The sequence below is a fragment of the Hypanus sabinus genome, chromosome 1 (assembly GCF_030144855.1).
Source record: "Hypanus sabinus isolate sHypSab1 chromosome 1, sHypSab1.hap1, whole genome shotgun sequence".
Lineage (NCBI taxonomy): Eukaryota > Metazoa > Chordata > Chondrichthyes > Myliobatiformes > Dasyatidae > Hypanus > Hypanus sabinus.
The window spans coordinates 22,356,375-22,500,553 of NC_082706.1; the positions used below are offsets into that span (position 1 = coordinate 22,356,375).

At 44.4% G+C, this 144,179-nt stretch overlaps 1 protein-coding gene across 4 annotated transcripts; it reads left to right on the top strand.

Annotated features, from left to right (window-relative positions):
* The first annotated feature begins 8,911 nt into the window (after positions 1-8,911).
* On the top strand, positions 8,912-120,342 carry LOC132391830 (solute carrier family 23 member 2-like). 4 transcript variants are annotated; one of them, XM_059965498.1, is made up of 17 exons: positions 8,920-9,061; positions 24,125-24,304; positions 26,714-27,013; positions 50,541-50,639; positions 60,308-60,424; positions 66,328-66,485; positions 77,627-77,715; positions 80,570-80,637; positions 89,976-90,157; positions 92,320-92,440; positions 94,862-95,018; positions 99,045-99,192; positions 107,924-108,029; positions 108,989-109,118; positions 110,367-110,504; positions 111,561-111,656; positions 115,090-120,342. In XM_059965498.1, the coding sequence occupies exons 3-17, from the start codon at positions 26,906-26,908 to the stop codon at positions 115,317-115,319; spliced, it is 1,947 nt and encodes a 648-aa protein (XP_059821481.1). In that variant the 5' UTR covers positions 8,920-9,061; positions 24,125-24,304; positions 26,714-26,905; the 3' UTR covers positions 115,320-120,342. The 4 variants fall into 4 exon arrangements, with proteins under 4 accessions (XP_059821496.1, XP_059821481.1, XP_059821470.1 ...); XM_059965513.1 differs by lacking the exon at positions 24,125-24,304 and having other exon boundaries at positions 8,912-9,061; XM_059965487.1 differs by lacking the exon at positions 8,920-9,061 and having other exon boundaries at positions 23,571-24,304.
* The last annotated feature ends 23,837 nt before the right edge of the window (positions 120,343-144,179 follow it).

The window sequence follows — 144,179 nt, forward strand, 5'->3', positions numbered from 1 at the left end:
AGAATACAGTTTGATTACAACTTGTAACTGCTCCATCCAAACTAGCTGAAATTACCATTGCTGATATCGTGAACGTAATGCAGGAACATTTAGAACCAAAACCATTGTTGATTGCAGAATGCTTTAGGTTTCATAAGTGGAATCAAAGGAAAGGGACAACAGTTTTAGCTTGCCTGGCTGAACTGAAGAAATTAAGCTTTGTCAGTTCAGTGACCGGCTTAATGCTGCACTGAGGGATCGTTTAGCCTGTGGAATCTTACAGACTGGGGGCAATCATTTTCCTGTGGACCTACTGCTGATCCAGCTCTGGGATGAATTGCATCCCCCTGTATTTCACGTCTAATAATAACAATAGTAACAACTATCATGGGGTTGGGAGGGTAACAATTAGGGTTAGTAGCATGTGTTAGTAGCAATTGTTGGCACCGGAATCGTGGCAACACTCGAAAGCTGTCCAGGCACATCCTCGGACTGTGTTGGTCATTGATGCAAGCGACACATTTCACGGTATGTTTCAATGTATGTGTGATGAATAATGCTAATCATAATCTTAACTTTGTGCATGATACAGTGCAAGTTTCCACAGCAATGATCTCAACTGGGAGGGTTGAGGATGGTGGGGATAATTGTTGCTATCTCTGCCTCAGCTAAATCCCTCAATATTTTATCGGTCCATTCAACCGACAGCAAGAACTCATTCTGTACAAGGACCTTGGGCACCGAGGGTAAAACTGCACCGTGCTTGATAATATTCCATGTGGCATGATTCAGCCTATCAATCCAAGGATGACTCACTTTCTATGTTGAAATACCACAGTAATCTGGTTGTCGTGGTATGGCGCCTTAGGTCATTACAGGATGCAATCACATCAAATATCCTTCTTATTAAAATCGTATTGACAAGTTGTCCTGCCTTTTCCAAGGGCAGTTTGTCTTATCACAATCCTTTACTTTAGCTTTTGTTATCCTCTTTTATACTATTGGCTAGTTTACCATATTTCATCTTTTCTCTTCCTGTTGCTTTTCAGAACATTTCCCTTTTTACATGTCGCTTCTATTTCCTGCTGTCATTTGTCCCCCGCATCCTGGCCACTGTTTGCAGATGCTGGCCAGAAAGAACTGCAGTCTGTAAATCAGTCAATTTGAATGAATCGAGTACAGTGGAAGCAGACGGACCAGTTGGCTTTGTTCTTCCTATGAGGGAGGAGATGGAGGCTGCCATTTTAAGAAGAGATTGTCCTCCATTTTGTGTGATCGTTGCCTGGCTTGATATGTGTTTTAGATGTTACGAATGTGCCACAACTCTGAGGGGCCGAAGGGTACAAGGTAGCCCCCTCCTTTTTGAGAATCACAAGATCACTATTAAGTCAGTTCAGGAGACCCAGGAAATGAGAGAAAGACATGCAGAATCCACAAAGAGTTTGGAACGTGTCCTGGCCTCCGAAAGGCGGAACCATTGATACCGGCTATTGTCTCTTGGAGACGGAATTGTGTATTGAATCCTGTACGATGCATCAAAGCCCCCAGGCAATGAACCGAGGGGGTGGGGGGTTGGTGGAGGGATTGCATCAGCCCAACCTGATTGACATCTGAGACCCTGTGAGTCAGGATAAAAGAGGGTCTGGGGAACAGCCCCTCAGACGCACCAGAAGAAACGCTAGAACTCCTGTAACAGCGTAATAGCGAAAGCCGGTGGAAACAGCCCACGTGCGTCCTTTTCCATTTGCCTCGGAATTGTTGGGTCTTGCCACGGAAGCACGGCTTTGGCTAACCACAAAGGGGAAACCAGTCCCCCAACGGCTCTCGAAGGATTGATATCATAAAAGGAATGGGCAAGTTAAACCTCCATCTTTCTCTCCAACCAAAAAAAGGATGCAGCCTACAGCTTGAATGAACTAAAATGACTTTTATATTTCCATCGGACAATACATGATCCCCTAGACAACGATAGAGCTATTTCTTATTGATTATTATTATACCTGTGCTTTTAGATTTAGTATTGATGACGTATATTATCTGTATGTTTGCATTGATATTATTTTCATGTATTTTTATCAATAAATACTGTTTAAAATAGTACCGTCAGACTTCAACAGACCTCTCTATCTTTGCTGGTAAGTGACCCAGTTATGGGGTACGTAACATAGAGTTGACACATAATGATGCCTCGGCTAACCTGCTGAACTAGCAGTGGCATATCTAAAGTATGGCAGGTATCTCACGTGCCGGGGGGCACCACTTGAAGGGGGGGGGGAGGCGCCACTGAACAGTTTCTGTTAAAGTCAGACAAGCCATCCTCGGATAGTAAAAAAAGAATTTTCGTCAGATGTGTGATCTGTCTTTGATTATCATGGGTGAGAAGCACCAGGACGGCCTTATTTCAGAGCGTTGTGTAAGAAGACCATGAAACGTCTCTTCACAAAGAAGAAGGAAAGTGGAGCTGAAGGACGGAAGATGGAGGTGGAGGAAGCCAAGAAGTCGAGCAAGTTCTTCATGTCCTTCTTGGAAAAGCCCGGAACAAGTAGTTTGACACGTTCCATGGAGTCGCCTGCACCTGCTACAAGTTTGTTAGAATCCACAGGTGGATCAAGTACAAATGCATCACAAGCTGAGGAGGAAGTCAAGTCAGATAAATCTGAGTATGATGAGATTAAGAGTGAGGCTGCCACAGAGAACGTGGACATGACAGGAGGGGAATATGATGATGGTGGTGGTGATGTTGAATTTATTGATGAAATTTTTCCTGACGAGATTGAACCTGATGACACTGAAACTAGTGAACTGGATGGTTTCAGAGAGCCTCGAACTGTCATACCAGAAGTGTTTGAACAACACGACACTGGACTTCTGAAGTTCAACAAGGATACTGGAAAAGCAATTCTGCCTGCCTCATTGAGAACAGAAATAATAAAGCTGGGTTCGACGTATTTCCAGAACAGCGAGGGGCCTTTCCTACCAACAAATAACCACTCAATGAACAAAACTTGGTTCAAGAGGAAATTGGGAATTGGATGTGGTGAGGAAGTGACTTGCTCATGGCTGGTCTATTCCCCTTCTAAAAAATTTGCATTATGTATCCGTTGTCTTCTCTATTCCTGGTCAGATCATCAATCCTCATTGGATCAGGAAAGTGGATTCAACTAGTGGAAAGCAACTGAAAGGATTAGCGTTCATGAAAATGCCAAGAATCATTGGGAATGCTTCACACAGTGGAAAGAAATTTAGCTGGAAACAGAAGAGCTATTGACGTGGTCACAGATTTCAGACACAGATTGAGAAAGAAAAGCAGAAGTGGCGTGATATCTTGATGAGAATCCTTCACTACATAAAATTCCTTGCGACTCAGAACCTGGCTTTGCGAGGACACAGGGAGTCACTTCAGCTAGACAGTGACTCCAATTGGGAAATTTCCTTGGCTTACTGAAACTACTGGCCATCTTTAACTCTGTCATAAAAGAACACCTCACCCATTTGGAAAGTCATCCTGGATCCATGTCTTATCTTTCACCGGGTGTCCAGAACGAATTCATCCACATGATGGCATCCACTGTTTGCCAGAGTTTACTGAGAAGTATTCATAAAGCCCAGTACTGTGGTCTCATGTTTGACTTGACTCCTGATCAGGCAAACCGTGAGCAGATGTCAGAAGTAGTGAGGTAAGTGGAAGTTGATTTTGAGAGGAAAACAGTCTGTGTCAGACAGCCCTTCCTTGGTTTTATCCAGATAAACCAGAAGGATGCTGACAGATTGGTTGAAGACATCTTGAAACAACTAGAGAAGGATGAAATGAAGCTACAAGATTGTCGGTCACAGTGCTATGACAACACTGCTGTGTTGGCTGGACACAGAAGTGGTGTTCATGAAAGAATAAGTGAGAAAAACAACCGAAAAACAACCTGGAAGTGCTTGTGAATTGCGACACTCATTCACTCAACTTGGTGGGTGTACATGCAGCCAAGCAGGATACAATGATGGTCACAGTTTTTGGAACCATCAAAGCTCTCTACATGTTTTTCTCTCATTCAGCACAGCACTGGGAAAAACTCTCAAAGCGCCATGTCTGTGGTTGTTAAGTCGGAGTCTGAAACCAGGTGGAGTGCAAGGACAGAAGCAGTGAAGCCCGTCAACAAGTACCTTCGGGAGATACTTCAAGTTCTCCAGGATATGATAGACAATGAAAACGAGACCAGTGAAACAAGGCAGCTGTACAACCGCATGTTGAGTTATGATTTTCTGGTTTTGCTAGGATTTTGGAACAAAGTACTCATTTGCATTGACCATATTCAAAAGAGGCTGCAGGATCCTAGCATGAACTTCCACGATGCTGCCCTGGATTTGAAAGCCCTCTAAGATCATTTTTATGATGAAAGAGAAGTGTTGGTCAGTGAGTCACTCAAAGAAGGAGTCGGTCTCTGTCAAGAATGGAATATTGAATTTGAAAGATGTCAGAGATGAAAGAAACAAATGGCTGATGAGAACTTGAGAGACGCCGGGTTAACAGCTAAGGACGAAATGGAGTCATGAAGGGAACACTCGACCATCTTCGCAGAAAAATGGATGAAAGGTTTGCTCTTTTGCATGACAATGAAGCCAAATTTGGGTTCCTTCTTGATGTCGAGAGATTGTGTTACGGCGCCAACCGTAACAACCTAAAGAAGAAGTGCGAAAATTTGGGCGAATTGTACAGCTCTGATGTTGATGGACACCATCTATATGAAGAAATGTTGGATTGCGGAATGTTGCTATCAAGGTGGGTCAACATGAAAATATGAGAACCTGAAGAGCATCTTGAATTTATTGTTCAGTATGGAGATGAGAGCGTCTTCCCCAATCTTCGCATTGCTAACCACCACAGTTTCTATCACCAGCTGTGAGAGATCATTCAGCAAGTTAAAACTAATACTTTCGTATTTGAGCGCCTGATGCACCATCAATAACTCTAGGAGTCTGGAAGTGAACAATAGGCTTTTATTAACAGCGAAAACGGGCATGACCATGTTGAAGACTGTGGGAGGAGTGGTGCCCCAATCACCTTTATACAGGGGTCTGTGGGAGGAGCCACAGGAGCAGTCAGCAGAGGGGCGTGTCCAGACAGGTATACATGGTTTACCACATTCACCTCTTTTTTTTAAAAGAGAGTCCCCATGGGGCGAAGTTCCTGACAAGTATATTAACAGGTCAAGTCTATCAGGCGGTCGAGTCCGTCGCTGCGATCTACATAGCACCGGTGACGGTGGTTGTGCTGGCTCTGGCCTGACTTGAGGTGCCAGCCCGTTAGGCATCAGTAACCCCTCATGCGTGTCCGTGTGCATGGTGCCCGGTACGGGAGTGTCATGAGGTGTCAAGACAGACTCTGTGATCTTGCTCTGCTGAGTGTAGAAAGAGAAGAAACTGAAAAACCTGACTTTGATCACATCGTAGACCGATTTGCATCAGTGGAAGCAAGGAAGGTGCAGTTATAATCTTCATGTAGTGCCATAATTTGTTAATTAAAAGATTAATGAGCTTGAGTTGTATTTTTGAGCTGATATTACGGTAAAGTTATCTGAAAGGTGAGTGTCAGATGTTTGGACAAGAGCGCAATTTCAGTGCTTGCCATAGACGCTATTTACCGTAGGTACGCCCCAGTGAACTAGGGATCATTTCCAATTAGAAAGTTATTTGTGGGGTGTTCTTTGGTTGTTTATAACGTGCATGTTTGTGAATGCTGGCCTTTGTCAGGTCTGCGTGATTCAACCCGGTGACTGATTGAGAACAAAGAGCCATAAATTACCACTTTTCACTTGCAATAAATGGATGCTGGCCTGGAGTAGAACCAATGAAAAGGTTTTAAAGGTCAGACAGGTCACATTGGAATGTGATATTCAATTTGCTCATAAATTAATATAAAAGCAGACGCTTCAAGTGTGCTGACAGTGGTAAATCTGTAGGAGAACAACTATTGTGGATGGGAGGTGCCCCACAGACACTTGGCGACTCAAAACAGGACTGCAAGGAACGTGGCCAGCATCAGAAGCTCCTTTTTAATTGTTGTTATATCTTCTGTTCTTTGATGTTCATGGAAGGCCAGGAAAAATTAGTAGGTGTGCACACAGGTATCAGCTGTGTAAGTTCACCAGTTCTTCTGCTAAGACAATAAAGGCACTTGTCAGTAATTACAAATTCTGTGTCTCCCTGTTCATTATCACAAGGGTGATTCTTGTAACAGAGGCCTATAAATAATTCCCATCAGGGTCTTTTTCGCCCTTGCTGTTTCATAAATCTACTCACAAGGATTCCATATCTTCTGATCCTATGTCACCACTTTCTAAGGATTTGATTTCATTTTTTACTAACACCTTCTCCCTTCCTCTTGTCCATTCGACGCAATGTACTCTCTTGGATATCAAGCTCTCCACTTGGTCTGCTTTCAACATGACTCAGTGATGCCTACAACATCATATCTGCCAATTTCTAACTCTGCAACAAGATCCTCTACCTTATTCTGTATACTGCTTGCATTCAAATATACTGCCTTCAATCCTTTGAAACCATAACCCGATGAATTATTCGTGCTGTATTAATTACATTCAGGACTGAATTAGATGGATTTTTGTTCTACAAGTGAGTCAATATTTCAAGAGGATAAAGAAGGAAAACGGAGTTGAGGATCCTTCACTGAACCCTGGAACATCTGGACAGCAAAGATGCATATGTCAGGATTCTCCTTATTGAGTACAGCTCAGCATTCAATACCATCATCCCTTCAATACTAATCAATAAAGTTCAAGACTTTGGCTTCACTACCTCCTTGGATCCTTGATTTTCTCACTCTCAGACCCCAGTCAGTTTGGACTGGCAACAACATCTCCTCCACAATCTCCATCAACACAGGTGAACCATGAGGCTGTGTGCTTAGCCCCCTGCTCTAATCAAAGTTCAAAAGTTCAAAGTAAAGTTTATTATCAGAGTACATGCATGTCACCACATACAACCCTGGGATTCTTTTTCTGCAGGCAGACCTAACAGATATATGTACGGTCTAGAACAATAACTGTAAACAGGATCAATGGACAACAAACTGTGCAAATGCAGATATAAATAGATAATGAGCATGAAATAATAAGATAAAGAGTATTTAAGGTGAGACCATTGGTTATGGGACTCTTTATCTTGTTATTTCATGCTTTCTTTTATTGCTATTTGTTTATATCTCCTCCACAATCTCCATCAACACACGCAGGGTGAAGGCCGTGTGCTTCACCCCTCTGCTCTAATCGCTTTACACTTATGACTGTGACACCTCCAAGGCAGAGGAGTACCGATGTCCGTACAACTGGCCCGGGTGCAAGGTTGGGTCACTCTGGGCACCAAGCCAATTTGGAGGAATCGAGAGCGGCCTTGGGCTGGCAGTGAAATCTGGGTCCCCAGACCGAGTCACTGGGTGGCGTCGTCTAGGCCTGGAGCCTTTCTCTGCAGCAGTGCCTGGGATCTAGTGTCAGGTACGAGGTGCTGGTTGGAACGCCAGCCCAGATAGACTGGAAAGACAGAGTGTTGGGAATGGAGGCGAAAGCCGATTTCACCTGCTCTCCCACCATGTTCACTCCTCTCTCTGTGGCACTGAGGCTATGATGACAGCCTCCGGCTGCTGTGCTCCATGCCCACTAATATGAAGGACTGATACTGAGGCTTTGGGCCTACTCCGGGTTGCTCCGTGGTTCGGATCCAAGAACTCATTTTGGTTCAGAATGTTGTTGCTTACTTCTACTGTTGGCACGATTTGTGTTTTCCCCCCTTTCTCTGTGCATTGGGTGTTAAATTGGATTCTTTCCGATTTCTTGCTTTGTGGCTGCAAGCAAACAAATCCCAAAGTTGTATAATTATATACTCTTTTATAAACTTTGAGGTGGAGAGGGTCAGCAACTTTAAAGTTTATTATTGGACCAGGACTTAAGTGCAATTATGAAGAAAGCATGGTAGCACCTCTCCTTCCTTAGGAGTTTGCAAAGATTCAGCATGACATCTAAAACAGACTTCTATAGATGTGTGGTGGGGAGTATATTGACTGGCAGCATCACAGCCTGGCATGGAAACACGAATGCCCTTGAATGGAAAAATTCTACAAACAGTAATGGATACAGCCCAGTCCATCATAGACAAAGCCCTCCCCACCATTGAGCACATCTACATAAAATGTTGTTGCAGGAAAGCAGTATCCATTATCAGAGTTCCCCAGCACCCAGGACATGCTCTCTTCTCGCTGCTGTATCAGGAAGAAGAAGAAAGAGGAGCCTCAGGACTCGCAACAACTAGGTTCAGGAACAGGTACTGCCCCTCAACCGTCAGGGTCTTTGAACCAAAAGGGATGACTTAACGCAACTTCAATTGCCTCAACATTGAACTGTTCCCACAGCCAATGGACTCATTTTCAAGGACTCCTTATCTCACGTTCTCCTTTGTGTATGTATTTGTAGTTGTACAGTTTGTTGTCTTTTGCACATTGGTTGAGTGCCCAGCTTAGTGTGGTCTTTCATAATTCCATTATGATTATTATTCTATTATGTACTTGTTGAGTATGTCCACAAGAAAATGAATCTCATGGTTGTATGTAATGATGTATGTACTTTGATAATAAATTTGCTTTGAAACTTGAAACTCAGATCAGATATAATCTTATTGAATAGCCAAGTAGGATGAAACATTTGTGTCGAGAATCTCAAACTTCTGATCTGGCGATTTTGTCTGATAAAGCTGTACCTGCTTTTGGCTCCTTTTCTCCGAGCACCGTTGTGAGCTACAAGCCCTTTTAAACTTTTTTGTGCCAGAAGTCTGTACACTTCTTGCGTTTCGTCTGAGTGCTCCTCCCACATTCCAAAGACATATATGGACTTGTAGGTTAATTGATCACGTGGTGTAATTGGGGAGGGGCAGGCTTGTTGGGCCAGAAGCCAGAAGGGTCTGTAAGTCTGCTGTATGTCTAAATGAAATTTTTTTAAAATTTCAATCCCAAAATACTTCTTTCTTCAGTGTGGTTGAACGTGGACTTAACTGGAAATGCAGATCACCTTGGAAACTTCCTCGGGTAAGACACCATTGCACATTTGACAGGATTTCCTCTTTGTGGGTTCATGCAGAGATCCTTGTAGAGTATTTGGAGTGCTATCCTGGAAGAGGATGTCACTGGTTACCTGAGATGGATATGTTATTGTAATGAAGTACTGGTTTGAGACATTTCTAAAGTAGTTCATTGCAGGGGCAAACTGAAAGGCCTCAAGGAGTTGGTGTTCGAAATAACAGACTATTTATTAAAAACTCGTGCACACCAGGAGACCCGTCAAAGCTTATCTACCTGAGCATGAATTTGGTACAGCTTTTACATTCTCATGTGACTAGATTTCCAGCAAAACTACATTTTGTAACAGAATGGTGGTTGCAGAAATACTTAATTAAGTAACAGACTAGGTCAATAGACAGTAGGTGCAGGTGTAGGCCATTCGGCCCTTCTAGCCAGCACCGCCATTCACTGTGATCATGGCTGATCATACACACAGTACCCCGTTCCTGCCCTCTCCCCATATCCCTTGACCCTGCTATCTATAAAAGCTCTATCTAACTCTCTCTTGAATGCATCCAGAGACTTGGCCTCCACTGCCTTCTGGGGCAGAGCATTCCACTTATCCACCGCTCTCTGGGTGAAAAAGTTTTTCCGCATCTCTGTTCTAAATGGCCTACCCCTTATTCTTAAACTGTGGCTTCTAGTTCTGGACTCACCCATCAGTGGGAATATGCTTCCTGCCTCCAGTGTGTCCAATCCCTTAATAATCTTATATGTTTCAATCAGATCCCCTCTCATCCTTCTAAATACCAGTGTAAAGCCCAGTTGCTCCAATCTTTCAACATATGACAGTCTCGCCATTCCGGGAATTAACCTCGTGAACCTACGCTGCACTCCCTCAATAGCAAGAATGTCCTTCCTCAAATTTGGAGACCAAAAATGCACACAATACTCCAGGTGGGGTCTCACTCAATTCCTCTTGTTATAAAAGCCAGCATGCCATTAGCTTTCTTCACTACCTGTTGTACCTGCATGCTTGCTTTCATTGACTGATGTACAAGAACACCTAGATCTCGTTGTACTTCCCATTTTCCTAACTTGACTCCATTTAGATAGTAATCTGCCTTCCTGTTCTTGCCACCAAAGTGGATAACCTCACATTTATCCACATTAAACTGCATCTGCCATACATTTTCCCACTCACCCAACCTGTCCAAGTCACTCTGCATTCTCATAACATCCTCCTGACATTTCACACTGCCACCCAGCTTTGTGTCATCAGCAAATTTGCTAATGTTACTTTTAATCCCTTCATCTAAATCATTAATGTATATTGTAAACAGCTGCGGTCCCAGCACTGAACCTTGCAGTACCCCACTGGTCACAGCCTGCCATTCCAAAAGGGACCCGTTAGTCACTACTCTTTGTTTCCTGTCAGCCGGCCAATTTTCAATCCATGTCAGTACTTTGCCCCCAATATAAGTGCCCTAATTTTGCCCACTAATCTCCTACGTGGGACTTTATCAAAACCTTTCTGGAAGTCCAGGTACACTACATCCACTGGCTCTCCCTTGTCCATTTTCATAGTTACATCCTCAAAAAACTCCAGAAGATTAGTCAAGCATGATTTTCCCTTCATAAATCCATGCTGACTCGGACTGATCCTTCTACTGTTATCCAAATGTGTTGTAATTTCCTCTTTTATAATTGACTCCAGCATCTTTCCCACCACTGACGTCAGGCTAACCGGTCTATAATTCCCTGTTTTCTCTCTCTCTCCTTTCTTGAAAAGTGGGACAACATTAGCCACCCTCCAATCAGCAGGAACTGTTCCTGAATCTATAGAACATTGGAAAATGATTACCAATGCATCCACGATTTCTAGAGCCACCTCTTTAAGTACCCTGGGATGCAAACCATCAGGTCCTAGGGACTTATCAGCCTTCAGACTCAACAGTCTATCCAACACCGTTTCTTGCCTAATATAAATTTCCTTCAGTTCATCCTTTACCCTAGTTCCTTTAGCCACTATTACATCTGGGAGATTGTTTGTGTCTTCCCTAGTGAAGATAGATCAAAAGTACCTGTTAACTCATCTGCTATTTTCTTGTTCCCCATAATAAATTCACCCGTTTCTGTCTTCAATGGCCCAATTTTGGTCTTAACTATTTTTTTGCTATTCACATACCTCCTTTATGTTCTTGGCTAGTTTATCTTCGTACCTCATTTTTTCTTGGCGTATTGCCTTTTTTGTTATCTTCTGTTGCTCTTTAAACGCTTCCCAGTCCTCCTGTTTCCCGCTCATCTTTGCTATGTTATACTTCTTCTCTTTTAGTTTTTATACTGCCCTTTACTTCCCTCGTCAGCCACCGCCGCCCCTTACTCCCCTTAGGATCTTTCTTCCTCTTTGGAATGAACCGATCCTGCACCTTCTGCATTATTCTCAGAAATACCTGCCATTTTTGTTCCACTGTCTTCCCTGCTAGGGTATTGTTCCATTGAACTTTGGCCAGCTCCTCCCTCATAGCTCCATAGTTCCCTTTGTTCAACTGTAATACTGACACACCCGATTTTCCCTTCTCCTTCTCAAATTGTAGGTTAAAACATATCATATTATGGTCACTACCTCCTAATGGTTCCTTTACCTCGAGGTCCCTGATCAAATCCGGTTCATAGCACAACACTAAATCTAGAATTGCCTTCTCCCTGGTAGGCTCCAGTACAAGCTGTTTTAAGAATCCATCTCAGAGGCACTCCACAAACTCCCTTTCTTGGGGTCCAGTATCATTCTGATTCTCCCAGTCTACCTGCAAACCACATCTGTAGAAAAGTGTACAGGTCCTGAGGTACTGATTGCTGAATAAAATTATTACACTGGACAGCAAATTTTTTTGTATTATTTCCTCGGAATTTTTTTTAATGTTTATGATAGGCAACTTGAAGCTGAACACAAATTAATTCAGACTACTTGTATCATGTTGAAATTTGGAGAAACAAGAAATTAACTTTTATTGAATATAATGTTTAATTGCATAATGGCGCTGACACTTTGTAATACTGTAGTTTAACTAAGCTAAAAATGCTTTGTTGCTGATTTTTGTTTGTGCTCAGTGTCTGCAACTTCTCATTTAAGTGTCCAACAATAACGGGACAGCATTTCTGGTTTCCAGTTGCCCTGATACTGTTTCTCCATGACTGCAATATCCTGGTGAAACCTTTCACCATGCTTGTTAACTAAAGTACTTTATTAACTGAACTATAAATGTCATGGATACGGCAGGAAAGAGGCTGCAGTGTGTGTATATGTGTGTGTGTTTTCAACTTTGTTATTTTCATTTCAGATTAACTGAGAAACCATATGACCTGCTGTTCCTCCAGCATTTTGTGTGTCTTGCAAAAAGTGTTGTTTAATGTGAATAAGTGATGGATTAGATTTGCAGTAGGTCCTAGATTTTCCTGTTGCTCAAGTACCATAGAACTAAGTGGCCTACCCAGATTTGTGGCCTATTGTGCATTCCCAGCATTCATTTGCAGTGTGCAGATCAATACCAGGAACCCAAGCCTCCGGTCAAAGGATCCTTGTGGGGCCCATTTTTCCAGTAGTCCTACCCCAGCTCACCCATCAATTCTTCCCACATTCCCAATCAACCCTCCACCAAATTTTACTGCTCACTCAGATATAGAAGGAAGTTAGTTTACAATGGACAGTTACCCTTAACGATCTGCACACATTCTGAGATCAGAGAGAAAACCAGAGCATGTGGAAGGAACACATGAGGTGACAGGGAGAAGTTGCAAACTTCAAAACAGACAGCATCAAAGGTCCGGATTGAATCCAGGTCATTGGTGCTCTGAGGCAACAGCACTGCTAATAGAGACATAGAGTAGAGGCCCTGCAGCCCACCATTCCCATGTTGACCTTTTGCCCATCTGCTCTATTCTCATTTGCCTGTATTATCATTCTATTCTTCGTTTGTTCATTCATTGTGTGCCATGTCGTATGACCATGATTGTTCTTGCTAGACTTTTCTACAGATGTGGTTTGCCCTTGCCTTTTTTGGGGCAATGTCTTTACAAGACAGGTGACCCCAGCCTTTATCAATACTCTTCGGAGAATATCTGCCTGGCATCAGTGGTTGCCTAACCACAACTTGAGATATGCACCAGCTGCTCAAACGACCATCCACCACCTACTCCCATGGCTTCACATGGCCTGGATTGGGGTCTAAACAGGTGCTACACACTTGCCCAAGGGCGACCTGCAGGCTAGCAGAGGGAAGGAATGCTTTCGGTAGAGATGTATCTCCAACTTTCCCTATCTAGGTGCCTGTCTACATTTCTCTTTAAATTGTATCTGATTCTACCAGCCCCTTTGGCACTGATTTCTAGATATCAACCATAATGTATTATGGTAAGACAATCACAGGAGCATCATGTACAGCACATCAGAGAAACCAGATTCTCCTGTCTATACTTCTCATTGCCTCAGCAGCATAATCCAAAGTCTCCAGATAGTAAGAAGTATGTGTAGTATGTGTGGGCCTCTGTTAGTCTCAATAAATCATGGATTTGCACCTTGGAAAGTTTCCAGTGCGCAAGCCTGGGCAAGGTTTTTTTTTAATGAAAGACCGGCAGTTGCCCAAGCTGCAAGTCTCCCCTCTCCACGCAACCAATGTTATCCGATGCCACCAAGAGCATTAGGACCCATACAGCTTGGCACTGTTGTTGTTGCAGAGCAATGTGTGGTTAAGTGCCTTGCTCAAGGATACACACGCAAGTCTCAGCCAAGGTTCGAACTAGTGACCTTCAGATAACTAGACGAACACCTTAACCACTTGGCCACACCAAGTGAGAAGTATAGACAGAGTCCAAAGAGAGGAGGCTGATTTCTGTGATGTGCTGAACTGTGCCCTCAACTCTAACTGTACTTTTACTAATTTGCTTGGCATGTGTGGTCAGCAGCAATAATTTAGATTGTCAGCACCATCCTTTGGCAATTGAATTGCATAAAGCAACAATAAAACTGTGTAAGTTAACTGGTTTCCATGATGTGCAGCTCTGTGCATTGGTACATTTACTCTATTTCAGTTAGTCATGTGAGGAGCCCATATTACTATATCTTTCCTACCTCTCCATGTGAAAGGTGGTAACTTCTAAATTCAATGTAAATAGAATAATATTTACATCAAGCCTATGGGACAAGAACAGACCTTTTCACTCATCTGGTCTATTCCAACAAACAAATCTCATCCAAGATCTTTTCATCCCATCCAATCACCATTTTCTTCAATTCCCTTCTCCTTCATGTGTTTATCTAATTTCCATAGGGCCATTAAATATAGGAGCAGAATTAGGCTATTTGGCCCATTGAGTCTGCTCCGCCATATCATCATGGCTGATCCATTCTCCCTCATAGCCCCAGTCTCCTGCCTGCTCCCTAATTTCCCCTCAAGTATCACCTCATTATTCAATCCATTTACTCTTTAATAAAGAAGTTTCCTCATTTTGTCACTCTCTGGGTAATGAAAATTATCTTAAATTCTCCATTGGAGTTTTTAGTACAGATGAGTTGGTTAATTGCTGATACACAAAAGGAGACAAGGTTACCACAGTTAAAAACCTATTCCCCCACCCCCATTTAGCAAGATTAAGACTTAGCTGTGACATTGCTCCATACTTTCACACATCACTGAATAGCCCAGGTTTAAAATTAACAACTCACCTTGTACCAGTTGTGAATTCTGGAAAAGTGAGTTAAAATTTCCACCACACTCTCAGTGTAGTTGTGTTTTCCCAGTCACACTCCAGAATGTTTGACCTTTATACTTTATATAATGGCCTCGCCATAGACAATCCCAAATCCAAGCTTCCCCACCAAGCAGACAATACTGGATAAAAACTCAGTTCCCACTGGTTATGACAAATGAATTATAAAGAAGCTGCCGGTTAAGAGAGGAAATGATTTGGAGGGCTTTAAGATGGGAGTTCAGATACATTATACAGCCATAAACAGCAGGGGGAAGAATCCATTTACAGCTTACACCGTTTATAATCAGAGGCCTCCGCTGGTCAGGGTCGACCATGGATGTTGCACCTTAGCTGTGTCTGGATACGCACGCCTGTGCAGTACAATATGGAGAACAAGCTGTTGCCCATGTAGCAAGTTCCCCTCTCCACGCATCTGATGAACCCAAAGGAACACAGAGACCGATAGAGTTTGATACCAGCAGGATTTCAGGAGTTGCCAGTCGGTGTTGAACTCAACCTACAACTGCCTTAGAGACACCAGCTCCAGAATTTTCCCTGAGGATTTACTCCTGAAGTCTTCCCTGTGAGTAGGTATAGACGCAAGGCAGCGGAGGTTTCTGATCAGAGTCTTCCTTCTCTGGATGAGCTGCTGACAAGCCCCATTGTCCAAAGTGATTTGGTTTTGAGGCGCCAATAAACCGCCTTGGCCCCTTTATCACCCCTGGCTATAACACACCATTTAAAGTAGTAGTTGTAGAACTTAAAATGGAATCAGGAAACAGGCAGGATTAACAATAAGGGAAAAACTTTCAAATTCCAACATGGAATGGACGGCCTCTTTTACACTAAAATTGATTGGAAAGGAAGGCTGTTGAGTCAATGAAAGGATTCTTTGTGTACTGATGAACTATTGGAATGATAATGGGAATAAGATTAATCAGCAGGAACAAAAGTAAGATCTAAATGTTGAGATTCTTTTTACTGCTATTATGTTGTGAGTTTCTTTATTAAAAATTAATTAATATCTTATGACATTGGAAATTCCAGCCATTTTTCCATTGGATGGCATTGTTACAATAGATATATATGGAAAAGGAAATGAAATTGATAAATTGAATGAAATGTCTTTACCAAGTTAATAAAAGTGGAATTTGATGAGAAATACAATGTCTTTGGATAAAGAAGTGAGTAAACTTCAATGGGATACAGAGTTTAATGTGGAATATTCTGGTAAGACAACTTATGATAATTGGAGTACTCTGTAGCTTCTCAGAACCTCGAAGCCAAATAGCGGAAGGAAACTATAAGTCACAAGAGTAGGTCACGAATCATCTCTAGGGTGTTCTGCTCCCATTGCCTCTGTTCCTGCTCTCTTCACATTCAATTCATTCCAGTTGTATTGGAAACTCTCTCGCAGTTTCAGCCCTGAACACCATTAACAACTCAGCACTCGCAGTCCTGAGGAAGTGGCGAACTGCAAACACATACACTCTGCTGCATAAATAAATCCATTCTAAGGTCTTAAATGCTGGTGGACTTGATCCTGAGATCCTCCACCCTGAAGAAACATTTTCTCAGTTATCAACTCAGCTCTGCCTTTTCCTATTATATCCACTAAAGCCAGCTCCTTGGAGGAGGATACTACAAAATACCAGGGCGGCACAGTAGCATTGAGGTTAGCGCAACACTTTACAGTACAGGAGACCCGGGTTCAATTCCCACCTTTGCCTGGACCACATGTGTTTCCTCCGGGTACTCCGGTTTCCTCTCACAGTCCAAAGATGTACTGGCTGGTAGGTCCTGTGACTGTGATTAGGATTAAATTAGAACTGCTGGGTGGTGCAGCTCAAAGGGCCCACTCAACCCTACTCTAAATGATCACAAGAAATGAGATTTGAAACTCACCTTTCAGGAAAGAATCACACGATCTGCTCACTGAGTCAGGGATCTGATCACAGAGTCTCTAATGATCTGATTAGCCTTTCTGATGTAAGGGTGTATCTATTTCTACATTAGGGTAGAGCTCTTGTCTGATCCAAAGTAACAGCAGGAATTCATGGTTAGGATTTCTAAAACCTGATATGGTTTGGAGTGGTGGGGAGATCGAGTGAAGAAATCTTTCACACAGGGAGTAATTGGAATCTGGAAGGTGATGACTGAAGATGTGCAGACACTGGTACTCACGCAATGTTTGAGGTTCATCTAAACAAGCACTTGAATTACTGAGGCGCAGAATGCCATGGACCTGATGTGGTAGATGAGACTGGGTTCAATGATCAGCATATACAAGATGGGTCAAAGGGCCTGTGTCTATGCTGTACAATACTACATGTATGTCTTATTTACAAATCCAAGTGGAAATTCACTGGAATTAATCAGTTGAAATTGGATGAAAACATCCTTTTCCTGTCAGCTGCCACTTTTTCATTCCGCCTTCTTTAGCATTGATTACATGCATCAGAAATGTAATAATTTTGAAAACAGGGCCAACACAGAAGTGAAAAGAACTCAACTTTCTGTAGTATTCATTAATCACTAATTAATGTACTCTTGATCCTTCAGAAGATCCTGCACTTTCTATTCGTCCTTCACCCTTATGACCTCCAAACATTGCAGTTCAATGGGCTCTTGAGTTGCAGGTGTTGTCCCCGAAAATTGATCAAATAAAGTAAGTTGTTCAACAGAATTAAAAATATATTGGTGACTGCATGGCCAATACATTCTTCAAGATTCAAGACTTTCCAGCTGGTTTATTTTCACACGAGTATAAAGGAGGTAATTGTTACTCCGGATCCGATGCAGCATAAAAAACAGAATAAGTATAAAGAACACGATTTAAAAAAACACAATAAACATAAATAAAAGAATCCTATAAAACCTGATGTTTATAATTTTGACTACACGTTGAAAATGAAAATTCAATCTAAATGGTGTATGACTTTTTAGACCATCGAAATACTTTTTCTGAGTTTTTAAACTTCATCTAAATTTCTCTAGATTTGCTGTAATGTAAAAAATGATAATTCACCTGTAGAAAGCTCCCAATGTAATAAGCACTGATCATCATTCTCCAGTAACTTTGAGATAGGTAGAAATATTGGCCAGGGTTCAGGAGTAAATCCAATGTAGTTTTTTGACACGATGACACGGACCCACCTGTCCACCTGAGAGCAGAAAGAGTTTGATTTTAACATATCCAAAAGACAGCGCCATTGAAAATGCAGCATTCTCTCACCATTCAGCCTGTATTTATTAACGTACGCCCCTCAAGCAGAATCTTCTGTCACAAAGATGTGAGTACCACCAACCAAACCACAGCTCACACTGATACGACCAGGGCATTTTTCCAAAGCACCATCACACAAAACATAACATGTAAAGAAATATAATGGATTGCTCCACTTGAACATGCTTTGGGTCTACTTTTCCATTTATCTGGCAATTTCATAAGCACCGTCTTCCCAGTTAATCTGCCTGCCATTGAGTTTAAACTGATCATTTTGTGCTTTTGTAGCTTCCATTTTAATTCTACATTAAAAATCAATGAAATTATTTATGGTTTTCAGAGCCATATTGGAATTTGTACTAGGTGGGTTTGATGAAATGATTGAGTGGTAACAGTCTACTGCCCAGTTGCATCTCAACAGAGAGATGGTTGTGTGTTCCATTCACCATTTCCTCAGAATCTCATAAAAATTTATTTTCCAAACTTAAAAACATATATTTTTAATAACCAGCAGTTTAAATAAAAGAATCAAAATAGATTTTTGACCACTTGTTCTGATCATGATCAATTATTACCATCTCTTAACATGGGTATCGGGAGATGGTTAAGCAGGGCTTATTATCGCCCCAGGAAAATTACGTACATTTCCTTTACGTCTATAGTTACAGCCAAGCACCTGAAACCCACAACAAAGACTGGATCATCTGATTATTGGACATGAGGGTATTTGTTATGGTTAATGTGAATAATCTGGATGTGGACTCTAGGCACAATTGCTTGACTAAGTGCTCTGGGAATGGATTAAGAACTTGTAGAGAGGCATGGGACTGGAGCTAGATTGGAAAAAAAGATGGTCCTATTGAGAATAGGGATGTAGGATTGAAAACAGAGGGAAGCAGTGCCTTGAACAGAATGATCAGAGTTTGGAAGTAAGGAGAAGTACAACTGGAAATAATGAAATATGGGATTAAAAATGAGAATTCTGGGAAAGCATCCATGACTGACAGCATCCACAGAAAAAATAGCAGTGTTACTTATTTGGATAGATGACATGCTCGGTACTGAATAATGAAAATGTTATTGCGCCCAGAGGTTAACTGTGTTTATCACTTCAGCATTTTCTGTTCCATTTTCATCAGTTTTTTTTTGTTTTGTTCGTTCCCCTCCAGAGTCATTCATGGCTGTGACCAGAAGATCACTCCACAATCTCTAGTAATTCAGGCTATTCCTTGGGGATTCAAGTTCTAGTGTCCTGATGAGGAAGGGGCAGGGGTCAAAGTTAGGGTCGAGTGTGATCCTTGCTTGCTAAACACAACATGGCCATCCTTTGAAACAGACAGTTATAGGATAAAGTGCAGCAGTGAGCTGACACAAGGGGCTTATGACACATCTCCGAGTTGGGAACTCTGTCTCTTCATGTCTAGCTTCACGCTGGCCGTTGGCCACTCCTCCGCGCCAAGGTATGAATCGTCTGTCTTTGTTTGGTGCTGTCGTCCCCGTATTCCAGTTCCAAGCTCCATGATCCGAGTCCAAGCCAAGGCTTGGAAACTGAGTCAAGTTCCAAATCTGTCTCCGTGTTGGGTCTCCGTGCCTGTGTCCTGCACTTGGGTTCGCTTCCTCAGCCGTCCATTGCAACAGGTTTTTCCGCTGCTATTGCAGTTTTCCAGTATCTTGTGGATTTTTGTTACATTAAGAAAGGAAAATTAAACTGACAGACTTATGTTTTGAAAGTTGTTTCCACAGGGCTATGACGACCAAAGCCACTGCAGATAAAATGAATACTTGTGTAAGGTAATTAATACTGCAATACAGGAAACACAGTGGTTGATTTACGCACAGCAAGGTTCCGTGATAGTAACGACCTAATGATAATGGGTTTCAGTTATGTTATTTAAGGATTAATGATTGGCTAGAATTCAACAAAACCTTTCATATTTTTTCTTGTAATCTTAGACTTTTATTATTATATTCATGTATTGCCTGTGGCAGTCAATCATTTTCTTGAGCTGCTGAAGTCCATCTGATGAAGCTATTTCGACAGGTGGTTCTGGGATTTAGACCCTGAAACAATGAGGGGGTCAGCAATGTATTTCCAGGTGTAAATGGATAAGAAATCTGCAGGTGGAGTGATGGTTTAAATTTCATCCAACAGATGGCTTCTTTAGTAAAGCCACACTGGCAATGGAACGTTTGTGCCTAGGTCTCTGAACTGGAACTTGAATTCCCTCCATAAACTCATTACGTGTATCAGAGAGGAAGGAACTGACATCAGACCATATTGTAAAGCAAAATGTGTAACAAGTGTAATGCCCTGGTTCACATCTTTACTGTTCTGCTGTAAGTATTTCATTTAGCAGTTCTGTAAGAGCAGCCTGTTCTGCTTTCAGCCTGCTTGGGTTATTGTTGAAGATAAGGGAAGATGAGGAATGTGTGCCATCCAATTAGGATGGTAGAACTGAAGGGAGGTCTTTCTGGTGAGTGACACTAGGGTTGGGCTTGGGGCTTTTGTTTGGCGAGAGATGATGAGAAGAGACGCTGGGGAGAGCAGGTCGTACCTGGTGGGAGACCCGTTTGTTTGGGATGGATTGTGAGCCACGTTCAGAAGGTGATGGGTGTTTTCACACAGAATGAGGGCCCAGCATGTGAGTGACAGAGAAGTTCAAGATGATCTCCAGCTTGTGCACATTTGACTGTTTAGTTAGAATGGACCCTTGTTTTTTTGTTTTTCTTTACTAACCCTTTAGTTAAGATAAGATTCATAAGTATAATTTCTTTGATCGTACGCAGTGTACTGGCTGTCGTTTTGTGGCACTAATTTGTAACAGGGTAGCAAGTTACACAGCATCCACACAAACAGGGGTTTGGGGTGGGAGAGCCGTCTCAATCTCACGGGTTTGGCGGGACCGGAGACTGTTTTCCCTAGCCTTACGCGGCCAAGGAAAATAAAAGGTTTGACAGAATAAAAGGCCTGTTAAAGTAGATAATGGTAAGTCGTATTGCATTTCATTTTGTCTCTGAAAAATACTGAAACTCTATTGTTTTTCTCAGAGGGAAACACAATAGCAAAGATTCCTGGTTACACCATGTCATTCTGCAAACTTGCCCAGTCAAGTTTCAGTGTTGATCGTTCTTGCACATCTCACACGTGATGACATCACTTTGGACATCTCACTCGGGATAACATCGTTCCCCGTGGAATGTTTCTTTTGGGATAGGGGATCAAGGAGCATCTTTCCCCAGGGCTGACCATCAGTGTTGTAATAATTTAGTTTCCAGAGCTTATGGCTTAGTTGGATTCTCACTAATGCGAAAATCATAAATATGTACTAAATGTAACCTAATAGCTCAAGACTATAATAAACTACAGTCAGTGGAGGTATATTCATATAAGCACATAGAACATAGAACAGTACAGCCCAGGAATAAGCCATTTGATAATCCTGTTTCAACACATTCTTTGCAATTATCATTTCTTTGTTTAAATAACCACTGTACTTTGCTCCTTAATCTTATACCATTTACATATATAATTAAAACATGGTGTATTAGCATATTTCACTTTTTGGTTCAGCTGTTTCTCAGGTTTAGCTACATCCTGTACTTATATCTGACTGTCTGTCATGAAGTGCAGCACCAATTTCCCAACTATTACCTTTCTCCACGGTCTTACCCACGCTGCCGATTCTCACTCTCCAGTTTCTGAGATCTCACCCTCTCAGTCCTCTAAATTCACTCCCCAATGCACAGATTCAATTCCAGCATTCTCCACTCCTCCCCAGCCAAACACATTTTCCAGATCCCATCTTCTCCCTAACATTTGCCTAACTCTGATTCTGCTTGAAGACAACCTCATACTGATACCACCACAACCACTCCATCCCCTCCTCACCAGCCTCCTCACTGATGTTAAGTTAAATGTTCCAGCCTGTTACTTAAATCAAGGCATTAAGTTTACTATCAGCCAGAATGCCGGCACTACTATCTTTCCTAATGAATTATCAATTACATTTGCTGATAGACTACGTAATTTTTTAAAGTGCATGAATGCCATCTACTTGACCAGTTCTTATCCTCATTGAGTTTGAACAGCTTATTTAATGTATCAATTTTCCCCCAATTTTAAATGAATCAGAATCATTGTGAAATTTGGTGTTTTGTGGCAGCAGTGCAGAGCGACACAATAACATATGTTACCGTAAGAAATATTTTTTAAAAAATTAAAGAAGTAGTGGAAGATGAAAGCAAAAAAGTGAGCTCGTGTTCATGGGTTCATGGTCAGTTCAGCAATGGGATGGCGGGGGAGAAGAAGCATTTCGTTACTCATCCTATCATCCACTGGCATGTTCACCTGATAAATACTGAAGCAAAAACAATAATTCAATATTTCTGTCATCTTATGTTATCTGAACTTTTTTTAAAAAATGTATTCTTAATAATAGAAAGCATAACAATTTTACAAGCTCTCGGTGCTCACTTCCCACACTAAGCTTTGGATTTACACAGTATCTGTAATAATAATTTACAGTTTTGTTACATATTCCTTGATAATTTAAGAGCCCTTGAAGCACTTTGCAACCAAGAAAGTACTTTTCAAGTCACTTTTGTATACAGTACATATTTGTTCATACAGTGCAGAGCAGACCCTTCCGGCCCAAAGAGGAGCGACTCCCAGTGACCCACCTATTTAACACTAGCCTAACCACAGCGCTGCTTACATTGTCCAATTAACCTATTATCCGGTACATCTTTGGACTTTAAGATGTTGGAAAAGATTTGTAGCTTGGGTTGAGGATGTTGTTGTTGAGTGGCTCGCAAAGCTGACTTGTTAGCTTGCAAACAACACACACAAAATGCTGGTGGAACGCAGCAGGTCAGGCAGCATCTATAAGGAGAAGCACTGTCAACGTTTCGGGCCGAGACCCTTCGTCAGGACAACGAGGTCAGGACCCTTCGTCTCGGCCCGAAACGTCGACAATGCTTCTCCTTATAGATGCTGCCTGACCTGCTGTGTTCCACCGGCATTTTGTGCGTGTTGTCTGAATTTACAGCATCTGCAGATTCCCTCGTGTTTGCTTGTTAGCTTGCAGATGTTTCGTGACCCAGCTGGGCAACATCATCAGTGCAACTTCGAATGAAACCTTGGTGATCTGCGAACAATGTAGATCGCCAACTGTTCATTTGAAGTTGCACTGATGGCGTTGCGTAGCTGAGTAACAAAACATCGGCAAGCTAACGAGCCAGCTCGGCGAGCTGCTCGACAACAATATCTCTGGACTGTGGGAGGAAACCGAAGCATCCGGAGGAATTGCAGGCAGTCACGGAGAAAACATACTAGCTCCTTACAGACGATGCCAGAATTGAACAACAGACTGCAGGACATCCCGGGCTGTAACAGCATCGTGCTAGCTGCTACGCTACCATGGTGCCCCAACAGTAACCAATTTATGTATAGCAAACTCCCAAAATCAAAAAAAAACAAGAAATATGATTTTTATTTTTACAGAATGTGGACTTCACTGGCCACACCAGAATTTGTTGTCCATTATAATTACGTTGAATTGAGGCGGGGGTGTGGGGAGAGACGAATTATGTTGATGGATCTGCAGATCACGTACAGGCCAGGAAGAGTAAGATTCGAAGAACTCCTTCCTTGGAGGACATTTGGTAAAACAAAAAAACCCATTCATAACCAGCACGAGAAAATCCGCAGATGCTGGAAATCCGAGCAACACGCACAAAATGCTGGAGGAACTCAGCAGGCCAGGCAGCGTCTGTGGAAAAGAGTACAGTCGACGTTTCAGGCCAAGACCCTTCAGCAGGATTGACCCATTCATAACCCAAGGGAACAGACGGCAGCTCCTCTGTGGGCTGATAAACGATAAAATTTCGACTATTACTTCAGAGGGAGCGTTTGGGTTGTAGGGTGGGAACAGAATTAATGGAAGGGGAAATCAGATCAATATCTAGCCAAATGCAAAGCAAACTTAAATCATTTATAATAGGTTAAGCGTTGAGATGAGAGCATGGTCTGCAGCAGACGCCAAGCATATGACTGCAGATGGCGCTTCGTCCAAACCGAGTTGCTTTTTTATTGGTGGATTGCGTTTTTGATTCAGTTCTCCATGAATGACGTTGAGCGGAGCGGGTGATGCCTTCCGGCTGCAGCAGCACAGTTTTCATTGCAGGGAAAGGGAGCCGTTGTCGAGCTGTTGGAAGCCGGTCAGGGAGCCGTATCTCGCCGGCACGGTGGCAGGCGATACCAGTGTGGCCGGAGCATCGGTAGGCCTCACTCGCAGGTAACAGGAGGGAATCTCCGCCGGTGTTACTCACACGCGCACTCATTCATCCGCCACCCTGCACACAATGCCCTCCTCCGAACCTTACATAAACCTTGACAATCTTACATAAACTGCTTTGCAGTCTCCCGTTATTGCAGTCACGACTGGATGCGATTCTTTTTAAATGTCAGCCTCGCGGAATGCTCGCTGCCTGTTACCGGAGCCGAGGTGATCTCGGATAGAAACTTTGTAAAAGGGGTGTACAAGGTGGAGAAGGACGAGTGGCTTCAGCCTTCTGTCTGGCCTTGGCTGTGCGTTGATCACGTTTAGGGGGTTTTATAATGGTGAAGATGTTCTCGCAGTGAGAGTGACAGTGAGAGGAAAGATGGAAGGGCGCGCAGGACAATGCTATGAATCGCGGTGACCTCCACTTTCACAGACCTCTTCTGTTTGCATTCGGTCATCTGAACGTGCTCTCCATAGCTCAGTCCTGTACTCGGAACACAGTGCAGCCGAGAAGGGGGCTTCCTCGTCTATAGTGTTTACATAATATCTCCGCGGCGGAGGCTACTGGCTAATGATTTTTTTCTGGGGGGGTTATTTGCAGGCATGGCGGCTTTATGATCTAGGTACTTACAGTGTACTGATAATAAACCCTGTGCACTTGCAGAAGATCGCTCACCCAATAATCAACCTCCGTATTTTTATCTTTCTGTCTCTCATACACACACTCACTCTCACACGCAAGCAGTCTCTCCCCTCTCTCCCCCTTCCTCCTCTCTCCCCTCTCTACCCCTTCCTCCTCTCTCCCCTCTCTACCCCTTCCTCCTCTCTCCCCTCTCTACCCCTTCCTCCTCTCTCCCCCTTCCTCCTCTCTCCCCCTTCCTCCTCTCTCCCCCTTCCTCCTCTCTCCCCCTTCCTCCTCTCTCCCCCTTCCTCCTCTCTCCCCCTTCCTCCTCTCTCCCCCTTCCTCCTCTCTCCCCCTTCCTCCTCTCTCCCCCTTCCTCCTCTCTCCCCCTGCCTCCTCTCTCCCCCTTCCTCCTCTCTCCCCCTTCCTCCTCTCTCCCCCTTCCTCCTCTCTCCCCCTTCCTCCTCTCTCCCCCTTCCTCCTCTCTCCCCCTTCCTCCTCTCTCCCCCTTCCTCCTCTCTCCCCCTTCCTCCTCTCTCCCCCTTCCTCCTCTCTCCCCCTTCCTCCTCTCTCCCCCTTCCTCCTCTCTCCCCTTCCTCCTCTCTCCCCTTCCTCCTCTCTCCCCCTTCCTCCTCTCTCCCCCTTCCTCCTCTCTCCCCCTTCCTCCTCTCTCCCCCTTCCTCCTCTCTCCCCCTTCCTCCTCTCTCCCCCTTCCTCCTCTCTTCCCCTTCCTCCTCTCTCCCCCTTCCTCCTCTCTCCCCCTTCCTCCTCTCTCCCCCTTCCTCCTCTCTCCCCCTTCCTCCTCTCTCCCCCTTCCTCCTCTCTCCCCCTTCCTCCTCTCTCCCCCCCTTCCCCCTCTCCCCCCCTTCCCCCTCTCCCCCCCTTCCCCCTCTCCCCCCCTTCCCCCTCTCCCCCCCTTCCCCCTCTCCCCCCCTTCCCCCTCTCCCCCTCTCCCCCCCTTCCCCCTCTCCCCCCCTTCCCCCTCTCCCCCCCTTCCCCCTCTCCCCCCCTTCCCCCTCTCCCCCCCTTCCCCCTCTCTCCCCCTTCCCCCTCTCTCCCCCTGCCTCCTCTCTCCCCCTTCCTCCTCTCTCTTGTGCATTGTCTCACACTTCCTCTCATTTGCTACTGTTCTCTGAACACCCCATCTCAAATTGGCAACCTCCTGGTGTTGTTGAATAATGAGTTTTTGTGAACACTGTTGCCCCACCCTTGGGGAAAAATGCTGAATCATATGTCAGGGGCAGCATAAATTGATGTTGTGGATAAGCAGACCTGCTGAGAGGTGGAGGTAGGACGAGTGAGCTTCACTGGTGTAATTTCTCTCTCAAGCATGTTCCCGCTCTTGCTCTCCCTCATGCGCACCCTCTCTCTCTCTCTCTCGCGTGCCTTCGCGCCCTCCCTCTCTTGCTCCCCCACTCTCGCGCGCGCTCTCGATCTCTCTCGCATGCTTACTTTCGCTCTCGCTCTCTCTCCCGCTGTCCTGCTCTCTCGCAATCCCCCTCATTCCCTACTGTACCCAGAATACCCATGTCTGAAATCTGCAACCTCATGGTGTTATTAAATAACTCAAGCTTATATAAACTCTGTTGCCTCACCCTTCAGGGAAAAATGTTGAATCATATGTTAGGAGCAGCATAAATTGTTGAAGCAAACCTGCTGGTTGACTGGCTAATGGAGATGTTTTAACTTGTATATTTTATCTGATATTTCTATTTCAGACACTGGGTTAGAGTCGCTGGTAGCAGTTCTATCTCGCTTCTCGCCAATTTGCATGATCCTTGTTTTTACTTACTTTTCAGGTCACGGGACATTCGACAAATCAGCAGGTCATGTCGTTAGTGTCTGTGACGAGTACGTGACCATCCTTGAGGCTGGCGTGAGAGAACTGACCCTCCCCCCCCCCCCCCATCCCACCCCATCCAGCCTAATCCATACACTATTTTTATATCCATCGCACCCCGCCCTTTCCTCTTGGCTCCTCCCGGGAATCGATGGGAATCGGGAAAAACACAACCACCAAGGGAAGCATGGAGACCGGTAGCGCCTCTGACAGCCAGTACGAGGATGAGAAGCACTCGGCTGCGTTCTTCCCGGTACCGGTAAGAGTCATGTTTGTGTAGTGTGTCGCTCACCCATCTAAACAATACGGGACACTCTGTCCGGTAAGCGAACACTAGTGAAAGCCTGGTCAGTGAAGCAATTCGTAATGTGTGTTTGAACATAGGATAGTACAGCTCAGTACAGGCCTTTCAGCCCATGATATTGCGCTTGGCTTTCTAGCCTACTACACGGTCAATCTAACCCTTCCCGCCTATCATTCTGAATTTCTCTTTCATCCATGCGCCTATCTAAGAGTCTCTTAAATGCTCCTACTGTATCGGCCTCACCTGTTCTCCCAGGGAGTGCATTCCAGACCCTCAACGTTTTGTGTTATTTTAAAAAATAAGCTACCTCTGACATCTCCCCTAAACCTTCCTCAACGACTCACTTTGAAATGATGTCCTCCGGTATTGGCTGTTGTCAGCCCGGGGAAAAAGGCTCTGACTGTCCTCTCTGCCTGTGCCTCATATTTAGAAAGATTTGACATGTCATCTAAAACTTTAATAAATCTTCTATACATGTGTGGCGGAGGGAATTTTGACTGGTCGGATCATGGCCTGGAATGGAAACAATAATGCCCTTGAACGGAAAAGCCCACTAAAAGTAGTGAATACAGCCCAGTCCATCACGGCTAAAGGCCTGCCCGCCATTGAGCACAACTACGTAGGAAAGAAGCACCCATTATCGAGGACTCCCACCACCCAGGCCATGCTCTCTTCTCTCTGCTACCATCAGGAAGGAGGGACAGGAGCCTCAGGACCCACACCACCAAGTTCAGGAATAGTTATTACCCCTCAGCTATCAGGCTCGTGAACCAGAGGGGATAACTTCACTCACCCAACTGAAGTGTTCCCACTGAACTGGACTCAGTTTCATGTTCTCAGTGTTTATTGCTTATTTATTTACTGTTATTGTTGTTGTTATTATTTGTGTATTTGCACAGTTCATTAATTTTTGCATATTGGTTGTTGTACCTCCTTTTGGGGGCGCTCTTTCATTGATTCTGCTGTGCTCCTCGTATTTACTATGAATGCCTGCAAGAAGATGAGTCTCAGTGTTGTAAGTAGTGGCATATCTGTACCTTGATAATAAATTTATTTTCAACCTTGAACATATAAAATAGAAGGAGAAGTCTTAGACAGATCTCTTTCATATAGGGGAGAGGAAGCTTGTAAATTTGGTTGGAGCAATGGACGTGGGAATGGCAAGGGTGGAGTGCCACCGGAGGGGTGTGGGACAGGTGGCAGGAGGAGTGCCGGGGTCAGGGGGCAGTGCAGGTGCAGACACACCCAGCCCTGAGACATTAGGAAAAGTAGTTTGATTCCATACAATTGGTTTATTGATCATCACAGAATGTCTCTCTGGTGCTTCCTGTTCCCTCTCCTCTCCCTTCCCCTTTTCCCAACCACGATTCCCTTCTCCCTGCCCCCCTTCCCACTTTCAGTGGAAACCCATATCAGAGTCAGGTCTATCATCATTCACATATGTCATAATTTTTTTTGTTTTTGTGGTAGCAGTACAGTGCAATACATAAAATTACTACAGTACTGTGCAAAAGTCTTGGGCATGTATATATAGCTGGGTTGCCTAAGGCCTTCGTACACCTCTAGCAAGTTACCTCTCATGCTCCTTCGCTCCAGAGAGAAAAGCCCTGCCTCTTCTCAAGGCTGTCATCAACAGGAAGAGAGAAGAGCGGTTTTAGAAGTGAATTCGAGACTCTGGCTGCAGTTATTGAAATAATTAACTTATGAGGTGCAGTAGGGACCAAGTTGGAGGAGCACAGAGACTTGGCAGATTAGTTCTGGAGGAGTTTGCGGTGAAAAGAACAGATCCTACATCTTGGATCTCTCATCTTGGATCTATGTGAGTGAGTGAATGAGGGAGGAGGCAGGCCAACAGTGAGACACTCGAAAACCCCAAAAGGAAGTTACTGGAGCTGTTGGTGCCAAGCCGTTGCCTTTTGGAGATGATGTGATGTAGCTGCTTGTCCCAGCAGATTCATACTACACCAGTGAAAGCCCAATTGCCTTTAAGAAGTTATTTGCTGAAGTTAAGTCAAGTCTATTGTCATTTAACTATATACAGTGCCTTTTAAAAAATATTCCCCCCCCCCCCCCCCCACCCTGGGAAGTTTTCATGTTTTATTGTTTTACAACATTGAATCACAGTGGATTTAATTTGTCTTTTTTTTGAGACTGATCTCTTTTCATTTTGTTAGGAGTCTTTTTTTTGTTGATCTGTGTATACATGTACAGATAGACACTGTCAAACGAGACAGTGGTTCTCCAAACCAGGGTGTAACATACAATAACTTATGAAAGTAAGGATACAACCTACAAATGAATTATGCACGATTAAACAAAGTATTAAATATTGTAATTAAATATTGAATTAAATATTGTAAGGTACAGAGCCGAAACCCAGTGACACTTTCAATGTGATGCAACAAGAGTTCAGAAGACTAATCGCCTGAAGGAAAGAAACTGTTTCCCATTCTGTCCATTCTTGTTTTTTATGCATCAAAGTCTCCTGCCTGTTTGTGGAAAGTCAAAGAGGATGCTCGGTGGATGGGTGAGATCCTGCTAATGCTCAGGGCCCTGCGTATGCAGCACTCCTGATAAATGTCCCGATCAATGGTAGGGAGACATCAGTGATCCTGTCAACCATTCTCACTGTCCTTTGCCAATGCTTGACTGCTCCCCAATGTTCCCTCTAATTTGTAATGACCAGTGTGCACAAAAATCTTGTGCTGTGCAATTTTTTGCGCAGTGACAACATGTGAGCACTGAATAATTTCTTCAATTAAAAAAAACAGTATAAATAAGCCAGTTCAAAATTCTGCAGACAAATCATCATAAACTCCACGTTGTCAACACCATCCACAGAAAGGGAAATGTGGTTGAGTACGATCATGAAATAGACTTAAGACGCCAACGAGGTCGAGGGTGACAAACTTTTGTGCACAGTTTAAATTCCTTTGTGTGCTGGCAGCACAGGCGGTTCGCCTTAGAGGGAACATTGCTGCTCCTGAACAAAATGGAGGTGCAACTTGAGAGGATGCTCTCGATGGTGCTCCTATAAAATTCAGCTCAGATGGAGGGAGTGTGGTAGGAGCCTTGCCTTGCCTCGATGTGGAGGCGCTGCTGTGCCCTCTTGTTTAGGGAGGTAATATTATGGGACCATGATGTGGACTCTCAGGATCTTGGTGCACATGGAGGAGCCATGTACTCGTAGGATGGGGTGGGCATGGTTCATCTGCACCTTCCTGAGATCCACAACAATTTCCTTGTTCGTCTCCGCATTCACACTTGGGTAGTTCTTCTCACATCAGTCCACCACTCTGCTCCCTCTCTGTGCCCCATCTCATCATCTCCAAGCTTAACAGCATGGTTTGAGCTGAAGTTAGAAGGTACAGCAAGCAGTCACCTGGTGGAACACAGCAGGTCAAGCAGCATCCACAGGAGATAAGGAATTGTCAGTATTTCAGGTTGAAATGTCAGTACAGTCGGCCCTCCTTATCCGCGGATTCCACATTCACGAATTCAACCAACCGCGGATCGCGAAAACCCGGAAGTGCTCTTCCAGCACTTGCTGTTCGAGCATGTACAGACTTTTTTTCTTGTCATTATTCCTTAAACAATGCAGTATAACAACCATTTTACATAGCATTTACATTGTATTAGGTATTATAAGTAATCTAGAGATGATTTAAAGTATACGGGAGGATGTGCGTAGATTATCGTGCATCAGGATCGGAAAAAATCAGAAGTTCTCTTACTAAGTAAGTCGGAACAGGAACATCCGGTATTATTTAGCGTCAGTTGGTTAAACGTTTGTCTTAGTATATAGTATATATTTTACCTTTCTATGCATATAAAACAGTTAAGAACGTATGTTTCAGCGCCGGGCTTGGGAATGAAAGTTCTCGGGACTCAGGACAGATTGCTCCCGAGTGCGCATTCCACTGTGCCGGGTTGATGCGAGGATCAAAAACCCAAAACCCAATAATTAAACCACTGTGTTGCTTAGTAATAATTGTAGCTTTCATCAGGGCACAGCCTTACTCACTTTAACCTTTAAAATTGTTCCGATCGTTGACTGACGTAGCCTATCACCTCTTTCGGATCACTTTATTATTTCCTCTTTATTTTCAATCGTGATCGTGATTATTTTTGTGAACAGAAACACTGGCATTCAGAGCTTTGGCGCCGGGTCTTAATGTCCACTGCACTGAGACAGATTAAATAAGGTCTGGAGTTCCACTGGGTCCTAAGGTCCACTGAATTGAGACAGGTTGCATAAGGGACTTGAGCATCTGCAAATTTTGGTATCCGCGAGAGGTCCCGGAACCAATCCCCCACGGATAAGGAGGGCGGACTGTAATTCCTTCTCCATCCCCACCACCCCCACAAATTCTTCTCAATTGTTTGTAGCCTGGGGTCTTTAGCATCGCCATCTTTTTGATTCTCTGGTTAGAAGAAGGTGTTGAGTTTTAGACCCCCCTCAGATACCAAGGAGAAAAATCTAGTGTGATGCTCCACAAACCCTTTCATGGAGTTGTATCCCAAAGTGGACATAAAAATTCCTATGGCAGTTCCACTGCTGCCTGTAAGGAGTTTGTCTGGTCTCCCTGTGACCGCATGGATTTCCTCCCACATTCCAAAGACTTGCAGGTTAGTAGGTTAATTGGTTATGTGGGTTTAATTGGGCTCGCTGGCCTGGAAGCGTCTGTTACTGTACTGTTATCTAAATAAATGAATAATAAAAGTAAGACTTTTGAGAAGAGAGTGGAGGACTATGGTCCAGGTGCAGATTGATGGGAATAGGCAGAGTAACAGTTTTGCATGGGCTGAAGGGCCTGTTTCTGTGCCGACTAACAGAGTGAGAGTTCTTCCATGACACTGATCAATAAATATCCCTGGTTAAACATTACCTGTCACTGTTACATTGATCTTTCTGGGAACTGGCTTTGCATGGTATCTCCCACATTTGTACGTGAGAATGGTGCTTGCAATTCAGAAGCACCTTACGTCTGAAGGGGATGTGGCAAATGCTGTGGAAACACATCCTTTACGTATGATCCTGTGGAGCGTGAGTCTTCATCCTTTCAAACAGTGTCGGAGGCATTAGGCTTCATCTATTAACATCCCCAATCAGAAGACTTTTTCTCGTGCGTTATTTTGTCAGTTTCTTTACTGTCCTGGGTAGTGATCTGTTTGCTCCTTGAGCATTTCCTTTAACCTTCTTCCTGAATAATGGAATAATGATATTGACCATTTGGTAACATGGAAGGGAGCCATTTGGCTCATATTCTACAAGTCTGTGGTGGCCAGTGCTATCATGTTTGCTGTTGTGTGCTGGGGCAGCAGGCTGAGGGTAGCAGACACCAACAGAATCAACCAGCTCATTCGTAAGGCCAGTGAGATTGTGGGAGTGGAACTGGACTCTCTGACGGTGGTGTCTGAAAAGAGGATGCTGTCTGAGTTGCATGCCATCTTGGACAATGACTCATATCCATTCCATAATGTACTGGTTAGGCATTGGAGTACATTCAGCCAGAGACTCATACCACCGAGATGCAACACTGAGCATCATAGGAAGTCATTCCTACCCGTGGCCATCAAACTTTACAACTCCTCCCTCGGAGTGTCAGACACCCTGAGCCAATAGGCTGGTCCTGGGCTTATTTCCACTTGACATAATTTACTTATAAAAACATGAATAATTAAATAATAATATTGCTATATTTCTACACTATTCTTGGTTGGTGCGACTGTAATGAAACCCAATTTTCCTCGGGATCGGTAAAGTATATCTGTCTGAATCCATGCTGGCACATCCCACTTCCTAAAGCCCTACTGATTTTACTTTTGCAAGAACTTACCCGATTACCTTTTGAATATGGCAATTGAATACAACTTCATTACTTTCTGGATCCCACAAACATGTTGTGTAATGTTGTTTTTCTTGTCTGCAGTGGTGGGTGCAATCCTGGTCTCTCTGACCTGTCCACAAGCGTCATCTTGTTTGATGTATGCAGAAATTAAATAATGACCCTGACTTATTAAATTGGATATCTGGTGATCCCTGCTACTTCATCTTTGAACTTTTGGATAACAGGGTTTCTTGTGTAGCTGTTAGTATCTTTGATATATGTATTCCTGATCTTTTTCAGTTATCACAACTATATGTAGCTCATCTTTCCACCAAGACTGGCTGCCTCCTCTGCTCCTAGCTTTAATTTTTTTCTTATTGGGATACAACATGGAATAAGCGCTGTCCAGTAATCCCCCAATTGAATGCTAGCCTAATCACAGGCCAATTTACAGTCGGCCCTCCTTATCCGCGGGTTCCGCATGCGTGGATTCAACCAACCCGGAAGTTCTCTCTCCAGCACTCGTTGTTTGAGCATGCACAGACTATTTTTTCTTGTCATTATTCCCTCAACAATACAGTGTAACAACTATTTGCATTGTATTAGGTATTATAAGTAATCTAGAGATGATTTAGAAGTACAGGTTATGAATGAGTTCCATTCCTGAGTCCGTCTTTAAGTTAGATTTGAAGTCGGGACAGGTACATCCAGTATTATTTAGCATCAGTTAGTAAAATGTTTTTCTTACAGTATATAGTATATATTTTACCTTTCTATGCATATAAAACACTTAAGAAACAGACGTATTTCAATATTTAAACCACTGTGTTGTTTAGTAATAATTGTAGCTTTCATCGGAACAGGGCCTTTCACATGCTCCATTAAAATTGTTCCGATCATTGACCGACTGTAGCCTAATGCTTTTCCAATTACTGAATGTGTTTCACCTCTTGGTATGAACATCAAATTCTCCAACCTGGTAATTTCCTCCCTCTCCCTTCCACCATCCCGCTTTCACTCTGCCTCCTCTTCTAGCTGCCTATCACCTCTCTCATGATTCTGCCTTCAACTACCACCCATTGTGCTTTCCGCTTTCATTCCTTCTTCACCTCTCTGGCTTATCCCCTCCCTGCTTCCCCTCCTCTACCCCTTGATCTTTCCTCTGATTGGTTTTTCACCTGGTACCTTCCACCTTGCCCCCGACCTTTTTGGAGCCCCTGCCCCCCTCCTCCTTCAGTCCTAAAGAAGGGTCTTGGCCCGAAACATTGACTGCTCATTTCAACGGATGCTGCCCGACCTGCTGAGTTTATCCAGCTTGTTTGTATGTCTAAATTTAAATCAGCATTGTCTAGTCTTCCAGTTAAGTGTTGTTTCATGGTTCTTAGGAATTCATTGTTCAGAGCTGCATTTTAGATTTAATCTGCAGTTCATATTCAGATGTGAAGCCTGATGGCTGAAGTCAGTTGCGGAAGTTATTTGCTATACATGCTAACCCTGAAAAACGCTCTAACATCCTGTGGTGTCTTTCCTTCTGAACTCTGTGCTTGTTCCCATGTTAGAGACCATTGGATAGTACTTCTGATCCAGTTTTGGGCTTTGATTAGTGACCAACCCTTGGAACTCTAGTAAAGAGAAGCCAGTGAAGCACAGACCCACGATCAAGCTAGTTTGGAAGACTTGGAACTTCACCCTCAAAGGCAAATACAGATGATAACAATGAATTTTGGCATGATAATCACAGCTGGTGTCCTGTGCCTGTATGGTTGCCATGAAATATTGGTAATGACGTGCTGACTCAGAGCTTAAGTGGAGCAAGGCAATAATTAGCAGCTGCTCTTTTTTTAAGAAAGCAGATTTTCTTTTAAGTTCCACGGTGAGATTAAACTTGCTTCCTCGGCTTAGCTTTCCGTAGGTGTCTGCATACCTTAACGCAGGCAGGAGGCGTCAGCTTTCTGGAGCCACAATGTGGAAGCTACAGTTTGAGGGGAATTTAAAAATGAAGTCAGGAGCAGGATAAGAGGCACCTAGACCCAGCAGAAAGGCGAGTTACATACAACTATTGAAGAACCACAAGAATACACCACACCAACCCTGTCAGTCCATAATCCAGCATGAAAATGAAGCAGTAGTCACGTAATGCCTGAATTGTCAAGCTAGGGCTGTTTTGCCCCGAAGGAGTGTCTTGGCCCCGAAATGTCAGCTATTTGTTTATTTCCATAGATATCGCCTGACCTGCAGATTTACTTTAGGATTTTGTGTCTGTTGCTTAGGTCCTGCTCATTTTCTGGTTCAGCTAATCAACTCCAAACCTACTGCGAATCCAGGAGCCCCTGCATAAAGCGTCCAGATTAATACAGTTAGTGGCTGCTTTATTAGGTACACCTGCTCGGTAACACCAATATCGAATCAGCCAATCATGTGGGAGCAGCTCCATGCATAAAAACATCCAGATGTGGTCAAGAGGTTCAGACCAAACATCAGAATGGGGAAGCAATATGATCTAAGTGACTTTGACTATAAAATGATTGTTGGTGCCAGATGGGGTGGTTTGAGTATTTCAGAAACTGCTGATCTCCAGGGATTTTCATGCACAACAGTCTCTAAAGTTTGCAGGGAATGGCTTGAAAAACAAAAAAAAAATCCAGTGAGTGGCAGTTCTGTGGGTGAAAATCCATTGCTAATGAGAGAGGTCAGAGGAGAATGGCCAGGTTGGTTCATGTTGACAGGAAGGCGACAGTAACTCAAATAACTGTATTTATAACAGTGGTGTGCATCTCCAAATGAACAACATGTCGAACCTTAAAGCAGATGGGCTACAGTAGCAGAAGACCAGGAGCATATACTTGGTGCCACTTTGTTAGGTACAGAAAATACCTAATAAAATGGCTGCTGAATGTAGGTTCAGTTGTACAGTAAGGTTGCTGCAGTGTGTTATTTGGCCTCTCGGTCTGTTGAGATGATTGGTTATTAAGAGCCAATTGCAGGAAAGTAAGGACCCCTTACCTTTCAAGCTTTGATAGTTTATTTTTCATGCCAGTTCATGTCTGTGCCCAGATAATTAATATCCTGAAATTGCACTGTGGGCACACTACTGCTTTACCATGGTATTCCGTACTTCGAAAGCCTCTCTTCCAGCTGTGGGATAAGAAACATTGCAGTTGTTCATTCAGCCTTTAGTTCATGGAAGGACACTTCCTTAGATGTCATCAGGAATGTTTTTGACCAACAAACAATATTCAATGAGCTGCAGCAAAATTCTGGGAAGTGGGTGAATTTTAATTCCAATTGTTGTAAGTATTGGTGATACAGATGGGGTTATTCTGTGCCAAATATCAACGGATTCTAGTTCTTTGGAATACATCAGGACCAGCCCAATTTAGCAGCTCCCCTAATTAGCCAAATTTTCATTGAAATAGGTAAAAACTATATTTTTAAAAAATGAGAGTAAACTAATTTAAGTGAAATACAGAACAAATTAGAACACTACAAATAGTACTACAGTACTGTAAAACTGTGTATTAGTTCCCAATAGTTATTGACAGAGCAATTCATTCAGTGTATATTGCCATGATCTTTAGATTGACTGTAAATAAACAAAATCATTTCGGACACCGAACACAGATAATGGACTACCTTCAGACAATGCTTACGACAATTGCATCCTCCAAATCTTCACTTTCATTGTAACTTTCATGATTGTCGATACCTTCAAATCCTTCAAAGTTCCTCACTTGTTGAAGTAATGAAATTGTTTTATTTTTACTTCGAGCCGTTTCTGGCATCTCCAAGCCTGATTGTTTAAAACTGCAGTGAGCAAAACAGTTCTCAATTGCCTTACTGCTTATTTCTCACCAGCTGTAAGTGACAAAAATCACAGCTTTTTGAACACAAACACACGCAATTGATGCTATTAAAAAACTGTTTGCTCCAAGCACGATGTTGTATCTAATGGTATGTGAACGCCAGTTTTAAACTGTTCAGCCACAATCTTCTGTCCCAGTTAAGCAGCATAGTGTCCCAAAGGGAACCCTGCTATTTTTTGGATTAGTTTTCGTGCTTTAAGATTGTTCCAAATAAGCAGCTACCCCCGATTATCCGATGATCCACTTAACCAGAATTCACTGTATCAGTGAGGGGAAGAATTATTCGTCGCAGAACAGTGGCTGAAATGGTGTAACAGCTGACTGCGTAGAATTTGCATGTGCTCCCTGCTGCTGAGTGAGTTTCTTCACACATCCCAAAGAATTGTGTTTAACTGACCAGTGTGGATTACTGTGCAGGTGTAAGTTACCCTTGTATGTGGGTGAGTGATAGAATCTGGATGGAGTTAATGGGAATAGGCAGAGAATAAAACGGGTTAGTGTGAACGGATGACATGGAGTCAGTGGGTTAAAGAGCCTGTTTCCATGTTCTTGACTGTAAGTTAGTGTGGAGTTCCAATCCCTGCCCTTTAAATGGTGCATGGACCTGAGGCCAGTCAGTGAGTTCTTTTCATCTGACCCAGTTTTCTGCCTTGGATTATTCAGGTCAAAAGCCAGGCGGTGGTGTAGTGGCATCTGCACCAGACTTCGGGGCCAGTGGCTCTGGTTCGAATCCTGCTAGCTCCATGCACGCTTTCCATCTGTGCTGGGTGGAGTGTTGGGCTAACAACTTGGCCTCGTAAAAGAGATGAAACGCTAAAGAAAAGGCCACCCAGTGAGACACTGGAGATTGTTGGAGATGATTATATTCAGGCCAAAACCTGCTGCTCTAGATGTCGGAACTTTCCAGGGATTGAAGTCACAAAAAGATAAAGCTTGGCTGGAAATCTGTTATAGCAAAGTACCTTCCTTTAAAGATGCATATTTAGTCAATCTGACATTCCCAACTGACCAAATTTGTTTTGCTGACTGCATGTAGATTACAATCCTTGGTTATTTTCCATCTCAAAGGATATTAAGGTTTCAAAGTCCTCTTCAAGTGTATCTTTGTTAAGATCAGTAGCTTTCACTAGTCTAAATAGCTTCTAAGTTTGCTTTTTAATGTAATCTTGGATGTGCTCTTAACAAGTACTTGATCTCAAACAAGAGAAAATTTGCAGATGCTGGAAATCCAAGCAACACACTCAAAATGCTGGAGGAACTCAGCAGGCCAGGCAGCATCTATGGAAAAGAGTACAGTCAGTCATGATGAAGGGTCTTGGCCCAAAATGTTGACTGTTTACTCTTTTCCACTGATGGTGCCTGGCCTGATGAGTTCCTCCAGCATTTTGTATGTGTTGCTTGGATTTCCAGCATCTGCAGATTTTCTTTTGTTTGTGACTGGACCTCAACACTGTGAGGTCTCTAACCAGGGATGTCGACCCCGAAGAAATTTAAATCTTCCCTTCGGGAGTTCAGTGAAACCCTCTCTCTCTGCTCCCCCTCTGTGATCTCTGCTGCCCTCCAGCTATTCAACTGCGTGATCTCACGGACCCGCTACCACGTATCCTTCCTGGGAACTCTTCACTGCCAACGTGCATTTCATGGTTTCTAGATCTGTTTTCAAGGCTCTCGATTCGGACCCTCTGAGGACCACAGGTACAGCTGTCTATCGCTTTACGAGTGTTCGCTTTACGCCACTTCGCTTTTACAAAAGACCTACATTAGTAACCTGTTTTCATATTACAAAGAGGCTTTTCGCTTTCACGAAAATTTTTCTCATATAAATTAATGGCTTTTCACTTTACGCCATTCCGGCTTAAGAAAGATTTCATAGGAACGCTCTACCTTTGTAAGGGGAGCGAAGACGCCTGTACTTGCATTCAATTTACTGGCTTCTCCCACGACGTCCTATGTGGCATGCTTTCCACCATGTGGAGGTACCTGGAGTCCCTATCCCAGTCACTTCTACAACTACAGGATTCTCTCTCTGCCACCTGCAATGGACCGGCCTGTTCGTCCTGATGAAGGGTCTCAGCCCAAAACGTTGACTGTACACTTTTCCATAGATGCTGCCTGGCCTGCTAAGGACATGATCTCTCCCATTTGTCCCATACCTTTAGTCACCAAGACACTAAGCTGCGGAGCTCCCTTGCCAAGTCTCTCCCTCATTTCTCTTTATGCCTTTGACTTGTTCTTTTTAAGTCCTGCTTCTTACTGACATGGTATCCTTGGATCACTCTTTGAGGCACTGCTTGGCTAGGATGTGCCTTGGGATGTTTTGCTATAGTTCTTTACTTTAGGCAGATGTGTGTAGGTTCTCTCTCTCAGCCATTGGTTCCAGAAACAGGCCCTTCAGCACAACTTGTCTATGCCGAGCATATTTTTGCATGCATTTGTCCGGGAGTTGAAGGCACTTGTGTCCCAGGGCATATTCCATTCAGCTTTGGAACTTTGATGACAAAGTGTTGCATCTGAATCTGTTTTCCTCTTTTCCCAAACAACCATAATTGTTCTATGGTTATGAATTGAACAGCGAGTACAAGTCAGGCAGGTTATTTGGTAAACAGGGAGGAATTGCTTTTTTTGGTACAAAGTTAAGCAGAGGGCATAGCTTTAAGGTGATGAGGTAGTCAATCTTGCGCATCTTGAAAGTTCTGTATAGGAAAGTTGGTAGAAGCAGATTCAACAACAAATTCCAAAATGAAATTGGTACATTTTTGAATGGGCATTGGTGAGTGGGTCTAAGTAGATAGGAATTTCGAAGAGCCAGTAGAAATATGATAGAGGGTCAAATGACCACTTTTACGGATTTGTGTTATGGGTGGCTTTTCCTGGGGGCACTGGGTTGCTGTCCAGAGAGAGCAGAGACGCTGGTGTATATCACCGACCAAGCTTGGTGGCCGCTCTGCTTGAAGTGACTGGGACCGATCTTACATGCTTGTGTGCAGCAGTTCTCCACTCTCTGCATTTCCTGGAGAAGCTTCCTCAGGCGCAGAGGGAACTTGCAAATGAGGGGCCATTAGAACAGAGCTGAGCCTTTGGAGGTGTTGAATGGTGAAGCAGGTACATGGGGCCAAATGGCCGCCTCCATGTATTGCCTTTGTGCAACCATTACAGAGGTGGAACTACAGCAAATCTTGCACAAAAGCCAGTGTGTTAAGCCTCCATGTCTTAAGTAAAAAGGCGAGTGTGCCCTATATTATCATTTTGTGTAGGTGGTAACTGTAAATAAATCCACCCTCAAAGCATTGCTTAAAATACAACAGAAAGTTTACAAGTGCAAATCCTTTTCTTTACACTATGAATACATAAGAAACTGGAATATGAGGAAATACAGAACATTAGTGCCATTCTACTTGTCAGTGATACAGTTTCAAATCAGTGTCTTAGCCCCATCCAGATGCTTTGGTTCCAAAATACTACTTTACCTTGCCCTTGCAAATAATATAGAACTCCCTCCCATAAAAGGATGCTGAGGCTTAGTTAGTTATTGTCTTTTACACCACTGGAGTTCAAGGAAACAATGAAGGTCCATCCATCTCTATCTGTCCTTGGCCACCTTCTCTATTGTGTCCAGCTATGGTTCAGGGTCCTCATTTCTGCCTCTACGATATGGCGCCAAGTTGTCTTTGATCTTCCATGTTTCCTGCACCCTTCAGGGGTCCAATGAAGTGCTGTCTTGATGAAGGAGTTGGCCTCTCTTCTCCTTACACGCCCAATCCATCTCCCAATAGTTCCTCACAATGATCTTGGCCATGTCCTCTTGGTGACACTGAAGGAGTAGATCTTTCTTGGCTAGAAAAAAATGGAGCATCTTCTGGAGCATAATAGTGTGGATTAACGGCAGCTTGGCCAGGTCGTTCACTGTCACGCACCAGCGTTCTGACCTGTACAAGAGAGTGGACAGTACACAGCTCTGGTATGGCTTCACCTTGATGCCGAGCCTTGGTTGGGTTGAAAGTAGCAAAAGATCAACCGGTTGTCCACGACGTTGCTTGTATTTGGAGAAAGAAGTCTAAGTGGAACTGGTTCAGTGTGGATAGTGGAGGGCCAGGGAAGAAGTGGAGGAACGTACACAAAGGAATTTCTTGTCCATTGGAAGAAGGAGATGACTCAATCCAGGAGCCTGTTGCTGGCATGGGGCAGGGAGAGGCACATGGGAGGAAGTGTTCAGCAGAGCACTTCTACTTCTGCATCTTGGGAAGAAATTTAAAGGCAACCATGCAAGGTTGGAAGACTTAAGTGAGCCCATCCCCAGTGAGGAAGCCTTTCAGCTAGGACTTCACATGCCACCCTTTTATGTCATATACAGTAACCTGGGTGAGCAGATGACCCTATCGACCATGGTGTACGGTACTATGCTAAAGTCTTAGGCACAAATATATAGCTAAGGCACTGTCATAAAACAAACAAGTTTCATGACATGTGAGTGATGAGAAAGCTGATACTTCTGTGGGTCTCTATTGTGGACTGAGTGGGAACAGAGCAAGGAGAGGGGAAACACGGCTGAGAAAATGGGAAGTGCAGGAAGCACCAGAGAGACATTCTGTACTGATCAATAACCAATTGTTAGGAATCAAATGCTCTTGTCTAGTGTCTCAGGGCTGTGTGTGTGTCTGTACTCGTGTCACCACCACCCCCCTCACCCCTGGCACTCCTTCTTTGCCACCCCTCCCGTGGTGCTCCATCCTCGCCACTCCCAACACACATTGCCCCTGCCAGATTTACAAACTCACTCCCTACTCCACGTTGACACATACAGTATGGTGCAATAGAGATAACTTGATATAAACGTTGACTTCTCTAACTTCCGTTAATGCCGCTCCTCCCTTTCTTACCCCATCCCTGTTCCTGTTTTAATCTCTCCAAGACCCTTCAGCCAGGAAATGTCGACTGTACTTTTCTCCTAGATGCTGCCTAGCCTACCAGCATTTTGTGTGTGTTGTTGTTTGATATAAACGCTTCTCTTTTCAGTATCTTGTGGCATACAGTGTTTTGGAACCAGTTATTTCCTTTCTCAGCTGAAGCCGTAGAAGCTACATTCGGTATCTTTGCACAGTGTTGCGCTATACAAAGCCACTCCTCTGCTGATGAGGCAGCTGCGAGAGGGAGGGACTCATGCAGTGTGTGTAAGCCTCCACCAGCTGGTTGGGCCGAATGGTTTGTTCCATGCTGCAGGCTCTATGTAACTAAGGATCAATGCCTGAAGCTAGATCTGAAAGAAATCCATCTTTGCCTGCTATTTTAAAATCTGATATTGATTAACTGTTTTTTCATGGAAAATCTTAGCAAGTTCTCAATGTTTTATATTTCCTTTTAAGAGATCATCGTTTAATCCACGGAGTCTGTGCCAAATACCAAAACACTCCTATTAATAACACCATCAGGTGTAGTTGCAGAATTAGACGGTTTATCCCATCAAGTCTGCTGTGCCATTCCATCATAGCTGATTTGCTATCCCTCTCAAATCCATTCTCTTGTCTTTTCCCTGTAATCTTTGCCTTCTTTTCTACTCAAGAACCTATCAACCTCCACTTTAAATATACCCAATGACTTGACCTCCATAGTTCTCTGTGGCATTGAATCTTCGGGCTAAAGAAATTCCTCCTCATCTGTTCTGAAGAGATGTGCTTATATTCTGAGGCTCCAGACACTCCCCTCAATGGGAAATATCCTCTCTGTATCCACTCTATCCAGACCTTTCAATATTTAATTGGTTTCAATGACATCCTCTCGCATTCTTCTAAACTGTAGTGAGTACAGGCCCAGAGCCATCAAACGTACTTTCCAATATCCCACTTTTTTTTCCTCAACTAATGTGCCTTTCAACTGCAGCCTGACTCTCCTGCCGCTCACGTACACTAGTGGTGATTTGCTGTAACCAATTATACCAATTAACACATTTCTTTGGGATCTGGGCAGACACAAGCATCTGGGCCTCCACAGTTAGAATGTGCAAACTCCACACGGCATCAACAATTAGGATTGTATTCGAGCCGAGAGGTACCAGCACCTCCTCCTGTGACACTGCGCTGTGTGACTCACCATGCTCCACTGCAGGCCCAAAGTCCCCTGCACTGTAGATGTACGGTACCCCACACGTACTGAGGTCTGACCACCTCACAGCTCCTGGCTGGGAACTGGCAGCCAGCTTCCCCAAGCAGCGCGATGCCACTTTGGGAACTGTGTGGGCAGCTCTGGCCTGGCATCTACAGCTGACCTGATGAGTCTGGCGTGGCCCGCTAGAGTGGTGGTTTAATTACTGTTGCTGCCTGTATGGAGTTTGTACATTTGCCCCGTGACCGCGTGGGTTTCCTCCCACTGTAAAGACGTACTGGTTGGTAGGTTATTTGGTCGTTGTAAATTGTCCTGTGATTAAGCTAGGATTGTTTGGTGGCATGGCTGAAAGGCCTTTTCCGCACTGTATCTCAATAAATAAAGTTAAAATAGGTGCATTTGGTGCCTTCTGTAAGCTTTGGGGATGCACTAGTAAAAACATGGATCCTGTGACTTAGAGTCATAGAGAAGTACAGAACAAAAACAGGCTCTTCAAGCCATCTGGTCCATGCTGAAACCATTAAACTATTCCCCATCAACCTGCCCCAGTACCATGACCCTCCATATCCCTACTATCCATGTACCTATCCAAACTTTTCTTGAACTCAAGCTCACATGTACCACTTGTCTTGGCAGCTCATTCCACACTCTCACGACCCTCTGAGTAAAGACGTTTCCCTTCTTTTGAGGCCCTACTTGGCTAGGATGTCCCTTAAACTTTTCACCATTAACCCATGATCTCTGGTTGTAGTCTCACCCTACCTCAGTGGAAAAAGCCTGCTTGCATTTACGCTTATCTATACCCCTCATTCTTCTCACTGCAGACCAACAAGATTGGGACCTATTGTGATCTCCTCCAGGTTTGAACATCTTGCTTGACCTGAAGATGGGCCAGGACATTGAATTGCGGGAATGCATTCAGACCTCCTGTATCCCATCACCAATCAATTGTGTCATGCCTGATTTATGAACTAACTCATTGCTTTTGTTCAATAACCCATGATTGCTTGGTTAACAATGAATTACCAAGGGCATTGTGATTGGAAGCAGACTGAAGTCCTTTGTACAGTGATGCAAAAACTGAGCTGCTGTGTTCACAAGGCATACGCTGGAATGATTCTACCTGGTCCAGCATCTCAAGTAGAGTCTGTAAATGACAGAACTTTCTTCGTGCATTCTGCTCATTCGTCTAAAGAAGAAATTGCATAATTTTTCTGTTTTGCTTAAAAAGATTGTTGAATTCAGTACGAGCTTCCTTCTATGAGGCTGCTCAACATGCCTGATTTGGTGATTTTCATATCTGTCTAATGAGGTATTTGGGCAGGAAGTGCAGTGGATGGGCTTTATCAGGTCCTGAGGCCAGCATAAGCATTGGAACTTGGGAGTTCAAGAGTGTGTTACTGGAATTGGTCACGAGAGTGCGAGAGCTTGAGAGAAAGATGCACCTCATGTACCTAATAAAGTGACCAGACATAGTATGATCGTGATCTTCTGCTTTAAAGTTCATATTGTATATTCAGAGATGCTCTTCTGCACACTACTGTTGTAATGTGTGGTTATTTGAGTTATTGTCGCCTTCCTGTCAGCTTGAACCAGTTGTTCATTTGCCTCTGACCACACTTATTAAAAGGCGTTTTTGCCCACAGAACCACCACTGACAGGTGTCTTTGTTTCTCTCACCGTTCCCTATCAACCCTGGAGGCAGCTTAGCAGTTGGCGTGACACCATTACAACTCAAGTCAGAACTCGGAAAAGAACTCTGAAAGGAGAAACTTTACGTTTCCCCCATGGAATGTGTGGGTTCTCTCCAGGTGCTCAGATTTCCTCCCACAGTCCAAAAACTTACCAGTTAGTAGGTTAATTGATCATTGTAAACTGTCATTTGATTATGCCAGGGCTGAATTTTGGGTTGCTAGGTGGTACTGCTCAAAGGGCTGGAAGGACGTGTAATGAGCTGCCTGTCAGTAAATACATAAAATCCCAGAAGATTTGTTTCTGAGATGCTGAAACCACCCCGTCTGACTCCAACAGTCATTCCACGGTCAGAGTTGCTCAGATCAAATTTCTTCCCCATTCTGATGTTTGCCCTGAACAACAATTGAACCTCTTGGCCATGTCTGCATGCTTTTATGCATGGAGTTGCTGCTACGTGAACGGCTAATTAGATTTGTAATAAGCAGGTGTACAGGTGCGCCTACTAAAGTGGCTACTGTGTGTAATTTGATTCTTTAAAATCTCCAATTTACTCTGAGCTGAAACCTAAGAAGTCACCACCAAAAACTGGAACTGGATATTCAAGCATTCATTTACATCCTGACCTCCATTTTTCTTTGTAGATACTCTTATGTAATAATATAACACATTGTCCATCTATGCTTAAGATGGACAGTTGGGAAACCTGCGTGCAGCTGATATTGGCACCCGTAGGTTGGTGCACACATTGGGTCAAAATACCTGTTTCCTTTTGTATCTCTCTATGGCAGAGATGGAATTTTAGGGTAATCATATATGCAGAGTGATAATGATGATCCTGTGGCAAACTCCAGCTTTCACTGCATGAATCTGCCTCTATTGTTCCATGGAACTGGATGCTGGGAGTAAGCAACATTCCCCCCCCCCCCCCCCCTCCAGTGAAAGGGTCACTTGGGGTTTGAACAGGGGAGATCCTGGGAAAGGACATTGACCTTTGCGCAGTATGGCAGCAGGAAACAGGTGGAGAGGAAGGATAGGGGCCCTGCGAAGGGCGAGTGGTGGAGATTGTGGGTGGTCTTGAGTTGGGAAGGATTTGATCCAGAGAGGAAGAGGGATGGGGCACAGGGAGGAGTGAGAAGGGAAGGATTGGGGAGGAGGCTGTTTGGAGAAGGTTATCTATGTTATGTACCTTTTTCACCAAGACCTTGCTCTGGAAAGCCCCCATTCAGGCTGGCAGACAGTGTCTGACTCGTGCGAAAGGAAAGGAGCTGATATTGATCCGGGGTGTTGCTTCCGAAAGAGAGGCCGTGGGTGTTTGTGTATATGCGCATGTCCAAAAAGGTTTTAATTCCCTCTTGTTCACATCAAAACATACCAATTCAACAAAATTTCTGAACCCTCCCCTCAATTTGTTTCAGGTTCCCCATTCTTTGGTTTACAATAGTTGACTTAGACTTGTGCCTTATGTAATGAGCCATAAGGCACAGGAGCAGAAATAGATCACTTGGCCCATCGAGTCTGTTCTGCCATTTATTCGTGGGTGATGGGTCGCATACTTGCACATGCTTCATGCAAACTGTATTCTCTGTCCCAGTCTGGGTTGCAAATTGCTGTGCCGGACATGTACTTACTTTAGAAATTACCTAGGGTTACCCATAGCCCTCTCGTCTTCTAAGCTCCGTGTACCTGTCCAGGAGTCTCTTAAAAGACCCTATCATTTCCGCCTCCACCACCATCACTGGCAGCCCATTCCACGCACTCACCACTCACTGCGTTTAAAAAAACTTAGCCCTGACATCTCCTCTGTACCTACTCCCCAGTACCTTGTCCCCTCTCATGTTAGCCATAATTTAAGAAATAAAGTCAATTCAATTCTTTTTATTATTTATTTGTGAGTTGTTTTTCTAACTGATCTCTTGCCTGAATCTAATGTGTTGACCTAAAACTGCCCAAAAAAGCCCCAAAATTAGGCTTTGCTCAATCATTGTTCCTTACAGTAACAGGCAGGAACTATCACAGAGATGTAACTAGTGCAGAATTTGCAGGTGTATATTTTAACACTTAGTTTAAGTCGAAATATAATTTGGTCTTTTGTGGGATCCAAATTGGATGTAATATGAGTAAATCCCATTAACAGCATGAAATTGGATTTGGTTTTATTTTTCAGTGTGTAACTGCTGAAATGCAGGTACTTCCTGAACCTGGGGATTGGCACTGGAAAAATACTCTGCCAGCATTGAATACGCACCAAGTGACCGAGTATTGGAAGCATTTGTAAGAAACTGGAGACCTCGTAACCAGAAAGCAACTGTATATTTTGATGGTCTTGAGTTGTGGATGTAGAGGCTTTTTAGAAGGCCAGTAGGCACCCAAGGGACCCCGAATAAGATGGCTCCAAAGCCCTATATTTGCTGCCTGGCCTGCTGTGTTCCACCAGCATTTTGTGTGTGTTGTTGTTTGAATTTCCAGCATCTGCAGATTTCCTCGTGTTTGCTCAAGGAATTTACTTAATAGGTTTTTTTTGTGGAAGAGGACCATCTCCTTCATCCTGGTGAGGATTTCTGGTGGCCTTTAGATTCCTGTTGATCTTTGCCTCCTTTCTCAGTTTACGTACATCAAGGGAGGCCATTCAGGCCACTGAATTTGTGCTGACACAGAGTGATCCATTAATTTTCCCTGCAGCCTATTCTCCCCACATTCCAGTCAGCTCCTCCCAGATTCTACCACCCACTGGGGTACTGTGATGTTTTAACCTACCAACCTGCACTTCCTTTGGGATGTTGGAAGAAATCCGGAGCACCCAGAGGAAACTAGCATATTCTCGGGCAGAACATGTAAGCTCCACACAGACAGCATTGAACCTGGCTGGCTAGATCAGTGAGGCAGCAGCCCAACTTGCTGTGCCATCCTCTTGGAGGATAGGAAGCAGTTTTGTATCGACAGGTAATCTGTGCGTGGAAGATTGTGTGGACTAGGTGTGTGAGATGTACCTTGCTGAAGAGGTCGGCTTGAAGCATCTATTTGTTGTGAAATATTTTATGATATTTGTTTACACTCTATATTTTCCCTATGTGTCTCATTGCCCAGCAATTAATATCCCTGCACAAGGCTAGAAGATTTAGGAGCAGAATTTAGCCATTCAGCCCATTGAGTTTGCTCTGCTATTTAATCATGGCTGATTTTTTTTCAACCCTTTTCTCCCCTTAACCCCCCCTAACCCTTCACCAATCTGAAACCTATTAGTGTCTGTCAATGACTTGGCCTGCACAGCTATCTGTGGTAACTAATTCCACAGGTGCACCAGCCTTTGGCTGAAGAAATCTCCCCACATTATTTGTAAAGGGATGTCCCTATATTCTGAGCTCTGCCTAGCCACCAACTAATGGAAACATCCTCTGTGTGTGTGTGTGTCTCTCTGTCTCCATGTATGCCTAAATCATGACACATAACCTCTGATATTTGGCTGCCATGGTGAATGTAGCATTGAGGGCCTTTTCCTGCTGGCGGGTAGCAGCTGCGGTAGACTGTTCTTGCTGTTCTTGCTCATTTTCAGCACCCAAATTAGCAACCTTTCTCGTGGGACCTGGCAAAATGCTGTGCCGCAGGTAAAGGTCTGAGCCCCCCCCCCCCAGTTTTTCAGTCTAACCTGAGGGCTTTGCTTGTGATGTTCTGGATGACAAACAAAGGTGATGCCCGTTTCTGGTAAAGCTCTCAGATATCACAATCCAACAGCACCAAACCAAGGGAGCTGGGACTTTGAGAGGTGGAGTTTTAGTAGTCACAGTGTCAAAGGAGTTGAATCCAGTTCTCTTCGTAAAACAGGTTGAGTGCAGGTGTTGGATGTTATGTTGAAGGTGTATAAGACATCGGTGAGGCTGATTTTGCAATATTTTGTGCAGTTTTGGTCAGGTAGCTACAGAAAAGACATCAATAGCCTGGAAATGCTGCTGAGAGTATTTACAAAGATATTGCTGGAACTTGTGGACCCATGTTAGAGGGAAAAGGTTGACTAGGTGAAGACTTTCTTCACTGGATCACAGGAGAATGAGGGGAGATCTTATGGAGGTATATAAATTTATTAAAATTATAGTTAGAATGAATACTTGCAGGCTTTCTGCCCTCATGGTGGGTGAGATTAGAACTGGAAGCCATAGGTGAAATATTTAAGGGAGATTGGGGAAAGGGCTACTTCTTCACTCAGGGCATGGTGCGTGTGGAATGAGCTGCCAGGGAAGTGGTAGATGTCAACTCAATTGTAACACTTAAGAAAAGTTTGGATAGGTATATGAAATAAGAGGGGTATGATGGCCTATGGTCTCGGTGCAGGAAGGCAGACTAGGCAGAAGACCAGGGTGGCATGAACTTGATGGGCCAAAGTGGCCTGTTTCTGTGCTGCAGTGCCCTTTGACTCTATAAATGTCATGCGAAGTCTGTATTGTGGTGGCAAAATGAAGTGAACTGGCCTCGGTTGCTCTTTCCAGGGACTCAGAACCTCAGCAATATCTCCAGCACGTGCACTTGTGCTTGGTTTTCCAAACATCACTCCTTGTCAGATATTTAAGTCCGTTAAGCCATTTTGAGCTGTTTTCCTTCCCAAGAATTTCCAATGTTGAAGGAATTTCTTTCGGTGTTTCTCTGACTGTGTATGTGGATTTAAGGTCTTTATCAGTTACAGTTTTGGCAGTCACTATATATCCTCGCTGCCTTCTTTGCCCACGATAATTTGACTTGGGTGTTGTCCATACAGAGTTGGCAAGTTCTCCCTGTGACTGTGTAGGTTCCCTCCACTTTCCAAAGGTGTGCGTGTTTCTAGCTTAATTTGGCACTGTAAATTATCCCTGCTGTGGGGGTGAGTGGTGGAATCTGCGAGGAGGGGTTGAAAGAAAGCACGGCAGCGCCTCTACGTCCTTAGGAGTTCGCAAAGATTCAAAATGACATCTAAATCATTGATAAACTTCTGTAGATGTGTGGCGGAAAATATGTTGACTGACCGCATCACAGCTGGTATGGAAACACCAATGCACCTGAATGGAAATTCTACAAAAGGTAGTAGATATGGCCCATCTCGTTCTTGATATTTATTGCTTATTTATATATTGTTATCATTTCATTCTTTTTGTATTTGCACATTTTGTGTCTCTTACACGTTTTGAAAACCCAAGTTGGTGTGGTCTTTCACTGTTTCTATTATGGTTATTATTCAATTGTGCATTTACTGAGTGTCCCCACTAGAAAATTAATCTCGGAATTGTACGAGGGGTGATTGATAAGTTCGTGGCCTAAGGTAGGAGGAGTCAATTCTAGAATACCTAGCACATTTATTTTTTTTTAACATAGTCCCTCCTACATTTACATACTTAGTCCAGCGGTCATGGAGCATATGGATTTTGGACCTCCAGAAAGTGTCCATAGCATGGGTGATGGATAACTTCGTGGCCTAAGGTAGGAGGAGATGAGTTATACAGCTCTCGTTACGTGCACATGCAATTCAACTCTTTGAGTGATTGTGCAGAAAGTTTGAAGTTAATAACTCATCTCTTTCTACCTTAGACCACAAACTTATCAATCACTCCTGCTGTAGACACTTTCTGGAGGTCCAAGATCTGTATGCTCTGTGACTGCTGCACTAAGTGTGTAAATGAAGGAGGGGGCTATGTTGAAAAATAAATGTGCTAGGTTTTCTAAAATTGACTCCTACTTTTGGCCACAAACTTACCAATCACCCCTCGTATATGATGGCATACATGCCCTTTGCTAATAAATTTACTTTGAACCTTTTAACCTTTGAATGTGGGGAGTTTAGGCTACTGGGAAAATTAGTGAGAACATGGGATTGTTAGGTGTTCGGTTGATGGGACCAAGCGTAGTGACCTCAGGAACAAGAAATGGTTTCTAAATGCCTGAAGTCTCCAGCTGGTTGGGAGTCCCACGGAGCCATTTGTTGCTTTGCCAACCAGTTGTTGCCAACTTCATCTGAACCCCTGTCTCTTCCATTCCTAGGTGGTGATTAATGGAGTTGTTCCAGCCAGCAGTGAGCAGGACACGGAGGTCACTGAGCTGATGGCGGTGTATGGGAAAGATAACAACATGGCAGAGAAGGTAAGAATAGTTGTGACATGTTTCAATCATCCACCAATGTGTTCACAGAATACAGGAGGAGCCAAGTTTAGATCTAAAATGCATCCAGATACCTGCAATTAGGATTTAGATTTCTGTTTTGAAGAAGGGTTTCAGCCCAAAAAGTCGATTGTTTGTTCATTTCCATCGAGGCTGCCTGAGCAGCTGAGTTCCTCCGACATTTTGTGCACGTTGCTTTGGATTTCCAGAATCTGCAGAATTTCTTGTGTTTGAGATTCCCTTGCTACTGGCAGAGGTAAGAACAACCGCTATTAGCTTCACTGCCAGTGTTAGTGATCTGTTCAGACACTGATATGAGTTTCAGTGGTCAGTTCATTATTGCAGGAACTTGAGATGGTAAAACAATCCATCGACCCAGAAGCTCTATTATGTCCTTGTATGCACCGCAATCAAATGTTAAAGGGAAATCTGATCTGGAAGCACATCTCCAGGGGAACCATGCCTTTGGCACACAAAGGTCACTAGGCACACAGAGTGATGGCGTGCACCGATGTTTTAATATCACCCCCTCACTATTCAACTGGGATGTGTGTTCAGGTAGAAGCAGTGCTGGTATCCTATTCACATCCAGAAGGAAACTGTATCCCAAATGAAGTCCAAAGCATCATGCGGAATGGAACAGGTATTTCCTGAAGTCATACAGCATGAAAACAGATCCCCTTGCCCACCAATTCCATGCTGACCATCGATCACCCATTTACACTAATCCTATTCTCTATGATACTGGGAATGAAAAGGTTAACACATGGAGAGCGTTTGACTCTGAGCCTGTACTCACTGGAGTTTAGAATAATGAGGAAGGATCTCATTGAAGCCTATGAAATACTGAAAGACCTAGTTAGAATGGACGTGGAGAGGATTTTTCTATTAGTGGGGGAGTCTAAGGCCAGATGGCACAGCCTCAGAATACAACGGCGTCCCTTCAGAACAAAGATGTGGAGGAATTTCTTTAGAGGGACGATGTCAAATACGTGGAATTCATTGCCACAAACAGCTGTGGCGACCAAGTCATTGGATACATTTGAAGTGGAGGTTGATAGTTTCTTCATTAGTAAGGGTGTCAAAGGTTACGGTAAGAAGGCAGGAGAATGGGTAGTAAATCAGCTATGACTGAATGGTGGATCAGACTTGGGCTGAGTGGCCTAATTCTGCTCCTATGTCTTATGGCTTTATTCCGCTCTCATCCCTTTCAACTCTCTACAGATTGCCCCATTTGCCCATGTGCTAAGACAATTTACAGACACCATTTAGCCTCAGCCGCCTAAAATTGGTGGGCTATAACTGGAATCTGACTGCGTGGTATTTGTTCCAAAGAGCGAGGAAAGCTCTTCAGTGACAAATCCTCCAACCACTTGCTCCTGAGAAGGCTGTGCCTGGCCCCTACAAATCAAGCACCCGACAGTCTGTTCTCTGGCTAATTTTTCCTTTAGCCTGTTCTCACCATGTTCCCCTCAACTCCTCATGGATTTCACACTCGCCCACGCACAGGAGACAACGTACAGTGGTGAATTAACCTACCTGCCTGCACGGGGGAGCAAGCTAGAGCACACAAAAGGAAACCCATTTGAAAATGGGGAGAAAGTGGTAAGCTGCAACCGGAGGTTGGGGTGGGATCTGAATTATGTGATCCAAGGGGGCAGCTCTACCAGTTATGACTATACTGCCTATTATCTTTCATCAAGGACTGAAGAGGCCTCAGATGCGAAACATCTCACTAAACAATACCCCATTGGTACTTTGGAAACAGGGTGGAGGGGCAAGGAAGGGCTCACTGTACCCCAATGTCAGCAGGAACTGTGAAAAATGAAGGGTTAGCCACGACCTTGCCAATGGTCAAGACACAAGATGGCCCTACTGAACGTGTGTGACAGCTCACTGGTAGTTCAGCAGGCAAGGAATTAGACTAAAAACATCACTGATAACACTTTTTCTGAAGTAAATTTCAGTGAATTATCACTGCAAGCAAGTAAGAGGCGGGCGAATTTGAGGGATGAACGGTGCTGGTACGTTATAGAACTGACGCAGATGGAGTGAGCCTTTCGGAGAGGAGAGGCCAAGGCAGAGGAGTTCTGAGGCCCGTACAACTGGCCTGTGTGCAGGGTCGGATTGCTCTGGCCGCCGAGCTGATTTAGTGAAGTTGAGGGCTGCGTGGCAAAATCTGGGCCTGGAGCGAGTTGCTAGGCGGTGTGTTCTAGGCCTGGAGCCTTTGGCTGCAGGGTGCCCAGGTCCAGTGCGAGTACGATATGTTGTTTGGACAATTTAAATGCCGGCCTGGATAGACAGGAAAGACAGGGCATTGGGATCAGAGGCAAGAGCTGATTTCACTTGCCCTCTGGCAATGTTCACTCTTCTCTCCATGGCGCTAAGGGTATGAAGACTGCCCCGGCTGTGGTGCTCCTTTGCTGATAATATGATGGACTGATACTGAGGCTTTAGGCCTACTTTGGGGTTCAGATCTAGGCACTAATTTTGGTTTGAAATGTTGTTGCTCACATTTGTTGTTTGCATGATTTTTTCCCCTCTTCCCCTGCACATTGGGTGTTGATCTGTTATTTTAATTGGGTTCTTTCAGGTTTCTTGTTTGGTGGCTGCCTGTAAGCAGGTAAATCTCAAGGCTGAATAACTTATACATCATTTGATAATAATTGTGCTTTGAAATCTTGGCAATGTGGGTGATCTTTTGTGACACTATCTCAAGCCTTGTTCTAATTCATCCCACTGTTCCATTCCTCTGTATCCTATGTATAGGCAGTTCTGTTGCAAAAATCATTGTATCTATTGCCACTGTCCTTCACCACAAATATTGCCTCCCTAAAAGTCGTACTCCTTTTGACTACTTATTCTACCCATTTCCAAGTAGCCAAAAGCCAGCTTATCCCAGAGTCTTACTGGCTCTTTATTGCTTTTAGTGACCTGCACTTGTACCCTGAAAATCTGGCTCCTGATAATCGATTATTCATTCTTTTCTGATTCACATGTCCTGGTGTTATGGTGAACTTTGTATTTGTTTTGTATTTTATTGGCATGGCCCTTCATGCTCACCACCTAAATACTATTCCCCATGGGCAAGATGGAAGCATTTGGTGATATGACCAGCCAGCTCTCTTCTCAGTGGTGTTGTGGAGGTGTCCTCTAGTGCCCTTTGCCAACTTCACCTACTAACCAGGCACCCCACCCCACCCCCATATCGGATGGTGATGCAGCCAGTTAGAATGACACATGATCCTGCAGTTTCTTCAATTTCTGGGACACAGCCTTGTGCTTCTACTCACTGAGATTCAAAGATACAGCTGCTACTGTCGTACAGAATCCTGAAGTTGCACGCCACCTTGTTGAGGAAGAGCTATTTTTCTACTACTATCAGGATTTTGAACCAATACGTACCTCAGCAATGGAACATTATGGACCACTTCATGCGCTATGGTGAACCTGTCTCTTTGCATCTGGATTCTGCAATACAAAACATTTGTGCAAAAACAATTTTGTTTTCCCTCAGTGTCTCATGTAATTTATGCTCTCAGTGTGTTATCAGAATCAGGTTGATTATCATCGGCATGTGATGTGAAATTTGTTGAGTTAGCAGTAGCAGTTCAATGCAATACATAATCTAACAGAAAAAAAGTAATAATAATAAATAAACAAGTAAATCAACAATGTGTATTGAATAGATTTGAAAAATGTGCAATAACAGAAATACTGTATATTTTTTAAAAAACTGAGGTAGTATCCAAAGATTCAATGTCCATTTAAGAATAGGATGGGCAGAGGGGCAGAAGCTGCTCCTGAATCGCTGAGTGTGTGCCTTCAGGCTTCTGAAGCTTCTTTTGGTCCTGTGCGAAAGCCCCTCCATACCATACAGTGACGTAGCCTGTCAGAATGCTCTCCATGGTACAACTATAGAAGATTTTGAGTGTATTTGTTGACATGCCAATCTCTTCTAACTCCGAATAAGATATAGCTTCTGTCTTGCCTTCTTTATAACTACATCAGTATGTTGGGACCAGGTTAGATCCTCGGGGATCTTGACATCCAGGTACTTGAAACTGCTCACTCTCTCCACTTCTGATCCCTCTATGAGGATTGGTATGTGTTCCTTTGTCTTGTCCTTCCTGAAGTCCACAATCAGCTCTTGCATCTTACTGATGTTGAGTGCCAGGTTGTTGCTATGGCACCACTTCACTAGTTGGCATATCTCACTCCTATACGCCCTCTCTTCACCACCTGAGATTCTACCAACAATGGTTGTATCATCAGCAAATTTATAGATGGTATTTGAGCTATGCCTAGCTATACAGTCGTGTGTATATAGAGAGTAGAGCAGTGGGCTAAACACACACCCCTGAGATGCGCCAGTATTGATCATCAGTGAGGAGGATATATTATCACCAATCCGCACAGATCGTGGTCTTCCGGTTTGGAAGTCAAGGATCCAATTGCAGAGGGAGGTACAGAGGCCCAAGTTCTGCAACTTCTGAATCAGGATTGTGGGAACGAAAAACAGCATCCTGACGTAGGTGTTTGTGTTGTCCAAGTGGTCTAAAGCCATGTGGAGAGCCATTGAGATTGCATCTGCCATTGACCTATTGTGGCAATAGGATAATTGTAGTGGGTCCAGGTCCTTGCTGAGACAGGAGTTCAGTCTAGTCATGACTAACCTCTCAAAGCATTTCATCACTGTCGATGTGTGTGCTACTGGGCAATAGCCTTTAAGGCAGGCCACATTATTCTTCTTAGGCACTGGTATAATTGTTGCCTTTTTGAAGCAAGTGGGAACTTCCGCCCATAGCAGTGAGCAGTTATCTGAATCTATGAGCCTGAGATCCTGCTGCAAGCAAGGATTTTGCAAAGTGCTTTAGTTACTTGAGCACATGATATTTGATGATATGCTCAACTTGACACTTAGAAGAGGACTTCTTTATCACATATACAGTGAAACATACAGTAAAATGTGTCATTTGTATTAAAGATGAGGTGGAGTCTGCAAGTGTGGCCAACAGTACCTGCCCACAACATTATGGACTATACCAAGCAACAACAACAGACATGCCCTCCCTCCCAAACAGGCCTCGGTCTTCGACATTGACCCGGGATTCGCAAGTGATGACAAATGATGGCCCAAGCTCCAGGCCTTGAATGCCAGACTCTCCCATGATGAGACCTTGACCTCAAATTCCACTCGCACCGATGACCGGTCCTCAATTTTATGTCCGCGCTGGCCTGCTTGCCCCAAAATCCAATCATGGCCATGCTGGTGGCCATTGAAAGCAGTGCCGGAGACTTAGGCTCCAGCCTGTACTCCATAGCCTCATCCCTAAACCCTAATCTTACCCCGATGTCCCCCCTTGTGGTAAACTATGTATACCTGTCTGGACACGCCCCTCTGCTGACTGCTCCTGTGGCTCCTCCCACAGACCCCTGTATAAAGGCGATTGGAGGCACTGCTGCCCCCTCAGTCTCCGAGATGCTGTGCTCCATTTTGCTGCTAATAATAGCCTATCGTTCGCCTCTCCCGTCTCTGAGAGCTATTGATGGTGCATCACCCCTCTATCCCCAAAACCATCTCTATAAATCTAAAAATGAACTAAATCTGAGCCACGACCTCAAAGGAGATTGCAGGACCTTCGGCGCACCAAGTCGACGTTAATCATTGATGAAATATTTGTACTAATGTTGCATTAATGGCAGTTTTATTGAATCTCCCCACATTCCTATTGACACCAGCTTGCCTCCAATTCCACCCACATACACACGGGTGGCAATTTACAGTACCCAATTAACCTACCAATCCACACATCTTTGGGGTATTTGCTTATTTATTTAATGATAGAGCATGGAGTAGGCATTTCCTTCCCTTTCAGCCATGCTGCCCCAGCAACCCCACAACCCCGATTAACCCTCACCTAGTCACAATGCAACCCACTCAAAGTGCCGGAGGAACTCAGCAGGTCAAGGCAGCGTCTGTGGAGATGAGTAAACAGTTGATGTTTCAGGACTGAAATGGAAGTGGGAAGGTGCCAGAATAACAATGACCAGTTAGCCCACCTGGACTGCAAGAGAAAACCAAAGCACCCGGGGGTGGGGAGCCCACGCACCTCACAGGGAGGATTACGGAGACACCTCACAGAATGGCGCTGGAACTGAGCTCTGAACTTCCGCAACGTCCTGAGATGTAATAGCGTTGTGCTAACCGCTGCTGTACCGTGGTGGCCATATGGGGGGTGGGGGGGGGGGGGGCCGAGGGAGAGACTCATGTAGTCATGAACATGCAGGCTTCACGTGGACAGTACTGGAGATCAGCTGTGAGTCACACTACCGACCAGAAGCGAAGCCTCCTGACTTCTTTATCCTCAAAATCAACCATTTTCGATCCTGAGCTCTACAATTCTCTCCACAGTTTTCTCCATCTCTCAACTGCTCTCCCTTGCTTTATGCTCTTTTAAGTTCAGTTTATTGACTGCTTTCACTTTTTGTGGCATTGCCTAACATGGCTGTTTCATTGTACCTCTGAAACACTTTGGTATTTCATTGCATTGAAAAGGCTGTGCAAATGCAAATGGATGTTATTTTTTGTATCTTCAGCCCTCTGTGTGCTCTCCTTGCTCTTGGCTCTCGCAGGCGTTCTTTGACCTGTAAATGTGCTATATGTGAACTTTCGCTCCGGTGCATTGAATCTTTAGAGTTTGTAAGGAGATATTCACCGTAATGAGCGGAATGCTAAGCTATGCCAAAATACCGCATTTTATCGAACCTTTCTTTTAAACAAATTTTCAGAAATCAGAATATTTTCTACAGGAGCCTCTTCATAAATAAAAGGGTCCTTGTAAGACCTGAAATATTGCCAAGGCAAGGCAAATGGTGGATACGTGTCAAACGTGGCAGTGGGTGCCAGGAAAGTTTACAGTGTTGGACATGATGATTCTCAGAGGGTCTCACGTGTGCTCTTGCTCTTTCCTTCTAGATTTTCTAGTCCTGTCTGAATAACAAGAAGCTAAGAGGCTTAGTGATGCATCAGTGGTTTTAAGATGAGTGTTACAAATTCTGTAACACTAGCCTTGGCATCACTGAGTCCGAGACCCCTCCAGTCCAGGAAATGCATTCAGGTGAACGGCCTAGACGTTTCAGATTGCTGAACTCAGAAGTGTTTGCAGACTCTTTCGCAACCTTGGCAGCCCGTGAAAGCACGGCAGCACAACGGTTTGTTGCCAGCCCTGAGGCCTGGGTTAAATATTTGGATTCAGATCTCACTAACTGCAGCTGTTGAACTGGAACTCAAGTAAACGTCGTAGAATTAAAAGTCAGTCTCAGCGAAGTGTGCAATGCACGTGTGTTGGTTTGTGGCTATTGCGTGTGTAATTGTTACTTTTGGGTAGTTGGGGTTTGTAGTTATCTTACATCACACGTTGCAACTTTGTGCATATCAGACTTAATGTTAGTTCAGAGTAAACTGACTTGGAAACTCGCCTCTATGAATTCACAAATCTCCATGCAAAAACTTGAGATATGAAATAAAATTCACTATTTGGGAATTTATGCAGGGGAGAAAATTAAATATGAAATGAAAATTAAGCAGTATACTTGTCTGCTTTAATTTTTAACCACTTAATACTGCAGGACGTGGAGGTTTGGATAAGACATCACCATCTTGAATGGGCAGAGTGCTGACCTGTAAGGTATTTTCTCTGATGCGTTGCATTGCCCAAGCTACGATAGCCATAGCCAGCTCCTCAAAGTAACCCCTTGGCTTTTACTGCACATCCATAAGTCAGCACACTTTAATCCCTTGTCCCCTCCCCACAGAACTCTTCCAATGAACACTAACCCTTAAATCTCATCTCTTTCCCTGATATCCCCACTTCCTAAACCCTTTGCTTAGCCACAAGTCTCTTTCATGTTGGCGAATATATCTTGCATATGAAACACCATTCACTCTGAGATGACTGTTCACACGTCCTAGAGAGGGTGTAGAGGAGGAGAGCTAACCCAGTCGATGTCATCTTGTTGCCCCATGGCATTGAGTGATGACATATTAAAAAAAATAACAAGATGACGAGAAAATCCGCAGATGCTGGAAATCCAAGCAACACGCACAAAATCCGGGCAGCATCTATGGAAAGAGTAAAGTTGATGTTTCGGGCTGAGACCCTTCGACAGGACTGGAGGAAAAAAGATGAGTCAGGAATCCAGTCCTGCTGAAGGGACTCGGCCTGAAATAGTTGGAGCTCACGTTGTTTCAGTAGTCCGTCTTCCCCCATCGATTTCCTCCTTCGGACTCCCGCTCAGAGTCTATCCCGTCCGGCAATCTACCACGTTCCTCCATTCGCATCTTCTCTTTTCATCTCTCCCTCTCCTTCGCACAAAAGCCCACGAAAACAACTGCTTCCAGAATCACAAGATGGGGCAACAAAATCCTGATTTGCTAACATGCATCAACAGTCCAGTTATCTCCCCCATAACCCAAACATTGCTGCTACAGAGAAAACACTACTTCAGCAGTGAACATTACAACAAAACCGTTACATAGCAGTGAACCCTTACAGCGCGTTATAATTGTCTTGCACATTTCTTTTTAAAAACAAAGCCACAGAGCACTACAGCACAGAAATGGGTCCTTAGGCCCAGTCTGTGCCAACCTGATCTTCTGCCTATCCCATCTACCCGCACCCAGACCATAGCCCTCTCACCACCCATGTACCTATCCAAACTTCTGCTGAAACAACCATAGGGTATTAATAAAATCACATTAGAAAAACCAGGTAATCTGGTAGTGTGGCATCAGGAAAGTTCCAGGTAAGCAGAGTTAATGGAATTTTACTGCATATGCCACTGGGTGACCATGAAAGTACTAAATTGTAGTTAAACCCTGTCTGGTTGTAAGGAAATCACCATTTGCCTGCCCTGACCACATGTACCTTGCGCAGGTTGCTCTTAAAGATATCACCCTCAGAGTATCCAGGCTCCCATCAAATACTTCTGAACAGTTTCTAAAATACTTTGATAGGGAGACTTGTTCATCAGTTAACACAATGCTGAAGATTAGTAATGGTTAAGAGCACCAGTAATTGAAAACATTAATGCAAGAAAGAAAAATATTAGTCTGCACTTGGCATTTTCCACATGGATACAATTAATCTGAAGTAAATTGGGAACAGGAATCCACTGCTGAAGATGGCTCCGCCGTTGACTGAAATTGTGTCTGATCCGTTTGCAAAGTCATCTCTGCTTTCCCAACCTTTCCTCAGTAATCCAGTGAATGCTCCACGTTAGTCATCTCTGCTGTGAAGCAGCAGGTGAGGTACACCTGCACCTCATAGACGAGTGACAACCCCCCGCCCCCCCCCCCCCCACTTTCTAATCCAACGACGCGGTGAACACCCAGGTGTGCCTGGCCAACCCCTGCCCTTTCAGATGACTTACCTTTGCATCCGGCAATGCGGGAGTGCAGGTCCTAGACCACCTGAGGCACAGGTGACTTTTGCGATTGGCCTAATGAAATGGGATTGACACAGCAAGACAGCGTAGTTTGGGATAGGGGGCCGCGATTTTGATGCACATCTTCTGTGCAAATTTGTAAACAAATATGAGTAGTGGCCTGTTATGATTGGTTGACTGTTCACTCTTTTATTTGGCAGCATTCCTTGACCGATGTCTCTAACAGCAGCGCTGCTTTGGACGCCCAGAGGATGGACATGATATACACCATTGAAGATGTTCCACCCTGGTACCTCTGCGTATTCCTGGGTCTGCAGGTGAGTGAGGGGGAGCCCGCGTTTGCTCATTGGGAGCTGGACTGGGCTTGAGTACTGTGCTTTGAGGCCTGGTAAATAAGGCTTCATTTGTAGGGTGGCTTTATTGGGCTCGCCAAACCCAAGTGCTGATCCAGTGAGTTCAGGAGTCAGTTCTTCAATGCTCATTCAGGAGGAGCTATGTTCCAAGTTTGAATCTGAGTGATAACATTTGCAGGGAAGCTTTAGCTATCCAGGGTTAATTCTGACTTGTACTGTCTTCCAGCTGACAGTGGGAGTTTCTGTCAGATGTTCCGGTTTTCTTCTGCATCCCAAAGACAAGGGAGTAAGTAGATTAATTGGCCAGCCTGAAGTGCATTTGTTGTGTAGCTGAGTGCGGGAATCTTTGGAGAGTCGATGGAAATAGGTTACAGGGAATTGGTGAGAGAATGGCCTTCCCCTGTGATCCAGCATAGGTTTTATGGGTTGAAATGGCTTTTTCAATGTCAGAGGGGAATGTGGTGGAGAAAAGAACTGTATTCTGTGCCCACGTCACCGTTTGGTGAGAGCGCCTGACTCTGTGACTGTGAGTGAGAGTTGCACTATGCATCACTGTGACCACCACCCATGGATAAAGAATTGACTGATGTGAAACGGTGTGAGGGGATTGAGGCGGGAGTGCAGTGAGGAATATGAGCATCTTGTGTTGCAAATCCTCTGCATGTGCGTTTGCCCTCTGGAAGCGAAAGTGCCAGTGATTTGCACTGGAAACCACTTTGTACAGGAAATGCGTCTGAGTGGGGTCACGAGATAAAGAGTTTGTTTGGTGATATGGTTGCTTTCCGACTCCGCAGCCTTGAAGAGGGTGCTGCCACGATGAGGCCACACTCAGGTGGAGGAGCAACACCTCATATTCTGTCTGGGTAGCCTCCAGCCTGATGGCACAAATGTTGATTTCTCCAACTTTCAGTAATTTCTCCCCTTCCCCTCTTTTTCCATTCCCCACTCTGGTTCCCCTCCCACCCCTTCTCTTCTCCTCACCTGCTCAACACCTCCCTCTGGTTCCCCTCTTCCTTTGCTTTTTCTCCACGATCCACTGTCCTCTCCTCTCAGATTCCACCCACTTCAGTCCTTTACCTTTACCCTCCTATCACCTCCCAGGTTCATGCTTCAACTTCCCCCTCCTCCACCCACCTACCTTCCCCCCACGACTTCACCAATCACCTGCCAGCTTGTACTCCTTCCCCTCAACTTCTCAGTCTGCCCTCTGCCACTTTCCTCTCCAGTGTTGATGAAGGTTGGCTTGAAATGTCTCTTCCACCTATCACCTCTCAGCTTCATCACCCTCCCCCTTCCCCACCCACCCACCTTCCCTGGTTTAACCTATGACCCGCCACTCCTCCCCTTCCACCCCCCCCCCACACCTTCCGTCCCCTTCTTTTCCAGTCCAGACGAAGGGTCTCAGCTGGAAATGTTGACAGTTTATCCCCTTCCATAGACGCTGCTTAACTTGCTGGGTTCCTCCGGCATTTTGTGTGTGTTGCTCTGGATTTTCACGTCTGTGTTGAGAGAGAAAGTCGGTTTAGGAAATTGTGAGTGGTGTGACGTGGCTGGGTGCTGGGAGAAGTGCAGAAAGAGGGAGGGAAGATGAGCGAGCGGGAGGGAGGGGAGAGTGATAGGGGAGTGAGGATGAGGGGGATTGAGGGAGGGAAGGGGAGAGGAAGGGAGGAAAGGTGAGGGAGAGAGAGGGAAGGTGAGGGGAGAGAGAGGGAGGGAAGGTGAGGGGGAGAGAGGGAGAGAAGGTGAGGGGGAGAGAGGGAGGGAAGGTGAGGGGGAGAGGCAGTGTGAGGGTGAGAGTGGGAGGAAGTGGCATTTCCTTTAGCGCATTAGTTTTCTTTAGTACAGTTTCCTGGTTCATCATCTAAGTCACTCCACCATGTTTGAGCTCCTGTCACAGTGACCATTCTCTTGGCTGATCAGTGGGGGAAAGTATTTGTTAATAACTCAAAGTCCAAACTCTCAGCAAAAGGTTTAGTAGTGAATGGCAGAGAAGGGCAAGAGTATAGTCAATGGTTTGATTGTCATATCATTCATGAGGTTAATTGCATCTTCCACAAAAATTAAAGCTTTTGCTGAGCAAGAACTTGTTTAAGGCTGAATGAGGGAGGCAAAGTTTAGCAGAGAGTGACGGAGAGAGATGTTGATGCTGCTTACTTGACAGCATATGATTAACGTGTTCACTGACTCAGTCTGGTTAAATGAGTAACCTGGGCAACAATGAAAAGGGAAATTAAATTAATGCTGAAATGTTGCAAGTAAATGCCTTGAGGCATTAGAAGAGATGAAGACCGTTTCCAGATCTTGTCAAAGCAGAGAAGAGTGATGCTCCTATTTTGGACTAAGTCGACAGACCTGCTGTGAATCTCAGCAGCACCTCTTGTCCTTTGATGGCTTCCCACATTCCCTATTTTATTCTTTGTACTTGAATGTGAAGGGTTGGTTCCTTAGACTCCTTAATGTCCCTGACTGTCTTTCTTATTCCACTCTCTCCCTCCTCTAGTGTGGGCTGAATGGGGCAGATGAGACACGTCTGCCTCACTGTCCAGAGCAGCACGTACACAGAGTGAGGGAGGAACTCAGCAGGTCAGGCATCATCTATGGAAGTGAATGAGCAGTCGATGTTTCAGGTCAAGACCCTTCTTCAGGACTGGAAAGGAAGGGGGAACCTCTCCAAAATGTTCTAATTCTTGCCTCACTGTCCAGCTTGCCTGGTGCGAATGGAAGCCCTCTCCGTGGTAGAATATCAAACAGTACAGGCAAGGAACAGGCCCTTCCTTGTCCTGAATGAATTAGAAATCAATGAATAGTGATATCCTGAGTCCACGTGCAGTTTCCACCCCTTCCTCGCCTGGCAAACCATGAACTGTGAAAAGGTTTCAGAGCTCTGTGCCCGATGATGGCAAAGTAGTTTCCGTCTTGGAGGGGTCAGTCTTGGATGAAACGCTGGCTCTTCAATGATAAGGGAGAATTGATTGCCAGTTGCATTGTGGATCTTGTTAACACTGTTGAGAGTGGCAGATGCTCTGGCTGAGTGCAGCAAAGAGTGAGTTGTGAAATTTTTGGAGACTAGACTTGAATCTTATAAGAGCAGGTTTTCTTCACAATATTAATTTTCCAACAATACCATGCAAGCTAGGCAGTTGGGAGCCCCTGTATTCCTTTGAAAATCCTTTAACCCTTTACTATCCAGACTTTTCATTGTAGCTATGCCCACGTATTGATTTAGAGGTACTGCACAGTAACACCCTTGCAGCCCAACGAGTCTGTGTCACCCATATGGCCAATTAACTGATTAACCAGTATGTCTTTGGAATGTGGAGGAAGCCAGACCACCCAGAGGAAACCCATGTGGTCACAGGAAAATTGTACAAGCTCCTTACAGACAGCGGTGGGAATTGAACCAGCGACAGTAGTGCAGTTATAGAGTGTACAACCTCGCCTAAGATAAGACACTTCCAACACCCAGTTTAATCAATCCTAAGGATAGAAACAGAAAACATACAGCACAATACAGGCCCTTCGGCCCACAAAGCTGTGCTCAACAAAGCCACACAGGTTGATAGGTTAATTGGCTGCTATAAGTTGCCCCTGGCATGTGACTGGGTGGTAGAATCTGGAGGAAGTCACCTGGGACATGCTCTATTGTCGCTGCTGCCATCAGGAAGAAAGTACAGGAGCCTCAGGACCCACGCCACCAGATTCAGGAACAGTTATTATCCCTCAACCATCAGGCTCTTGAACCAGAGAGGATAACTTCACTCAACTTCACTTGCCTTACCACTGAATTTTTCCCACAACCTATGGAAAGCTCTCTTCATCTCACGTTCTCGCTATTTTTTGCCTAATTACTTATTATTTTTTCCTTTCTTTGTGTATCTGCACAGTTTTTTTTGGCACACTGGTTGTCCGCCTTGTTGGTGCAGCCTTTCATTGATTCAGTTATGGTTATTGGATTTATTGAGTATGCCCACAAGAAAATGAATCTCGGGATGACACTTTGTAGATTTACTTTGAATTTTGAAGTTAATAGTACAGTGGGGAGAATAAATTAGAGGGAAAATTAGTGGGAGAGTGGGATTACTCTGAGCTGGCACATAGTTGATGGGCTGAGTGGCCTCAGGTGGGTGATCTCAGCTGTGAACCTGTAGAGCAAGTGGTTGTTTTTTCAGAGCTTGGAGTGAGCGATTTGTGGCAACTGTGCTTTAATCAATTTCGGTACTGCAGGGCTTTGTTGAACTAAGACTGTGGAGCAGCCTTGCTGTGTACTTCCTCTCACTGGAACAGCCTGCTTTGATGCTCAAGTCCCACGACATTGTAGCAGGTGGGAGTGTGGAGAGTGGGCTTTTCACAAGGTTTTATTGTTTTTTAATCGTGCTGCCTTTGTTTACTTACTTTCCTGTTGGGAACTTTCTTTTCCTCAAGGTCTTCCTGCAGTCACTACTTTACCCACCAGTTTTCAAAAAGAGCTGAGAAGCCTTTCAAGGTCCCTAGTTTGATATTCCTTTGAAAAGGAACCATGCTGTGGGGCTGAAACGGACTCCAAAGGAAACTAGGCAGGACTCGGAGTCAGTGTGAGTGGGTGAGGTCAGTGAGCTTTCACCAGCACAGGAATTAGAAATCAAACGCTCCTTTGGGTTGCAGAGGCGGGGAGGATAAAGGCAGTGTCTGTGATGGGCTGGGGAGCAGGAGAGGCGGCATGACTGGTGCTGGTGGCTGAAGGAGGGGAGTGAAGCCCTGTTCATTCCAGGTGATCAAAATGGACAGACTGCAAACACTGACTGCAGAAGAAAGAGGAATGAAAACACTGAAACTGAGATGTGAGTCGTTGCAATGAACACTAAAACATTAGAAATAGAAGTGGGCCATTGAGCCCATCGTGGTTGTTCCACCGGCTGATCTTTTACCTTGGTGCCACTTTGCTGCATTAAACCCATATCTCAGAATATTAAAAATGTATTGATTGCCTGAATATGTTTGGTGGCAGAGTCTTCCTGGTCCTTTTGGATTGAGAACTCCAATCCTTGGGAAAAGAACTCTTTAAACTCTAATGACTGCTGCCTGGTTCACATGACTGTCTCAGCCAGTGCTTGCGTCAGAGAGACCTGTGGCACAGAAACCAACCCTCCAGCCCATTGACTCAGTGTAGAGGTCAAATACTCACTAATAGTAATCCTTCATTGTTCTCCCCACACTCCCAACAGCTCCTCCCCAGATCTACAAGTCATCGACACTGGAGGCAATTTACACTGGCTAATTACCTACCAAACTACATCCCTTTGTAATATGGGAGGAAACTCAAGCATTGGGAGGAAGCCCATCCACTCGTGGGGAGAGCGTGCAAACTTTGCACAGTTAGTACTAGAGGTTGGGATTGAACCTCTGGTCCTTGGGACTATGAGACAGCATTTCTAAAGACTGTGCCATTTGACCTCACTTGATCCCTCATCCTGCACCTTGATACATATTTGATGTGTACCTCCCTCTCGGTTCTGACGAAAGGCCATCGATTTGAAATGTTGTTTCTCTCTTTACAAATGCTGGTCTGACCTCCGGAGTATTTACATTTCCTGTTCTTATATTGGGCTTAAGTTAACTCTGGCATTTTTGCTTCTTGTTGAGCAGCAGGAGCCTACAATAACATGCTCACTCAGGAGCAAGCCCAAAGCCTCAACTCCCCTCCAGCAATGCTGCTGATTTTCTCCAGCACTTTGTGCGTTTTCTTCAGGATTTCGAGCATCTGCAGAACCTCTTGTGTTCATGATTTGCAGAAACAGTGACGTTTTGCTTGACCTTTGCAGTAATTGCTTTGGTGGGCCTCTGTTTCTGGAATGGGCTGACCGTCTGCTCTTTTCCATTCTTTCTTCCAGCACTACCTGACCTGCTTCAGTGGCACCATCGCCGTACCCTTCCTGCTGGTGGACGCTATGTGTGTTGGCTTTGACCAGTGGGCTACCAGCCAACTGATTGGGACCATCTTCTTCTGTGTGGGTTTGACCACCCTGCTGCAAAGCACGCTGGGATGCAGGTGAGTGTTCTCAAACAGAAATCCGGTGGCAACTACAATATGGCTGACTGGAGAAACCTAAACCACATCAAACCATAGCTACCATCCCTCGCCTCGCACTGTAGCAGGGAGTGTGTGCCCAAGGTACCTCATTGGCTGAAAGGTGCTTGGAGATGCCCTAAAGCCTTGAAGGGCAATATAGAAATACAACCTCCATATCAAGTGTAAGATTAACAAAAGAGAGATCAAATGAAATGGGGAGGCATTAATTAGTCAGCTGAGTTTGATTGTAGGACCCTGTGGTAATGTAGCAGTCACAGCAAGGCAGAGTGCATTCGGACAGGGCAACCAGAAACTACATGTCCAACTTGCCGATTAACTTGCCAACAAAATCTTTGTGTATTACATGCAGTTCTAGGTTTTAGAATGAGAACCAGCAACGATGTAGGAAGTGACAATGGTAGACAGCCATTCTTTGAATACACATTCCCTTCACATGCTCCCCATATCTCATTTGGTGTTGGCTGTGGAAAAGATTCACACAAAGGAACTTCGAATGAAAATGCAATATTTGCTTTAATTTGAGCACCTGCAATAAGACCAGAAGTAGGCCATTCAGACCCTCGTACATATCTGTAAGATCATGGCTGAGCTTTCAATGCAACTACACATTGCAATAATGGTAGAATGTGAGGGCAGTGGGGAAAATAGAGTGGGACTGGTGCAGAATCAGTGAAAATGGCTGTTTGATAGTCAGCACAGTCTCAGTAAGCCATGGTACCTGTTTCTTTCTTTATTGAGATACAGCTCGGAATAGGCCCTTCTGGTCCCTTGAGCTGCACCACCCAGTATTCCCCTGGCTTAATCCTAGCCTAATCACAGGACAATTTACAATGACCAATTAACCTACCAACCGGTACGTCTTTGGACTGAAGGAGGAAGCTGGATCACCCGGAGGAAACCCACATGGTCGCGGAGAGAACGTACAGGCTTCATGCAGGCAGTGGTGGGAATTGAACCCAGGTCGCTGGTATTGTAAAATGTTATGCTGCCCTCTGCTGTTACATTTGTATGATATTTCTGAATTGCTGAATGAAAGGGTTGCTTTATGGAGAACGTCTGGCAGCTCTTGGGCTGTATTCCCTGGAGTTCAGGAGAGTGAGGGGGGGATCTCAGAAACATTCCAAATGTTAATAGGCCTGAACAGATTTGATATGGCAAAGTAATTTCCCATGGTAGGGGAGTCTAGGACTTAAGGATTGAAGGACGTCCATTTAGAACAGAGATGCGGAGAAATTACTTTAGTCAGAGGGTGGTAAGTCTGTGGAATTTGTTGCCACGAGCGGCTGTGGAGGCCAAGTCAATGGGTATATTTAAGCCAGAGGTAGATAGATTCTTGATTAGCCTGGGCATCAAAGGGTATGGAGAAAAGGCAGGGGAGTGGGGATGACTGGAAGAATTGGATGAGCCCATGATTGAATGGTAGAGCAGACTTGATGGGCCGAATGGCATACTTCTGTTCCTATATCTTATGGTTTTATGATCTAATATATAATTTGTCCATCAGTCTTGAATAAGCTCAGTAGCTGAGCCTACACAGCTTGTATTCTAACGAGTCTTCACTCTATGTGTAATATGGCATTTTCTCTCGTACGTGTTCTGAATGTCTGGCCCCATACTGAAAACCTTGAGCCCTGATTCTGATGAGCTGGAAGAACACCGGCTGTCCTTCCCAGCCCCCAGCTCCCCCCAGCACAAGCCGTGTCCTTGAAGTCTTATCGCAGGCTCTCATTAGTCATTTGTATCTCATGAAGTCAGTACTGAAAAAAAAATTACTTTGCTAATCCATTCACAAACAAGAGAAAGTCTGCAGATGCTGGAAATCCAAGCAACACACGCAAACTACTGAAGGAACTCAGCAGGCCAGTCAGCATCTATGGAGAAGAGTACAGTTGACATTTCGGACCGAGGACCTTCATCAAGACTAGAGAGAAAAAAGATGAGGAGTTAAGATTCAGAAGGTGGGGTGAAGTGAGGAAGAAACACAAGGTGATAGGTGAAACGTTTGGTGGGGGGAGTGGTGAACTAAAGAGCTGGGAAGTTGATTGGTGAAAGAGATACAGGGCTGGAGAAGGGGAATCCGATAGGAGAGGACAGAAGGCCATTGAAGAAAGAAAAGGGGAACGAGCACTTGAGGGTGGAGATGGGCAAGTAAGATGATAAAGTGAGAAAGGATAAAGGGAATGGGGAATTGTGAAGTGAAGTGGTAGGGAAGCATTACTGGAAGTTAGAGAAATCGATGTTCATGCCATCAGGTTGCAGGCTACCTAAAGGGAATATAAGGTGTTGTTCCTCTAACCTGACTGTGGCCTCATCATGACAGTAGAGGAGGCCATGGACTGACATGTCGCTAATCCCTGCATTTTCTGAGAGACCCTTTGCATGGCACAGCCAAGTAATATTTTGCATTGACCTCATTTCAAAGCTAACTTGAACTGAAGGCAAGCTCTTGCCTATATTTTATTGCCCCTGTCCTAATTCAGAACTTGATTTATCTTTGGCAAAACATCCCCAAGGTACTTCATGAAGCATTATCAATCAAATTTCAACACCGATGGCATCTGACTAGATAAGCAAAGTATACTAATCTTGCTAGATTTTAAAGAGCATCGTGTGTGCGTCCCGGAGAATTGGCACCTGTGTTTAAACTGAATGACCTTGATTAATTATTTAAAAATTGAACCTCGGAAGTCTCTTATGTTTACTCAGGCACAATAAAGTATGGATTCTCCTGTAAATAATAGTTGTGTAGGAGCAGTGACATCAAACAAAATGATGTATATCAATGAATAGCTTAATATTTACCTAGTATTGGAATTGTCTGCTGAGGGTCACTAAAAGGGAAGTGTTCTTTCCTCTCCTTCCAGCTGTGTTCAGTGCTATCTGTGTTTAACACAAAGCATAAGTGGGTTTCTTGGAAAGACTTAAGTTCCAGCACTTAATGCACAGTGCTAGGTATTTATCCAGTGCACAATCTTTTATCTTGCTGTGGAAGTGAAGATCCTTGGCTTTCTGTTTAATATACAACCTGCTTTCTTAATATCAAAATATTTATTCATAAACTTCAGATGTTTATAAGAGCGTTAAAGTCAGTATTTTTGTCACATGTTATCGTCTGGCCATGCTTACCACGAGCATGACATCCTTTATGATTACATACAACTCTTGAGCAAATAGTACATGGAATTTTAAGTTTCTCACCAATTGTTATGCAATAGTGGGAGGGCTTTAAGCTCTTGTCTGTTCCCATGGCTGGAGAGAGCTATCTGCTGTACTGTCAAAGAGACAATGTTTCCTGAACCTGGCCGTAAAGCACAGTAGTACACGTAACACACAGTAACTTAGGAAAGTAAGAATAAAATTTACAGATGAATAATGCAGATAAATAAAGTGCATGAATTAAATATTGTAGGGTACAGGACAGATTAACTGGAGACACTTCAAATGCAATGCGTCATGTTCAGTAGCTTCATGGCCTGAGGGAAGAAACTGTTTCCTATCCTGACCATTCTTGTTTATCTGTATCATATAATCATATAACAATTACAGCATGGAAACAGACCATCTTGGACCTTCTAGTCCGTGCCGAACACTTACTCTCACCTAGTCCCACCGACCAGCACTCAGCCCATAACCCTCCATTCCTTTCCTGTCCATATACCTATCCAATTTTACTTTAAATGACAATATCGAACCTAACTCTACCACTTCTACTGGAAGCTTGTTCCACACAACTGCCACTCTGAGTAAAGAAGTTCCCCCTCGTGTTACCCCTAAACTTTTGCCCCTTAACTCTGAACTCATGTCCTCTTGTTTGAATCTCCCCTACTCTCAATGGGAAAAGCCTATCCACGTCAACTCTATCTATCCCCCTCATAATTTTAAATACCTCTTGTCAAGTCCTTCCTCAACCTTCTACGCTCCAAAAAATAAAGACCTAACTTGTTCATCCTTTCTCTGTATCTTAGGTGCTGAAACCCAGGTAACATTCTAGTAAATCTCTCTCTATTTTGTTGATATCTTTCCTATAATTCGGTGACTGAATTATATCGAGGTCTCCCACCTGTTGGCGGAAAGTCAAAGTGGATGATGGATGGATGAGTGGGATCCTTGATAAAACTAAGGGCGCAGTGCTCTGATAAGTAACCCCGATAGATGTTAGGGAGACCCCTATGATCCTCTCAGCCATTCTCACAGTCCTTTGTAGGGGTTTCTGGTCTGATGCTCGGCTGCTCCCATACCGGATAGAGATCCAGCTTGTCAGGATGCTGATCGCCAGGTGTGAGCCATTCTGTAACCCTCAATTATTATACTAATCATTGTCATTTTCTTTTGCAGCTGAATATTCTAACACCAAATCATGAATGCTATTGCTATCATTATGGATTCTGCTCCAAACTATTATTGATGTAGTGTTGTACTGCGCAGAAACTGGCTTTCAACCCACCAGGTCCATTGAAGCACCAGACTCCCGACTCCCGTTGACTCTAATCCAGCACTCTTTCCATTTTATTCAGTTTCCATTCCTGTCAACTGCATCCAGCTTCTCTCCCTGCCCTGCTCTACCAGCAACTTACAATAAGTAATTAATCAATCAGGCCCACGGGTTTTTGGGGATGTGGGAAGGAACTGGAACACCTGGAAGTGATATGGAAAACACCCATCCTCCACACAGTTTATAGGCTGGGATCAAGCATGCAGCTGTAATCCTTGGAGGATTAGTCAAATTGACTAAAAACTTGGCAGAATGACTTGTGTGACAATGCAGGACATTCAGAACTTAGAACAATAGCTTTGTGAGAGAAGAAATAGAAGTTACTGAAACAGGTGGGCAGGAGTGATTGGAATGGGTTGAAGTGACGTTTTGAAATTGGCAAGGATGGGAACTAAGGAAAAATCTCATGGAATAGGGCTGGCAATTCACAAAATAGATTTATAAATGAACATGAAGGAGAAAAAATAACCAAGTTTCAGGGGAAGCAGTACAGAAAGTAACAGGGTCAACTTTTGTACCGGGTAGCTGGATAATATTAAAATGTATGTACTGTGGATTCCTGCAGATTGGGACAACCTCAGGACCAGAATAGTTTGGCCCAATTAAGCAGGTGCCCCAACTAGCCAAAGTTTCATGGAGATAGTTAAAGGTATAAAAAAAGGCAAACAACTGTTTAACTGATTAACAAATTATTTATTTAAATGAAATACAAAACAAATTAGAGCACTACCAATAGCCCAAGAGTACCATAAAACTCTATTAATTCCCAATAGTTATTGATGGAGGTGTTCATCCAGTGTTATGATTGACTGTAAATGAACAAAATGAGCACAGACACCTAGTGTTGAGATGATTACACAAACAAGAGAAAGTCTGCAGATGCTGGAAATCTGAGCAACACACTCAAAATGCTGGAGGAGCTCAGCAGACCGGGCAGTATCTATTGGAAAAAAAACTACAGTCGATGTTTTGGCATCTCTTTCAAGGATGCCTACCCTGAAGAAGTTTAAATCTTCCCTTTGACAGGAGTCCAGTCTCTCACTGCTCCCCTTCTGTGATTCCTGCTTGAGTCCTGCCAACTGATACGTCAACTGTACTTTGTTCCATAGATACTACTTGGGCTGCTGAGTTCCTCCAGCATTTTGTGTGTGTTGCATCCTCCAAATCTTAATTTTCATTGTAACGTTCAAGAAGATTGTAGATACCTTCAAATTTTTCTTAATTACTAACTTGTGGAAGTAGTGAAATCATCTCATTTTCACTCCTGGCCAGTTCTGACATCTCCAAACCTGAATGCTTGGAACCGTGATGAGCAAAACAGTTCCAAATTGTCTTGCTGTTTATTTTTCACTGACCATCAGTGACAAAAATCACTGCTTTTTTGCATACAAACACATGCAACTGATGCTATTTAAAAGCATCACTCTAACCACAGTGCAGGGTCTAACAGTCATACAAGTGCATGCAGCTGACACTAGTTAGAAACTGTTCGGCAATAGTTTCCTGCCCCAATTAAGTGGCAGAGTGTCCGAAGTAAGTGAAGGGAATCCCAACTGTTTTTTTGATTTAGTTTTTGTTCTTTAAGAGTTGTCCCAAATAAACAGCTGCTCCCATTAACCAATGGCCCATTTAATCAATCTCCTCCTTGGACTTCTCCTCTGGTCCAGTCCATCAGCAGTGGAGACCCCCTTGGGCAATGATATGACCTGGTGGGTGATTCCACTGGTGGTAGAATACTAGAACAGAAGTGTTGGCAATAGATTCCTGCCAAGGTATCAAATCTAGCCAGCAGCGCCTCCTTCAAGCCAGGATTGTTGTTGGACCTCTCTTTATCTATTGCAGCACAGGCTTCGAGAGCTTTACCCATCAGTTGTGGCACTAGCTGTCAGGGCCACTCCTACTTTGGCCATTGCCATATCTAGACCATTCTCTTGAACTTGAGAGAGTGGTTCCCAATATCGTCACTTTGTTGATAAGAAGGCACCTTGGGACTCTTTTGCAGGGTTTGGCGTTCCTTTCTAAATGCATCATCTCTCCTCTTCTGGACAGGTACAAAGTGTCTGAGGTCTCCGCTGTTCCCCATGCATCTACTTCGTTCTTATCCTTGGAGCTTTCCTGACTTGGGATTGCAATCCCACTCTTCTGTGAGTTAAATGCCCCTCTTTGCTGCCACCTGCCATCTAACTTTGCTGTTAGATATGTGGGTTATGACCAAAGGAAAGATTGGCTGGAGTCAAGGGTGTTTATTAGATGCATAGTAATTATACCCCGTGTAGTCCATCCCTCACAGGAGATGTGCCCAGAGAAATTGGCAGTAGCAAAACACTATTTGCAATGGCCATAGGATTGACTTCAAAGGCACAAAACTGCTGCAACCGCACCAATGGGTTTTGGGACCGCCTGGTAAAGGAAGCCATTGAAATAAAACCAGATGAAAAGAATTTTAATAAAGACAAAGGTCTTGCTGGAATTTGTTTGTAAACAGAGTGGGAGAACGGAAACCTGATTAGATGATGTCTAACCAATCAGGAGGGATGGGCGACAGGGGTATAAATACCACTGGACTAGACGTGCCCAAGGTGCCTTCTTATCCCTGATGAAGATGGCAGAGTTTGCCATCGAAATATTGGTCATAATCGATACCTGCTGGAAGCCCAAGAAGTGTTTATTCAGCATATACGCATTTACACATCCCCATCACTAAGGAAATGGAATATTCCACAGGGTATGGTGGGAAAGTCACCCCAAAGCTAACCTGATTGCATCAGCTCGGTTTAGAGCCCATTGTAAGAATATACCAAGGAAGACATTGAAGTGCATGCACTCAGCACAACAGCATTGTCATTACAAAGCAATGCTTGTGTGTGAGTGCATTTACCAAGTGTTCTCCATCATATAATTTTAATAAAATGTAACCACTGTAGCCGTGGCTTCCGTGGGGGAGTCTAAAACTGGAGGTGTCCATTGCTGTGAATAGGATTTGATTAATGTGCAGGGAAGCTTGACTTGTTGGCATAGATTCAATGAGATGAAGGGCTTGTTTCTGTGCTGTGTGACTGTGACTGCAGTTTAAGCACATCTTTGAGCCTATCCATCTGTCCTACTTGTGATAAGTATATTTTTGGGTTGTGAAATTAAAAATAGTCATTTCCTTCTTTCCCCACCCACTCACTTGCAGCTTTGTGATTACCAGGGAGATTTAAAAGCCCAACTTGTGGTAGGTGCTTGGCTCGGCCAGATGATTGAAAGTATCGCAGAAGGCTCCGAAGACACCCACCCTTCTTTTCTGAGAAGTTACTGTCCAACTCTAACAGAACCAGGCTCGCCTCTCACTCAGAGCAGTTTCATGAGATCTTTTGGCAAGTGTGCTGCTGAAGGTGGTGGCTGAGGCAGACACATTAGGGGCATTTAAAACACTCTTAGATAGGCACATGGATGATAGATAAATGGAGAGTTATACAGGGGGGGGAAGAGTTAGATTGATCTTGGAGTAGGTTAAAAAGTCGACACAACATTGTGGGCCAACAAGCCTGTACTATGCAGTGCTGTTCTATGTTCCAGAGCTGATGGGAACGTGGGGGAGAATAATTTCATAGAACATAGAAGAGAACCGCACAGGAACAGGAATCAGCTGAAAAGCAAATCAAAAACACCCAAACACTAATCCCTCGTATCTACACCATGTCCATACCTCTTCATCTTCCTCACACCCATGCGTCTATCCAAACGTCTCTTAAAGCCCTCCAATGTATTTGCCTCCACCACCACACCAGGCAGCACATTCCAGGCATCCACCACTCTCTGAGTAAAAAACTTACCCCTAACATCCCCTTTGAACCTGCCCTCTCTCACCTTCAGTGCATGCCCTCTGGTATTAGACATTTCAACTCTGGGAAACTGATACTCTGTCCACTTTACCTATCCCTCTCATAATCTTATAAACCTCTATCTGACCTCTCCTCAGCCTCCGGCGCTCCAGAGAACACAACCCAAGTTTATCCAGTCTCTCACGATAGCACATGCCCTCTATACCAGGCAACTTCCTGGTAACCCTCTTCTCCAACCTCTCCAAAGCCTCAACATCTTTCCTATAGTGTGGTGACCAGAACTGCATGCGATACTCCAGAAATGGCCTAACCAGGGTTTTATTAAGCTGTTAGATAACCTCCTGATTTTTGAACTCAGTGCCTTGACTAATAAAAACAAGCATTCCATAAGCCTTCTTAACCACCTTATCAACCTATGTAGACACTTTTAAGGAGCTATAAACTTTGATCCCAAGATTTCTCTGCTCAGCAACTCTGAGCAACTCTTGCCCTTAATAGTGTACTGTCTCCTTGCATTTGCCCTACCGAAATGCAACACCTCACGTTTATCTGAGTTAAACTCCCATCTTCCATTTCTCAGCCCATATATGCAAATTGTGCTAAAGCTCCATCCCAGTAATTTCAGGGCAGTTACTGGGGTAAAGAGTTTGCTTTGTGAGCAGGCATAGACTCAATGGGTCAATTGGCCTACTTCCATGATCTTGTAGTAGGTTAAACTCACATTACAACGCTGTGGGGCCGAAGAGCTTGTGCTGCTCTGCTCTATGAACTTGTTGCTGAGGGGAGAGGTCTGTGAAAGAACCACTCACAATCCTCAGCTCCCCATTCAGACTTTCCTCTCCAAGAAGCCAATGGCTTTCAGGTTACAGCAGCCTAGTTTATAGAAGGGTGGTAATTTCTCTGGCTCTCCTGCTCATTATCTTGGGTGGCAACTGCTGGTTGCCAGCTCTCCTGCCACCAAAGAAATTGATTTCTATCACTGCTCACTGTATCTTCTCTGCTGGAGGAAGAGACCTCCCACAGCTATCCCAAGTCAGTACAATTCCTCTGTTGCTCCGGGCAACCAGAAGTAGTTACCCACAACTAGTGATTATCATCTCACCAGTTGAGGGATAACTGCTGGTTACCAGGGCAACAGAGCAATTGTACAATCCTGTGTGAACCGCAAGGGGTCACCCCTCCAGTTTCAAATCACATGCTTGTCCCGCCCTTCTAACGCTCCCCCCTCCATCCCCTTGTTTATTTCCAGTAGATCAGCTGCCCCTCTGCTTCCATGTTCCATCCTGTGACCCTCACTTGCCACCACTGCTGCTAAAGGATTCACATTCCCAGGTATTCAGGCGACCTCTAAGTGCCTTTTCGTCTGTTCTGCGAATCTGATCCATACAAAACCGTCATCCTTGTTTGGATGTACTTTAGTAATGCATAGATGAGGCAGACATGTTTCCTTACCCACTTAATTTTCATAACGTGCAAATAAATATAGTTGCTTCTGACTTTAGGGAGTGGTTCCTGGCAGTTCTGGGATTATCAAGAATGTTTGGTCATCCAGTTCTCACTAGCCTGTGGTGCTCAGTGTTTCCCCTGTGCCAATCAGTTTTGGAATTGAAAAGGATTTATCCCTTTATTTCCACTCTGTCTTTTCTGCTGACCAGCCAATGATTCACCCACACAAGGAACTTCCCTGTAATTCCTTGGGCTCTTATCTTGCTAAGCAGCCTCATGTGCGGCACCTTGTCAAAGGCCTTCCGAAAATACAAGAACACCACATCTACTGCATCTCCTTTGTCAAGCAGCATCCATTATCAAGGACCCCCCACCATCCAGGCCATGCTCTCTTCTTAATTATTAACTTGAGTTATTAATCTTCAACCATCAGGCTCCTGAACCAGCATGGACCTCTTCACTCACCTCGACATTGAACTAATTCCACAACCTATGGACTCACTTTCAAGGGCTCCACAGCTCATGTTCCCAGTAGTATTCATCTATCTGTTTGTTTGTTGTTTGTTTATCTGCACAGTTTATCTTCTTTTGCAAAGTGTTCATTTTAATCTTTGCCATATAGTTATAGAGAAGTGCAGCATAGGTCCTTCAGCCCATCTAGTCCATGCCAAAACCATTTAAACTGCCTACTCCCATCAACCTGCAGTGGTACCGTAGCCCTCCATACCGCTGCTATCCATGTACCGTACCTATTCAAACTTCTCTTAAATGTTAAAATCAAGCTTGCATGCACCACTTACGCTAGCAGCTCATTCCACACTCTCACAACCCTCTTTCCTCTCATGTTCCCCTTAAACTTTTCACCATTCACTCTTAACCCATGACCTCTGGCTGTAGTCCCACCCAAACTCAGTGAAAAAAGCCTGCTTGCCCTTACCCTATCTATACCCCTCATAATTTTGAATACCTCTATCAAATCTCCTCTGAATCTTCTACATTCTAAGGAATAAAGTCCTAACCTATTCATTCTTCCCTTAGAACTCAGATCCTCCAGACCTGGCAACATCCTTGTAAATATTCTCTGTATTCTTTTCAACCTTATTTACATCATTCCTGTAGGTAGGTGTGTAGTCTTTCACTGATTCTATTGTATTTCTCTGTTCAACTGTGAATGCCTGCAAGAAAATGAATCTGCAGGTAGTATATGGTGATATATATGTACTTTGAACTGTAAACTTTGAGCTTTTGAGTTTTCCAAGCTACCACCAACCAACCTTTGGCAGAGTGAACTGTGCTGGGTTTCTCTTACAACAGACTATTTTTGTCTTCCTCAGACTTCCCTTGTTCCAGGCCAGTGCCTTTGCTTTCCTAGCTCCTGCCCGAGCAATCCTGTCCTTGGATAAATGGAAGTGCAACAACACAGGTAGGGAGTGGCCGTCGCATGGCCTCATCATGAGCGGAACTACCGGGGGTAATGGGAAAGACAGCATTAGCTTGGATGAGGCCAAGCACTGTCATTCTCTGAGCAGAGGGCCAGGATGCATGAACCATGGGTTTTCAGGGTGTTGGCCTTGAGAAATTCCATTGTGTAGGCTTTGTTTAGGATCATCCTCATGGGTTTGAAATGGAATGTAAGGATTTAAACCCATTTCTGACTTTCTTGTATCACTTGAACTGATATCATAGGAGAACTTCCATTTACTTGTGTTTTCCTTCTTTGTGACATTCTCATTTCCTTTCTCTAACCCAGAGTGTTTTTCTCTCTTTCTCTCCCGCCCTCTAGCATAGAAAAGTACAACGCAAAAAACGAGATCTTCGGCCCATCTAGTCCATGCCGAAAACATGTAAACTGTTCACTCCCATTGACCTCTACCGGGATCCTGGCCCTCCACGTCCCTACCAACCATCAACCTATCCAAACTTCTCTTAAACGTTGAAACTGAGCTCGCGTGCACCACTTGTACTGACAGCTTGTTCCATGCCCTCGTGACTCTCTGAGTGAAGAAGTTTCTCCTCATGTTCCCCTTAAACTTTTCACCTTCCACCCTTGCCTCTGCTTGTAGTTCCACCCTGCTTGCATTTACCCTATCTGTACCCCTCATGATTTTAGATATCTCTACCAAATCTCCCCTCAGTCTTTTACATTCCAAGGAATAAAGTCCTAACCTATTCAATCTTTCTGAATAACTCAGTTCCGACAACATCCTTGTAAATTTCCTCTGTACCCTTTCAGTCATATATAAATCTTTAGTTAAATGACCAAAGCTGCACACAATACTCTAAATTAGGCCTCCCCAACGTCTTATACAACTTCAACATAATATTCTATCTCCTGTACTCGGTACTTTGATTTATGAAGGCCAATGTGCCAAAAGCTTTCTTCATGACCCTATTTATCTGTGATGCCACTTTCAATAAATTATGGGTCTGTATTCCCAGATCCCTTTGTTCTACCACACACTTCAGTGCCAGACTGTACACCCCTCTTGGTGGGTCCCACCGAAGTGCAACACCTCTCACTTGTCTGCATTAAATTCCACCTGCCAATTTTCAGCCCATTTTACAAGTTGGTCCAGACACCTCTGCAAACCATCCCGCTAGGGTATTAGTCCCCATCCAGGTGCAAACTGTCTGTTCTGTTCAGGTCCTACCCTCACTGGAAGATATACCCTCCCAATGATCCAAAAATCAGATTCCCTCCTTCTACACCAACTCCTTAACCACGTGTTAAACTGCATAATATTCTTATTTCTGGCCTCACCTGTATGTGGCATGGGTGCCAATCCTGAGACCCCAACCCTGGAGGTCCTGCACTTAACTTTGCACCTAACTCCCTGAACTCACTTTGCAGAACCTCATCACTCATCCTACCCACGTCATTGGTACCTGCATGGACCACAACCCCTGGCAGTTTACCCTCCCACTTAAGAATGCTGGGGACTCGATCCAAGATGCACAGGACTCTGGTGCCTGAGGGGCAGCTTACTATCCAGGAGTTACGTTTTCATCCACAGAACCTCCTTTTTGTTCCTCTACTGCCAAAGCTTGCCTCTCTGCCCCCTTCCCTTCTGAGTCACAGAGGCAGATTCAGTGCCAGAGACTCACTACGACTCTCTTTGTTAGGTCACCCCACCCCCGACAGTATCCAAAGTGATTACTTGTTGTTGACAGGGTGGCCACAGGGGTACTCTGCACTTTCTCCTTAGCCCCTTTCCCCTTCCTGTTTGTCACCCAGTTTCCTGTAACCTGCACCTTGGGTGTAACCACATCTCTATATGTCCTATCACTGCCTCAGCCTCCCAAATGACCCGGAGTTCATCCAGTTCCAGCTCTAACTCTTCAACATGGTCTGTGAGAAGTTGCAGCTGGATGCGCTTCTTGCAGTTGTAGTCGTCAGGGACACTGGAGGTCTCCCCGCCTTCCCACATCCCGCAGGAGGAGCATTCGTCTATCCTGCCTGACACCCCTACTGTTCTAACTGAGCAAATAGAATGGAAAAACAATAAATGAGCCTCAAAATCTCTTAACACTCCTGCTTTTTCTTTCTCTCCCTCCCTCTCCCACGCACATTCCACTTTCTCCTAGCGCCTCATGCTCGGTTATAGTGTCTCAGGTTTCTGTGCATGTACTCCCTCTCTAGCCCCTTACTCAATGGAATGAGTCTGCACCTTTGCCATCAAAGGGAGGGGAGCAGGGACAAGGCTCTTCGCTTCTCCAGCCACACTTCCACAGTGCCGGTATAGTAGTGCGGACAGCTTCGTTGCTGGGACTCAGCTGGAGTGTGGAAGCCACATTAAGATGCAGTGTTCAGGCAACGTTGTATGTCACTGCTCCAAAACAACTACTCCAAGGCTGTCCTTGTCAGGATCTGTTGCTCCAGCTGGATTAGTTTGCATTCAGCTCAGCCCTCTTAATTAACAGCTCACCTTAATCTGTGGGCAATAGATTTGTCTCTCCGTGAGAACAGCAGAGGGAGGGGAGGGAATATGCTCTAATTGCCATGCTGGCATAGAACCAAGCAACCTTGCCTGTTAGTTTCATTGGCACAACACACAGAATGCTGGAAGAACTCTACAGATCTGCTACCTGACCTGCCAAGTCCTTCAAGCATTGTGTGTGTTGCTTGGAATCCAGCGTCTGTAGTCGCTCGCATCTCCGTTTCACTCGCACGTTGAGATGCCATTCCCATGAGTTGAAGGCCTCTGGCACAATGCCAATGCAACAGCACTTGACTATTGGATTTTCAGCAGGCTTTTACCCTTGTCTTTTCTTTTAAGGTATAACCTTCACAAATAGTTCTGAAATGGTGGACACATCGCATATTTGGCATCCAAGGATACGAGAGGTAAAAATTGTCATGAACTAATTATTTCATATTTCCTTATGATACAGAAAGAAGCCATTTAGCCAATGAGTTTATCCCATTCCCAATTTTCTGTGATCAAGAGTCAGGTTTAATATCATTGGCAATTGTCATGAAATTTGTTGTCTTTGCGGCAGCAGTACAATGCAATACAAAATAATAGAGAAAATAACTGAATTGCAGTTAGTGTGTATGTAAATATATAATAAATAGTTAATTAAATAAGTCACCTCCTTTAATCCCTGTATACCCATGGCTGTGTCGCCACCCACAGCTCTAATCTGCTAATTAAATTTGCCAATGAGACTACATTGATTGGCCTAATCGCAAACAATAATGAGGTGGCCTACAGGGAAGAAGTCATCTCTCTGACACAGTGATGTCAAGAAAATAGCTCTTCCTCAGTATCACAAAAACAAAGGAGCTGGTTGTGGATTACATGAGGAATGGAGATGGGCTAACCTCTATTGACATCAATGAATCTGTGGTTGAGAGGGTAAACAGCTTCAAGTTCCTTGGCATCCACATCACCGAGGACCTCGTGTGATCTGTACACATCAGCTGTGTAGTGAAAAAGGCACAACAGTGTCTCTTCCACCTCAGACGTTTGAGGAAGTTTGGTATGGACCCCCAAATCCTAAGAACTTTCAACAGGGCACAATTGAGAGCATCCTGACTGGCTGCATCACTGCCTGGTATGGGAACTGTATTTCCCTCAATTGCAAGAGTCTGCAGAGACAGCCCAGCACATCCGTAGTTGTGAACTTCCCACTAATCAGGCCATTTACAATGACAGGTGTGAGAAAAGGGCTTGCGGGATCATTGGGGACCCAAGTCACCCCAAACCATAATCTATTCCAGCTGCTACCATCTGGGAAAAAGTACTGCAGCATAAAAGCCAGGACAAACATGCTCCGGGACAACTCCTTCCACCAGGCCATCAGACTGATTAACTCATGCTGATTTGAGTGTATTTCTATGTTACATTGACTGTTCTATTTATTATAAATTACTGTGATTGAACATTGCACATTTAGATGGAGAAGTAATGTGAAGATATTTACTTCTCGTGTGTGAAGGATATAAGAAATAGTCAATTCAATTCAATAGTGCAAAACTAGAAATAAAAAAGTAGTGAGGTAGAGTTCATGGGTTCAGTGTCCATTCAGAAATTTGATGGCAGAGGGGAGGAAGCTGTTCCTGGATCGTTGAGTGTGTGCCTTCAGGCTTCTGTACCTCCTACCTGATGGTAACAACCAAAGCAAGGCATGGCCTGGGTGATAGGCTGTTTAATGATGCACACTGCCTTTTTGAGGTATTGCCCCTTGACGATGTCTAGGATACTACGGAGGCGAGTGCTCATGATGGAGCTGTTTACAATTCTCTTCCGTGGAAAATTTTAAAGGCTACTCCAGATTCGACCACTCACTTTCACACTGGGTTCAACTCACAGTGGCTGATTAACCTACCAACCTGCAGGTTAGTGGGAGAAAAGCAGAACACCTGGAGGAAACCCATGTGATTTCAGGGAGAATGTGCAGAGGCCAAGATTCAAGTGTAAAGGAGAAGAAAATAATTGTTACTCCGGATCTGATGCAGCATCAAAAAAAAAAGCATATGATAAAGAGCTCAAGAATGTAAAAACCACAATAAACATAAATAAGAAATCTATATACATAAGTAGATTGTATGTCCATAAAGTAACACTCCACACATGGCATCAGAGGTTGGGACTGAATCTGGGTCATTGGAACAGTGAAGCAGTTGCTCGATAAGCTGTGCCATCTTTCTGCAGTTCCTCTCTGGCACTAATTTGTTTGCCTGTCCTTGACTGAGGGCCTGGGTGAAGTCTGTCTAGCTGTTGCTGAGAACATCTGGTACACAGACACAAGATATCTGACTGAGTAATGATGAAGCTATTAGAAATCTCGCTAGTTCATGGGGACTGTCCGCCAACTAAACCCCTGTATCACCAGTGGCCTGGTATTCAGGCACACTAGCCGATGAAGTTGATACAGTCGATGTTAAGCAATACTGGCAATTGGTGGTGGGCTGTGCACAACCTCGGGATTTTCCCTAACTCATGACAGTCCAGGAAGTGTTTTGCTTTTGAAAATGTTGCCAAATGTGGCAGCTAATTTGCTTCCTCAAACTATTTTGAGGACTTGTTACCCAGGAACCACAAAGGGAATTTCTTTTCTCTTTGTGGTAAACACCAGGATGCACAGCACCTCCAGCATGACAGCAGTGTGGGTGTCTCGGTATGTAGTGGTTAGCACAATGCTTTACAGTATAGGTGACCCAGGTTCAATTCCCGCCGCTGCCTGTAAGGAGTTTGTACATTCTCCCCATGACTGCGTGGGCTTCCTCCAGATGCTCCGGTTTCCTCCCACAGCCCAGAGACTTGGTAGGATAATTGGTCATCGTAAATTGTCCTGTGATTAGGCAAGATTAAATCACATTGCTGGATAGTGTGGCTTGATAGTGTTCCACGATGTATCTAATGAACCTATTAATCAATCAATAAAAATAATAATAAATACATAAATAAAAAGGTGAACCCCATCAATTTAACACATCCCACTTGACCCCTCTGCCACAACCACTCAAGCTTGACTTTCTTTTCAATTCAATCACTGTCGTCCGGCCAAGATGGCCATCAGGAAAGTACTGGTGAGCCACTTTGCTGAACCATTGAAGGGACTCCCAAGGAATACTTCACGCACTCTTGATCTTTTCAGTGATTTCAAGTTCCCTGGCCCTGATCATCTTATTTTCACTATGGATATCCAGTCCCTGTACAACTCCATTCCCCCACCTGGAAGGCCTCAAAGCTTGCCGTTTCTTTCCAGACACCAGACCCAACGAGTTGCCCTCCACCACCACTCTCCTCTGCCTAGCGGAACTTCATTCTTAATAATTTTTCACATGGCTTCTCCCACTTCCTTCAAACTAAAGGTATAGCCATGGACATTCATATGGGTCTCAGATAATGCCTGCCTTATTGTCGGCTACACGGATCAGTCTATGTTTCAAGTCTACACTGGTATCAGTCCCCAACTTTTCCAGCACTACTTTGACGACTGCTTTGGTGCTGCTTCCTGCACCCATGTGGAGTTCGTCAACTTCATCAACTTTTACCCTGCCCTCAAATTTACCTGGTCCATTTCTGACATCTCCCTTCCCTTTCTCAGTTGCTTTGTCTCTGTCTTTGGAGACAGCTTATCTAATGATGTCTGTTATAAAACCACTGACTCGCAGCTACCTGGGATTTACCTCTTCCCACCCTGAAACTTGTAAAAATGCCACCCCCCCTTTCTCTCAATTCCTCTGTCTCCACTGCATCTGCTCTCAGGATGTGGCTTTTCATGTCAGAACTAAGGAGATGACCTCCTCCTTCAAAGAAAGAGGGTTCTATTCCTCTACCATCAACACTGCCCTCATCCCATCCTCCCACCACTCTGCCAGGGATAGGGTTACTCGTCCTCACCTACCACTCTTCTGGCCTCTACATCCAACATATAATTCTCCCTGACTTCTGCCATCTTCAACGAGATTAAATAAAGGAGACTACGGAGCCATGAGGGAAGAGCTGGCCAAAGTTAAATGGGCGGATGCCCTGGCAGGAAAGACAGTGGATCAGCAGTGGCAGATATTCTTGGGCATAATACAAAAGATGCAAATGCAGTTCATTCCAATGAGAAGGAAGGATTCAAAGAGGGGGAAGGGGCCACAGTGGTTGACAAAGGAAGTCAGAGATTGTATAGCATTAAAGAAAAAGAAGTATGACAGGGCTAAGATGAGTGGGAATACAGATGATTGGGAAAGTTTTAAGGAACAGCAGATCTTAACTAAAAAAGCAATACGGAGAGAAAAAATCAGGTATGAGCTCAGTCTAGCCAGGAATATAAAAGGGGATAGCAAAAGCTTTTTTAGCTATGTGAAGAGAAAGAAGATAGTTAAGAACAATGTTGGCCCCTTGAAGAATGAATTGGGAGAAATTGTTATGGGAAACGGAAATGGCAACAGAATTTAATGCATACTTTAGATCTGTCTTCACCAGGGAGGATGGGCCAGGGTCATAAGATATCAGAGGAATTGAGACAGATTGACATTAGGTAAGAAACTGTGATGAGTAGACTGGTAGGACTGAAGGCTAATAAATCCCCGGGTCCAGATGGTCTGCATCCGAGGGTTCTAAAAGAGGTGGCTCAGGAAATTGCGGATGCATTGGTAATCATTTTCCAATGTTCCTTAGATTCAGGATCAGTTCCTGAAGATTGGAGAGTGGCTAATGTTGTCCCACTTTTCAAGAAGGGAGGGAAGGAGAAAACGGAGAACTATCGCCCTGTTAGCCTAACGTCAGTCGTGGGGAAGATGCTTGAGTCCATTATTAAGGACGAAATAGTGGCACATCTAGATGGCAGAAATAGGATTAGGCCGAGCCAGCATGGATTTACCAAGGGCAAATCATGCTTGACTAATCTGTTGAGTTTTTTGAGGGTGTAACAAGGATGTTAGACGAGGGTAAGCCAGTAGATGTTGTGTACCTAGATTTTCAGAAGGCATTCTGAAAGAAGGTGCCACATAGGAGATTGGTGAGTAAAATCAGAGCTCATGGCATTGGGGGCAGGGTTTCAACATGGATAGAAAACTGGTTGGCAGATAGAAAGCAAAGGGTAGCAGTGAATGGGTGTTTCTCAGACTGGCTGGAGGTGACTAGTGGGGTACCACAGGGCTCTGTATTGGGACCACAGCTCTTTACGATTTATGTCAATGATTTAGATGAGGGCATTGAAAACTATATCAGCAAGTTTGCTGACGATACTAAACTGGGTGGCAGTGTGACATGCGAAGAGGACGTTAGGAGAATACAGGGAGACTTGGATAGGCTGAGTGAGTGGGCAGATACTTGGCAGATGTCATTCAATGTGAATAAATGTGAAGTTATCCACTTTGGAAGCTGGAACAAGAGGGCAGAGTATTGTCTGAACGGTGTCGAGTTAGGTAAGGGAGAAATGCAAAGAGACCTAGGAGTCCTAGTTCACCAGTCAATGAAGGTGAATGAGCAAGTGCAACAGGCAGTGAAGAGGGCAAATGGAATGTTGGCCTTTGTTACAAGGGGAATTGAATACAAGAGCAAGGATGTTCTTTTTCATTTGTACAGGGCCCTGGTGAGACCACAACTGGAATATTGTGTACAGTTTTGGTCTCCAGGTTTAAGGAAGGACATTCTGGCAATTGAGGAAGTGCAGCGTAGATTCACTAGGTTGATTCCTGGGATGGCAGGGCTGTCTTACGCAGAGAGATTGGAGAGATTGGGCTTGTACACGCTGGAATTGAGGAGATTGAGAGGGGATCTGATTGAAACGTTTAAGATAATTAAAGGATTTGATAGGATTGAGGCAGGAAATATGTTCCAGATGTTGGGAGAGTCCAGTACCAGAGGGCATGGATTGAGAATAAGAGGTCAGTTATTTAAAACAGAGTTGAGGAAGAGCTTCTTCTCCCAGAGAGTTGTGGAGGTGTGGAATGCACTGCCTCGGAAGACGGTGGAGGCCAATTCTCTGGATGCTTTCAAGAAGGAGCTGGATAGATATCTGATGGATAGGGGAATCAAGGGATATGGGGACAAGGCAGGGACTGGGTATTGATAGTGAATGATCAGCCATGATCTCAGAATGGCGGTGCAGACTCGAGGGGCCGAATGGTCTACTTCTGCACCTATTGTCTATTGTCTATATCCCACCACCAAGCACATCTTCCACCCCCCACCTTCTCCTTTCCATAGGTATCACTCCATACGCAACTCCCTTGTCCATTTGTCCCTCCTCACTGATCTCCCTCCTGACACTTATCCTTGCAAGCAGAACAAGTGCTACACCAACTCATACACCTCCTTTCTCACTACCATTCAGGGTCCTAAACAGGGCCTAGGTGAGGCGACACTTTGCCTGTGAGTCTGTTTGGGTCATCTACTGTATCTGGTGCTCCCGATAAGGCCTCCTGTATACCTGTGAGACCCAAACTAGATTGGGAGACTTCTTCACCGAGCACCTACTCTCTGTCCACCAGAAAAAGCAGGATCTCCCAGTGGCCACCCATTTTAATTCCACTTCCCATTCCTATTCTGATATGTCTGCTCATGGGCTCCTCCACTGTCGTGATGAGGCCACACTCAGGTTGGAGGAGCAACACCTTATATTCCTTCTAGATAGCATGAATATTGATTTCTTGAACTTCCGGTAATACCCCCCTTCCCCTCCTTCACCATTCCCCATTCCCGTGTCCCTTTCTCACCTTATCTCCTTACTTACCTATCACCTCCCTCTGGTGCTCCCCCCACTCCACTTTTCTTTCTTCCATGGCCTTCTGTCTTCTACTATCAGAATCTACCTTCTCCAGCTCTGTATTTCTTTCATCAATCAACTTCCTAGCTCTTTACTTCACCCCTCTCCCCCTGCTAGTTTCACCTATCACTTTGTGTTTCTTTCTCCCCTTTCTCCCACTTTCTCACTCTGACTCCTCATCTTTTTTCCTCCAGTCCTACTGTAAGGGTCCTGGCCTGAAATTTCGACTGTACTCTTTTCCATAGATGCTGCCTGGCCTGCTGAGTTCCTCCAGCATTGTGTATGTTTTGTTGGAGAGGATTTCAAGCTAGCAATGTTGAGGAAGGTGCTATGTTTTCAAATTAGGACGATGGACATGTTGGAGTTTATGTTTCCATGGGGCTGTTGTCCCATATCCACAGTGATGAAGGTGGCTGTTTGGGAGGCATTGTCTGAATAGTTGGATGGGTAACTACAGTGTGTTGTATGACTAATACACACTATAGCCGCTGTACGCTGATGGTGGATGTAAAGAATACTTGGGCTGGTGGACTGGGTGCCAATCAAGGGGGCTGCTTTCTCTTGAATGGTATTAAGTTTCTTGAATGTCACTGTACCATACAGGCAAAGAGTGTTTCATCACATACTTGACTTCTACCTTAAAGTTGATAGAAAGAGTGCAGGTGTGCTCCCAGTGCCTTGACTAATATAAACCCCCTCACTCAACAATGCATTTCTGTCTAGGGAAATTTGCTTCACTGTGAGTGTGTGATGCATTTTCTATATTATCAGAATCATGACATATCTATTAACATTGACACATGTCATGAAATTTCTTGTGTTGTGGCAGCAGTACAGTGCAATACATAAAAATTAGATAAATAGATACTTTATTGATCCCAAAGGAAATTATAGTGTTACAGTAGCATTACAAGTGCACATATATAAATATTAGAAGAGAAGTGGAAAAAATAAAAGAAACAAGTTACCATCAACAGTCTAGTAGGAGACGGGTATCATCACTTCCCTAGCTATGGGTTGACTCATAATAGAGCCTAATGGCCGAGGTGCATAGTACTTTTTGGAGCAGCACAGTTGTCTTAATCTATGACTAAAAGTGCTCCTCTGTTCAGTTGAGATGGCATGCAGAGGGTGAGGCGCATTGTCCGGAATTGCCAGTATTTTTTGTAGGGTCCTTTGTTCTGCCACAGCATCCAGTGTGTCCAGTTTGACTCCTGTAACAGAGCCAGCCTTTCTGATCAATTTATTGAGGCTGTTGGCATCATCCATGTTGATGCCATTGCCCCAGCACCCCACTACATAGAAGACTGTACTGGTGACAATAGACTGCAGAACAATGTGAAGGAGAGGCCTGCATACTCCAAAGGACCTCAGTCTCCTCAGGAAGTAGAGGTGACTATGCCTCTTCTTGTACACAGCCTCTGTGTTGGTGCTCCACTTAAGTCTGTCGGCCAAGTGCACCCCCAGGTACTTGTAGGTCTTCACTGTCAATAGTAACAAGGAGCAACGTAGGCTTAGCCTTCCTAAAGTCCATCACCATCTCCTTTGTCTTACTAATGTTGAGCTGCAGATGATTCAGCTTGCACCATTTGACAAAGTCCTCCACCAGGACCCTGTATTCAACCTCCTGCCCTCCCTTTATGCACTGAACTATTGTTCAGTCATCAGAAATGTTCTGCAGATAACATGACTCAGTGTTGTATCTAAAGTTCGAGGTATACAGGGCAAGCAGGTAGGGGACCCATACAGTCCCCTGTGGGGCCCACATGCTGCTTATATCCACATCTGACACACAGCTCTGAGGCCACACAAACTGTGGTCTGTCACTCAGGTACTCCATTGTCCAGCCTAGTTGGCATTGAACGGAGCATCTCCCCCAGTGATGAGAGCTGTATGGTTTTGAAGGCACTTGAGAAATCAAAAACCATGATGCTCACAGTGCTGCCCTGCTTATCCAAATGGGAGTAGGCTCTGTTCAGCAGGTAGATGACAACATTGTCGATTCCAATATGCTTGTAATCGGCAAACTGCAGGGGATACTATAAAAAGTTACAATAAGAAGTAGATATATACTTTATATGTATTTAATTAAATAAGTAATGGAAAGAATTCAAAAAATATTGCAGTAGTATTCAAGAGTGGATTCCTTTTTCCATTCAGAAATCTGATGGCAGAGGGGAAAGAAGCTGTTCCTAAAAACATTGAACGTATCTTCAGACTCCTGTACCTCCTTTCTGATGGTAGTAATGAGAAGAGAGAATGTCTTTTGGTTATATTAGTAACTCCACTTCAAATGTATTTTAATGGGGAAAAAGGGCACTTTGAAAGATGGTAAATTATGGCAAGGCCAACACCCTGAACTACCAATCTAAAGGCAAGTATTAAAATCTCACACAGTAGCAAGGAAATTTAAATTCAATTAATTAAATCTAGAATTTGCCACCATGAAGCTACTATGAAATGCCTGCCATTTTGACCCGGGGTGATTCTTCAGTGTTGTCCAAAGTGGCTAGACAAGCTGTTTGGTTCAAGCAGATGGTCATGGATTACTGATGCCCTGAGGACTAATCGAAAGGCTTAGAATCTGATTGAGGTATGCTTCTTTGCCAGGGAACCAAGCAGGCCTTTGCAGTCATGGACAGGAAGGTCTTTATTTTTTGTTTTATTTCGAGGCTGTTAGATAAACCTGGAATGGAGAAGGACCTGGAAAGATCCCAAAATTCTTGGGCCAGGGAAATACAGTTCAAACTGTATACAGCAGCAAAGGAGCGAATGGAGACTCTTGAGTTATTCTGTCGCTTAGAGCCCATTTGGGAGAATGTAACAGTGCCAATTTGTTTAAAGTTTCCTTTTCTCCTTGTCAAGGCATCCTTTTTGCTTCAGGAGTGTTTCACTTTCTGCGTAAGAGGTCTGTCAGGCCAAAAACTTAAGTGACTTTTTAGGGTGATTCAAATGTCATCTTCTTTGCAGATCCAGGGAGCCATCATTATGTCTTCCCTCATCGAGGTGCTGATTGGTTTCCTAGGGCTGCCGGGCGTGCTTCTGAGCTACATTGGTCCACTCACCATAACCCCAACAGTGGCTCTGATTGGCCTGTCAGGTTACCAGGCAGCAGGAGAGCGAGCAGGGAAGCACTGGGGTATTGCAATGCTGTAAGTGCATTCTGTTCTACTTCCAAAATGGAAATGTGTGGAGGACAGATTTGGACCCTTTATTTAAGAAGGGGTATACCAGCAATGGCGGTAATCCTGAAGAAATTTATTAGAGTAATCCCTGGGATGAACAGCCAGGGAAGATTTGTATTCTTTGGAGTTTGGAAGAATGAGGAGAGATCTTATTAAGACATAGGGTCAAGGAAGGGTAGATGTTGAGACGGGAGAGCCTCAAACAAGGGGATATAGTTACAGAATGAGGTCACTTATAACCGAGGTGTGCAGGAACTTCTAGCAGAGAGAGATGAACCTTTGGAATTCTCTACCTCCAGAGAATGATGTAGACTGAAAAATTTAAAAGGGAGTTGGTTCATTGTTTGAAGGACTAGCAAAGAGGAGACTAATGTGAAGCTGATGTAGAAGAGGAGATGTTCAACCGTGATCACGTTAAGTGGCAGAGCAGTTTTGAGGGACTGAGTGCTCCAGCTGTTCTTAAGCTGGGAGGGACAGATGCCCAAGGTCTGAGCATTGATCCTGGTGAGCCCTGGAATTATCAGTGGGGTGGGAAGGTTCAAACTTGTCTGATTGAATTCCAGAGGCCTTCACTGTGGAGAACACAAGGACAGACAGACAGAGGCTTCCTGTGATGCTCCACAAGCTGGTTGTTCACCCAGGTCCTTTGGGATTGGGGGAGACGGCAGCTGCAAAAAGATACAGGCTTGCTGGAAAGGGTGAGTGAATGCAACAGCCTGCATTCACAGAGCACCTTTTTAAGTGAAATAAAATGCTCCAGGATACTTTATTGGGTGTTATCCATCAAATATTACCCCACCCCCCCAGCCAGTGATGATTTTTGGAAGATATGACCAGAATGGAAAACTGGGAGAGGTTGTTCTGAATTGCTTCTTTGATGTGGGACAGGAAGAGTTCAGAGTTCATTCCATTTCCCAGCATGTTTTGCCATTCAGTAAGGTCATGGCTGATTTATGCTTAAATTCCCTGAACCCAGCTTTTTCCACATCAATGCTATCTCTAATTAACAAAAAAAAACAATTTCTGATTTAAAAGGAACAACTAACACAGTAACAGTAGCTGCTTGTGAAAGAAAATTTTTAACTCCACTCACTCCTGGCTCCGATCTTTAGCTTTTGCCTCGAGGTTGATCTACTGCACTGGTATATATTTGGTTATTTGATGACAAAGAATGTAGATAGAGATCTTTGAAATAAATGTCAGTGGGTAGCACGTTTGCTAGCTAGTTTTGAGTTCTGTTCATTGGGTGGGTTAAGCCAGCAAAAGCCGAAGTCTTTCAGGATCATAAGTGGTTTCCACCTTTTATTTGTTTGTATTTTGTTTAGAGATGCAGCATGAGATCAGGGTCTCCCGGCCCTCCGAGTCCTCGCTACCCAATTACACCCATAGGAGCAATTAACCTGTAACCTGTGTGTCTTTGGGAGGAAGCCAGAGCAGCCGGGGGAAATCCCGGTCACGGGGAGAACGTGCTGTCTCCTTACTGACAGCGGCGGAAGTGAACCCGGATTTCTGGCGCTGCAGTAGCGTTACGTCACCGCGCCTCACTTGCTGATGTCTGCACGCAATCTGATTGAAAGCATGCAGCGTCGTTGAGATTTGCTGTAAAACTGTTAGTTGGACTCTGATACTCATCTGAGCCTTTGTGCTGACATGCAGAATTCTGACAGAATGGGTGCTGGAGGGCATATAGCACCTAGTGGGTTAACACTTGAGCAGTAACTGAGGGAGCATCCATATTGGCAGACTGGAGACAGAGGATCCTAGACTCCAGAATGGAGTAGGCAAAACTGTGAGCTGGGAGAGGGGGGAACAACACCAGGGAAATGCGGCCCACCCTGTCCCCATGGATAGACTCTGTGGACAGAGGCCAAAAATCCAAAACAGAACGACTGGTTCGGTGGAGAGGCCTGGTATTGAAAATGTGTTGGGTTTGAGTCAGAAGGTCTGCTGAGGGTCTGAGGAATGAAAGGCTAACATCCTTAGACCGAGCAAGAGTGTGCTGTATTGGGACAGCGAGGACATTAAGAAGAAGGAAGAACCGTTATTGGAGAACAGACAAGTTGTGCTGGCAATGAAGGCCTGTGAGAAAAGGGCATTCGACCCAACAAAACTGCCGTTTTCTTTTCCAGGACAATATTCTTGGTGCTGTTTTTCTCACAATACGCGCGGAACGTCAAGCTGCCTCTTCCGATTTATAAGTACAAGAAGGGATGGACAGCATACAAGCTACAGCTATTCAAAATGTTCCCGGTAAGTTGCTGGTAATCAGATGAGAGCAGAGGGTTGATAGTCAGTCAGAGATAATGATGTCCAGACTCCACAGCACATTCCATGTTACCTTGCCTTAATTTGGGATTTAAAAAAAAGCAAACTTGTTATTGAAAGGGAGGCGTGACTTGCTGTTGTACTTTGCATAAGTTCATGGTGTGCCGGAGGCCTCGACAGCTGTAGCAATGCCTCTGTAATGTAGGGAATTAGTTAAACAATTTACATTCTTCTTTTAAATTTTGGTAATATTTTGAGCCTCAATATTCCCTGGAATGTCAGAGATAACTCCACTATTTTTCATAGAAATGCGGATTTAGGATATTGTATCTATCTGTTGAGTGCAGTTAGTCCCCTGTTTTAACGTCCTTTCCCAAAGGTCACTCGCTCAGTACTGGCGTGCCAGCCAACAGTCATTTGTTTTGTCCCACTGTTTAAAAGGAACTGCCTGTGAAGCTTGCATGCTGTGCAGTGCACCGAGATGAGCGATAATGGCCGGCATTTGGCAAATCCCAGATCGTAGTTGGCTCACGTGGAGAGGAGCATTGACCAGCAACTGGTTATGCCTTTACGTAGTTAGTTCACTCCAAAGTGTTAACTGGGAGGAGACAGATGCATGTTGGCAGTGACAATTGGCTTGGTTGAATAAATTAGTTTTGCGAGGTTTCTAAAGGACAAGAGAGCGAAGTGAGTGTTAGAGGGGAGATTTCCGAGCAGGAGACCTTGACAACCTAAGGACACAACTGCCATTGGTGGTGGTATTATATGTGGGGATGTTCAAAAGCTTGGAATTGGAAGAGCACAGAAAACTCTTCCCAGTGTAGAGAAAGGATTACAAAGTGGAACCTTCCTGCTACTGGAAATGTCAATTCAGGATTCTCAAGGCAGTTTAAACAAATGAGCAACAAGTTCAGAATGCTGGAGGAACTCCGCAAATCAGACAGCATCTATGGAAAGGAATAAACAGTCAACATTCCAGATCAAGACCCTTCACCAGCACTGGAAAGGAAGGAGGCAGAAGCCAGAATATTAAGGGGAAGGGGTATAAGCTGGCAGGACACAGGTGAGATCAGGTGAGGGGGAAGGGGGAATGAAATAAGAGTTGGCCGGTGACAGATGCAAGAGTTAAAAGGTTGAAGAAGAAACCTCGCAAAGGAGGACAGGGTACCATGGAAGAAAGGAAGGAGGAGGGTAACCAGAGAGAGGTGATGGGCAGGTGTGGAGAAGAGAGGGGGTGAAAGGGTAATTAGAGGGAGGGTGGAATTACCAGAGGTTAGAGAAATCTGTGTTCATGCCATCAGGTTGGAGGGTACTCAGGCGGAATGCAAGGCATTGTTCCTCCAATCTGAAGTTGGACTCTTTGATGTGTAGTGGAGACTGTATTGATTGGCTGCATCGTGGCCTGATATGGAAACACCAATGCCTTTGAATGGAAAATCCTACAAAAGGTAGTAGATTTGGCCCTGTACATCACGGGTAAAGCCCTCACAACATTTAAAATGTTGTCGTAGGAAAGCAGCATCCATCATCAGAGGCCCTCACCAGCTAGCCCATGCACCTTTCTCACTGCTGCCATCAGATGGAAGGTACAAGAGCCTCATGATTCACACCACAGTTACTACCCCTCAACAATTAGGTTCTTCTACACTCTCTTACCCATCCTTTGAGATGTTTCCACAACCAATGATCTCACTTTAATGACTCTACATCTTGCTATCTTATGTTCTCGTTATTTATTTATATTTGCGTTTGCACATTTTTTTCTCTTCTGCACTCTGGTTGATCTTTCATTGATCCTGCTATAGTTACTGCCCTATAGATTTACAGAGTATGCTCACAGGAAAATGAATCTCAGGTTGACATATGTGTACTTTGATAATAAAATTTACTTTGTGCTTCTGTCCAGGGTAACTTGGAGGACATTAGGCTTGCCCCCAAGTTTAAAAAAATAGAAAATGCTGGAACATTCTACTGATCAGAGAGGGCAACAGAGCTAATGTTTCTGATTGGTTCAGCCACAAGTCTTCGACCTGAAAGATTGCATCTGTTTCACTTCACAAATACTGCCTTGCTTTCCAGCGTTTTCTGTTCTTGTTTTGCATTTCCAGCGTGTGGCTATTTTTTTTTAATTTTCAGCTTCCTGCTGTAAACCAAACTGCCTAACCAGGCAAGTGCCGGCTGTGCAGAAGATTGATCTTCTGTTGGTTTCTTTATGGTCTGAACTTAAGTGGTGACAGGGGCAAAGGTCCAGTGTTAATTCATCATTAAACTGGGAAGGAAACTTCAAAAAGAATTAAAGCTGCCGTTAATTTCACAGCAAGTTGCGATGAGAGGTTATGAGTGTACAAAGTAGTTTATTGCATCTTTTCCTCTGACGTCTCATCGTTCCTCTGCTTGCTGCTGTAGATTATTTTGGCCATCTTAGTGTCGTGGCTTCTGTGCTTCATCTTCACGGTGACTGATGTCTTCCCACCGGACAGCAACCAGTATGGCTACTATGCACGCACTGACGCAAGGAAAGGAGTTCTGTCTGTGGCGCCGTGGTTCAAAGTTCCTTACCCCTGTAAGTATGCATGCTCCATGTTATTGCACTCACTCTGTCTGGTGCTGGTGAATGCCAGGCAGGAGTTCCTGATCACCCCTTGCTGGCTGAGCTGGTATTGCTGTGTGATTCTGCAGATAGGTCAGACGGTTTAATTTGTACGGAGCTTCTCACAATCGCGGGATGCCCCAAATGCTTCTTTTTATGAGAGTGCAGAAGTTCCCACTAGTATATAATGTGCTGAAATGAAAATAGAAAATGCGGGACTTAACATTTCTTGGCCAGAAACTTTGATTCTGTAGATGGTGCCCGACCTGCTGAGTATTTCCAGAAAATCCTGTTTTTATTTCACATTTCCATCCTTTATATGCATTTGAGTTTTAACCTTAGTGATGTTGTTTGAGAGTTAAGCATTACCCAGTGTTCTCCGTAGGTTTCTGGACAGCGTCCATCAGTAGGGACCCCAATCGCCCAGGTCTTGCCTTATTCTCATTGCTGCCATCAGGAAGGAGGTACAGAAGCCTGAGGACACTTACTCACAGACAGACACACATGCATACAGTCATTCACAGTTTCTTTATTGTTATATATTTCATTGTACTGCTGCCTCATAGGTAACAAATTACACGTCACATGCCAGTGATTTTAAATCTGATTCTGAACTAAGTTGTAGAGTCAGTGTTATACAGTTTGGAAACAAGCCCTTCAGCCCAAATTGCTTGCATCAACCAGGATATCTATTTATCTGGGTTAGAACTGTTTGCCCTGATTTGACCCATATTCCTCTTCAATGCTTTCTATCCATATACCTGTCAATATTATTTAAAACCTCATAATTAGACCATAAAGCATTGCAACAGAGTTAGGCCATTTGGCCCATCGAGTCTGCTCTGCCATTCAGTCATAGCTGATTTATTATTCCTCTCAATCCCATTCTCCTGCCTTCTCCCTGTAACCTTTGATCCCCTTAATAATCAAGAACCTCTCTGCCTCATTCTGCCTACAGCTTCTTCTGGTAACTCATTCCATATATCCACCACTGTCTGTGTGGAAATGGTTTCCCTTCATATCCCCTTTAAAAATCTTTCCCTCTTGCCTTAAATCTATGTCCTCTAGCTTTAGATTCCTCACCATCGTTGAAGACATGCACCATGCACTTGAGAGAGCAGGCAGAATCTTGAATTAACATATAAGACCATAGGAGCCGAAATTAGGCCATTTGGCCCATCGAGTCTGCCCTGCCATTTCATGGCTGATCCATTTTCCCTCTCAGCCCCAATCTCCTGCCTCCTCCCCCCCCCCCCCCAACCCCATCGCTTCATGCCCTGACCAGTCAAGAATCTTATCAACCTCTGCCTTACATATACATAAAGATTTGGCCTCCACGGCTGCCTCTGGCAACGAACTCCACAGATTCACGACTTCCTGGCTAAAGAAATCCCTCCTTGTCTCTGCTGTTGTTTGTGTACTTGAGGCCCCGGACTTAAATTCACACACAGCCCTTCAGATTGGACTTGGAATGCAGATAGCAGTGACTACACTCTCCCCTTCCTCCTTTCTACCCTATTAATTAAAAGCAGAGAATCTACTCCTGGCTGCCTTGTGTCTCAGTGGTGGGAGGAGGGAGCCTCAAGCTAATGTGACACCGTCTCCTTGCCCTCACATTTTAAAACCCAAGAACATGTGTGGGAGATTAACCAAGCATGGGGGGAGACCAACGCAGAGAGAAGTACTGACATCGGGTGGGTTGAATTGGAATGCTGCACATTCTGCCCTATATACAGCAGCTTCATTAATAGTTTGATCACAACTGCAACATGCAATTTAGGAGCCAAAAAATGCATAAGCAATGTAAATGAAACTATTGCTAATGATTGGCAAAAGAAGCATGCCATTATTGCACAGCATAATACTGTTTATAAATTTCACATAACTCAAAAAGTAGGATTTATTTAACCCACTGACTCTCATAACTACCTCTTCCGATCCTGCCAAATGCAAAAATGCTATCCCCTATTCCCAGTTCCTCCATCTCCGCCGCATCTGCTCCCAGGATGAGGCTTTCCGTTCCAGGACATCGCAAATGTCCTCTTTCTTTGAGGATCGTGGTTTCCCTTCTGCCGTCATCAATGATGCCCTCACCCACATCTCCTCCATCTCCCGCACTTTAGCCCTCACCCCATCGTCCCGTCACCGTAACAGGGACCGAGTTTCCCTCATCCTCACTTACTACCCCACCAGCCTCCGGATCCAGCACATTATCCTCCGCACTTCCGCCAACTTCAACAGGACCCCTCCACTAAGCACATCTTTCCCTCTCTACCTTCTCCACTTTCCGCAGGGATCGTTCCCTCCGCGACTGCCTGCTCCAGACGTCCCTCCCCACAGATCTCCCACCTGGCCCTTATCCCTGCAAGCGTAATTGCTACACCAGTCCCTACACCTCCTTTCTTACCACCATTCAGGGCCCCAAACAGTCCTTCCAGGTGAGGTAACACTTCACTTGTGGAAACACAAAAATACAACTGCAGATGCTGTGGATCAAAGATCAGGATGAAGGGTCTCGGCCCGAAATGTTGGCTACTCTTTTCTCACGGATGCTGAGTTCCTCCAGCGTTGTGTACGTACACTTCACTTGTGAGTCTGTTGGGATAATCTATTGCATCCGGTGCTCCCGGTGCGGCCTCCTTTACATCAGTGACGCAGATTGGGGGAACCACTTCGTCAAGCACCTCCACTCCGTCCGCAACAACAGACAGGATCTCCCGGTTGCCACCCACTTCAACTCTGCTTCACATTCCCATTTGGATATGTCCATACATGGCCTCCTGTACTGCCATAATGAAGCCAAACTCAGGTTGGAGGAGCAACATCTGGGTAGTCTCCAGCCCCTTGGCATGAACATTGAATTCTCCAACTTCTGGTAATTCCCTCCCTCTCCCTTCCCCATCCCAGTTTCACTCTGCCTCCTCCTCCAGCTGCCTATCACCCCTCTCATGATTCTGCCTTCTACTACACAGTGCTTTCCCCTTACATTCCTTCTTCACCTTTCCTGCCTATCCCCTCCCTGGTTCCCCTCCCCCATCCCTTGATCTTTCCTTTTACTGTTTTTTCACCAGGCACCTACCAGCCTTCTCCTTCCCACCCTCCCCCCCCCCCACCTTCTTTATAGTGCCCCTGCCCCCTCCCTCTTCAGTCCTGATGAAGGATCTCGGCCCGAAACGTTAACTGCTCGTTTCCACGGATGCTGCCCGACCTGCTGAGTCCCTCCAGCTTTTTGTACGTGTTGCTTTGACCACAGCATCTGCAGTGTACTTTGTGTTAAAGAAAAGCTGCAGACGCTGGAAATCCAAGCAACACACAGAAAGTGCTAAGCGAACTCAGCAGGCCGGGCAACATCTATGGAAAAGAGTACAGTCGACATTCTGGGCTGAGACCCTTCAGCAGGATAGTGAGACCTGCTGAAGGGTCTCGTCCTGAATCATCGACAGTACAATTTTCCATAGAAGCTGCCTGGCCTGCTGAGTTCCTGCAGCATTTTGTATGTTGCTTAAAACATTCCAGTGATGACTCGGGGCAACACAAAGTGCGGGAGGAACTCAGGCAGCATCTACGAAAGGAAGTGGACAGTCAGCATTTTGGGTCAAGACCCTCCAGCTGGATTGGCTTCCGATGAAGGGTCTTGAACTGAAATGTTGATGGAGCATGTCCCTCCACAGGTACTGTCTGACCCGACTGTATTCCTCCTGCACATTCTGTGTTCTAAATGCCAGCATCTACAGTCTCTTGTATCTCAAGATATAAGCTTTATATAAATTGCAACATTTAAGCTATTTCTCCCCAGAAGTGGAAATGCCCAGTGACTAGCAAATTGCCATAATTATTTAAAATAAAAATTAGTTTTCACAATTTTGTCTGTTCTGTCTGTAACTCAGCTGGGAATTGTTTTTAAGCTCACCTGGCTTGGTTGACCGGGGTCTCTGAAAGTTGTGACGTTGAAGCTCTTGATCTTTGAGCAGTACTGACCATTGTGCTCGTTCCTTGCAGGTCAATGGGGTCTCCCAACCGTCTCAGCAGCAGGTGTGATAGGGATGCTGAGTGCAGTGGTTGCCAGTATTATCGAGTCCATCGGTGATTACTACGCCTGTGCCAGGCTGTCCTGTGCTCCTCCCCCACCGGTTCATGCAATCAACAGGTATCTAAACAGAGGAGGAATCCTGTGCCTGTGTGTGTGTAAAATTGTTATTAAATTATTCTGCTGTAACTCACTGTTTTTGCTTTTCCCCCCTCATTCCTTTCTTCCTTCCCTTGGATTTCTCTGCTATCAATCCCTAAACTTTTTATGTCTTTTTCCTTTTACAGTATATTTTCTTTTGCTCTCCCTGTATGTACATGCTCGCCTCAGGTCTGCTATTTTCTCTTTCATCATTCTGTTGCCCCTTTTCTTCCACCCCCTGAACTTGTCTCTTTCTGCATTTTCTTCTCCTTTTCCTTCTGGGTCTTCCTCTCAATGTGACCATTGAACTTTCTGCCACAGGTTTGCTCATCTGTGTGTGTGCACACACATCTCTGTCCTTTTGTTTATGACCTCTAAATGGCATGTTTGGAAATGTATTCATTTTGAAGTACTGGCCATTAGTTGCCCCTGGTGACAGTCGCCCTGGACAGAGCAGTTCTTGTTTCGTTCCCCTTTTTAATGAGTACACTCGACTCATTCATTTGTTCGTCAGTTGCCATGGACGCCATCTTGCAGATGAGACTAGATTTACTGAAGATCTGCTTCAGCTCGTTGTGCTTCGAGTTAGTACAAGCTAGCTTTGGTTGTGTGGAAGTGAGAGACAAGCGTTCATATTCAGGAGAGTCAATGTCAGGGCCAGGATTGTTGGATCCCACAATACCAACTTGGACTTGGAGCTTCTGGTTGAGAGTGTTATCCATACATCTTAAATGCAACAGGTTGTCACTGGATCAACAGTGCAGTGGGCCGTTTGACTAGAATCAAGAGTCTGAGCAGCTAGGTAATTAGAAATAAAACTCGAGTGTCAATAATGGTGGCATTAAGTGACCAAGTAATTCCAAAAGATCTTCTGGTCCACAGGTCCTTCATTGGGAAGAATTGCCATCATGGTTTTTAAAATTATGAGAGGCACAGTTAGAGTGGCTAGAGCATAAGGAATAGGAGCAGGAGTAGGCCATCTGGCCCGTCGAACCTCCTCTGCCATCAATAAGATTATGGTTGATCTGGCCATGGACTCATCTCCACCTTCCTGCCTTTTCCCCATAACCCTTAACTTCCCTACTATGCAAAAATCTATCCAACCTTGTCTTAAGTATATTTTTTGAGGTAGCCTCCACTGCTTCACTAGGCAGAGAATTTCACAGATCCACCACTATCTGGGAAAAGCATTTCCTCCTCAACTCCATCTTAAATATACTCTCCTGAATCTTAAGGCTATGTCCCCTAGTTCTAGTCTCACCTACCAGTGGAAACAAGTTTCCTGCCTCTATGTTATCTATCCCTTTCATAATTTTGTATGTTTCTATAAGATCTCTTCTCATTCTTCTGAATTCCAGCGGGTACAGTCCTAGGCGACTTGATCTCTCCTCATAGTCCAACCCCCTCATCTCTGGAATCAACCTGGTAAGCCTCCTGTGCACCACCTCCAAAGACAGTATATCCTTCCTCAAGTAAGGAGACCAGAACTGCACACAGTACTCCAGGTGCAGCCTCACCAGTACTCTGTATAGTTGTAGCATGACCTCCCTGCTCTTAAATTCAATCCCTCTAGCAATGAAGGCCAGCATTCCATTTGTCTTCTTGATAGCCTGCTGCACCTGCAAACCAACCTTTTGTGATTCATGCACAAATCTGCACAGCAGATGGATTCAACATATCGTAAACATTTGCAGGCCCAGCACCAACCCCTGCGGCACACCGCTCACCACTGATTGCCAACCAGAGTAACACCCATTCCAACTCTCTGCTTTCTATTAGTTAACCAATGCTCTATCCATGCTAATATATCATCCCCAACTCTATGAATCCTTATCTTTATGGATATCTTTTATGCAGCACCTTATGCAGATGTTAAGCTAACTATAGTTACCTGCCTTTTTGAACAGTTGCTTGACATTTGCCATCTTCCAATCCGTCAGGACTTGCCCAGACTCCAGAGAACTTTGGTAAATTATCACCAAAGCCTCTACTATAATTTTGGGCCCATCGCTGGAATCTTTTATCCAGAATCAAAGATATTATAGGGCTTACATTTAACTTGAGTCGGTGGCAGAGGATAGGGGGCATGGTTAAAGGAGATGTGTGGGGCCGGTTTGTTTTACACAGAGTGGTGGATACCTGAGATGTGTTGCTGGTGATTTGGGGTGGAGGCAAGAACCGTAAGACTTGGGAGCAGAATTAGGACATGCAGGCCATTGAGTGGGCTCTGCCATTCCATCATGGCCAAATATGAAGAGGCTTTTAGATGGGCACGTGAATGTGCAGACAATGGAGGGATATGGTTCTTGTGTTTGCAGAAAGGACTGATTTAGCTAGTGTGTTAATTACGAGTTTAATTAGTTTGGCAAACATTGTGACCGAGGGGCCAATTCCTGTGCTGTCCTGTTGTATGTAATGCATACGTTACGCGTGTGTGTGTTTGTGTGCTGTAAGAGGGTGCAGCTGGAATCCTGAGTTTCTTCCTCTGTGTGCTTACAATTGTACAGTATGTGCTTGTGTAGGTGTGCATCTGATGTTCGTGGTGTCCATGTGGTACAGGTGTGTGTGATGTACTGATTTTAACCTGTGTGTATGATTGCATTCTGAAACTATGGCTGGGAGCAAATCAGAAGCCTGGTTTCTGAGAGAGAGATGTGGCTAGGTTGTAGCTGGAATGCCTTTAGCCTGTCATGTAGATCTTTTCAAGTTATACCACAAACAGCGCCTACGTCACCTTCCCCACATCAAACAACCCCTGCATCACAGTGGTGATCCCGTCAATTGTCACGTAGCTAACTGTTTCTGCCGAAGAGCTCGGTATACGTGAGGCCTCCCTGCTGCAGAGGCGGGTGCAGTGTTGTTTCAAATCATGAATACGAGGTTCTGCAGAAGCTGGAAACCCAGAGCAACACACGTACACAAAATTCTGGAGGAGGTCAGCAGGTCAAGTCAAGTCAAGTAACAAGACAATAGGCAGAGTAAAGGGCAGTAAGTTAGTGTCAGTCCAGGCTTCGGGTATTGAGGAGTCTGATGGCTTGGGGGAAGAAACTGTTACATAGTCTGGTTGTGAGAGCCCAAATGCTTTGGTGCCTTTTCCCAGATGGCAGGAGGGAGAAGAATATGTATGAGAGGTGTGTGGGGTCCTTCATAATGCTGTTTGCTTTGCGGATGCAGCGATGGTGGTGTAAATGTCTGTAATGACAGGAAGAGAGACCCCGATGATCTTCTCAGCTGACCTCACTCTACATTGCAGGGTCTTGCGATCCGAGATGGTACAATTTCCAAACTTGCAGCTGCTCAGGATGCTCTCAATACAACTTTTGTAGAATGTGATGGGTGGGGGGGGGGGGGGGGTTGGGAGATGGACTTTTCTCAGCCTTCGCAGAAAGTAGAGACGCTACTGGGGTTTCTTTGCTATGGAGCTGGTGTTGAGGGACCAGGTGAGATTCTCTGCCAGGGGAACACCAAGAAATTTGGTGCTGTTAACAATCCCTACCGAGTAGCCGTCGATGTTCAGCGGGGAGTGGTCGCTCCATGCCCTCCTGAAGTCAACAACCATCTGTTTTGATTTGTTCACATTCAGAGACAGGTTGTTGGCTCTGCACCAGTCCTTTAACCGCTGCATCTCCTCTCTGTAAGCTGACTCGTCATTCTTGTATCTATGCAAATAAATAGTTAATGTTTCGGGGTGTGACCCTTCTGGACTGCAGAGGGAAGATGTCAGGGTAAGAAATTGGGGGGGGGGGATGTGGGAGGAACACATGCTAGAAGGGGTTAGGTGAAGCCAGGTGGGTGAGGGCGAGGGCTGAAGTAAGAAGCTGGGAGGTGATAGGTAGAAAAAGGAATGAACTGGAGAAGCAGGAATCATATAGGAGAAGAGAGTGGACCATGGGAGGAAGGGAAAGAGGATGGGCAGGTGAGGAGAAGAGAAGAGGTAAGAGGGGTACCAGAGTGGTGAATGGAGGGGGAAAAAGGGGAAGGTAAAGGTGTTTCCTGCAGGAAGCAGAGAGTTGGGGAAGAATAATGGTGTCCTTCTTCGAAAAATGGTGTTTCCCTTCTTCCACCATTGATACTGCCCTCAGCCATTTTTCCTCCATCTCCTGAACGTCCGCCTTCACCACCTTAACAGGGATAGAGTTCCTCTTGGCCTCACGTTCCACCCCACGAGTCTCGGCATCCAGCACAACATTCTCTGCTGTCTTCAGTGGGACCCTACCAGCAAGAATGTCCTTACCTCCCCTGTCCCCCCCACCCCCTCCGTTTTCCACAGGGATCACTCTCTCAGAGATTTCCTTGTCCTTTCATCCCTCCCCACTGATCTCCCTCCTGGCACCTATCCCTGCCCACTTACCATCTCCTTCACCTCAATTCAGGGCCCCAAACAGTCCATCCAGATGAGGCAACACTTCACCTGCAAACCTGTTGGGGTCATCTACTGTATCCAGTGCTCCTGATGTGGCCTCCTCTGCATCGTTGAGACCCAACATAGACTGGGGGAGACTGCTTTGTCAATCATCTTCGCTCCATCTGTAAAAAGCAGGATTTCCTAGTGACCAACCATTTTAATTCCTATCTCCTTTTCCTGTTCGACATGTCAGTCCATTGTCTTCTCTACTGGTGTGGTGAGACAACTCTCAGGGTGCCGGAGCAACTTCTCATGTTCTGTCCAGGTAGCCTCGAATCTGATTGCAGGAGAATCGATTTCTCCACCTTCTGGTAACTTCTCCCCATCCCCCTTGCCTTTTCTTCTATTCTCCACTCTGGTCTCCCTCTTAGCTCTTTCTTCTCCTCACCTGCCTATCACCTCCCCTGGTACCCCTCCTCTTTACCTTTCTCCCATGGTCCACTCTCGTCTACTCTCAGATTCCTCCTTCTCCAGCCCTTTGCCTCTTCACCTTCCACCTCCCAGATTCTCACTTCAATTCCCCCCCTCTCCACCTACCTGGTTTGACCTTCTAGCTTGTACTCCATCCCCTCCCACCACCGCACTTGCTTATTCTGCTTCTTCCCCTCTCCTCTCCAGTCCTAATGAAGGGTCTTGGCCCGAAAGGTTGACTATTTATTCATTTCCAAGGATGCTGCCTGACCTGCTAAGTTCCTTCGGTAGTTTGTGTGTTGCTTGATGGCTGCTCCATCCGGGGAGGCAGACTTGGCTGCTTCTGTCAGAGTACAGAGTTCACTCCTGTTTCCTTGGAATGGAAGAATAGGAAATTGGTTGGGCTCTGCTGCCTCTGACGGGCCTGGGTCAGGGAGAATAGGAGGAAGAGTCCCATCAAGCCACTGTTTGTTAGGATCAGTCCTACTTTCCGGGTGACGTCCTGCAGCTTGATGGTGCATGGCTGATTGTTCGCGTGAGCAAGGCCTCAGCAGTCCATGGGCAAATGCTGGCATCCAATCCACCCCGTCTTCCACCAAGTGAACACCAGATGGCAGTACTGGTGGGAGGGGCCTGCCCACAATCCAGCATGGATGCTGTGTCCAATAGGGTCTTGCAATCACAAGAGAAACGACCAAGGTAATCACTCTATGTTAGATTTCATGCCAGCTTTGCACACTTGACTTCGAGGCCTTCCTGCAGCAGGCAGCAACACAATCTGCACCAAATCCAACTCCTCTAGCTCAGTCAATTTGCTGATGAGGTAGTTCTACGATACCTGAAGTTCTTGAAATCGGATTTGTCTTATGATCATAAAAAAGAAGTTTAAAAAGGACAAAAGCACTTTTGTTGGTTATGAATAGGCCACTGTTTCCAAGCGCGTCGCCATCTTGCCAGAAAGCCAATTTGATTTTCCAGTATCTCTGGAAAATCTATAATGACCTTGACTATGTCAGTAGCTCAGCATCCTCAACTCCCAAGGTAAGAATTCCTGGAATTCTCTTCCATTCAGAGAAGAAATTCCTCCTTGGTCATAGTTTGTTGACCATTTATCTTGAAACTGTCTTCCTAGTTCTAGAAAGTTTCAGCAGCTGAGGCAGCATCTAAAGAGAGGAATAAACAGTTGATGTTTCAGGCCAAGTTCCAGTCCTGATGCTGGGTTTTGGCCTAAATTGTCAACTGTATATTCCTCTCCATGGATGCTACCTGGCCCACTGCATTCCTCCAGTACTTTACGTGTGTGTGTGTGTGTGTGTGGCTCTGTATTTCCAGCTTCTGGAGAATCACTTGTGTTCTATGTTCCCCCATCTGAGGGAAAACCCCCTCATCATCCATCTTGTCAGTCCACCATGGAATCATGTTTTCCAATAAGATCACCACTTATTCTTTTAAACTCCTGTGAAGATAGTTCTGGTCAACTCAATATAAAGCAAGGCCTTCACCCCAAGAATGAGTCAAATAAACCTCGTCTACACAAACCACAGTGCGAGATCCTAAAATCTTGTTAAAAATAATGGGACCAAACCTGTAACAGTCCTCCAGTCGTCTCATCAAATGCATGAAGTTTTAGCAAGAATTGATTGCCATTGTGCAACTAACAGCCCACTGGGGGTATTTAGCAGGTCAAGCTGCATCTGTCTATGGTACAGTGGATTGGGCTAGATATAGGATTAGGACAGATGCTGGTTTTTTGTTGGGGGGTCATTCTGGAGTTAGGACATTATGGATAGTGTAATTATGGATTAACTAAAATGAGAACCAGCCTTCAGGAAAAAAAACCTGTACACAATTTATTTTCCCACACGGAACGCTGGAGGAACTCAGCAGGCCAGGCAGCATCTATGGAAAAGAGTAAACAGTCAATGTTTCGGGCCCAGACCCTTCTGGACTGTTTTGGATCTCCAGCATCTGCAGATTTTCTGTTTGATAATTTAACTTTATTGCTGATGAAACCAACCACTAGGTGTGGGGCATTCTCTCCCCCGTTGAAACTACACAAGTCTAGACAACGGATGAATGTTCCCACTAATTAGCACATTGTTAAAGGTATCACTGCCACCTCATGCGCAATTCAGACAGATCTGTTTTGTTACTTAACCTTTTGGTTAGTTGTATGTTCACGGAGCCGTCCTTCAACACTAACAAAAGGAGTGTAGTTTGGGTGTCTGGACTTCTACTCAAAGGCTTTTGATATAGACAGCAGTATTCAAAGCAGGTTGTGCTAGTTGGGATTTGCTGCCATTATTAATGTTTGTTCTGCAAATTCAAACTGTTAAAGTTAAGTAGGCAGTTATAGCAATTGGAACTGTAGTTAATTGTTCATTGTTATTTTTGTGTTGAAGGTCAGGAGAATGAAACTCTCCTGGACTCTTTCTCCTGAAGGTTTGCTGTGTGAATAAAGACTTTTTATTTGGGTCAAGGCCCAATCCTGGCATGTAGGAAGGATCTGACTGGGAGGGCCCCTGTCACAGCCAGCCAGGTTTGGTCTTGGTGCCTGAAGTTGAGGCCTTCCGATGCGAAGTGTTCTGCCAAGATATTCTTGACAATCTGATCGGGGAACAATGCAGCAGTGTCTGCAGGACCTTCTGTTGACCATTGCCTGATGGCCTTGTTATCAAATACCATTCTGACATGTCAGTCCTCAGCCTCCTCTGTTGCTATAGCGAGGCCACATTCAGGATGGAGGAGCAACACCTTATATTCAGTCTGGGTAGCCTCTAACCTGGTGGCATGAACATTGATTTCTTGAATTTCCGGTAATTGTCCCCCCACCCTTTCACAATTCCCCATTCCTGGTTTTCTCCCGCACCTTATCTCTTTACCTGCCCATCACCTCCCTCTGGTGCTCCTCTTCCTTCCCTCTCTTCCATGGTCTTCTGTCCTCCTATCAGATTCCCCCCTGTCCAGCCTTTATCTCTTTCACCAATCAACTTCCCAGCTCTTTATTTCACCCCTCGCCCTCTCTGGGTTTCACCTATCGCCTTGTATTTCCTCCTCCCCTCCCCTAACTTCTTACTCTGACTTCTCTTTATTTCCAGTCCTGGTGAAGGGTCTCGGCCCAAAATATCGACAGTGTACTCTTCTCCATAGATGCTGCCTGACCTGCTGAGTTCCTCCAGCATCTTGTGTGTGTTCCTTTGGATTTTCAGCATCTGAAGACCTTCTCGTGTTTATATTTTCCAGTTACAGCTCCCATGTGTCTCAGTTTTAGTCGGTCGCTACAGTTTTGACCTAAAACACTTGACAGTTCCTTGCACCCTCCCCCACCCCCTACAGATGTTCCCGATTCCAGCATCTGCAGTCTCTTGCATCTCTTTTGATCACTTTTGTGCTGCATTTCCTTTGCACTGACCACCCTCACTGAGGTGCTGAAAATTACCTCTTGCTCCTGACTGGGTGCTGCTTTTAGTAAAGGCCAGGCTAGCTTGCTGCTCAGTGGTTCTCCCAAGGTTATTTCATTTGATTTGGCTAAACTTTAATAATTCTAGAAAGGAATGAATTGCCCAGTCAATACTTGGGTTCCTGCTTTATTACTCAATGATCATGACCTTGGCTCCTATACTGGACCATAATTTCAGATCTATTTCTAATTTGTGATGCCTAACATGATTGAACTCCCTGGGTAACTTGGTCTGGAGGTCCCACAAACATGAGAAAGATCTGATGAAGGGTCTTGGCCTGAACTGTTGACTCTCTTTCCATTGATGCTGCCTGGCCTGCTGAGTTCCTCCAGAACTTTGTGTTGCTTTGGGTAGGAGGTGACTGTCAAGGGTTGATTTGCTTCTCATTGCAGTACCCAAGCAGTTGTTCTCACCTTGTTGTTTCTGTCTGCAGGGGCATCATGATTGAAGGTTTATCCTGTGTACTGGATGGGCTGTTTGGCACTGGAAATGGGTCCACGTCCTCCAGCCCCAACATTGGAGTGCTGGGAATCACAAAGGTAAGGGCACATCTGGAAGTTGCAGTGGCTGAGCCTCAGCAATTGAGCTGCCCCCTCTGCTAGAGTTTGTCACGGCCTGACACTGTTAAATTGTCTAACAGGTGGGGTGGGGTGTGTCTGGTATCAAATTTCTCCATGGTGGCCACCTTTAAACAACAGTTTGGAGTATAAGACTGTCAGGTTAAATACTTCACAATGGATTCAGTGGCTAACCAATGAATACCCTCCAACCCTAGTTCAGAGGCTCAACTGCGCGAACCCATAACCACTGCCAGAACCTGCTGTGGCTATTTGTTTTGTCTATTGCAGGGTTGTTTTAATGCCATGGATCCCTGCCACTAGCCAAGGGGTCTGTGGACCCCAGGTGATTATCCAGTGGTCAAGGCCATCCTGGACATTCTCTGCTGTTCATCGAGAACAAAGCAAGCTGGAATTCGCACTCACTGCTCCCCCCAGATGAACTGAGCAGGTGGAAAGGCTTTCACTTTTTATCTCGGGCTTTGATCTGGAGATAAGGTTGGGGTGCTGCCATTCCCCTCTGTTGGATCACCAGCAATCTGGTCAGCATGCGACAAATACCATAACACAGATCACTGGAAATGCCGCTGTCCTGCAGACCTGGTGTTAGTCCTCTGAAGTTACAAGCCTCTAGCAGTTGTTCTCTACTGATCTGAAAGGCCTCAAGATCAAAGTTCAAAGTAAATTTATTGTCAGAGCACCGTATTTATTGTCACCGTATACAACTCCGAGAGGTTCTTTTACTTGTGGGCATACTCAGGAAATCCAAGAAACGTAATAGAATCAGTGGAAGACCCGAAGGACCTGACCCTGGGTTGACTGATCCCAGGCGCAGTGTGACGGCCGTCTCTGCATTGCATTGCCTCCTGGTTTTCCTGCTGGCCATGGCGCTGATTTTGTTGTGGCCCCCTCCTCATTGATAACCCTCTCTGGTGTCGCAGGTGGGAAGCCGGAGGGTGATACAGTACGGGGCCGTGATGATGCTTCTGCTGGGGACTGTCGGAAAGTTCAGCGCCCTCTTTGCCTCGCTCCCAGACCCAGTCCTCGGGGCACTCTTCTGCACTTTGTTTGGTACGTTTGCTGTTTTATATTGAGACCTTCATTGCCTAGCGTCTGGAACGGCTGCCTGGGGTAACAGTTCGGCATGGGTGGTGTAGGGTTAACGGGTTGGTTGGGGGGCAAGGGTTAATGGTTCATCTCGCATCCTCCACCTTGGATCCGGTAACTGCAGGTCTCGGAACCACTTGGACAGGGGTGGAAACACTCAGCAGTTTGGGAAATATTATCTCTGTTTCTCTGTCTGCAGAGGCTGCCTGAACTGCTCAGTGTCTCCACTGCCTGCTGCTGCTGGTTTCCAGCATTTCCTGTTTTTCATTTTCTATCTGCAGATTTTATGTTTGCTTTTTCACTGAGTGTGCTGACACAAGAAGGAGCTGCTGGGTGACTGAGGGTGGGGAAGGGCTGGCCCATCCATGCCCTTCCAGTTGCATTCGATCTGCCCCCCTCCGGGCGTGGGTTTGTGAAAAGATTATGGCCCAGTCCCAGCGCTGAGAGATTCAGAGTGCCACATATTTCAGTCCCAGCATAGCATGCTCACCAGAACAACACAGAACACACCAAGCGACAAGGCAACAGCAGCCAAAACAAGCCCCGTTGCCCTCTCCTGCCCACCCACATACTGTGTATACGCAGTCCTCTAACCCCTGGCTTTGATTATTTTCCAGCCACGTCCCCATCACTGACCCTCGAGCCTGGAGTGCAGCCTCAGCACTTTGGCCTGTCCTCAAACTTTCCCATGTCCCTGTTCCTAAACCCTAACTCCCCTCTCTGTCTCCAAAACCATCCCCATGAACCTTTAAAAAAACAACTACTCTGAGCCGTGACTTTGTCACAGATTGCAGCTTGTTACCACTTTGGCACCTGGGTAGACAGAAGTTAATAACTTGTTGGTGGGAAGGGAATAGATGAGCAGCAGGGATGGGGGACAGGTGTGATGTCGGTACTGCTGGGTGTAGGGAATACTCGCGAGGTGCTGCACTTTCAGAGGGAACGTACTAACTGTAGGAGAACAGCACTGTCCATGTTCTGCTCTTCATAAACACGAGGCTTGTTCAGCAGTTTGAGATGGTTCGAGCAGACATGAGATATTTTGGCATCGGCTGTGGGTGATCAGTTCTGGTATCCAGCCTGTTCCCCTCGCTGGGCCCTGCCATTTTGAGGGAGCTTGCTGCGGCAGAAGGTCTGCCAGAGGGAGGAGGTCGGTTGAGGCATTTTCCAGTGAAGAAGGCATTTTTGGTAATTGTAACACTTTGCTTGCAGGGATGATTACAGCTGTGGGACTGTCTAACCTTCAGTTTGTTGACCTCAACTCCTCTCGCAACCTCTTTGTCCTGGGATTCTCCATCTTTTTTGGTCTCATGTTGCCTAGCTACTTGAAGCAGAATCCCCTGGTAACAGGTAGGTCTGTCTTGTCTCCCCTGGTTCTGCCGATCATTCAATAGACAATAGGTGCAGAGGTAGACCATTCAACCCTTCGAGCCTGCACCACCATTTTGAGATCATGGCTGATCATCTGGCCTTCCGAAACTAGTAGCAGTGGGATCCAGTGGACACTTGGTGTCTTTTGGATACATTTCCCCAGCCAGGTACTAGCACAGCTGCAGTTGTGTTTTGCAACTCTGAGAACCATTTCCTGCCTTAAATCAGCACTAACTAAACTCTCAGTCATGGGGTCTGGACTTGCCCTCACAAGACCACCTCATCTTTTTCCACTCTCAGCTCTGAGCACGGTCTCCTTGCATTTCTTCATTCTCTTTCTACCTCATTCTCTATCATGCCCAGGATACATGAACACATGCATGTGGGATGCCTACAATCATTAGACACAATGCTTCTATGTAACTTGGGTCATAAAGTTTTGGAGCAATACAGCATGAAAATAAAACTATGCTGACCACAATGCCTATTTAATATAGTTCCTTTTACTTGTGTTTTGTCTGTATTCCTCTCAATTAGGGGTTCCCAACATTTTTTAATCCTGTCATTAACCGAGAAGTCCGTGGACCTCAGGTTGGAAGCCCCTGCTCTAAACCTTTCCTATCCGTGTGCATAAGCAAATTTCTATTAAGTTCTGTTGCTGCTGTTCCTATACCTGCCTCTACTTTCTCCGGCAGCTTGTACCATATGTGCAGCACCCACCCCCCGGGTAAGGAAGTTGTCCCTCGGGTCCCTTTTAAATTCTAATTATCAGAGGATGTGTTCACTACTCTTAAGTCTCATTGGAAAACAGTGCTAGATTAATTTTGTTAATGACCATACAGCTGTTGAATTTGTACGAAAACAGAATCGAGACTTGAAGTGAGGCAGTCCCTTTTGTAAATAATTTGTCAGCATAATCTCTCTATCTCTCTCACTCTCTCCCACTGTCCCTCTCCCTGTCTCTGTCCGTCTCTCCCTCTCCCTGTCGTCTCTGTGCTATTTGACAGTATTGGTTACTTTGGGATTTCCTTGCAGGTATCGCTGAAATTGACCAAGTCCTGAACGTGTTGCTGACAACTGCCATGTTTGTGGGCGGATGTGTTGCATTCATCCTGGACAACACCATCCCAGGTGGGTTCGATTTGGTTTAAGCATGCATGGTTAACACAATCCCAGGTGGTTCGGTTTGGTTTAAGCATGCATTAGATGACCTCGCATTCTCCTTCTGGCTGGAAAGACAACCACAGTGTGACAGAGCACCCCCACCCCGCCCACCGCCAGTATAAAATGAGGTGATGAAATTTAGTGCATGGAGTATCCAGTCTCTGTTTTACAATAGCTGAGCACAGGGTGATTGGCAGTCACTGCAGAGATGAAAATTGTGCTACGTTGCTAAGTACCCCTCAAAAACCCCTTGATACACCACGGATGTGATGCTTCTCCTTGTTATCTGATTTTCCTCTTTCTCTAATACCAACCTTTTCCATGTCCCTCCTGTGGGCCCTGAGATTCTCTATATTTGTCACTCTCCCCTTGACACACTTCTTAAAACCTACCTGTTTGATTAGCTAAAGATTCACTGGATTTATTTAATTAAGGAGCAAATAAACAAGTTATAAGAGGAACTCAGTGGGTTGAGCAGCATCTGATGTTTTTGGTTAAGACCCTTCATCCCTGGCTTGTACTTTCCTCCCCACTGAATCCAGTTCTTGACCTGCAGTGTTCATCCTGCACTTGCTATTTTGGTCTAGATTCTGGCATCTGATCTCTTGTCTCCAGTTTTTAAAGAGCACCTTATGTTGCTTGTGACAAAGTTTCCCTGGGAAGTAGCTGTGGGAGGCTTAACATTGCCAAGGATATTAAATGCTCTGTTGCTGTTGAGCCCAATTAGTTCTGAGTTTAATTCCATCTTTGCCTGGATCTCCATCCTCTGGGAGTTGATTTCCCAATGGAGCAAGTAGCACCAACACGTTGACAGCAACTGGATGAAATCTTTGCAAGATGGGACTGGAGAGGGATGTCTCCCAAGAGAAGATTGCTATCATATATTCATATTAACCTTATGATGTAACAATGGGCTGTTTAGCCCATCAAACCTTGAGTTATAAGGAAAGGGTAAATACTCCCTAGAGTGTAGGAGAATGAGGGGAGATTTGATAGAGGTGCCCAAAATTATGAGGGGTATGAATAGGCTTTTTCCACGGAGGTTGGGTGAGACTAGAGCAAGAGGTCATTGGTTAAGGGTGAAAGGTGAAATGTTGAAAGGGAACATAAGGGGGAACTTCTTCACTCAGAGGGTGGTGAGAGTGTGGAACAAGCAGCCAGCAGAAGTGGTGGATGCAGGTTCAATTTCAACATCTAAGAGAAATTTGGAAGGGTACATGGATGGGAGGGGTATGTAAGGCTATGGTTCAAGTGCAGGCCAAAGGGACTGTACAGAATGATAGTTCAGCATGGACAAGATGGGCTGAAGGGCCTGTCTCTGTGTTCTATGACTCTAAGTCTGTGCCAGCTCTAGGTGTAATCCCATCCCCTGCTTGTTTCGCTGTAACCTCTTCTCTATCATGTTGGTTGATTCTGCCCTGACTCCCTTCCCACTGAATGTTACCAGAGCACCCAGGAGAAAGTCCTTTGTGTTCAAAACCCTGGGTGTGCACACAACACCACAGTTTACAAGTGAATTCGGTTCCCTTACATTGCACTGTCATGAAGTGCATGAGTAAACTGGGTTGTGGACAGGTTAAATGGAGCTCTGTGTTAAGCCTTGTCCTTATCTCACTGTACGGATATAATTGCGTTTGGTGTTTTTTGCGTCTTTGGGATTGTTAGGAGCCTGGTTGCTTCCTTCAGTTTGCTTTTCTCCCCTCTTGTGGGTGTGCGTGCCTCCACTTATGGTCACAAGTTAGAATCAGGTTCAATATCACTGAAATGCATTGTGAAATTTGTTGTTCTGCGGCAGCAGTACAGTGCAATAAATAAAAAATGCTATGCATTGCAATAAGAAGTATTTATTTAAAATTAAACAAGGAGAGCAAAAATAGTGAGGTCGTGTTCATGGGTTAATTGTTTTCAGAAATCTGATGGCAGAGGGAAAGAAGCTGTTCCTAAAACATTGAGTGTATGTCTTCAGGCTCCTGTACCTTCTCTCTGATGGTAGTAATAAAAAGAGGGCATGTCCTTGGTGATGGGGTCCTTAATGATGATGCTGCCTTTTTGAGGCATCACTTTGGATGCTGGGGAGGCTCATGCCCATGATGGAGCTGGCTGAGTTTACAACCTTCTGCAGCTTTTTCTGATCCTGTGCTCTGGCCGTTCCATACCAGACAGTGATGCAGCCAGTCAGAAGGTTCTCCAGGGTATACCTGTAGAAATTTGCCAGAGTCATACCAAAGTGCCATACCAAATCACCTCACATTTACAAACAGATCTGCAGTTTACAAGGATTATGGACCAAAAGGTGAAAGTGGAGTTACGGTGACGCTTCAAGTATCCAGTACATGCTCTCAACCTCTAAATGAAGTATAGCCTTATTCATAATTACATCAATATGTTGGGCCCAGGATAAAGCTTCAGAGTTGTCGGCACCCAGAAATTTGAAACTGCTCATCCTTTCCACTGTGGTTTATGTGGAAGGACCTTTGGACAAGGAGAAGTGCCTGGTTATTTCCCAAAAAGCCCTAAATGTTCTTATTCTGTGAAACTGACTCAGGAGGGGTGGGGAAGCTGTGCACATGAGCCAGAGGTTGTACTTTCAACCTGAGCTCTGAAGGTGATAAGGTTCACGTCCTGCTGATAAGATTCGGAAAAAAATGTTTGCCTGTCACTGATTTCACCACTGAGTAAGTACTGGACTTTCAGAGGTCCCTTAATCTGGTTGAGCCGTCAAGATCTTACCTGATTGTGGATGTATCTGACATCGTAGAGTGTTTCGAGAGGTGTCCTGGTGAAGTTATCACTCAATATCACTAAAGAGCAGGTTATCTATAAGGCCATGAGATATAGGAGCAGAATTCAGCCACTTGACCCAACAAGTCTGCTCTGCCATTTTGTCATGGCTGATGGTATTTCCCTCTCAATGCCAGTACTCCTGCCTTCTCCCCGTAAGCCTTCATGCCTTGACCAGTTAAGAATCTGTCAGCCTCTGCCTTAAATATACATAAAGACTTGCCCACCACAGTTGCTTGTGGCTAGGAATTACAGAGATTTACCATTCTCTGGCTAAAGAAATCCCTCCTCGTCTCCATTCTAAAAGGATACCCCTCTGTTCTGAGGCTGTGTCCTCTGCTCGTAGACTCTCCCACCAGAGGAAACATCCTCTGCACTTTGATTCTATCAAGGCCTTTCATTGTTCGATGGGTTTGGAAGAGGTCACCCCTCATTCTTCTGAATTCCAGTGAATGCAGGTCCAATATATGGTTATCTGCAGCTTGTTGTATGTACCTCCATCCAGACAATAATGCGAAGTAAATTCTGAAGTACTCCAAAGGACTTTGAGGTGCTCAAGGTGCTATAAAAATGTTGTTTCTTCCAACTGATCTCTATCCTGTGTTTTTTTTGGTTGCAGGAACCACTGAGGAGAGGGGTCTTCGCAAGTGGAAGATTGGAGTGTCTGGGGCCAAGTGCTTGGACAGCAGAGACACCTACAACTTGCCTTTTGGCATGAAGTATCTCAAGCAATACAGACTGTTCAGCTACCTGCCCATCAGCCCAACCTTCACTGGGTACCTGTGGGACCGGTGCAGGGAAAAGGAGGGTTGTCGGAGGCGAGATGAGGACCCAGAGTCAACCGTATAGCACATAGAAAGCCACACTGTCATCTGTAGCTGTAGGAGCTCTTCCCGTCTGTTGTGTATGTGTCCCCGACAAAGAGGTCTGGTGTGTGGTGTCACACTACCTCCCTTCCACTCCCTCCTCAACCATCCACTGCATACACTTATACACACACACACACACACACAGACCACACACACAGACCACACACACATACCTGAGAAACAAAAAAAAACCTTTTTGAGGTTTAGATTGGGATGGGAGCAGAGTTTTTACCTGTTTTCAGTTTGATATCTTCGTCAAGAGCCATCACAAATCTGCTCTTCATCCGAGTCATTTTTGTCTGTGCAACCAAAGCCATTTTGGGGAGTGTGTTGGGAGCGAAAGCTTTGCAGTTTGAAAGCTGCTTGGACGCTGTGACCCGTTTTCCTTCTGTTGAGCAGAGGGTCGGGGCACTTAATCAGGCGGGATGTGTTGCAAGGCATACATGCTGATTGGATGTAGCAAAGTGACACATTAATATGAGGAAACCTCATGGATAACTATAGGCCAGTCAGCTCAACAAGTCTGTTCAGACAGCCTGGAACTTCACCTCACTATTAACCCACCTCCCAATCTGCAAATAAATGCTGGCACTGCTAGGAAAGTCAGGTGGTATCTGTGGACCAACAGACAGAATTAATATTTCATGCCAGTGATCTATCTTCAAATCAGGGGAATGGTTAGAACTCAGTCACACTAACGTGAAGGGGCAGAGCTGGCGAGAACAAGGGGAATGTCTGTGACAGGGTGGGGTTGCAGAGAAAGTGAACAGTATCAATATTGGTGGTGCCAGTGGCGATATGTGATGGGCCTTGTCTGAGGAAATGAAACAAAGGGCGAATACAGAAGGTGGTGGTTGAGGGCGTGGTTTTGTAGCTGTGAGTTAGAAAACACTGGAGGGGAACACTGCAAATACTGGAAATATAAAACAGAATCACAGAAGTGCTGGCTACTTCAAGTGAACTGGAAGGGCTGGTTATCTGAAATTGTTGCATCCACTGTGAAGTCCAGAGATCCACCGTACATTGTCACGGGGTAGGGAATCTGCGATGAACAAACCCTCTATGGTTGTCTGATCATCACTGAGCAATGTGTTCAGCTTCTCACTAATTGTACTGTCATGGACGTTTTCTGTGCTCTGTCCACCCCTCGAAGTTCACTGTATCTTGAAACAAGTTTAATTTTGGAGGAAGAGTCAACCCTCGACGTTAATTCTGTTTTTTTTTCACAGGTGCCATCTTGTATATTGACCATCTTCAGTATTTCATATTGTTTCAGATTTGCAGAATCTGCTTTTATTTGTTCATTGTGAAACCCCTGAACATTCAGCTTACTCATTTGGAGATAGAGCGTGGAGTAGACCCGGCTTTTTGAGCTGTAATGCCCAACAACCTCCCCCCAACCCCGAATTAACCCTAGCCTCACCACAGAACAGTTTACAAATGGCCAATTAACCTAGTAACTGCTACATCTTTGTATTGTGGGAGGAAACTGGAGCACCTGGAGAAACCCTACACATTCCATTGGGAGGATGTACAGGTACCTTACAGAGGACTTTGGAATTGAACTCTGAATTCCAACACCCTGAACTTTAATAGTGTTGCACTAACTGCTACACTATCATTGCAGTTTTAAGATTTTATCCACTCTCCACCTCCCCCTGCTACACTATCATGGCAGTTTTAAGATTTTATCCACTCTTCATCTCCCCCTCGGAGAAAAAAGGTGTATCTGGATTTTTCTGTGGATCTGTCTTTTATTAATTCTTGTGTTTGCCTTGATCAGAATTCGTTCACGTGAATCTTGATTGACCTCCTTATTCCTTGTTCAGTCATCACTACAGTCTGTTTTAAGCTTTGTCCCGTGGTTCCTCGGAGCTTGAATGCTTTCCATTGCTCTCGCTGCTTTCCTCTGCGCCCTCTCACCTGTGGTATGAAAGAGTCCTGAGACGGTCAGAAGTGAGACGGTGGGCATTCAGTCTGCTGTCAGTTTGCTTCTCCCTGTCTCTCACTCATCACAACTTCATGCTGAAAACGCTCAGCTGCCTGCACTCTAGACCACTCAGCCCTCTCTGTAGAGCGCTTAATTTCCTTCTCGTGCTTCACATTGTCAGCTTTCAATTGATAATCATTTGAATCACAACGGAGTGGAGGGGTAGGGGAAGAAAGCAAAACAATAGAGGTGTTTACGCCTACGTACGTTATATCACCCTCATCTTATTGGTAGGCACATTAGGCTCCGGGCCTAGTGGCATGCTCCTGCTGTTCTTGACTCACCCACCAGGTGCACATGTAACACCTTTACTGCTTTTTCTATGCCATTCTAGCATCCCTAGGAAGCTGGGTAAGATTCCAGAAGGTGGGGAATCACTGTGGCAAGGCTATTGTACTGCTAAATTTATTCTCCTCTTGTGCTTTCTCATCTCTTTAACCAGAATGTTGCATGTCACCAGTTAGTCATCGGGCAGGGTCTCTTGGATCAGCTGATTTGCCGTAAACTCAAAACAACCCCCGAGTTCTGCCCTTTGGGACCTCCCTCCTTAATGCCTTGTTGTCTGAGAGATTTGGAGAGCAAGGCTGATGCCTATCTATATGGACATGACAGAGTGATGTTTGGAGAGAGCTGTTCTCCATGTAAAGTTAATCTTCAGAAAATGACATAAGTTGTGTCACACACACGTACACAAACACCTGCACAGACATGTTGGAGCTTTAGCCCTGACTCAAACTGTGATACAGTAGGACTGTGCACAACACACAATTTGGAGATTGTTGTGCAGATCTAAAGACTCATTGCAGCCCTATGTGGGGGTGCTTTGGAGTGTCTTAACACTAGTGCTTATTATCCATATGTAGTTTTGAAATACATGCATTCTTAGGCACCTGACGTAGATTTTCAATGCTATGGAATGCTTCCTTCAAGGAACGTTCCCAGTATTATTGAGCCTCAGAGGCATTGTTGATTAGGGGGTGCTGATTACTCTGTCGGATCACAGGGGAACAAAAGGCATCTGAGGCCACCACTTTGTCCAGTGACCTGCCATACCCTGATTTGGATAGATTAGGATTCAGCATGGCGCGATGCCTTCCGCTGTGGAAGGACTCCGGCAAGAGGAATCTCACTTGAAGTCCCTGTGAGAAGCAAACCAGTGCCCACAGTTATGAAATGAAAATATTCACAAAGGTAAAGATTTCATCCCTGTGACACGTTTCTTACCTTTGGGAGTGTTTGGTCAGAGGCATTGTTCCATATACTGTGGTGACTGTTGTAGCATAGGAGCCCGGGGAGTGATTAGTGATTGATCAACACAGATAACACTTGCAGAAGATTCACTACAAGGGGACCTCAGTGCCTCTGTGGGTCAGGGATTGAAACGTTTCAGAGGATAGGTGGGATAGTTTGTGACCCAGTAACAAGCAGGTTGGACCAGTGTTCCCAGTGATGGATGTGGGGGAAATTCCCGAAGGTTCATTGCTGGGCCACTCAGTGTTTCAGGGATGGGCTGACCCTGGATGCTGGAACTCAAGTTTCAGGTTGCTTTACCATCTAGACTCTAGCTTCGCACAGTTAGTCCAGGCTTTCGTTAAGTATGTAAATAATATGTCTATAAATATATATATATATATATCTGTGGGGTTTTTTTTAACTTTTCAGTTAATGTTACCATGCTGCTAGGGGAAATGTGGGTTGGGGTTATTCGGGTATTTCATGCTCTGATATTGGTTTGGTTTGTGTAAATTGAGAGCATTTCACTGGCAGCGTGTGTATGCTATATTCCAGTCGAGTTTGTTCCTGCTGGCAAGCGTTGGTCAGGGGGCACCGTGGGACTTGCAACATTGAAATTACACGACAGGCCCCATACGACTCACTACCAGAACTGTCGATTGTTCTGCACTATTCCCTGGCTGTACCTTTCCCAGCCTACCATGGTCCTGTGTAGCCTCTGTAGCTGACATCTTCGAGGGCATAAAGGAGAATAAAGTGTTTTCCTGGGGAGGTGGGTCCTCATTGAGTGGCTGACAATGTGCATCAGTTTTGAGACACAATGCTCTCATGTGTTCTGTTCCACAGTGAAAATGCATTGGGGAGGAGCTATCCCAGCAACTTGCTATTGCATTTTGACCCAAGGCTGAGCAAAGGCCTTTCCCAGCCTCACAATTTCACACTTGGTTCAGTTCCACTCAACCCAGCTGAGGTCAGTATTCGTGTGCCCAGCTAGCAGAATCAATTCTTAAGTTGTTTGGTGATTTGTTTTAATATCTTTGTGGAGTTCGTTCCTTTGTGGCCATTGCTGTGGTTTGCTCAGGCAAGGTCACAGTGCGTCCCTGGAGTGCCCACTTTGCGACTGGATCGCGAGGTGGCGGTGGGGTGCCGGCACTGAGCTGAGGCCCAGCACTCAGCGTGGAAGCAGCCCCGCTGAGAGTCAGCATTCGATCAATCATGGGAAACAAAAATGGGTGGGGGGGGGGGGGGATTGAACAGACCCAGGTGCTCTTGGCCTGTTTGTGGACAGTATTTTGTTTTAATGCTCCACTCACCACTCATCATTCTGTCTATTCCACGCTTCTCAAGCATCGTTTGAGAGTAAAGAAAGAAAGACGGGCATAAAATGGTACCCTTCCCCTGTCTTGTTTGCTACCCACTGGCAGGAAAGCTCTCAGTTCCAGGCACACGCTTTTGCCATGTTTAGTTTCAATCCAGGTGGATATCGTTGCGCCTTGTGTTGTCTGAAAAGCTGCAAGGGTTGGTTAAAGATTGCTCTGTGGCTGCCTGTCTGCTAACAAGATAATTTGTGCTTTTGTTTTGTAACCCTGTGCAATATCAGCACATAGAGATGCAGATAAATTTCAGGTGTATTTTTCTAATGTTGCATCATGGATATGTGTCAAATCTATTTAAATACCTGTGATCTCTTTGCAAGAATTTCACAGGCTGTTGTAACATCATAACTGTTGATCTCATTCCAAGTTGGTTCAGTAATTAAAAGAACTTAGCAAGGAATCTACTTCCTTTCCGCATTTTATTTTTCTGTCTTTCATTGGTATTATTGGTTAACCCCTGCCGGCTCTTTACAACACAGGGCACCACCATATGGAGAGGGTGGGGAATATCTTATTGGGGATGGTTCCATAAGGTGTAAGCATTTAAGCCCCTTAAGTCTTCTGTATCATTAAGTTGGATCAAGATTCTCTTGAGTCAATTTCCCTTCCCTTTCTTTCCATAACCCTCCATTGCCTTCGGGATTTGAAATCTACACTTAGGAGCCACTTTATCAGGTGCACCTGAGCACCTGCTCATTGTTGCAAATATCTAATCAGCCAATCGCATGGCAGCAACTCGATGCATTAAAAGCATGCAGACAAGGTCAAGAGATTCAGTTGTTCTAACCAAAACATCAGAATGGGGGGGGGGGGGAATGTGATCTGAGTGACTTTGACTGTGAAATGATTGTTGGTGATAGGCTGGGTGGTTTGAGTATCTCAAACTGCTGATCTGGGATTTTCCTAACCTTTTTTATGATGGAGCAATACCATTAGGCAAGAGTTCCGAGAGTCCAAGGCTGGGAAACCCTGCTCCAGAGCTTGTAGAGAAACGGTGTGAAAAACGAAAGAAAAAAAAATCCAGTAAGCGGAAGTTCCGTGAGCAAAACCATGCTGTTAATAGGAAAGGTCAGAGGGGAACGGCCAGACGAGTTCAAGCTGGTGGGAAGGCAAGAGTAACTCAAAATAAACATTGGTTACAGCAATGGTGTGTAGAATAACATCTCTAAGCAGACAACATTGCAAACCTTGAAGTGAATGGGCTTCAACAGCACAAGACCACGAGCATCCGTTCAGCTTTGAATGTGCACACGGGTTCTCCTCACAGCGTTCTGTAGAAAGGAGTTACAAAGGCTCACTGCCTTTGAAAAGAATAGACTGCCGCTTTATTCTGAGTCCTTGCCTTTGCTTCTCCTATTCTTTGAGGGGGGGGAATTCTTCTGGCATTTACACTCTCTCACTCGCTAAGAATCTGACGAGTTTTAGTATGGGCTTCTCCTTTCTCCGATGAGAGAAATCCCAACCCGTTTAACCTTGCTTCGAAGGACAACTCCGTACCTGAGATCATTCCTAGCGACTTCATCAGATTACATCCGATGAAATACCTTCCCATAAATTGGGCAGATCAAAGCAGTTCGCAATGATATATAGATGCTATCGCGCAGATGCCTTGTAACACTGGTAATAAAAATAATCTTTTTTTTTAACACTCTAGCCCCCTTGGTCTTCCCTGCTGTGCAAGTGCTTTCTTTGTTCATGTATCGGCAACCAATGTGTTTGTGCTGGGGCTTTCAGAATCAGAGTCCTTTAATATCACCGGCACATGTCGCGAAATTTGTTAACTTTGTGGCAGCAGTACAATGCAATACAGATTTTTTTTAAAAAACTTAATTACACTAAGTATGCATATCTATCTATTGTAGAGCGAGAGACGGCGCGCAGTCGGTGAGCCGTTTCGAGACTAGTTTATTCAAACTTCGCGGCGCTGGTATTCAATCCCTCGCGCCTGGCCCGTCCGGGCGGAAATGACGTCGAGGCGCATCACCAACGTCCCCCCCCCCCCCCCCCCCACTCCGCGCGCTGGCCGTTTGTGAGCCGGTTCGCCTGCGCAGAAAGTGGGTCGCCGCACTGTCATTAAATATGTAGAGCAAAAATATCGGAAATTTAATTTAAAGAGTTGCGAGGTAGTGTTCATGGGTTCAATGTCCATTCAGAAATCGGATGATAGTAGAACAGAGTGATCTGGGAATAATGGTGCGTAGTTCCCTGAAGGTGGAATCTCACGTGGATGGGGTGGTGATGAAAGCTTTTGGCATGCTGGCCTTTATAAATCAGAGCATTGAGTATAGGAGTTGGGATGCAATGTTAAAATTGTACAAGGTGTTGGTGAGGCCAAATTTGGAGTATTGTGTACAGTTCTGGTCACCGAATTATGGGAAAGATGTCAACAAAATAGAGTACAGAGGAGATTTACTAGAATGTTACCTGGGTTTCAGCACCTAAGTAACAGAGAAAGGTTGAACAAGTTAGGTCTTTATTCTTTAGAGCGCAGAAGGTTGAGGGGGTTCTTAATAGAGGTATTTAAAATTATGAGGGGGATAGAGTTGATGTGGATAGGCTTTTTCCATTGAGAGTAGGGGAGATTCAAACAAGGGGACATGAGTTGAGAGTTAAGGGGCAAAAGTTTAGGGGTAACACAAGGGGGAACTTCTTTACTCAGAGAGTGGTGGCTGTGTGGAATGAGCTTCCAATAGAAGTGGTAGAGGCGGTTCAATATTGTCATTTAAAAAAAAATTGGATAGTTTTATGGACAGGAAAGGATGGAGGGTTATGGGCTGAGTGCAGGTTGGTGGGATTAGGTGAGAGTAAGTGTTTGGCATGGACTAGAGGGGCCAATATGGCCTGTTTCCATGTTGTAATTGTTAAATGGTTATATAGAAAAATGGGAGAAATCTATCCTTGCATTGTTAAGTGTGTGCCTTCAGGCTTTTGTACCTCCTTCCTCATAGTAGAAATGAGAAGAGGGCATATCCTGGGTGATAGGGGCCCTTAATGTTAGACACCACCTTTTTGAGCCGCTGCACCTTTACTCATGGCTTTTGGCAATTTCTGTCAATTCTAATGATGTCCTTGCATTCCTTCTTTGAAAAAAAAAGTAACTTAATATTTTCACATACTCCAATTGCCTGCTTACTTATCTTGGGAAACTCTTCAAACCCTTACATTTTACCTTCACACCTATTTTTGAGTTTGCAAGTATGCTGCCATACATTTGCTTGGTTCATATCATTAATAATTAGAATGTAAAGAGTTGTGGTCTCATTACAGATCTCTGTTACATTCCACTGGTCATAGGCTGATTCTCAGCTCTACTCGCTGCTTCCTGCCTGATCTCCAATTCAATATCTATGATGTTATATTTCCTCCAGATCCATTAGATCTTCCGACTTAACGTTTTTTGACCCACCTTGTGGAGTCCCATCTGGGAAGTTCAAATATGAAATGTTTACTAGTTTGCCTCCATTCACAGTGGGCGAGATTTCCTCAAGCAAAAATACTCCCCCAATTTCCCCTTTATGAACTCATCTGTTTAGCTGAATAATGAAGTTCAAAATATGCTTTTATTGCTTGCTTAGTAATTAATTCTAGCATTTTTCCAACAGTAGATGTTGGGATAGTCATCTCCTTTTGGCCTTCCTTTTTTAATACATAGAGGTAGGTGCCTTGGCAATTTTCCAAGCTGCTGGCACTTCCACAGATAGGATGCTTGGCTAATTCAGCCATGATCTTCATACCTCACTTAGTTCAGGAAATGTAAACCATCTGATTGATAAGAAAGCTTAGCCTTTGGGCGCATTAATCTGCTTCTTAGCTGTTCTCTTGTAATGATGATGATGCCAGTTATTTCTCCCCAGCTTTATTCAGTATTGATGGGACATTCATGGAATCGTCAAAAAAAATAGCTGTTTGCTTCCTCTTATACACCTGCATTTTTCCCGAGGGCTGCCATGTTTACAAAGACAACTCTCTCATCCCAATCACTGCTGTGATGACATTTCAAAGTGAACTTGCCCGTGGACAGAAACGTATCAACACAGGGCAGGGTGTAATCCCTTAAATAATCACTTCACCCTGGTCTGGGACCTGATCTGATGACTTGCCTGACTCCCAGGATGAAAGTGCTGCCCACCCACCAAGGCCAGGGAGTCAGTAAATCCACTACAGCTCTTGCTCCTGGCTGCTGCATCACCCACTGAAAGTGACGTCACCCTCCCTCCCCCAGTTCTGAAAGCTGAATGAAACTGTACTGAAGTGGACGGGGAAATTTACGGCTGACTAACTCCCTCTGAAAGAAGCAATATCTCGGGAAGGCCGGTTCTGAAGCAGGTAGGGTTTCTTCCCACCCCTGTGTCTTTCCACAAGGTGAAGAGGACCTTGGAATGTTGACCTTGTAGAGTTCAGTACTGTCAGAGCACAAAGGATATTTTTTGCCAATGTTGGTATGTTCGATGAGGTTGTTAATCAGAATCAGAGTCAGGTTTATTATCACCTGCATGTGTATGAAATTTGTTAACTTAGCAGCAGCGGTACAACACAATGCACGATAATATAGATAGAAAAAAATAAGTAAATCAATTGTAGTAAATATAATAATGACACGTGCACACATGCATATACATATGTCTCTATATTAAATAGATCAAAAATAGTGCAAAACATAATAATCTTAAAAAGTAGTGAGTTAGTGTTCATGGGTTCAATGTCCATTTAGGAATCATTTGGCAGAGGGGAGGAAGCTGTTCCTGAATCACTGAGTGTGTGCCCTCAGACTTCTGTACCTCCTTCCTGATGGTAACAAAGAGAACAGGGCATGCCTTGGGTGATGGGGGTCCTTTATAATGGACATCACCTTTCTGAGACACCGCTCCTTGAAGATGTCTTGGATACCATGGAGGCTGGAACCCAAAGCTGACTAATTTTACAACTTTCTGTAGTTTTGTTCAGTCCTGTGCCGTAGCCTCTCCCCCACCCCCCACCCACCCCACGTAACCAGACAGTGATGCAGCCTGTCAGAAACTGAATGATCCAAAGTGGGGTGGGGAGGGAGACATTCACAAGACCAAAGGAGCATGAACTGCATTTGGTGAACTTCCAAGAATGATAAACTCCTACCATTTCGATCTCTGGCTCCCTGAAATGTGCTGGTGTTAGTTACAGCCACACTATACATATCACGACAAATAACTCTGAGATTCTTTTCCCTGTGGGCATACTTAGAAAATCTGTGGAACAGTAACTGTAAACAAACTGTGCAAATGCAGATAATAATTAAATAACAATAAATAATGAGCAAAAAATAACAAGATAAAAGAGTGTAGTTATCCTCTTTTGTTCAAGATCCTTGTGGCTGAGGGGTAGTAACTGTTCTTGAACCTTGTGGTGTGAGTCCTGAGGCACCTGTACTTTCTACCTGATGGCAGCAGTGAGAAAAGAGCATGGCCTGGGTAGTGAGGATATTTGATGAATGTGGTGAACTACATATACCTGTCTGGACACGCCCCCTGCTGACTGCTCCTGTGGCTCCTCCCACAGACCCCAGTATAAAGGCGATTGAGACCTGAGCCCGGGCTCTCAGTCTCCAGGATGTAGTATGGTGGTCACTCACTGCTTGTTCCTTCTTCCAGTCAATAAAAGCCGATATCTCGCCTTTACGTCTCAGAGAGAGTTATTGATGGTGCATCAATGATGGATGCTGCTTTTCTATGGCGACGTTTTATGCAGATATGCTCAATAGTTGGGAGGGTTTTACCCATGATGTACTGGGCCGATTCACTACCTTTTGTAGGATTTCCCACTCAAAGGCATTGGTGTTCCCATACCAGGCCATAACGCAGCCAGTCAGCACACTTTCCACCACACGCCTATAGAAGTTTGCCAAGGTTTTTGATGACATGGCATTCCTTTAAACCTACTGCTTCAGCCATGTATCGCTTTATCTAGCCAAGCCATTTTAACGCAATTATAATGTTACCATCTGCCTAACTGTGGAAAATGCCCAGAATGGCAGAGAAAACCCAGTTTAGATATTGCGCTACTCTTAATCACTGGCATGGTGATGAGAGGCATCATTGGCTCACAGCCAAGATGTTACATGTCGATAAGATCTTGAATCAAAGCCTCCAAAGCTGTGGGAATCTTGTGGTTCAGGAGGTAACATTCATGCATACGGATAGAAACTTGGCTGCCTAGCAGGAAATTGAGTTGATGAGGTGCAAAAGAATGGTATGTCGCAGGGATTGATCTCAATTTACAGTGAGTTGGATGCTGAATCAGTTTGTATGTAGTAGTTTCTTCATTCCTTTGTTCTACAGCAATTGCCTCATCTTAATATTGTTTACTCTCTCACTATTGTTCAAACCACAAGACCATTTTTTCTATCTCCTCCTCAACCCCAGTTCCTGGCCTTCTCCCTGTAACCTCTGATACCATGTCCAGTCAAGAACCTATCAATCTCTGCCTTAAACACACCCAATGACCTGGCCTCCACAGCAGCACGTGGAAACAAATTCCACAAATTCACCACCCTTTGGTTAAAGAAATTTCGCCAATCTGTGTTGTAAGAGCGCCCCTCTATTCTGAGGCTGTGCCCTCTTGTCCTAGACACCCCCCACCATGGGAAGCATCCTTTCCATATCTACTCTGTCTAGGCCTTTCAACATTTGAAAGGATTCAATGAGATTCCCCCCCACCCCCACCATCCTCCTGAATTCCAGTGAGTACAGACCCAGAGCCATCAAACGTTCCTCATACGATAACTGGAATGATTCCTGGAATCATCCTTGTGAACCTCCTCTGGACCCTCTCCAATGCCAGCACATCTTTTCTAAGATGAGGGGCCCAAAACTGTTCACAGTACTCAAGGTGAGGCCTCACCAGTGCCTTGTAAAGCTTCAGCATCACATTCCTTGCTCTTTTATTCTAGACCTCTTGAAATGAATGCTAACATGGCATTTGCCTTCCTCATCACTGACTCAACCTGCAAGTTAACCTTCAGAGTGTTCTGCACAAGGACTCCCAAGTCCCTCTGCATGTCAGATTCCTGGATTTTCTCCCCATTTATAAAATAGTCTGCACATTTATATCTACCACCTAAGTGCATGACCATGCATTTTCCAACATTGTATTTCATTTCCCACTTTCTTGCCCATACTCCGAATCTAAGTCCTTCTTTTCCTATCTGTTTCCTCAACACTACCTGCCCCTCCACCAAGTTTTGTATCATCTGCAAACTTGGCAACAAAGCCATCTATTCCATTATCTAAATCATTTATATACAGCATACAAAGAAACAGTCCCAACACTGACCCCTGCAGAACACCACTAGTCACTGGCAGCCAACCAGAAAAAGATCCTTTTATTCCCACTTGCTACCTCCTACCAATCAGCCAATGCTCTAACCATATTAGTAACTTTCCTGTTATACTATGGGCTTTTAACTTGGTAAGCAGTCTCATGTGTGGCACCTTGTGAAAGGCCTTCTGAAAGTCCAAATACACAACATACACTACATCCCCTTTATCCTGCTTGTAATCTCCTCAAAGGATTCCAACAGGTTCATCAGGCAGGATTTCCCCTGGAGGAAACCATGCTGACTTTAACTCATGTTTACTTGTCTGTATGCTGAACTGAGGGTGTGGCCTACAACTAACGGGCTCCTGGATCAGCTGTGATTGGTTAGAAACTTAGAACATAGAACAGAGAACACCTACAGCACAATACAGGCCCTTCGGCCCACAATGCCGTGCTGAACATGTACTTACTTTAGAAATTACCTCAGGTTACCCATAGCCCTCTTTTTTTCTATGCTCCATGTACCTATTCAGGAACCTCTTAAAAGACCCTATTGTATCCGCCTCCACCACTGTCGCCGGCAGCCCATTCCGCGCACTCACCACTCTCTGAGTAAAAAACTTACCCTTGACATCTCCTCTGTACCTACTTACAAGCACCTTAAAACTGTGCCCCCTAGTGTTAGCTATTTCAGCCCTGGGGAAAAGCCTCTGACTAGCCACACGATCAATGCCTCTCATCATCTTATACTCCTCTATCAGGTCACCTCTCATCCTTCGTTGCTCCAAGGAGAAAAGGCCAAGTGTTTTATGGCTGTAGACTCACTTTTGAGAATAATAGTTTTTCCTCCAGGAGGTTCTATTCTTTCTTTTGTTTTCTGACTGCCTGTAAGGATATGAACCTCAAGGTGGAATATAGTATACATACTTTGATAATAAATGTACTTTTCCTGCAAGAAATTGAATCTCATGGTAGTATAAGGTGACAAATACTGTATGTTCTTTGATAATAAATTTACTTTGAACTTTTAACTTTGGTTGAGGAGATCAAAGGTACAGTTGCTAAATCTGCAGATGACACAAAGGTAAGAAGATAAGTTGTGAAAACTTTACGAGGAAGCTACAAAAGGGATCTAGATAAGTGAAGTGAGTGATCAAAGAAATGACAGATGTGAGAAACTATGCAATCGCCCATTTTGGCATTTAAGGGAAGAGCATATTGGTGAGTGGTTTTCAAACTCTAAGTGGAAAGTTCTGGACTTCCTACTGTATGATCCATAAGGTAACATGCAGGTAAAGCAAGTACTGAAGTTTTGCTTCAGATATAGGGCACGGGTAACACCAGGTCTGGAGTATTAGTGGTTATTTTTATTACAATAATAAATTAATGCATTTGATGCAGTTCAGAGAAGGTTTACCAGATTAATGCCTGGAATAAGAGATGGAAATGCTACAATCATATCCCATAATGGTTATGAGAGTGATTGAACCATGTAATATCTTAAAGGGTCTTAACAAGATGGATATGGAAAGAGTGCTTCCTCTTTTGGGAGAATCCAGAAATAGGGGTGGCTGTTTGAATGCAAGGTTTCGACTTGGCAGGGTGGGAGTCATTCATCTTTGGAACACTTCCTCACAGAGCATTGGAAACAGAGTCCTTGAATATTCTGAAGGCAGAGGTGAACGGAGGTTTGATAAGTATTGTGGGAGGGGAATTAGCTTGGATATACAGGAATGTACAGTTGAAGTTACAATCAGATTGGCCATTAAATGCTGGAGCAGGCTTGAGCGGCCATGTGGCTTAATCCTATGAATTTGTATGTTTGTTTTCATTGCCTATACAACTCTGATCAGTGTGGGTTTCATCAGAACCACTCAGCTTCAAACATCATCTCAACCTTGGTCCAGACATGTCCAAGGTGCTCCGAACTCCAGAGATGAGATATAAGTGCCTTTGCCATCCCAGCAACACTTGACTGAATGTAGCATCAGGACAAATACAGTGAACGGCAAAACTGAATTCAATGGGCATTAAGGAGTCTCACCTTGCACAAAGGACAAGGTTGGAAGTCAGTCATCTGAGTCGAGAGGTTGAAGTGTGTGACTTATTCGCGCTAGTTCAGGAGCCTGATGGTTGTGGGTTAATAACTGTTCCTGAACCTGGTGGGGTGAAGCTTGAGGCTCCTGTACCCCATCTGATGCTACTAACAAGAAGGGAACGTGCCCTGGATGTTGGGGAATCGTGATGGATGCTGCTTTCCAATGGCAGTGCTCATTATAGATGTGCTCTATGGTGCAGAGGGCTTTGCTTGTGATGGACTGGGATGTCCAACATTTTTTTTTGTAGATGTTTCTGTTCCTGGCCATGATGCAACCAGTCAGGATACCCTCCACAGTCTTGATATTCAATGGCATTTCTATCGTCAGGTTCCCCATCTTCAATATCCTTGGAGGCAATACCCTTCAATATCTAAGCAGGAATCTAAACAAGAGCAGCCACATAAACATTCTGGATGCAAAGGCAGATCGGAGATGAGGTATACTGTAGTGAGTGACTTACCTCCTGAATCCACCATCTAGAAGATACAAGGCAGAAGTGTGTCAAGAGTGTGAACCAGGTACAGGCAGCTCTGACACACAATCACAGATAAAATGTGCAAAATGGACACACTCAGCACCGAAGGTCAACAGTGAACCCAGGACACTGGAGCTATGAGTTGGTGGCTGTACTTGCTCCATCATTGTGCCACCTTACGCACCAAGGTTCCTCTGACAGCATCTCCTTAATTCACAATATCTGTTGTGAACACCATCACCTGCATGCTAATACCACTACCTGTAGATTCCCCAGCCCCCAAGTTGCACATCTTCAGCTGAAGGTATATAGGCATAGAGCACTGAAGCACGGAAAGGCCATTCAGCCCATCTAGTCTGCGCCAAACTGATGTTCTGCCTAGCTCAGTGAACTGCACCTGACCATAGCCCTCCCATCCATGTACCTATCCGAACTTCACTTAAATATTGCACTCGAACAAACATCCACTGCTTCATCTGGCAGCTTCTTCCACACCCACATCACCCTCTTAGTAGGAAAAGTCCCTCCCAGGGTCCCTTTAAATATTTCACCTTTCACCCTAGTTCTTTTCTCACCAAACCTCAGCTTGCACTTGCCCTATCTATACCCCTCATAATTTTGTATGCATCTATCAAATCTCCCCTCATTCTCCTACACTCTAGGGAATAAAGTCCTGACTGTTTCGAGCTTTCCCTATAACTCAGATCCTCAAGTTCTGGCAACATCTTTGCAAATTTTCTCCCCACTCTCAATCTTTTTGATACCTTTCCTGTAGGTAAGTGACCAGCACTGCTGTTAATTCTCCAATTTTGGTCTCCAGAGTCTAATGGAAATTCAACATCATGTCCCTTTTATTGATGAAGGCCAATGTGCCAAAAGCTCTCTTTATGACCCTATCTACCTGTGATGCCACTTTCAAGGAATTATGGATCTGTATTCCCAGATCCTATAGTTCAGGTACATTTATCAGTGCCTAACCGATACTTGGTGTTTCATTAACCAAGTTAATATCCTGGGACTCCCTTCCAAAAGTAGTGTGGGAGGACATTCACCAGGAGCATGGCAATGGTTAAATTAAGTGGCTCACCACCACCCTATCAAGGGGAATTTGGACAGGCCCTAAATTGCCAGTGACATCCAGATCACAGAAGATAAAATAAAATTTTCTTATGATTCCAGAGAAGAGGGTATTAGATTATGTGGAGGGATTGAGTTGCCTGAAACTGTACTCACTGGAGTTCAGAAAATGAAAGATCTTACAGAAACAGAGAAAATTATGAAAGGGATAGGAAAGAAAGAGGGAGGAAAGTTGTTTCCACTGGTAGGTGAGACAAGAACTAGGGGACATAGCCTCAAGATTCGGGGGAATAGATTTAGGACAGAGATGAGGACTGTCGTTTGGTGGAGGTGAGATTTAAGACGGACTGAGATGAGACTGCTTTTCTCAGAGAGTGGTGAACCTGTGGAATTCACCATTGCAATGAAGCAGTGGAGGCTACCTCAGCAAATAAATTTAAGTCAAGTTTGAATAGATTTTTGCATAGTAAGGGAATTAAGGATTATGGGGAAAAGGCAGGTAGGTGGAGATGAGTCCATGACCAGATCAGCCATGATCTTATTGAATGGCAGAGCAGGCTCGACAGGCCAGATGTCCTACTCCAGCTCCTATTTCTTATGTTATGTTCTTATTTGAAGTCAGTGATGTTGCCTGTGAAATGCCCTCATTATCATTGATAATTGATCATTGAGGTCACTGCTTGTTATTTAATACTGCATTCCCCAGAATCAGACCTCTAAGGGACTGTATTGCACACAACCTATGCTCACATATAACCACGAGGAAATCTGCAGATGCTGGAAATTCAAACAACACACACAAAATGCTGGTAGAACACAGCATCTATAGGGAGAAGCTGCCTAGCCTGCTGTGTTCTACCAGCATCTTGTGTGTGTTTTGCTCACATATAACCACAAGTTTTAGAGTTTGGAGTTGATTCTGAAGAGATAGGTTTGGTGGCAGGAAACCATCTCTGCTTAACCTTTTATCTTGTGATAATAGCATATGGAATGAATTGCTTGCAGTGAGTGGATCTCTCTGTCATAGAAAGCCACAGGGCCTGGAGCTGGGTCTGGGTCTGGCAATCTCTCTCAGAAGAGTTTTGTGAGCTGTGTTAATGTTACAACAGTGCAGTCTGGCCCGTTTTAATGAAAACAGAGAATGGGTGTTACCTGAAATTGTTATTTTCTATACTGCAGCATGATTGGCATAGGGTACAGTACAGTAAGGCAACTTGACAGTCCTGACGAAGGGTCTCGGCCCAAAACATCGACTGTGCTTCTTCCTATAGATGCTGCCTGGCCTGCTGTGTTCCACCAACATTTCGAGTGTGCTGCTTGAATCTCCAGCATCTGCAGATTTCCTCATGTTTGACCCACATTGTTGTGCTGATCTTTTAACCTACTCTAAGATCAATCTAACAGTTTCCTTTTATATAGCCCTCCATTTTTTCCCATGCATGTGCCTATTTCAGAGTCTTGTAAATGTCCCTAACGTATGTTCCTGTATCACTACCTCTGACACTGCGTTCCAGTCTTTGTGTAAAAATATTTGCACTATTTAGTATACTCTATTCATATTAAAATATGATCTACTATATTCACTGTAATATTGCAGATAATGCTATCATTGTGCCCATCTTCAAGGCAGAGGACCAATCCGACTGTGATAACTGAATAGGGACCTCTTTGCTGGCTGCCGCAGGGCAAGTTGCCAACAGGGTCCTTGTCACCTGTCTCTTCCAGTGGCTGAAGAACTGCTCCCCAAATCACACTGTGGATTCCAATCATTTATAAAAGCTCATCTTCACTGTGTAACAACCCCAATGCATTGCCTTTGTCCACTTCTCCAAAAGTTTTGGTTCTATTAGTCAGGTAGAGGATGAGCTGGGGTGTGGGAGATGTGGAGGATCCTCCTAAAATATGGCTGCCAACAGAAGTTCATGTTCACCTTATGGTTACTACATGACAAACAAGGCATGTAGGCCAAGATACTAACCAATGGGTTTACAGCAGAACCTACCTCCGTGAAGGCTGGTGTCAAACAAGATTTCCCTAACACTCTTCTCAGTCTGTCCTGAATCTCACCTCCACCAAACTACAGGCAAGAATGGAACCAACCTTCACAACTAGAGCAAAAAACCTCAGTCTCTGGAATTGCTGTTCCATAACCAAGGCTATAATTAACCTCAGTGTAGGAGCTGCAGAATCAGGACTGTGTATCTGAGCCTGCTCAGAGGCTGAGCTCGAAGATATGGTTGACTGGTAGACTGAGGCTGGTGAAAGGGTGGGCCTTGTACTCACGATCCACAAAGATAAAGGACCACTACAAAGTTCAAAAGCTCAGAATAAATTTGTTATCAAAGTTGGTGTATGTCACCAATACGACCCCGAGATTGATTTTCTTGCGAGCATTCGCAGTAGAACAAAGAAATGCAATAGAATCAATAAAAAACTACACAAAAAAGACTGAAAAACAAGCAATGTGTAAAAGATGACAATCTATATGCAAATACAAATAATAACTAAGTATAGTGAAAACTATCAAGTCACCTCTCGTCCTGCTTTGCTCTAAAGAGAGAAAACCTTGCTCCTTCTCTCACCCACGTGAATTATCAGATGGACAGTGAAAAAGATCAAAGGTAGTGTGAAAGGATTCCTTGAAGGAATGTGACATTCACACTGACTTCTGGAAACTTGTACCCAGTCACTGTTCAAAATAGAGAAGTGTTTGTGTTGGTATTGAGATTCTCAAGGTCAAGCCCTGGGTGCACACAGAAGCTTTGCATAAAGTGGGTGCACCACCTTTCAGTCTGCACACTCACTCGTTCAATGGGACACCTCCTGAACCATCAGTGCAGGAGCTCGCAGGCTAATTAGCCATTTCAGGGCTAGAGGGATGACTTGTCAACCTTGATCCTAACAGACTGCCTGGGGGCGGGGGGGGGGGGGGGAGGAAAAAAAGAAGGGTTTTTGAAATTGAGTCCAGACAGCTGCAACGTGTGTAGCCGGAAGATGAAGTATTGCACCTCAGAATCCTCCTCCACCAGTATAACATTCCCAACATTAGGAACAGCAAACTATCTGTTATCTGGCCAGGTTGCAGTCTTTGTATCAAAACCCTCAACTTTAGGTGTCTCGCTTTGCTTGTGTATATCAAATTAAAGCAGGTTGTCCATCTGTGAACTTGGTTCCATTCTCTCTTAGTACAGCATGATCCACTGGACTGTCCCTGTATTTCATGTGTTCTATTGTATGTGTACTCATTCTATGTCCTCAGTTCACAAGCAATTCACTTTCTCTTGCTAACCTGCCTCACTAATCCATCAAAGAAATGACCGTGTTTACAGACTACCCTGGCACAACCCTGGTCTTAATCTAAATCAGAGAAATTCAGATTTGGGTTCAGAGTCAGACTTGTTTAACATAGCTATGTTGAAATGTACTGTGAAATGTGCCATTTGTGCTCATAACCAACATACCCCAAGGACGTGCTGGGAGCAGCCCATAGGTGCTGCCAAACATTCTGATGCCAACATAGCATGTCCACTATTTTAGGCAGAACATAAAAAAATAGGAGTGGGAGTAGGCCATCTGGTCCATCGAGCCTGCCCTGCCATTCAATAGGATCATTGCTGATCTGTCTGTTAACTCAGCTCTATCTACCTGTCTTTTCCCCATCACCCTTAATTCCCTTACTATGTAAAAATCTATCTAACTGTTTCTTTAATATATTTAGTGAAGAAGCCTCAACTGCTTCCCTGGGCAGAGAATCCCACAGATTCACCACTCTCTGGGAAGAACAGTTTCTCCTCATCTCCATCCTAAATCTTCTCCACTGAATCTTGAGGCAATGTCCTCTAGTTCTAGTCTCATCTACCAATGGAAACAACTTTCCTACTTCTATCTTATCTATCCCTTTCAAAATTTTGTATATTTCTATAAGATCCCCTCTCATTCTTCTGAACTCCAGAGAGTATAGTCCCAGGTGACTCAATCTCTCCTCATAGGTGAGATAGGTGAGACTTCATCCCTGGAATCAACCTGGTGAAACTCCTTTGTATTGCCTTCAAAGTCAGTATATCCTTCCTCAGGTATGGAGACCCGAACTGCACACAGTACTCCAGGTGTGGCCTCACCAGTACACTGTATAATTGCAGCATGACCTCCCTACTCTTGAGTTCAATCCCTCTGGCAATAAAGGCCAACATTCCGTTTGCCTTCTTAATAACCTGTTGTACCTGCAAGCCAACTTTTTGCAATTCATGCACAAGCACTCCCAAGTCCCATTGCACGACAGCATGCCGCAATCTTTCACCATTTAAATAATAACACAAGAGAACATCAGAATTAGGTTTATCATGTGAAATTTGCTAACTTAGAAGCAGCAGTTCAATGCAATACATAATCTAGCCCAGAGAGAGAAAAAAATAATAAATAAAGCATAATAATAAATAAACAAGTAAATCAATTACATATATTGAATAATTATTAAAAATGTGCAAAAACAGAAATACTGTATATTAAAAAAGTGAGGTAGTGTCCAAAGCTTCAAAGTCCATTTAGGAATCGGATGGCAGAGGGGAAGAAGCTGTTCCTGAATCGCTGAGTGTGTGCCTTCAGGCTTCTGTATCTCCATGTACAAAAAAGCTGGATGAACTCAGCAGGTCGGGCAGCATCCGTTGAAAGGAGCAGTCAACATTTGGGGTCGAGATCTTTCGTCAGTCTTGACAAAGGGTCTCAATCTGAAACGTTGACTGCACCTTTCAACGGATGCTGCCCAACCTGCTGAGTTCATCCAGCTTTTTTGTACGTCTCGATTTGACCACAGCATCTGCAGTGTACTTTGTGTTCTGTATCTCCTACCTGATGGTAACATATCATGCGATTAAAGTAACAACAGCAAAGCACTTCATTCCTCTTTCGCACGCACACAGTCCTCTAACCCTTTGTCTAATCCAGTGATTCCCAACCTTTTTTTGGCCTTGCCCCACCTAATCACCTCTAAAATCCTGATGCCCCCTGTGGTGATATATAATTCTTATTATTCAAAAAGTGAACTCCTATTCACCTGGAGGAAGCCTAAAAGACCATAAACTTGGTTTAAACAAGCTTCCAAAGAACATGACATTCTTGAAAGAGAAAAATAAAAGAACCAAAGGACTGTTAAAGTTCTGAGGAAGAAATTACTAAGAAATTGTAAAAAAAAGAACATTAAGTGATATTAAAATAATAATAATAATAAATAAATAAATAAAACAATGCCGATTCGTTTCTACAGCATACAAAGACAGATACACCGTTTAAAAGAGATGACGCAATGTACACACCTCCACACCACCAAGAACCGAAAGCTACTGCAAAAAGCAGCATTGGCGCGACCTCGTACGAGTTTCTTACGCGTTTGGACTTGTTCATTCGTTCCTTCCTACATCAGTCAATTCATTAATTTAATTATGAAAGCCATTTGATGGTTGTAATGATGGTGATACACTATGTATACAGTACATACGCAATTACACATGTACATACACACAAGTATTTTTATGTATGCATACTGTATATACACATATGTATTAACTCGCACGCACACTCATACTCACACAGACTTACTAGAAAAAATTCACTGTTAATAACTCATACTCGAATTGCCCCCCTTAAAAATCAAATTACCCCCCTGTGGGGCGTACGCCCCACGTTGGGAACCACTGGTCTAATCCATCTCTCCTCCTCTGTAAATTGGTACAAACTGTTGAACTGTACAAACTCTCCTGATGAAGGGTTTTGGCCCGAAACATCGTTATTACCTCCTCCCATAGATGCTGTCTGGCCTGCTGAGTTCTGCCAGCATTTTGTGTTTTTTACAAACTGTTCTGTCTCTTTCCCAGCTCTGATGAAGTGCTATGTCAACCCCATTTCTCTAACCATAGATGCTGCCTGACCTACTGAGTGCTATCAGACCTCTCTGTTTTATTTTAGGTTTCTCAGTAGCTGCGATTTTTGATTTTCATTGTCACTCTGTTGCCTTGTAATTGAAGCATGCCTAACTATCCTGAACAATAGTCACATTGAGTTTTGAATCATAGAGATTAGCATTTCAACTCACCTCACCCATGCTGACACCCATGCCGACACCCATGCCTACACTAATCCAGTCTGCCTGCATCTCTTGACTTCTGTGTCCTTTCAGTCGGGAGCTTGTACACGATATTTCCTCTGTATATACTCAATCAGCTGCTTTTACACCTAAAAGTTATATTCTCAGGAACATTAACCAACCCCTTAGCAACACTGAGCATCATAGGAAGTCAATCCTGCCCGTGGCCATCAAACTTTACAACTCCTCCCTCGGAGTGTCAGACACCCTGAGCCAATAGGCTGGTCCTGGACTAATCTCCACTTGGCATTAGTTATTTATTAGTATTTGACTATTTATGGTTTTATATTGCTATATTTCTACACTATTGGTTGATGCGACTGTAACGAAACCCAATAAAGTATGTCTGTCTGTCTGTCTGTCCCTCACAATTAGAGGACGCAGGCCCCACGGCTTGTGATTTGGGAGAGGGGGTGGTAGGGGGAAGGATGTAGATTTGATTAATTCACATTGCAGTGATTGATCTATTGGAGAGAACTGTTTCCTGTATCTCAAACTTTCTGTGATTTTGCCAACTGGAGAAATGGGTGATAATCCTGCCGTATCTTTTCCTAGATCCTTTGTACACAGTCCTTTAAGGTAAATGATTAGATTATAATTGTTTGTAATAGGGTCAATTTCTGCATTCAAGGCATCCTTCATAAAGCATTGTGGCGCAGTTCTCGGACTAAAGGATCTCACTGCCTCGGGCTTAATTACTTCATCCAGTGGTGCTGCATTTTAATCACCACTGACTGACTCACTCCTGTTGCTTAGTTCACACTGAAACGTACTCAGTTCTTTTAAAAAAGCCTGCTGACCACTGACGCAAAGGCATTCAATTATGAACAGTCATCTCCCTTGAGTGACCAATTTTCAACCTCAGCTTTTTCTAAAACTGGGTCAATGTGGAAGCAGCCTCGGCTGGGCATCCAATATCCATGCTAAACACAAAGTACACTACAGATGCTGTGGTCAAAGAACACTGAGGCTGTCTACAAGAAGGGTCAGAGCCGTCTCTATTTCCTGAGGAGACTGAGGTCCTTTAACATCTGCCGGATGATGCTGAAGATGTTCTACGAGTCTGTGGTGGCCAGTGCTATCATGTTTGCTGTTGTGTGCTGGGGCAGCAGGCTGAGGGTAGCAGACACCAACAGAATCAACAAACTCATTCGTAGGGCCAGTGATGTTGTGGGGGTGGAACTGGACTCTCTGATGGTGGTGTCTGAAAAGAGGATGCTGTCCAAGTTGCATTCCATCTTGGACAATGACTCCCATCCACTCCATAATGTACTGGTTAGGCACATGAGTACATTCAGCCAGAGACTCATTCCACCGAGATGTAACGCTGAGCGCCATAGGAAGTCATTCCTACCTGTGGCCATCAAACTTTACAACTTCTCCCTCAGAGTGTCAGACACCCTGAGCCAATAGTCTGGTCCTGTATTTCCACTTGGCATGATTAACTTATTATTTTTTAATTATTTATGGTTTTATATTGCTATATTTCTACACTGTTCTTGGTTGGTGTGGCTGTAACGAAACCCAATTTCCCTCGGGATCAATAAAGTATGTCTGTCTGTCTGTCAAATCAACACGTACAAACAAGCTGGATGAACTCAGCAGGTCAGGCAGCATCCGTTGAAAATGGATCTTTTTCAATGGATGCTGCCCGACCTGCTGAGTTCAATATCCATGCTTTCTTTTTAGCGCAGAACTGCGGGAGTGCCACACTGCCATGCAATCAGAAGTTTTGTTTCTTGGGCAAAGCAGCCAACAAAGGTTTCCTGGGTCACCACCTGCCAACATTTTCTGCATCTGTTTAAATACTGCTTAAACATACTGCTCTAATCCTTCCCTGGCCCATAGCCCTGCACTTTTCTCCATTGCTGTTATGTTTGCATCTACCACTTGCACTGGTGCCATGTTCATGTCCATGGCACCTACTGCCTTTTGTGTGAAGTGCTTGCCTTGCAAATTTTCTTTAAACTTTCCCCCTCTCACCTTAAAGCTCTGCCCTTTAGCGTTTAACATTTGCTCTGATTACATACTCTGTTCATTCAATTCATAATTCTATACAAAGCCGTAAGATATAAGAATGGAATTAGGTTATTTGGCCCATCTGCTCAGCCATTTCATCATGTCTGATCCATTTCTCTCTCAGCCCCAATCTCCTGTCTCTTCCCTGTAACTCTTTTTGCACCGGCTAATCAAGAATCTATCAACCTCTGCCTTAAAATATATCCAATGACTTAGCCTCCGCTGCTGCCTGTGGTAACAAATTGCACAGATTCATCACTCTCTAGCTAAAGAAATTCTTCCTTATCTCCGCTCCAAATTCTACTTCTGCCTCCCTCAGCCTTTGACAGTACAGCAAAAGCAGTCCAACGTTCTCCAAACTCTCCTTATAGGAATCACACTCCAGTCTAGGCAATACCTTGATGACTCTTCTGCACCCTTTCCAAAGTCTCCGTATCTTTCTTGATCGTGCCACCTACTGTAATTTTTTCTCCTACGTTTGACCTTACAAGATGCCACCCCTCACAATTAAGCACCCTCTGTCATTTTTCTGTCCAAATGTCCTACTTATTTATACCCTGTTGTATCCTTTGACAACCTTCTCAATATTTTTAATTCCCCCAATTTTTATGTCTGACCATCTACATTTTCATCCAAGTCATTTATATATGTTACAGGCAATAGAGGTCCTAGCACTGATCCTTACAGAATAACACATCATAAGCTTCCAGTCAGAATAACTACCTTCCGTTTTCTATGACCAAAATCAATTTTGAATGCAACCTATCAACTCACTGTGAATCCCATGTGACTCAATCCCCAGGATCAGCCTACCATGAGGGGCTTTGCAAAATGCTTTGCTAAATTTCTTGTCAACAACCCCTACTCATTGTTGTGACCTCCTCTGTGTATGCTTACTCCACATTAACACGAGCTTTATTTCCTTCACAATCTCAACAACGTAAGGAAGGCTATCAAAGCTCGCTGTGAGATTTCGATCAGCTGGAAAAGTGGACTGAAAAATAGCACATGTGAGGTGTTGCACTTCAGGAGGACAAACACCGTGAACGGTAGGGCACTCAGGAGTGCAGTAGAACAGAGAGATCTGGGAATACAGTTGCATAATTTCCTGACAGTGGCATCGCAGTTAGGCAGAGTAATGAGAGTTTTTGACACGTTGGCCTTTGTAAATCAAAGTATTGAGTGCAGGATGTCGGATGTTATGTTGAAGTTGTCTAAGACATTCCTCCACAAGGACCATAATCTTGTCATGATTTGCAGGCTTGCATACATCAATGACCCAGAGAGCTGTGTTGGCTGGAGTTAGGTCCTTATACTTTGGCTCTTTGCAAGGTCATCCATGCCAAGCAGGTAAAATGAAAGAGGACAGACTAAGTCTGGCCCACTGGTGCTCTAGCTTCGGGTTTTCACCTCCAGGCTAATAAGCCTTACCATATAACCATATAACAATTACAGCATGGAAACAGGCCATCTCGACCCTTCTAGTCCATGCCGAATTCTTACTCTCACCTAGTCCCACCGACCTGCACTCAGCCCATAACCCTCCATTCCTTTCCTGTCCATATACCTATCCAATTTTTTTTAAATGACAATATCGAACCTGCCTCTACCACTTCTCCTGGAAGCTCGTTCCACACAACTACCACTCTCTGAGAAAAGAAGATCCCCCTCGTGTTACCCCTAAACTTTTGCCCCTTAACTCTCAACTCATGTCCTCGTGTTTGAATCTCCCCTACTCTCAATGGAAAAAGCCTATCCACATCCACTCTATCTATCCCCCTCATAATTTTAAATACTTCTATTAAGAACCCCCTCAACCTACTACGCTCCAAAGAATAAAGACCTAACTTGTTCAACCTTTCTCTGTAACTTAGGTGCTGAAACCCAGGTAACATTCTAGTTAATCTTCTCTGTACTCTCTCTATTTTGTTGACATCTTTCCTATAATTCCGTGACCAGAACTGTGCACAATACTCCAAATTTGGCCTCACCAATGCCTTGTACAATTTTAACATTACATCCCATCTACTATACTCAATGCTCTGATTTATAAAGGCCAGCATACCAAAAGCTTTCTTCACCACCCTATCTACATGAGATTCCACCTTCAGGCAACTATGCACCATTATTCCTAGAACTCTCTGTTCTTCTGCATTCCTCAATGCCCTACCATTTACCATGTATGTCCTATTTTGATTAGTCCTACCAAAATGTAGCACCTCACACTTATCAGCATTAAACTCCATCTGCCATCTTTCAGCCCACTCTTCTAACTGGCCTAAATCGCTCTACAAGCTTTGAAAACCTACTTCATTATCCACAATGCCACCTACCTTAGTATCATCTGCATACTTATTAATCCAATTTAGCACCCCATCATCCAGATTATTAATGTATATGACAAACAACCTTGGACCCAATACAGATCCCTGAGGCACACGACTATTCACCGGCCTCCAACCTGACAAACAATTATCCACCACTACTCTCTGGCATCTCCCATCCAGCCACTGTTGAATCCATTTCACTACTTCAATATTAATACCTAACGATTGAACCTTCCTTCCGCGTGGAACCTTGTCAAAGGCCTTACTGAAGTCCATATAGACAACATCCACTGCTTTACCCTCATCAGCTTTCCTAGTAACCTCTTCAAAAAATTCAATAAGATTTGTCAAACATGACCTTCCACGCACAAATCCATGTTGACTGTTCCTAATCAGACCCTGTCTACCCAGATAATTATATATACCATCTTTAAGAATACTTTCCATTAATTTACCCACCACTGATGTCAAACTTACAGGCCGATAATTGCTAGGTTTACTCTTAGAATCCTTTTTAAACAATGGAACCACATGAGCAATATGCCAATCCTCTGGCACCATCCCTGTTTCTAATGACATTTGAAATATTTCTGTCAGAGCCCCTGTTATTTCTACACTAACTTCCCTCTAGGTCCTAGGGAATATCCTGTCAGGGTCTGGAGATTTATCCACTTTTATATTCCTTAAAAGCGCCAGTACTTCCTCTTCTTTAATCATCATAGTTTCCATAACTACCCTACTTTGTTTCCCTTAGCTTACACAATTCAATATCCTTCTCCTTAGTGAATACCGAAGAAAAGAAATTGTTCAAAATCTCCCCCATCTCTTTTGGCTCCACACATAGCTGTCCACTCTGATTCTCTAAGGGACCAATTTTATCCCTCACTATCCTTTTGCTATTAATATAACTGAAGAAACCCTTTGGATTTATTTGCAGCTTACTTGCCAAAGCAACCTCATATCTTCTTTCAGCTTTTCTAATTTCTTTCTTAAGATTCTTTTTACATTCTTTATATTCCTTGAGCACCTCATTTACTCCATGCTGCCTATATTTATTGTAGATCTCTCTCTTTTTCCGAACCAAGTTTCCAATATTCCTTGAAAACCATGGCTCTCTCAAACTTTTAATCTTTCCTTTCAACCTAACAGGAACATAAAGATTCTGTACCCTCAGAATTACACCTTTAATTGACCTCCATTTCTCAATTACATCCTTCCCATAAAACAAATTGTCCCAATCCACTCCTTCTAAGTCCTTTTCGCATCTCCTCAATGTTAGCCTTTCTCCAATCAAAAATCTCAACCCTGAGTCCAGACCTATCCTTCTCCATAATTATATTGAAACTAATGGCGTTGTGATCACTGGACCCGAAGTGCTCCCCAACACATACCTCCATCACCTGACCTATCTCATTCCCTAACAGGAGATCCAACACTGCCCCTTCTCTAGTTGGTACCACTATGTATTACTGCAAAAAACTATCCTGCACACATTTTACAAACTCCAAACCATCCAGCCCCTTTGCAGAATGGGCTTCCCAGTCTATGTGTGGAAAATTAGAATCTCCCACAATCACAACCTTGTGCTTACTACAAATATCTGCTATCTCCTTACAAATCTTCTCCTCCAATTCTCGCTACCCATTAGGTGGTTTATAATACACCCCAAAAGTGTTACTACTGTTATGATATGGCAACAATGAATATAGAATTGAGAAAGGTTTTTTATAAACAAATTAAACATTTATTAAACACTGCTCAATAAAAAACCTAAAGTAAACAAATGTCTAACTTAACCGGAAGTTAACTGCTGTATGGCAACTCGAACAGTTCTTAAAGCTGGTAACTGCAAAAGTCCAAAAGGAGTTACACAGACAATTAGGAGAGACTTTCCTGAAGTAACAAATTCCTCAACAATGAGACGTTACTTCTGATCCTAGGCGAAATATGCCTTGCCCGAAGGATTTACGATGAAGGAAATAAAAATGGCTTAAAGGCACTGACCTTTCCTTGGTGAATAACCCTGCTCTAGCCCTTTCTGCTCTTATAGCAGGGACTATCTCGGATGCAGGTTACTATCTCTTCCGAATGAGGATTCAATAAGGTCAATCCTGTATTACCGATGATGACACCAACTTTACTCAATCCTTTGGGTCTTCGTACTTCCATAAATCTTCACTCTCTGACTGGACTAAACTGGCAGCGTTTGGCGAGACTGCCGTCAATAACCTTTGAGACTTAAGACAGAAAGTAAAACTCCACTTTAACACAAAACTACGTCATGAGACGAATACACAACATAACGGAGTCACTGACGAATTGAAACATGAATTGACCTGCGTCACAGTAAGGCTTTCTCCTTTTATACCCGTTGAAACAGGCCATCACATGACCTCTCACTGGTGAGAAAATTACATCACTCCACCATCACAAGACCATTACATCATGCTCAGCAGAGACTCAATGACATGATGGTCATGTGACAGTCACAAGATACCCACAGAGTATGTAACACTATACCTTTCCCATTCCTCAATTCCACCCTATTAGCCTCCCTAGACAAGCCCTCTAATCTATCCTACCAAAGCACCGCTGTAATATTTTCTCTGAAAAGCAATGCAATACCTCCCCCTCTTGCCCTTCCGATTCTATCACACCTGAAGCAACGAAATCCAGGAATATTTAGTTGCCAATCACACACCTCCTGCAACCATGTTTCACTAATAGCTACAACATCATATTTCCAGGTATCACTCCATGCTCTAAGCTCATCCACCTTTCTTACAATGCTCCTAGCATTAAAATAAATGCACTTAAG

What these genes read in the sequence shown, in the direction of transcription:
- LOC132391830 (XM_059965513.1), top strand. Translation starts at nt 26,906, where the DNA reads ATGGGAATCGGGAAAAACACAACCACCAAGGGAAGCATGGAGACCGGT. An exon ending in CTGCGTTCTTCCCGGTACCG is followed by an intron (nt 27,014 to 50,540) that starts GTAAGAGTCATG and finishes TTCCATTCCTAG; the next exon opens with GTGGTGATTAATGGAGTTGT. An exon ending in ATGGAAGTGCAACAACACAG is followed by an intron (nt 77,716 to 80,569) that starts GTAGGGAGTGGC and finishes TTTTCTTTTAAG; the next exon opens with GTATAACCTTCACAAATAGT.